This window comes from Anas acuta, chromosome 3, assembly GCF_963932015.1.
Source record: "Anas acuta chromosome 3, bAnaAcu1.1, whole genome shotgun sequence".
In the NCBI taxonomy this organism is placed as follows: Eukaryota; Metazoa; Chordata; class Aves; order Anseriformes; family Anatidae; genus Anas; species Anas acuta.
The window spans coordinates 62,863,882-63,008,060 of NC_088981.1; the positions used below are offsets into that span (position 1 = coordinate 62,863,882).

Sequence of the window (144,179 nt, forward strand, 5' to 3'; positions counted from 1 at the left end):
CATTGATATGCAAGAATGCGTGTTCTTTCTGATGGCTCAGGTAACCAGATTAGGCATTTTGTTATTACATTCAAAGTTCTCACATGAGCTGCATGTTAAAAAGCTCTAATTATGTGGAGTATTGAAAGCTGGGGGGAAGAGCAATGACATAAGGGGTTCTTGTTTCTTGACTTACAGCAGTGCTGCGAGGGGATCATGTCACAAACAGATGAGGAGCCTCAGTTCCTCCTCCTGGCTTTGAACAGGATGTTACTCTGGGCTCAGTTCTGGCCCTTGTTCTTCTGCATAACACTTTCCCCCAGAATTAGTTTCACCGATTTCAGCTAATTCCTTCAGATGTGGGATAATCACTTCTGCCACTGCTGTCATCCCTCTCCAAGGAAGTTGTGATATAGTCCTTCATATTCGGGTACAGGCTTCAGATTTTCCATTATCTTTGAAACAAGCTCTGAAAAATCTCATTCTGCGTGTCTCGGTTTTGTGTCACCGTTTGGCACTGCTGATTTAGCTGTGTATTGGATAATGCCACAGGGACACGTTCATGGCTAGCATAGCTGAGTGCAATTCCAGGGAGTTTAGCAGACTTTCAGCTGCTTACATCAGCCATGAATAATGTGTAGCCTTTAAACCAGAGAGCACGTGAGCAGCAAGACAACTCAGTTGCATCCATTCCCAGTATGAATTCCTAGATTTATACCAGGGCTAAATTTATGATATCCATTTACCTGAGCGCTCAAAGCTGTCCTCATAATTCATGTTGAGCAGTGTGCTGCAACTATGTTGTTCCTCTGAGTGTGAATTAAATTCATTGCTGTTATAAGAACACGTAACTCCCTGAGCTCCAGTGAAGCGACATTGGGTTACACAAACTGAGTCCTATGACTTCATCCAAGGCTCAGTTAGAGGTAAAACAATTGGGTAGTGAAACAAAGTCGAAAACATCTGTAATGTCATAAAGAGTGAGCAGTAAGGCTAGAAGAGGTGATTGGATATGGTTGAGTGAGTTAATTCTGATTTATAGTACAGACTCTGAAAGTCTAGGGATTTCAAAGATTAAGTAGTACATATTTAAGGAGGCATAGTGCTTTTGTTTGATAAAATATGATTTGCACTTTTACATGTGTTTCCATAGCATGAAAACTATCCGTATATGTTTAAGGAATGTATGCAGTTGTATACATCCTCATGTATAGAGCTGTGGATGCTTCGCGGTCTGTGATCTGCAGAAAAATTTCTGAGATGCTCTGGCCCAGGAAAGGAGATGGTCTGTGAAGGTTCAGATAAATTAGCACTGGTAGGTTTGGTTCAGCTTGACTTGATGTTGAGTAATTGCATTGACAGGGCAATTCTTTGCATTGTCAAGCTTATTATCGCTCATTACTCCCATATCAGTTGCTAGTTTGCTGCAAAATGACAGCAGGAGATATAAATTGCAAAGCTCTGCAGAGGAATGCTTTGGACACGGGGTATCTGTACAGATGTGGTGGATGGGTTGGGGTTACTGAGTGAGTGTGGAAGCTGGATATTTCTGCTGAAAAGTTTGGCAGAGGTTTGGTTACTTATTTTATAGTTTTACCTGATATCATCAGGCTTCATCCTTCAGCACAGTGTGAAAGGTCTTCAGGGCAGCTGTGAGCAAAAGAGAGGCTGTTGCTACCAGGGCCGATAGCTGCCATGCTGTTCAGAGCTGCAAAGGTGTTTTTGCCTTGATGGCAGATGCTGAAGAATCACATCACAGGAAATTGCCCTTGTGATCTCGTTCATGTGTAATGAGATGCACACACAAATTCCCGCAGTGTGATGGCAGCAGGGGGCTGTACAACATATACAAGGAGCACCAAAATCGTCATCTTTCCACTGTCCGTCTGTGGGTAAAGCGGTGCAATAACACCATAATAGAATAATTGCCATAATATTATTTGACACTGTCAGTCTTGCTGATAATTGAATGTGTTTAAATTAGGAAATGCCATTTCTTGAGATGCAATGAAAGACAGCATTGTTAACCACCAGTAGCCATAGCTTAACAGGTAATTGCAGCTATGTATGAGCCGTGCTCGTTTGATTAAATTGGTTTACCCAATAATTGAAGGCTCATTGTGATATAATTGTAATTGTAACATACTGTGTTATTTCTGAACAATAGAAGAATAAAGGCTAAAGGGTATCCAGTGGAACAAACTATCTCCTGCATGCAAATAAATTATCCCGTCACTGCTATAAACAAGAAGCATTGTGTTCTGCCAGACTCGCAACAAAGAAATCATTATCTGTCTGGCCTTTGCATTGAAGAACAATAATCTGTATTTCCAAAATTAAAACCATAATTAAGCTATTATTATGAGTCCACAAAACAAGAATGAGGAAAATGATAGAGTTAGTCCCCTCTGAGTCTCACATCCCCAATTAGCAACCCCTGAATCTGTGGTTCACATTTTTCCCACATAAAGATAGCTTTGCCTGGCTCTCTGTTGGCTATGGAGGCATCACCCCGTGGGGCAACCAAATCACAGCAGCACTTCTTTCATTACTCACCTGCCAATGAGACAAGGGACTCATTGGGATGTCCTTCAGATACTTTGGGATGGACATAGTCCCTGTTTAGTGCTGGAACCCAGAAAACTGCACAGCAGCTGTCTGACTGGCAACTGGTCACAGATATTTTTAAGCCAGTGGAAATAGGTTGAAATCATTCCTAATGAACCCTTCAGGGTTGCTTTGACTCTCCTTTGTGTGTGGATGGAAGTCCTGGTCTTAGTCAATGTGTCTATACAGAATCATGGCAAATAAGAGTGAAAAAAGACAAAGGTGATCTTTCAAAGCTTTTACCACAAAGCAAGGCCTCCGAATTACAACTGAGAATACATACCTGTGTATATATGTTTGCCCGTATTATTATTATTGTCAGAACAGGCCAAGATCTTCACAGGTGTTATGTTTCATATACTATTAATTTGCCATTGAATTTAGAAAGAAGAAATCGTTCAGCTCATCTGGACACAGTGACAAATATAAAAGTTGGAAAGAAGTCCCCCAGTCAGTCTTTGGTACCTCTTAAGCTTCCGCAGAAAATAAGCCAGTTACAATGCTGTAGCTAAGGAATTTGCTACATTACCTAAGATGGCTGACGGTGCAGAAAGAATTTAGGATTTGGAAACTCGAGTCTGCAGTGAGTCAGAAAATATAGAGAACAGTCTTCATTTAATGTGACTCACTCACATCCTGTCTCCAGATTTAAGGCTGAAACTGACTGAGCAAAGAGTGCGGAATACAGTGGAAGGGTAAGGTCAAGACAAAAAGCAAGAAGTCTTTTTTTTTTTTTTTCCTTCCTGTAATAGAAGCTTTCATAGAAAAACATGATCCAGAGCAAGTAGTAATGAAGTTGCAGGTAAACTGCTTTTTAGGCTCTGTTTTTGCCTCCTGTACCTGCCCGCTGACTTTCTCAACACTGCTACCTTACTTGTGCCTGGCTGTCAGCAGCTCTGCAGCCCCGTCAGCTCCTGCCCTGCACCCCCGTGTTTTGCTGCTGAGCACACACAGCACTGCTCAAGCAGTGAGGCCACCTGCATGTCCAAGGGCTCTCGAAATAGATCTTTCTAAAGTAGATCTTCCTTTGCTTCCTGGCCATGTGATGCTAAGTGCTTCAGTGTGCGTGGTCTAAACGGGGATGGCTGCAGGTCAGGAGTGCCGCTATGCTCACATCTCAGCTCTGAACTGGGCCACTGGGCTGTGACCCCAGCTGGCCTGCTAGCCCAGCAAAATGTCACCTCCCAGGGTTGTTCTGCTTGGAGTAGAGGCCTCTCCCCGTCCCTTGGCATGTGTGTCTTTAACCTCCCAGTCACAACACGTGCATGAAATGACACCTGCTGGGGTGGGCATTTAGTCACAGGTTTTGCTTTTTAATTCTGACTGCATTAGGCAGTTCTTTGCTCTGCTTTCTGAGGATTCCTATAGGGACCAGGAGGTGCTGTGGGGGAGCTTGTCTCAGTATTGACAAGTGTCATTTTTGACAGGGGAGGAAGGGTTTGCGTTTACAATCTAACCCTAAGGCTTCTGAGAAATCCAAGGCAGTCATTCATTTTTATTATTTTTGGGTATTATGTATATGCATACCGTAAGATGTCAGAATCATTAAAATGATTCATTAAAATTTCATCTCACTACCCAGAAGGGGACTGTTGGGGTTGCTCTGCATTGCCATACCCCATACGTCCCTCTCCGGAGCGATACCAAAGGGCTGGACCCAGGAGTGGGTTTCCACAGGAGTCAGTGGGATGGGCAGAGATGTGTGCGTGCTCCCCCTGCTGTCTCTTCGTGCTTGTTGGAGCAAGCTGCAGCGCTCCTCTGCAGAAGTCTGCACTGGAAAAGCTTTGCCTGAGCTGAACAGGGCTGCAGTGTGTGCATGGCACGAGCTGGGTACACTTCAGCTGATGTGGTCATTAAAAAGGTCCTACAAAGCCTGCGGTCCTGGCTCTGGCTGTGGGGTGGGCATCTGGGTAATGTTAGAGAAGGCTCTGCTCCTCCAGGCAGTGCCTTTCAAGGTGCAATGTAAAGCAGCACTCCTGGCTGCTAACAGGTATCACTGGTCCTGTAGAATTTATTTTTATTTTTATTATTTTTATTTTTATTTTATTTTTTATTTTTATTTTTGTTTTTATTTTTATTGTGTGTGTGTTAAAATAGTACTATCCTACTGAGGATTTAAGAAATTGCAATTTGGTTGTCTGCACCCTTCCTCTTCTCCTCCAAACTCGTGAAGACAAATTACAATTTTTAAGTTCAGAAAGTAAAACAAGTCACTGCATGAGCAACCAAAATAAGGAAACCAATATTCCTTTGAATTCTCGTCTTCTGACCGCAGCCCTTCCCTTCCCATCTTCTTCCCTTTTTCCCCGGTAGCCCTACTTTAACCACTGCTCAAGAGCTCTGTTTGTGCTGACTGGCAGGCCAGGATCAAATGCATACCTTGTACAAAACATATATATATATATAATTTATTTATTTATTTATTTTTTGTCAGATCAGGATGAAACTGTCCAGCAAGCTGATAAGTTTCTGGGACAGGCAGCTGACAGGTGCCTAGCATGACAGCATAGGTTTTGTTCCTGTAAGAAAGGGGATTATAGAGTTTATGTTTTGTATTTGTCTTCTGAACTTGGAGGCTTCAGTGTTCATTTGAGTCACTGAGAAAAGGGGAGAGTAAATTTAGTTTGGAAAGCAACAGGAAAAGCTGTGTGGTTTTATTTTTCTCAGTGTATGAATGTGGAAGCTAGGAGCACAGGCATTGCATATCCTGAGAAAAGGTAAAATTATAAACTGGCTGCAGATGGGATGTAAGCAGTATTTTAGTTTTACCTAACTAGGTTTCTTAGAGTGTTTGGCATGTGTTGCATTTTCGTTTGCTCCCTGCCCTCAGTGGGTGTTATTGTTTATTATATCCAGAAAAGAGAGAAATGAGTTTTAGACTTTTAAGGAACCCCTTTAGTTCAGTTTCCTGCAGCTGTCCGCTGAATGATTCCTGTTTGTGGCCATAGCCATCTCATCCTTGGCAGTGTTGCTATAAACATGTTATCTGCTTTATAGATAGTTAGATGTGAGAGAATCATAACAAAAGATGGCAAAAGGAAACATTAAGAGCTAATATAGTCCATCCCTCGGTTCTAATGCAGCACCACCATACACCTTTGTTGTTTAATAGCTATTTTTCTAACTTGTGCTTGCTGAGGTTTATTGACAGAGGCTCCACAGTTTCCTTATAGCATTATTTCGACCGGCTCATCCCTTTTGCCATTCAGTACTGTTTTTTAATGCCTCATCCTGATATCCCTTTCTGTAGCTCAAAACCATAACATCTCTTTAGCTTGTGCGTGCTGAATGACCAATGGTACACACCTGAAATATGTCCATGTGCCCCCTCCATCTTCTCTTCTCTTGCCTAGCAGTCCAGACCCTCAAGTCTCTCTCCTCACAGAATGTTTTGCTGGAGCTCTGACCATACTCAGTGCTCTTACCTGAACTATTTCCAATTACACCATCTCTTTCTTGAACTGTGATGCCTTAAGAGGACACTGTACTTCAGCTGAGATGTTTAGCAGTACTGAGAACAGCAGAATTGCTTTGTTTGTATGTTGCAGGCTACATCTTTGCTTGTGTGTGCCAGTATGATGTTGCTTGCTTTCTGACACTTGCTGACAGCTGTTACCACTGCTGCCTAAATGGCCTTTTGTCATTCCTCTGTGCATTTGTATATTCCTGCCTATGTGTGGTGCTCTGCAGTTTCCTTCTTGAATTTCATCCTGTTGCTTCACAAGTGCCCATGGGTACGTTCAGCTGTTGGCTGAGGACTTCTCAGAGACTTGTTCTTGTGCTTAACTGAGCAGAGACACTGCCCGTGTTTCAGACCAGCCAGACACCAAGGAAGTGGTAAAGCAGCCCAGGCACTTATCATAGCCTGGCAGCAGAGCTCATGCAAGGCTGACAGCTTTATTTGGAGTTGTGCTGACGGCTTTGTATGGGATTATTAGTCATTGATATTGCTTACATAAAAGTGGCATGCAAAGAAACCTTAACTTCAGATCCGTGTCACTATATTAAATAAAAAAAAAAAAAAATAAAATAAAATAAAAAAAAAGAAGTCAAGGAAAAGGCTGTTTAAGAAAGTATGCAGTGTTATCAATGTATCCTCTAAATAAGCCTCTATCTAGGTGCTTTGTGTTGCTCATTGCATTATAGCTTGCAAAGAACATCCACTTTTCAAACTGATATTGAAATTCCTCATGGTACTATCAGCCATTTTTCAAGCCATGGCAGTTATTGCTTTCCTGCAAGGGGAGATAGCTGAGGGATGATGAGGATGCTGCTGCAGCTCTAACTCTTAGTAATAAATAATACAGTGCTATTAGTGCTATTAGTGTGATTTTCATGAAGTAACGTTTCCGTAAAAGCTGGCTACAATACACACTAAGTAGGATTTATAGGCCTGAAATTATAACTATCCAGCATTCCTGACCAATGACTTATTTATTCTTGTAGTCGGAAGACAAAGCTTTCTATATTGAAAAATAGTTGATACCTCTTTAATTCCAGCTTAGGTACAATGTGGACATTGTGCTTTTTAACCACCCGCTGACAGTAACTAAAGTGCAGTGGACCTGCATTTTGTGATGTATGAAATTGCTCCTAGGATTCTGCAGGACCCATGAGAAAATTGCAAGGAATTCTTACTTATCCCTGGGCGAGTGTTCCTCGCCTGAATAAAACAGAAGTCTTTCTAAGAGCTTCATTCTTAAGACCTTATATTAAGGTGGCCCCCTAATGGTGCGCCAGAATCTCAGTTTAAGGTGCCCAGCTGACTTTCAAATACTTACTTTTAATTACCGTCTTTTCTTTCCCCAGGGATTATTTTTGAAAATGTAGGTCTCAGGGTGCATGTGCTTAAGAAATTATCTCATGTTGACATTTCTCCCTTGTACAACAAAGCAAAATGAACCAAAACAAGAAAATGATCTGTCAGGCAAAATTTCCACTAGCTTGAGAAGTCTTGCTTCTCTTTTCTCCTTCCCTTGTGCAACGAGCACAATATGTCTAGACTTCACTAATGCATTAGGCACAGAGAATGTAAAGTTGTAGGAAATAGGATGTGAAAAGAAACCACAGATCAGAGATGCTTATTACAACATTTGATGCACTACTGGAGCTTAGATAATGCCAATTAGTAAAAGAACTCTTGTAGGGTAAGATGTGTGCTTGTTCTTATCATCTGGACAGCTATCAGCAAAAGATGCTCCTGTAAGATTTGTCCAGATAGAGAATAATAGACAGAGACAGACAATAATGCAGACCACTTCATTAACATGTAAATGCTCCCTTTCAGGATTTCAAGGTGTTTAAAACTGGTGGCTCATGTCATGGTAATAGTGGCTCATGTAATGTGTTTCCTTTTTTAGATAAGTGTGATCCGAAACCCAGTCTTTGCCCAGTCCTTCCACCCCTGACCTCATTGCACAACACACGCACATGGGGCTTCCAAGTCATGCTGTCAGCAGAGTGGAGTTAGCGATCCTGTATATGACCCATCTGCTGAACAGAATATGTCTGAGGCAGGGGTTGGTGAGTAGGAATGGATTTTAGGAAAACCTAACTTGATTCTGGAAAAACTAGGTGCTCATCACACTCCAGGAAAGTCAAAGTCACTCTTCAATGGAAGGGAGAGACGAGAAGAGCAGTAATATCTCAGGTACAGCATAGCAGCGAGACATACACATCTGACAGAGGCATCATCACCAAAAGTGGCAGAACTGTGCCCTTATGCCACTCTACGAGAGATCTCCTGGTTTGGTAACAGTGAGTGACAGCTCCTTCCCAGCTAGTGAATCTCTTGTTTGCAAGAGCAAATACTACTCTCCTACTAGCTAGCAGACAATTAACAGTGGGGAGAAAAAGGGTTGAAAGGGTGAGCTTTGCTTTATTTAATATTTTGGGCATTTCTTTTCCAATAACTAACAGTGGTACACTGACATTTGACAGTGTTACGTAGAGGCAATCTACCCATTTTTAGTTCCCTCCCGCTGTGTGAGACTATCAGGCTTGTTTCAAAGAGCAGAATTATTAGAGTAGCTGTATGACAGATTTGCTGTCATTTACTCGCTGGAGGTTTCTTTTATGAGCAAAGTGTCACAGTGGAGGAAAAAAAAAAAAAGACTATCATTTTTAATTTTATTTTTGCTGAAAATTGTTTTTCAAAGTTTGTTCCTTTGACAGCAGAATAAGACAACATGCCAGTTCTGGTAAGAAAAGAACATACCCTTGCACTGGTTGCGTTGACTTGCCTATGAAATTTTATCCATCTTTTCCTTATTCATAGAAGCATATTTTAAGGACTGAGATATACAGTGCATTAATAACACAGTAAGGATCAAACCATCAGCATGGGTTTTGTGGTATTTTGTGCTCCAGCATAAGGTAGAAAGAGGAGCTACCTTCCTGTTTTTCAGTCACACATGCACACAAACAAACACAAAAAGGCAGTTCCTTCATTTCTTTCTCTGTGAGAAAACCTGTTTCACATGTTGGTTGCTCTACTGGTTCCCCCTGGGCAATGACTGTACAAATGTTGGTAGAACTTCATTAACCTGCTCAGCCCTGGGTATGCTGGAGTAGGCTATGAATCAGTAGAGATCGTTTCATACACAGATTAAATAATCATGAGAGTGTGTTTTACAGTCTCTTCCCTTAGCCAGTCATCCCTCTGTTCCTGTATCTGCCTTAATTTGCTTTTTTTTCCATTTTTCTTCTATAGGCATATCAAGAATAAAATAAATAAAAACCTGTTGGTTCCATTTCGGGATCATTTATCCTTGTTCCTTATTCCCGCTATACAAGGAAAAAAAAAAAAAGGTTGCTGTTGCTAGTTTAATTTTATTCACATCATCCTTTTAAAGGTGCCAGACCAGCTCACAGCTCTTCACCCTCTTGTTCCTGTTATATTGCAACCTATTTTTTGTGCCTGCATTTTCTTCTGCCTCCACAGTATCTATTACTGAAAAAGTTGTGTGTAAATTTCATCCAAGAGAGCTTCTTTCCCTAGGATGAGACTCCTTGATTACAAAGAAGCCTTGTGTTGGAACAGTTTGGTTTTGCTTTACTTCCTAGCCTTCATAAGATGAAACAACTGAAGTAAGATAAGCATGAGAAAGGTGCAAAGAGAAGGAAAAAGAAAGAGGAGCCTCAGCAGTCAAATGCAAGGAGAGGTTTGTCATTCAGGTAATGGATTTGTCTGTCAGGATACCCAAGAAAGAAGATGGATTAGAAGAAGGAGAGGATCAGTGTTAGTGCAAAAGAAAGGGAATAAGAAAAGGACACTTAGGATTGAAATGGAGGGGACAGCAGGAAGAAACAAGAACAGAAGAGAATGTGAGACCAATAGGTGTGACCGCAATGACCAGAGCTCCAAAAATTTCAGACAGGCAGGGAATCCAGAAGGTATGTGTATGCAGCTGAATAAATGCCAATCAGAAAGGAAAATGGTTAAAGACCCACAAACGAATCCACTCACAAGAGTGGCCATAAGCTAAGAATAATGTAGATGCACACACAGAGTAACTGCAGGCCTGTGTGTGTATTGACAAAGCAAGTTGGAAATATCCTACCTTCTATTAAGTGTCCCATGAATGGCCCCGATTGGATAAGGTAAGGATGAGATGGAAACGGAGCCACAAGGCACTGGTGTACAGTTCAGATGACTGCTAGGAAACACTTAGTACATTCTAAAGAGGAGAACCAGATGGACAATTTCAAAGTTCCTTAAAGGTCTGTTTTCTTGCTGACATGTGTATGATCATTCTCAGACAGCTTTATATCTAAAAAGATGGTTAACAAATGTTACCCAGGCAAGATGATCTTCCAGCCAGCCTTCTGCAGGAGTGCCGAGAGTTTATTTTTAAGAAATTGAATGACTGTCTTTGAGTGTGAGGGATTCATGTGGACATTATTAGTATATTGAAATACTTTAGAGAATATTATCAACAAAAATTTCATCCAACCATGAAAAAAAAAAGATAAATTTCTGTGCCAAACAAATCAATGCATGCACTAGTTTCTCAAAGGCAGATACAATTAGCATTCTGGAGCTGAAAGAGCAGACCTAAATCCACTAGGAATATCACAGCTAAGTTAGGAGAGAAAGATGTAAGAGACAGATGGGCTATCATAATGGTGAGCAAACACGCTGACTTAACATCTGTGCAAATGATAGCAGTTTATCACAGAATGCTAGGAAAGGGCTGATCCCCCTTTATCAAGAGGCCATATAGGAGAATTATTTGAGAGTGTATACCTGCAGAGTATTCTTGCTGCCTAAGAATGCAAGATCCTTAGTGTTCAAACTTTGTGCTAAATAATGGCAGTGAGGTAGCAGATGTGAGCCTGGAAATCTGACAGTATCACCCAAGCCCTCCCTGTTGGATTTAAGCTACCCTGAAACTGCAGCTCTAACTTCTGCTTGCAGAACGTCACTGCAAGTAAGGAGTGACTCCCGTAATCATCTCTTATGTCATGCTATGCAGATTTATTGTTTAAATTATTGTAACTTCATGTGAACCATACCGATGAAACCCAGTGCTGTCTCTGAAAATAACAATGCATAGCAATTAAGTACAAGACTCATTGTACATTCATGCTGCGTCACAAAGTCAAGCCTTCAATAAGCTGCAGAGCCTAAAACCACAGAAACAAAAAAGAGATGACAGTGACTCATGGGGCTATAGAGGAATACTTCTGAATTAATAACAATATTCATGTGCTGCTTTCCCATCAGCATAACAACCACAAATATCCAAAGGCAGTTGGTAGAGAGCATGACACAAGACCTTCATTGTGAGGGCTGGCTGGTGATGGTCCCACTCTGCTGGTGGGTTCTACTGCTGCCGCTGCTACCGCACGCAGCTAAGCCCAGCTGAGTGGAGAGTCATTTATTCAGTGCTTTAATCAGCCCAGCAATTCTCCTGTGGTGGTGGCTGAGAGTAAAGCTGCTGGCACAGTTTCAATGAAGGGTTCAACAGGTCACAGCTTTAACTGTTTATGACGCCTCACCACTGGATTCCCATATTCAGGTCTTCAGTAACATGGAGCCAGGTGAGGGAACCAGGTACAGCTTGGTTAGACAGGTCTGAAACCTGGGGCATAACTGTGACTTTTTGGAAATTTTATCCCTTTTTGCTAATTATAATTCCCTAAATGGTTTTACTGTCAGAAACAGCACATCATTTGTGTTGTCCTACTGTTCATAACAGATACTTAATATTTTATTCCAGAACTATTCTTTAATAATTAGCATACCGTGAATTTGGCCAACAGTTAACACCTATTCAATTAGTCCCCATTTTGAGAAAATCAGTCATAATCCTACTGTGTTCATAATGCGACTCTAGGAATTACTTAAAATTGACTATTAAGGTATTTTGTAACAATCGTCAGGAAAGAAATTTCCCACAAATTTAGTCACAGCTACGTGCAGCACTTAATTAGCATTTCTGCAGTAAGGTCATGCGACTCCCCATTAGCTCTGAATGAGTTCACATGTAAGATCGTCGGCCCCCAATTTCACATAGTTATTGCTTGGTGGGCTGTGAGTGCCATTGCAATATATCTGACCTACAAAGACACGTATTCTTCAGCTTCTTGGTAGTCCCAATGGAGCAGTTCACCTGCAGTCAGTGTAGTTTCCATTCAGTGCCAGGGCTGGAGAAACTCATAGTTGCCCAGATGAGTTGGATGTACTTTTTAGTGCTTCACCATGGCTACAAGAAATATTATCAAACACTATTTCTTGTGGGAGTGAACAACATGACGGCAACTTCCTTGATCATTTCCAGGAAAAGTTGTATCATGGTTTTTCAGGTACTCTTCCTATAAATTATTACTGCCACAAGCCAGATTCCTTTTACATTTGTATCCCTTGATGAAAGGTTGCAGTATTCCAAGTCTTGCTCTTGGTAAGACAAGCCGTCTCTCTTGTCACTGCCACTTGCGTAAGAAGGGAGAGGCACTCTGGAGTTTCAAATAAAGGTTTATATGGCAGTGTACAACAAAGCTCGCATTTGTATCCTAACTTCTCTTCCTTTGGCCCTCTTTTTCCTTCAACCTGTTGCTCCTGATACTGCTTTTCCAGTCTTCTGTCTGTCTTTGCTAGATACATAGCACTCCTTTGTCTCCTCCAAATGATGTAGCAAAAAACAACTGAGATCAGGGACATTCTTAGTTTGGCTCCCTTATTTTGCTTTTTTCCTCTTTTTAATTGTAGAGCTTAGGGATATGGTTTAGTGGGGACTGTTAGCGTTAGGTCAGAGGTTGGACTCGATGATCTTGAGGTCTCTTCCAACCTAGAAATTCTGTGATTCTGTGATTAATTCCCCTCTGAACAGTCTTGTTTGTTTTTATAGGCTTTGTTCATAATTCTATCAAGAGACAATCTTCCGTTTGAAAGCCCCTTGCCATTTAACTCCTATGTTAATTAAGGCAGGGAGAAGCCACCATCCTAGTGGTCCTTTTTAAGGGCCGCAGACAAAGCGCTCTTGGGTTCAGTTATTCATGTGGTCAAACTAGTGGTGTATTTTGAAGTATCCATAGGGATGGCTCATTTGGCCATCAGCCTGTCCCTGGAGGAAGTAAATTGAGCAGTATATTTCTCCTAAGCAGCTGAATATCCCTGTCTGCCCACCAGCACCCCAGACAGATGGGTTGCTACAGCTCTAAGCAATGAATGCTGCTTTCTGTTGCGATGCCAGTCCCTCTCCGCACAGAACTGCAGCTGGTACCTCATCTTTTGGTGGCAACATCTGAGCCTGGCAGCAGCAGGAATTCCCCTTCCCTCTCTCTGCCTCCCCACAGCATCACCTGGAGCCTCAGTGCAGAGCACAGGCCCTGCACCTTCCACTTCTCTGTCACCAGCTTCTCCTGGGCTGGTGCTGCCAAGACTGGGAGAAGATGCTGGTAGAGGAAAACATCTGCTGCTGCCAAGGTCAGTGGTGGGAGGTAGATGCCAGTGCACTGTGACAGAGGGTGTAGATAAGTTACTTGGCGGAGGCACCTCCTTTCAAGTTTCCCACCGCTGGGTACCTTGCACAGGCATTCAGCACACCCCACTTATCCCTCATCTGTTCAGATGTTGTACACGAGGAGTGTTACACACGTATGACACTCATCTCTGCAAGACTCAGCCTTTAGTGTTTAGTTCTTCTCACCAGCAAAAATATGACATATGCACACAATCTGGGACCAGTTACACAAAGTTTTGACTAGTTCTCATGAAAGATGAAGCCAAGCTGTGGGAGCCTTAAACACCCATGTTATTAGAGTACTACATCTATACACATATCATTAAGAGACAAAGTTCTTACAAAGCAAAATGTAGGAAACTATCCTGCATCGCTGGTTGGATGATTAGTATCTTCTTCCAGAAGTCACTGAAAAGTCAGTGTTGGGTAGGGTCGTTTTCAATGTCCAAGACAGACTGTCTAGGCAAAATCGTTGTGAGAAAGAGCTAATGAGTAGGGACAGGAACTGGCGAGGAAGGCTTGCCTGCCGCGTTTTCTAGACCACACACCACACTAAGCAGCCTGCTACCCCTATGGAATCTACCCTTGGGAGGAGTGTGGCAACAAAGCAAATGTGATGAGTTGGCTCCTCAGTGTTTTTCTGCAAAAATAAACCCATTTCTGAGCAGAGAGGCAGCATATAGTATAGCCTGTGCTTCTCTTGAGGGTCACTCTAGCCACCGAAATAACTAGAATGATATCCAGAGGTTTTGCTTGTTCCCTGAGCAATGGAAATTTTCACCTCTACTTTGTGAGAGAGAAGAACTAGGACAAGAATTTAAGTAAAATTGGACAAAAGTTTATAAATTCTTTTTATCAGTAGTTATGATTGTGGGTACCCTTTCACTAGATGCACATCGTGGCTGAAGTTGTGTCCTTTTCTCCCTGTGAAGCTACTAAATTCTCCCCCCCACTCCCTCCAGCAGAAAAGGAGACAGCATCACTGTGAAAAACAAAGAGGGTTACGTGGTCTATTTCTCTGTTTTTTTTATTAACTCAACATTGTCTCCTACAAATACGATTTGTCATTCACCAGAAGATTTGAAATGTAGACTTAAGTTACACATAGGTATAAAAAGCATAAAACAGCACACACTGTACCACTGTTTAGACCAGAAAACATTGTGTTGTCCCATAGATAAGAGCTCAAGCTCAATATTCAAGCTCAGCACCGTCACTTTCTACCTCAGGGATTCAGTCTTCAAAGCTGCAGATGTTTCTGCTTCTTTTCCCTCAGTTTTTGAAGCCCTGCAGGCTTTCCCCTGGTGTTTCTCACCCACATCTGGAGCGTGGACCAGGGAACCACAGGCAAACCCACTCTGCTCCACCAGAGGTTATAAAACCTTAGGTTCCTACTGGCTCTTCAGAAATGTTTTCCTCCTTCTCATAATATTTATGTACAATATATGAAGGGATACGATTTGCGTCTTTGACTTAGACATATCTCTTGCCTCATACTTAAACAATAACTTGAAAAATATTTTACAAAGAAAAAGAACATTGTTCATCTGAATGTCATTCATTATTATATTGCTATATTTTATACCCTATTATTAATATATACAAAAATTCTTATTTGCCTTTTACAGATGCATGGAAGCATATAATATAACAGTTTTAAAGTATCCCATTTTTAGATTTTATTTCTTGGCTCATCTCAATCTCTTTAATAAACTATGGTTGCTTGGAGAATATAGGAAGTATTTGGAATGTTGTTTAGAGTTTAATAATAACTGGTAGCATTGTCCATTTGCGGCCTGAATGGTTGGAGCACCTGTCAGGGCGGTCTGGTAGAGATAGCAGCATCATAAGACTTAAACAATCATGGAAGGCTGTTAATGTGCAGTGTCGACGGGTGCCAGGGTCTCTTCTTTATTGGGGGCTTTTCGTTTCTTCGGCTGCGTTTTGTTGTTATTTTCCCTCTGTTCTCGGTTCTGTCTTCGGGCTACTCGCCCTTTGCTTTCCTGTCTTGTCTCCTTACTTTCATCTTTGTTGGACTTTTTTCTTTTCTCCTCCCTATTTTTTTTCCCTGAAATAAAAATGATGACATGTTAGAAGATTTGCTCAGGCTGCTGCAATTTCTGACTCCCTTGCCCGTAAAACCTGGGATTAGCACCTCCCGTTGGAAGCTGGACACCAGTACTAGTGCCTGCAAGAGTCCAATGCTTCATCAAACCACTAAATTCAGCAGCTGGCCTCACACTTCCCATCTGACTCTAAGCAAAGAGGTGGAAGTTCCCTGGAGAGTCTCAGTGTTTTAGAGCTGGTATAAATATATTCCCGTCTCTCACAGCCAAGGGCACAGCTCCAGGTACTCCACCAAAACACAGCAGGTTTGAGGACTTCTATGGCCTAAGCCAGGTTGCGCTAACTATTGACTGGTCTAACTTTATAAACAGCATAAATTTCAATAATACTGTAAATAATCTATCCCACTTAATTGCAGCACAAATACTTTTTGCTTTGAAATATCAGCAGAGATAACCCAGGCTTTCCTACACCAATGCTAGGAGAGTTAAACAAACTTGACAGTAGCTCTTGTGGTTGAGGATGCTGAATACTCCCACTACGCCCCTTCCAAAACCAGAGCTGTGATTTTTTGACAGCTCAATGAGCTCTGCAGGAGTAGGCCGTAGTAGGGGAGTAGGCTCAGGGCAGTGGCTTGCTCTTAGAACAGATGACCATCCAAGGTCAGACAGAGTAGAGGTACTCTACCATCCAAGGTCGAGTACGTCAGATAAAGGGAGAGAGGTTCAAAGGAGGGGAGGAAAAGGCAAACAGCAAGGAGTAAGACTGAGATGTGATGATACACCCAACCCTCTTCTTATCGTGTAGCATAGAATGGGATATTTTACAGATTCTTCATTCCTGACCAACTCTGATATCAGAGACCAAGGGAAAGTTTAGATGCAGCTGTTGAGTCAAGCAGGGACAAACATCTGATTTTTTCATCTGTCGCTGCTGAAACACACAGTAAAACTTTAAATGTAAAATGGCTCCTCAAACTTTCAGTAACTAGTCAGATATGACCCCAATACACACACACACACACATGCATAATCTCTCTCTGGATTTGGCAGTGCCACTTATGATACCCAGGGGTGAGCAGGGCAGACCCTGCAGGATGGGCATGCAAGGCTTGGTGTGAGCTAGCCACCGCTGGGAGAGCTCCATGTGGCAGTGAGCACACGTCTTACTCCGCCATAACGCTGTCTCTGACTAATGGATAAATGACAGTATGGAATTTCATTCCAGTGGTTTGTAAATACAGTTGGCCCAAGATGAAATGTTACTTGAATGGAAACTGTCCAGGCATTCAGTGTTTGACATTGTTCACTTGGTGATTGGCCAAAATCCTTCAGCTGTGACTTCCTAGCCACAATTCCTTAAGCACGTTGGAAAAATGCTTAATGGTTTCCCTTTTTGTCAAGAATCAAGATGTATTTTATTATTTTTTTTAAATCTGTGTGTGAATTTATAAAGAATGCACACGACTGTACATCTGCAAGTTTTGAGGGTGACCTGACATCTAGCTAGACCCACCTAGGCATGCTTTTTTCTGTTGCTCAGCCTACATAGGATGAGCAAAACTGATTTCTGGTAAGTACTAAGAACTCAGTCTACTTTTCCTCTGCTCTGAGGATGACTAATGTGAAGTCCTCTGTGTGGTTTTATGTGTGGTTTAATGCCAATATATCCATATTGATGAAGTTTGTGAAGGGTCTGCCTTCTACTCCTGTGCTGTTTGGGTAATGTGGTAGAACACTGAAGGGTCATCTTTGTCCAGGCTGGTTGTTCACCTCCTTTCACCACTATCTCAAAAAGTAGGAGGTTTTATGTTGGAGTGATGCTACTCCATTTTATCCCACCCAACCCTTGGTTCAGCGTTCACCCGAGGGAAAAGTCTCCCAGCAATGACATCTTGCCATGATATCTGCTGGCATCATGATGCAGCCAGAGGTAAATCCCTGCATTTATCCCCCTCCCTGCTCTCCTCCGAGAGCATACCTATGCTCTCCTCTTCCCTGAGATTTTTTCCCGAATATTTTTTTTTTTCTACGGCAGAGAAGCAGTGAAAACTCTTCCTAAACGCGGGCGCTGGGCCGGGTGAGAAGCACAGGAACAGCACGGGCCGTTCCAGCCGCACGTCTGCCCCCGAGCTCCTCTACACAGAGGAGGACAAGGCGAGGAGGGCAGGGGCCGGGCCGGAGCCCCCGGTCTCTGGAAGGGGCGGTCGGGGGGCGCGGGGACACCGCGCTGCGGCCGCGCGGGGGCGCCCCGGTGCCGCGCCGCGATCGCTCCCGCTTGGTGCGGGGACATCGCCGCGTCCCGGGGGCTGCGGGGACCCGGGGAGAGGTGAGCTGCCCCTCCTGGCGGGTCAGCGAGCCCTTCTGAAACAGAAAAATGAAAGAAAGAAAAATAAAGGAAAAAATAGGGGGATAAATCTTTTTAAATAAGAGATCACCAGATGTTTCCGAGTGAGTCTTTTCCTCGTGGGTTCGTGTTGTGTGAAGCAGTTAATTCGTCATTAAAACAGCTTTTATTCCAAAACCGAAACTTTGTACGGCCATCTGTGCTGGAGGAATTAGTCTACAGGCACTGTGCAGTCTTTCCTTGTAGATCGGAGATGCTTTGCTGCTTCTAATGCTACAGCTTTGCATATTGAAGTAAATCTACAGACATGCCGTAATGTTGAGAAGTGCAGTAGTTCAAATTAAATGCAGATGGTGAAATTAATTCAGAGAACAATATAATTACATGTCAAAGCAGCTTAAAGGTGCTGAGTTCTTGTTAACCTAATTTATAGCCCACGGTCTCAGAAATCCCCACATCTGCATTTATGTAATCCGTGCTGGAATACATCTTTAAATATGCAAACCAGACCATTTCAGAGACATCTTTGCATTACTTCATCAGATGTGGGGTTTCCACTAAATCTATAAGCACATCTTGTTGACTAAAAGGAGCAAAGGTTGGTCACAATTTGGGAGAACTTCGGACTTCAGTACATCCTAGAAAAAATCATAGCTGAAGTGGAATAACCACTACAGGTTCCAGATTTTGTCATCTTTAGGCATTGTCCCTTAGTCTCACCCTGTTACATTTGGCTACAGTTAAGACATATATTTGTTCATATATATTATATTTATATCGTATATATCATGTTTGTTCACTTCTCCCTTCTGTGGGCACTGAAATCCCAAACCACCGTAAGAAGGCATTAGATCTGATCGTGCAAGAAGGCTTTGCTTTGGTGGGGGCTTGTCACAGGGTAGGTCCCATGGGGTAAGAGAAGGGTGAGAGTCTGGCATCAGGCACTGGGGATAATTGTATTTCTTTTAGAGAGATTGCTTCTGTGAATAAATTTACCCTGGGAGAGAAGAAGGGACAAGAGGAGTCCCAGAGCTGCATCTGGAGGGATTGCAGGCACCTACGTAATAGGCCCCTATCAGGAAGGGTCCTGGCACTTCCACTGTGCATGTCACCACGGACCACAAAATCCTCCCCACTACACTGCAGTCAGCTGAAGGGCTATAATAAGAGACCACAAGCCACAGCTGTAACGTGCCACAGTGTTCTTTCACACTCCTCACAGCCTCAGCTGACCCCTCAGCGCTTTCCCTGCTGCTGGAGCACGGTCAGCACCCTTGCTGCAGTCCCTCGCGACCCCACAGGGCAAGGGTACACACTCTGGGGGCCAAATGCTACTACTCCGTGTCCCTGCTCCTTCCCACCTATCTGCATCTTTTTCAGGGACATTTTCAGTCTAGTTAGGGACGTCACCCCTTCCTCACCGCACTGCATGGATGACAGCATGATAACCTGGAAGAAGCTGTGCCAAGTGAGGATACCAGTAAGAGGAGCATGCCCCAGGCTTTAAAATCACTTACTACAGCTCTGTCTGTAACCCAGTCATGTTGTGTTATGCAAATGGACAGCTCACTCTCATTTCCATGAAAAGTGACACATTTTTTTTCTGGAACACGAGCTGTAGCATGTACTCATACTACTTGCCAAGATAACAAGCCTCCAAAGCTGCAACTGCCCAGTGATGCAGAGGACATTGTCCTTTCATTCACAAGCCATTAGTGGCTGATTCATCTGGTAAAGCTTCTGAAGTTTAAACAGCATAGCTTTCTTATCAGCGACCTTTTCTTTCCTAGTATGGTGGCCCTATTTCATAATCACCACATCTGCAGGTGACCAAAATGGCAAGGGTTACCAATTTCAGAATCACCTAGGTGCTACATGGCTAAGTACATTTCCTCTCCTTGCTTTTATTCCTCTTGAAGATGAACCAACTGCTGAAGCAAGTGGTAAAAAATTTAAAGGAGCTACGGTCCAAAGGCATTTAAGGAACAGTTACTTAACCCAGACATAGGTTCTCCTGCTGTTAGGATGCATGAGGACAGCTGACCTGGCCTCCGTGTACCAGTCCAGATGGGTACAGATCTTAAGGTACATGTATGCTTATATCCACTGTACTTGGATACCTCAAGGTACCTCAAATGATGCAGACATACGCTTGAGCAGCTGCATTAGGGGACTTGGTGACTAATGTACTTGCCTGTCTCCTCTAGAAAATGGAAATAATTTTCTAGATGCAGACTGGAGGGGATGTTGGAGCCTGAGACCCACAGTAGTGTTTCCTTGAGATTTAGGGTCCTTGAACTTCATTTGCCTCTGAAAATTTAATTTGCCTCTGGACTACTAAATTGCATTCACTTGAAAAATATACTTGCTAATGTTATGTGTGCTAACCTGTCCTTGCAAGGAAAGGACAATGCTGAGGCAGGCACATGATGGGGAATGAGAACACTGTGTCTAAATACAGGAATAGATCAGGCCTGCACAGAATCCATTTGCATAAAGCAGGCAGAGGGGAAAGGAAGGAGGCCAAGCAGATTAACAATGCTGAGGCAGGCGATGTCAGAAGTTGCTGCTGTAACAGATAAAGAGCAAGAGCAAGCTGCATCCCATTTAGGCATATGGGAAGTAAGAAGGGATCATTTCTTCCATGGGCTGCTTGAGAAATGGCACTGCTACACTCATGAGGTCATAAGCAATGCTTATGGAAAGTCCCTGGTCTGAACTGAACTCTGCAATAGGAATGGGCTAGAGCTCTCTTTCTTGTGCCATAGAAAAGACATTGCCAGCGCCTGAAAATACAAGAATATCCTCCAGTCAAAGAGAGACAGAGGAGGAGGATTTCTCTGATGAGTTCTGTTTGCTGTTTGTGGAGGCATTTATTGCTGTCTGTTCAGAACAGAGCCCGTGGGCATCCATTTCCTTTGCACTTGCCTGTTGGGACTGAGGAAATTTCTTAGCAGCCTTGTTTTAATCAGCACTAATGTGCTAACAACAGCAATTTTATAATTACATAACAGTTTGCATCTTATAAGATCCCACAGCTTATAAAATCTCAACAGTGCTTCCAAAGACAGGAAACTCATGGCTATTTAGCAGAGCAGAAAACCGCTCCGCATTGTTTAAGATGGGAAGTGACATACAACATGCTGGTATTTAGGAAAGTGGTGTTCTCCCTCCGACCTTTATGCTGAGCTTGCACTGAGATTTTTAACAGTGATTTCCAGATGGGATTTGATTTTTACAGCTTTCCCAAAACCTGTAAAAAGGTAGATGACCATCCAAAACCGCCATATCATTCTCATTTAAGACTAATGCAATCAGATGACAACAGAAATATTGGAAATAGTAGTGATTGGTACCAAAAAACCTTACCCTGTTAAAGTTTCAGGATATTGGGAGAAATCTATAATAGTTGATTTTCCTTTTAGGCACCAGTAATCCAAGTCCTCCCACTAGCCCAGATTGAGGTGATAAATATAGTCCTTTTTAGAGACTTAGTTCAGATGGTGCAGGCTTTTGGGCAAACCAGAAATAAAAATGTGATGCTGCATTATGTCAGAGACTCATGTTTAGTCTGCCTCTCTAGAAATAATCAAGAAAAGTTATACATGATAAGAGACAGATGCTTGTGCCTCAGCAGACATTTGAACTCTTTCTAGTACAATAGTAAAAAGGAGAGAGAAAACACCCGAAGAAACTTGTTTCTTTAGTACTCAGATTTCTACTCAGAGTTTTTAGAAGAGAGGGATAAACAAGAGAAGCCTTTTTCCTTGGCTTTACTTATGATGATATTGCATTAATGTAACCTGACAATTTGTAAGATATTCATACAATCCAAATGTTTGGATGCATCCCTGCACAGGCAATGCAGAATGCCTTTTTCCCTAAATGAACATGACTTTGTACTGGGCTACACTGATGATCGATCCTAAAGTGGATTTGCTGATGCTGACTATAACACTTGGACCAGGTCATCAGTTCCTGCCTCAGAATGGGACCTTCATTTGTGGCTAGCACTGTGTGTGTGCATGCGAACAGAAAAGTGTGCGTGCAATACATATTTGTACAGATATAACCCTGCTGCTCTGAAGCTCATGTAAAGCACAAGAGTGCAAGGTGGGAAGCCCCAAAAGAAGGGAGGTGGTTCAGAAGACCTCCAGAGGTCCTGTCCAGTCTTGAACACTGTAATTCTGTGGCTCTGCTCCCAGTGGGGAGGGCCAGGGCTGGCCAGGCTGGTGCTCACTGCCTGGAGCACTGCTGAGCTGTCAGAAAGCCAAGGAGGAAGCCAAGGAGGAAGCCAAGGAGGGGAAAATCCCACCTTGATGCATCACTGGGAGCTCAGAAGTATTTCTAGCCTAGCTGTACTCCTAGCCATGTCTACTAGTGCTTAAACACAGCCATCAGGAGGACTGCTTCTGCCACCTGTACTATTGAGTGGTTGAAGAGGTCCCTGGCATGGGTCAGTCTCCAACATTTCCCTGGCGTGCCTGAGAAACAGCCCAGGCTAGGGATAGTTCCCATGTGGCCCTCTGAACCAGGCCACTCAGTTCTGGAAGCAGAGAAAAATCTGTCTTTGGCATGCCAAATGGCTCTGAGTGCTGAGTGGCCCACAGCATGGATGTGGCCTGGCCATGCCATCCAGCACCAGTGCCAGGGAACCTGGGGATCTGGCACTGTTTCCTTTGCCAGGATAGGCACAGCCATGCGTTCCACCTGGAGCCCTTTCCTTACATCTCTTTAAGTTTCCCAATACCCCAGGAAGATGAAGGAAGACGGGGAGTCAACAGGATGCCACGCTGGCCTTGCTCTGCACGGTTCACTTGTCCCGTTCTCCTCTGAGCTCCGTTTGTTTGCTTTCCCACCTGTGGTGATGCCTGTGCTGACAGGTGGATGGGCGCCCCCGCACATTTCGCAGGTAATCCTGGCCAGCCTGGCTGATTGATCAGCCAGTCCACAGAGGCTGATATAGGTGCAGGAGGCAGCCCCTGATGGATCCACTCAGCAAAATCATCAGCCCAGAGCCAGGGTGTTATTACTTCAATTTGCCAGAGGCCCAATTCTGCCCTCTGTTCTACCTGCTCAAACACGCCAAGGTCACCAAGGTTGTTTTCTGGTGTAAGTGAAGGGAGAATTTGCTTTCAAGGATATTTTTCACAAGCAAGGTGTTGAAAAATGACTGTTTCTTTCTGTTAAGTGCCTCCAATATCTGTGTACTATTTCAGTTGACTGAAGCACTGATCTTCCCCCCTAAAGGAAGTGCCAATATTTCCAAATACATTTTCATCCTTAAAATGACAGGTCAGGTTTCTAAATTTCACACACATCAGTGACAGCAAAGGTCCCCTTTCAACAATAGTCATGAAACATTTAACTTTGGCCACTCTACATTTTCTCACCTACCCAGAAGATACCTGGCAGCTCAGCAGGAAGAGAGCAGCTTGGGGAGAAGGGGATTGGGAACACCAAGAGTCCTGGGCTGCCTCTGAAAAAGGCTCAGGAATTTTTTTGTGCCAAAGGGATTCGGAGTTTAGCCCTATGAAGCTCAAGGAGCTCAGGTGACCAAGATGTTCTCAAAGGGATCTCAGGTTTTCAGGCTCTTGAGTCCTTGTCAGCCTGCCAGGTTGGCTGCCAAGGGCCCTCCCAACAGACAAACTGGCAGAATGCTAGACAGAAACCTAACACAAAGGCAAAGCTGTTTCAAAACCTGCCTGCTTTCCACTGGGACTTCCTTGAAATCAGCATATTTCTGGGAAATGTGATGACTTTGACAATTTGGTATTTTCCATTCCTTTGGAAAATTCAAACCTATAAAATACTAAAAACAAAGATTTCTAAGAAGGGGTCATGGAGGACATGCATAAAAAAATGAATGCAAATATTTTAACGTTGCCCATAAGTCTTCAATTTGAAATGAATCACAGACAGAAATTGTCCATGTAAATTTTATACAGGCCTTTTTTTTTATTTATTTTTTTTTTTTCCCCAAGAATGTGATAAGTTTATTCATTTTTAATCCCTCTGGGAATGAACTGTGAGTCTAGAGCTGTTTGTAGTAACACAGGCTTTGCACACTGAAGTTAGCAGCCGGCTTTATGAGTAGCTTGAAGTGGAATGTGAAGAATGAGTATTGCATGTGGTGATGCATCACTGGAGTCCACTTTATTTGGTATACTTTATAAACTGACCACCACGCCATTTAGATCCGGTATGAATAAGGTTAGATGGCCCACAGGCTAGATGAGATGCAGCTCTCACTGAGATGAGAAAGCAGCCTCTCATGACATGGGGCACCAGGCAGCACTAAAGAAAGCCTGTCGCCCCCTAGCCACCCCACCAGGAGATCTGTGCTGTCCCCTCTGACACCGTTCCTACCAGCAGTCTATAATGACAGCCCAGCAGAACTTGCTGCAGGCATGTGTTTTTCTGCTTGGTGCTTGGGGGGTGCCTGAAGAGAGCTACAGCAGTGCTGGTAAAATGGTAATAAGCCTGGGCCTTACACTTCTAAGCATGCCTATGGGGTGTGCGCTGCCTATACTATGGGGCCAGTTACAGGTGCCAAACTGTAGGGCTGCTGAAAGGTTCTAGGGAACCAGATGTAAAAACAGAGTGAGTGATATTTCCTCTAGTAGGACGCATGGCAAGAAGTCAGGACCTTTTCTAGACCCTGTAAACTGGGACTGTGGGGACCAGCATTCTCTTTCCAGCCACCTCCTTCCTCCATCTGAACAAGAACCTGTACACCAATCAACTATATTGAAGAAAATCTCATGCCTCTCTTTAAAACCAACTAAATAATTGCTTTCCCACCTGCTCCAAGAATATTTAAATTAGTCACAAACAAAACTACCCACTGTTTCTACAAACCTGACTGCTGCCAGTCTTTGATAGAAACTCCTTAAGCACTTCTATAACACCTGAGACCAAACCCATAGCCTCTAAAACCAATAATATTTTTCAAGGTTCTGGTATGACGTAGTCTGAAACACTTCAGAGACTGTCATACAGAAGTGTAGAAATCTCAGGGACAAAAAAACAAACAAACAAAAAAACACAAAACAAACTAACAAACAAAAAACCTAACAGTAAATACTTGGAGCATACATACACAGTCAGATGTATCCCTGTAAGATATCCGTATAAAGATACATTACAGCATCCATGTAAGATACTAAAAGTAGGATGCATTGTCCACAAAACCCAGAGCAAACAGACCCCCACCCCTACCTCAATCATAAACTCCAAGAAATTACTTACAATTTTTCATGTTCTTTTGCAAATTTTACCCAAGATTCTTGTATGTCTCCAGTTAGAGGAAGTTAATTTCTGTACTCTGAAGAGTGAGTTGCTTTCACTTAGAAAACAGAAGTTCCATCAATCTTAAACCTGAATATGCCCTATAGTATTCAGAGGGATTCACAGAGACTCTTCCATCTCCGTATTGCATCTTCCACTGTGTCAGATTTAAACTTACGAGATTCATCCTTCATAGCATTAGTTTTCTTTAAGAGCACTGGGGAAAGAAAAAAAAACTCCAACACCTTAAAATAGACTGTGGATGAAAATGTGATCCTTCATCTTGGTGATAGACTCTTTTTTTCTTTATAGTACAGTCTTTATACGATTCCCTCATGTTCCACAACTGTAAAATGCAGATAACTCTTCCTTAATTTTAGTTAGTGTTTTTGGAGCTACAGATGAAAACCACTGCTGGTACAAATCAAAGCCATTGAAATGGATGGAAAGGCTCCTCCTTACGTCAGTTAATGTTTTAAAGGACTGAACATCATGCTTCAATCACACAGAGAGCTCAGGAGCCTCCGTTAGAGTATCGTTTCCTTGCTTGTGCTTAAAGGTAGCACAGGCTAGATCTCCTACTGGCATTCTCTCCCACCACCCACATCTGTACAAGAAATAAAGTCAGTTCCTCTGGATTTAAACTGAATCCTTCTGGTTTAGCAATGCACATTTCTACTTAAGCAATAAACATCTGTCGTCTGCCATTCATTAATATTAATTATAAATGGTGACTAGCTCATGAGATCCAAGTCCACCAGCTGAGATTTTTCCAACTGTGACCTTGTTAGGGTTTGTATAAAAAGTGTTCAGAAGGGTCCTTCCAAGCCTGAAGCCAACAATAAGTGCAATTTGCAGAGTACAGCGTTTAGATTATGCACTTAGAACAAGGGAAGTTGGAAAGGGTGATGGGGAGTGGGGGAGGGAGGGAAGGAGAGAGTACAGGGTCTGAAACAGGGCTTCTTTAAATGCTTAAGTGTTTTAAACCTTTCTGTAGGCTAATGACAGGGAGAGGCATTGTCCATAACTAGACTGGGCCATCCATTAAACATTACTGTAAATGAAAGGTTGCGTGAATTAAAGGTTGTTCATCTCATGTTTCAGGAATGTAGCTGTGTTTCATGTCTGAAGCCTGTTTTCCTTTTAAACGGAGTTCTTCAGATGACAAATGAGAGAGAGAATTTCAGAAAGCAAATGGGCAGAAGTAAATACACGCTTAAGAACAAAGCAGAGACATAACCATAGCTGTAAATCTTTATGCTGGGGCTACTGTTTGCCATAGATATTGGGGAGGATTAGGTTAAAATCAAGAAATTTCATTACTAGGTCATTTTGCTTATAAGCCAAAAAACGGTAGAAAAATCCCCCCAGTTAATCATTAAATTCTTGCCTGTTTATGATTCACTTGTGGACCACTGGTCAATTCTTTTACTATCATTTCTTGTTTCAAGGAACTAAAAATAGAAAATTTTGGAAATGCTTTTTCTGAATTTTGCATTAAAGACATGGCCACAGAACTGTTATGACAAATGATCTTCTTTCTTTTCTCTATTTTCTTGCCACTGCAAAATTACTTCAACAGAAATTAGTGAAAAATATTGTTTGCATCAGTTCTTAACATTACCTCTTTCTTTCTTTCTTTTTCTTTCTTTCTTTCTTTCTTTCTTTCTTTCTTTCTTTCTTTCTTTCTTTCTTTCTTTCTTTCTTTCTTTCTTTCTTTCTTTCTTTCTCTCTCCCTCTCTCTCTCTCTCTCTTTCTTTCTCTCTTTCTCTCTTTCTTTCTCTCTTCCTCTCTTCCTCTCTCTCCTTCTCTCTTTCTTCTCTTTTTCCCTTTTTCTCAAGCCTAAACGTGCAACAATATTCTTCTCATGGGCCATATCCTCACTTGCTTTTAAAATATACACAGCTTCATTGACAGAGTGGGGCTAGCTTCCATCTCTGGTGAATTAATGTGACATGCCGACTGAAGTTTTCTCTTTCTATAACAATGATTCAAAGCAGGTAAATGCAAAAAGGAACATGGCAGATATACTAGCAATGCAGGATGCATACACCGAACAAAATGGAAGGAAAGTTGGTTTCAGTTCCCTGTTTCAGACCCAAAAGAAAATCTGAACTTGGTAGAGGCAGCAGGAGGCTTTATTTTGATGTCAATGAACAGAGGTACTTGAACTTTTGCTCTATAAATGTACAATGTGCTGTCTCTCTGTGGAAGCCTTACAGAAGGCAATAGGCGTGAAGAAATTTCATGGACGTTTTGTGGTAATTTCAGAAATGTAGGGAAGCCTATCAAAGCATTATCTAGTCCCTTACTGGACTCTGTGGCTGGACTACTATACTCAGACTGTCTCTGATGGATGTTTGTCTAACCTCCTTAAAAATCTTCCATGGTGGAGATTCCCACAACCTCTTGCCTGATCTTTATGGTCTCTGATAATAAGGCTGGATATTATCTCATTGGGAATAACCTGAATCTCCTTTGGAACTTTATAATGAAAAATTATGGCAGTGAGTGTTTTCTTTTTCAGAGCTATGAGGCTGGAAGAGAGCTGGGAGGTGGCAGCTTAAGCAGACCAAAGGCTACAACAGGTGTCAGAGCTGGCAGGGAAAGTGTGTTGAGAGAGACAAGGAGACTGGAGATGCAGAGACCTGGCTGGGGAAAAGCAAACAGAGCTGCCTGGGTGGGGAAGAACAGACAAATATCTAGAAAGATGAGGAGAAACTTCAGCCAAAAAGTACTTGTTTTCACTTTGTTAAAAAGGAATGTTGAAAATCTCTTCTTTACAGCTAGGTCCAAAGTATTCTGAAGTCAATGGGATTTCAGTGGGCTTTGGATCAGGCCCTTTAAAAGAATTAGGCAGCTAATACAATAGTGAATGAGTGCCATTGCTTTCCACAATTTGCAATGTTGTAACAGCATTGCTATACATGGAAGTGTTCCACAGCCCAGGATTTAGCTGATTAAACAGTGCTGTGAGTGTCACCATCAGGCTTGAAACACCCACTGCCTGATTTACTCTGTAGCTTGCATACCCCAAATGTTTTGCATTCTTGGACTAAATTCGATAGATGTACCAGCAAACTTCTTTCTTGCATATGTTCTTCTTTCCAGGTCATACAATCCAAAGTGGTGAGGGGTTTAGATCTCCAGATGGCAAGGGCTGGGTGAGACCTGCTGTCAGTAGCCACTTTCCTACATTTTTATTTTGTGGTAATATTGCCCTAAGACAAGTAAAAAGCTTGCTGTGGTCTTCTGCAGAGTCAAGAGAAAGAAGTTGTCAAGGTATTTTGCCATGGCACGCAGCCTTGAAGAGGACGATTTCCTATTCCAGCTGTAATAAAAAAAAATCCCTCAGGAAGAGCTCCTTGAATTGCTAGAAGTTAGGGTGAGGACTTTGGATGTATCAGCCTTGAGAAGTGAAGGGAAAGATGGATAAAGGAGGATATGCAGGCAGACCAAGGAAGTGATGTACGGCAAGAGAGAATGGTACTCTGCTCTTTCACAAGAGATTTCCCCCCTGCACCTTCACACCCACAGTAGCCAAAGTTTCCTATTTTCACCTCCCTGAAGCACAGTGATATGATGCCACCAAAGGTGAAGGTGCCATGGATTAGTAAAGTGTGATGAGCAAAGGAAGAAGGGCAAAGAGCAGGCAGGCCCCTTTGCGTCTGCACTGGTGTGGGACTCTGGTCTGCAGCAGCTCTCTCTCTTTTGTCTCTCTTTCCCCAGACAAATCAGCAGAATAGCCCCAACTTGTCTGGATGCAGACCAAAAGATGCTCCTTGACCTTGTGGTCAGGGAATGCACCTTTGCCTGCTTTTCTTTGGCAGCGTAGACATAGCTGCAGATTTCACCTTCTAAAACTGTAGCTACTCCTCTTGATCTCAAACATTTCTATTCAGGACAGAAAGGTGGGGGAAGTTTGGTGCTGAATGGATACCTGATGGGCACTTTGGAAGGGTGGAGGGAGAGGACTTGGTGACCTCCTGTTTTTCCTACAGAGCTCAGACATCTAACAGATAGCCTGCCAGCCACTTCTGGAGCACAAAGAGTCTCCAGAAGGGAAGATCAGAAAGAGACAAAGAGCTGACTTCTATCCCTTATTTGGTTTGGTGATCTGAGGAGAGAAGACCTCATGTCATCCACACTTTAATAGAAGAATGCAGTCAGATTTTTATTTTTTTTTTCTGATTCACTTTCCTTACAGGAACAGTTGGCCACCCACTTCTTTCTCAGATTTGACAGGACTGCCACAGTGCATAGTAATGTATGTGCAGAGGCACACAGCATGTTTGTATTACCTGCTTGCACAGTGTATATGTGTCTGTCAGAACTGGGAGGTACGATGAGAATTTAATGTTCACACTAGCACAAAGTAAATGTACCTGAAGCAAAATGCAGTATTTCTATTAATTAGCTCAGATTTTAAGGTCCCAGTTTGCAGCTAGTTACCTAACATGACTTTCAGAAGTGCTTAACCATGATTAAATTTGGAAAGTGCTATGATTAAAGTTTAGAAATAGCTTTTTCCTATCTTTTCAGCCCTTGAATTCTAGTGCCAGTACATCCTTGGATATAAGCTATTTTGGATTCACAAATCTCTCTGACTCATACCGATCCTCTTTTTCCCTTCTTAACCCTTCTCACCCTGGTCTCTTTTCTAGATGTCACCTATTTGTGCTGGCCAGTGGTGGTGGGCAGCCTTATGCAGTCCACATCCTGCCTTGCTCAAAGTATTTCCAGAAAGTCATTTCCCTTGATGCTGGAGGTAATGGATTCCCAGTCTCAACAGCCCTACTCTTGGAGGCTGGAAATGTGTTAAAGTTAAAGAGTCAAAACCCCTACGAGGAAAGGAAATGAGAGGTCCTCTTGGCAGGAATAAACAGAAAATAAACAACCAAACTCTTTGCGAGACAGATTCCTCAATTATAGTAACTCAGGCTTGCAAAGGCCAGAGCTATGACCCATTGGCGTATGCAGAATGTAAACATGGGGATGCAGTAATTAGCTTTGTGTTCATCTTGAAACTTCAGAAGTCCTGTGACCTGCCATGGAGTAAGGTCATTAACCATAACCACACGAGTGACCTTCACACAGGACACCCCATCTCTCACAGTTAGACTAGAGAACTGTGCACTGCGATGTCTCTGTGGCTCACATGCTCCAGTCCTTCTGCTTCAAATGTCACTGAGCTCTACGTAAGGGAGTGGATTTGACTTTCAGGATGAGCTGTGATCGGAATATCTTACTTTCTCCATGTAGCTATGCTTATCACAGACTCACAGAATCACAGAACTGTAGGGGTTGGAAGGGACCTCGAAAGATCATCGGGTACAACCCCACTGCCAAAGCAGGCTCCTCAGAGCAGGCTGCCCAGGTAGGCATCCAGACAGGCCTTGAATATCTCCAGAGAAGGAGACTCCACAACCTCCCTAGGCAGTCTGTCCCAGTGCTCAATACTTATGACTTAAATATGGTTAAATAAAAATTTGAAGTATCAAAAATGTCTAGAATTGCTTTTTTTAATTATTATTATTTTAATGAGAAAAAAAAAAGATTAAAAATAGTACACTAGGGAACTGTTAGCCTGCCTTGGGCTTCCCTTGCCCTGGGAACAGACTTTTCTCTTTAGTGTGTGGAATGGATAGGACCATACTTATAGCTTGCTCTGTAAACAAGAATTCACCTTTGAATAAGCAGGTGTCCAGCCATTAATTGATGTTTATCAACAAACACAACAAAACACTGCCTAACCCTGATTTTTCCAGCACTTAATGAAATGACTATTGCAAACAAGTATTTTCCAGTTCTACTTTTTGTTTTACTTTGACTGACCCATGAATCCCCTGACACACACTTGCCTTGCTTACTGAGTCATCCTGGGTGAACCCTGGGTTAGATTTCGCAGTGTTACAAAGTCATTACACTGCAAATGCGGAAAATGTGTCATTTAATTCAAAATATGTAGAAGTTAGCAGGTAAAAGACCACATCACTCACCCTAGACTGTACTTAGCTGAGGGGAAAAAAGGGCACTTTCAGGGGGCAAATCATTTTGCCCTTCTCAGAATGCATCTAATGGGGCCATGAATCCTCCTCCCTGGATGCAGTATCACACCTTTAACATGACTCGTCTATAACTTGCTTAGACATAAACATCTGATTTTTAGCTTTTTTTTTTTTTTTTCCTTTTTCCTTTTTCCTTGTTCCTTTTTCCTCTTTTTCCTTTCCTTCCCATACTAAAGGGCCAACTTTGTTAGAGCCTTCAGTGATTCATTTTTACCTGGATCCATATAGCATCAGAGTGTATACATTAGGGTGGGTAACTCAAGGAGTTTAAGTTAAGTGAATGCAATTAGTTTATGACCTAATATTTTAGGCTTGTTAGTATTAAGTTACACTGTTTTCAACTAAAGTAAAATTTTGATAAATGGCTTGGAATTTTTTGCTGAGTGGTGGTTTTGGAAGTCTAATGGGTGCCTGATAGGACTCCTTCCTCACACCATAGACAACTGAAGACATTTTCAGACATAATCTGATTAATATGTTTGAAGCATTATGTGGACACATACCAACAAAGTGTAGAGGAGTTACTTCACAGAAACAACAGAGATGACCTGAGTATCAGCCTTCTTAGCTATTAAAATCAAAACTGTATTTTTATATTCACATGTACACAATAGAGTATAGAAACATTTTTTACACATAACTTTAATAGTTCTCCCAAACACATATGCTTCCTTCAATAAAACTGCTCAACACAAAATCCTGTTCCCTTAGTTCCCTTATTTCTGCCAGTGTGCATCTAGAAATCAGCTCCTCATCTCAAAGGCTCTGCTTTCTGTCTTATTCTTGCTGCACACCAAAAAAGAAACCACACTGTAACAACTATATTCTCCTTAGAGCACAAACCACTTATTTTTATAACAGCATCCTGCTTTCAGACTGTGTGGGGTGACAATTACTACACTCTACAGTGAAAAAGAAACGTATCATTCCACATTTATCTCAGCATTTATTTATTTATTTATTTTTTAATTTTTTTATTTTTCCACATCTAATGCTTAAGTTTTTGCCGTTTAGGAACAGAACCTTCCATTGGTTTGTCTTTGCACAGAATGGACACAGTTAGCATTCATTCTCTCCTTTGAACATATGAATGCCACCAACATACAAATGAGTGAATATATGAGCAGAAAACAACTGAAATATGTTATTTATTTTTTACAACAATACAATTGTGTAACCAACGTAGCCTATTAGCCTGAATAATACCCAGCTTTCTAAGATATTTTCCCTTTTTTCCCCTGTTTTCCCTGGTTTTCCCACTTAGTCTTTTGGTGAGTGTTTTCAGTCTCTTCCAACTGATCAGAAAATGTTATCTGAAAGCATGTAAAGGTGACTACTCTGTAGGGAGGTTAGCTGGGACTGATATTTGTGGTGAATATTCTCTTCCATTTGGATGTGGGGTCTTGGTAGAGTTACTTGTGCATGAAAACATGCAATTCCTTCCCCACATACTTCTGGATGCAGTTCTGGCATTTGTCTTTTGACCAGTAAAAGTTAATCTCATCCCCATTTGCAGACCAAAAGGGCTGCAAATTGCTTGTGTTTGGCCAAGCACAAGTAATTCAACCAAGACCCCACATCCAAATGGAAGAGAACATTCTCCACATAACTTTCTGTTCAGTCCCAGCTAACCTCCCATTTTTACCTGACATTTATTAAAGCAAACTAATAATATAGATGGATAATTTGCAACATTTCTCCTGCTCTTCAAACTATGCTTTTCCAATATATCTGAAAATACATTTGCCATTTATGGACATGGATACAAGAAAGAGTTGACTATCTAAGTATGCCTTCTGCCAGTGCAGAAGGAGATGTTAAGCGTAGAAAGGTAAAAGCAGCAGTGCATTGTGCTGAGGGCACTGAATTATGGAAATATGCTGGAGAGAAAGGAATAAAAAACTGGAAATTGAAATCATAATCTTGTGGACTAAAAAGAACTGTACATTGTGAGTTTAAAAAAGGACAATTATAAAATAAGTTGCAGTGAGGTTTCAATTGGACTGAATTATAAAAGGAGCCTATATGGGAAACACATGCAAAGTACCATGTCAAAACTCATTGGATTCAACTAATTTAGTGCTAAAATGAATAAGAAGAAACTTTTAGTCTAGTAAGGCTATTGGTAATCTAATTATTCCCATTTGTTTGCATTCATTCTGGAAAAAAAAAAACTAGCATCTTCTCCCAGTAAAACTTAATTTAATAGCCAGTGAGGGGAAAAAACGAGTTATAGCAGATTGCACCAGCTTTAAGGACACACCAGCAGATGGAAAAAAAAAAAAAAAAAAAAAAAAAAAAAAAAAAAGCTGTATTCATTTGTTTTATCTTGCTTTGCATAGCTGTTCCAGAAACATGTTCTTTCTTCTGTGAGATAGCAGCAACTGAACTGACTAACATCCTGTCTCTGATCTCAACTTCTTGAGCAAAGTCATTGAGGCATCTCTGACGGACATACCCCGTCATCATGTGGTCTTTGCCCTTACTCCCTCGGCCACAGACATGTATTCAACATGGAAATGGCAGAGGCTGACCAAGCTAACTCTGTCTTTGCTTCCGTGGAGGGAAGATCATTAGCAGTGCTGTCAGTAATGGCCAGCTCTGCTGCCAGACTTCAAGCCAGAGCTGTGGAAGCTGGGCTCCAAACCAACTCCCAAGTGGCAACGTGGAGTTGTACAAGGCAAAACAGTATTTTCAAAATTAATTAACAGTAAGTATTTACTTTCCCTTCTCTGTCCAAAAGAGTTTTTGTTGTTAACTTGCCTTCCCTTCATTGACTGGACCAGCTAGCCATAAGAACAGAGCCTGGCTTGGCTTCTTGTGCCAGTGCTCTCATGTTCAAAGGGGAACAGAAGTTTCTCTTGGAGTAATATGGGATAGTGGCAGTAAGCAAGATAAGTTGCCTGGAGATTTAAGTTGGAAAGCTTCATTTCCCTACTCCAGTAGGAACATAAGGAAAACCTTTAGCTTAATTCTCGGTTTCCTGGCTTGTGTCACCATAATCTATCTATTCAAGCTATTTTAACCTAATGTTTTATATGTGAATTTCTTTGGTTTTATTAATATATTATTATTTTTTTTAATAATAAATTCATCTCCCTCTGAAGGTGTGCAAAAGTAAGACATTTGTGGTTAATGTTACAAAGGATTGTACAATGGTGGATTTCAGAGCACTAAAAAAAAAAAAGACTTCTAGCCATAAACATGCAAATCCTAAAGGCACAGGTAGTGTTGGAATATATGTTACATCTGGCTGCATTTGTTTCATAGGAATTGTCTACCAAGAGTAGAACAGGCTAGGATGTAGTCTGTGACTTGCTCAAGAGGAAGAAAAACAAAAGAGTTTTATGCATATTGCAGGAAATTCAGGATTCACAATTTTAAAGGAATTCTTGTGGTATGCAGCATTTTTCAAATATGGCTTGGCTCAGGTCCCATAAAACAAGAATTGACAGTAAAATACGTGAGGAGTTTCTTTTAAAGTACTTACTACACAAGAACAGCAAATGAAGAGCAAATATTTCTCAAAAAGAAATCTTTTGTCCAGTCTGAAGATGTTTCCATATTGCCATAACAAATACAAAACAACATTATCACCTCAAGGAAAAACAACAGTTTTCAGTTTCAAAATTAAGTAAGTTCGGAATTATGTTTTCAGTTCTAGCAAAAGTAACTGGTAGGAAAAAAAAATACACTTTTTGGCCAGTTACAGTGGGCTAACAGGGTTGTGTTTTTCAAGCTGTGCTGCTGTACATGAGCAAAAGTGATAATCTTCATGGACATTTTGAAGATAGAGTCTTAAGCATGAGGGAATCTGTAAATAGTTTGCCTTGGCTGCTCCCTTGAGGCAGCCACACTGCTCTACCTCTCCAAGGCACTGCTGGACACAGGGAGGCTGAACTAACCTCAGGAAGGTGAAATCTGCCCCGTAGGTTCCCATAAATCAGTAGATCTAGCCAATTCTTCAGTGAGGGAGAGGCACCTGAAGCTTCTGCTTCATAACATCTTCCTTCTAACATTTATTTACTCATGACATATATTCTGAGGGAACAAGCCATCCTTCAAAAGGATTACGAGCTCCAAAACCTTTTCACATTTCTATCAGTAATCTGCAGCACTTCTAGTGATAATTTAACAATAGATACTAAGTTACTTCTTGGTACCAGCAGCTCATGCTGGCTCACACACATTCAGGTGCTGCACCCCTTCCACTCATCCTCAGAATAAAGCCTGCTTTTGAGTTTGAAAGGTTTAGGGGAAATAGAAGGGATGGAGAAACAGGAAGGGTGGGGAAAATGGGAGAGACAGTGAAAAGGAAATGTTCCCGTGGCACTCCTGTGTCAACCACAGTAACTGCACTGGGGACAGAGCAAGTAACTTCCCTGTACATTAAGGGGAGAATATCAAATAACAATCTCTGTTGGGTAGAATTTGTATAAATTATTGTTTCATACATTTCTTAACTATCTCCCATTCTTAACATGTTGGATGGCATCCACAAGGTCCTGTGACGGGGAGTAAGCCTGCCACGCTGGCTCACGTGGAGGGACAGTTCTGCTGGCATTCCTGATAACTGGGCAAAACCAGGTGGAGTATCCCTTGGCTGCCAAGCAATGCTGTGGTCTTTCTCCCATGCTGGAACTCTGCAAGCCACATGTAGATGGCAGGATCAGGCCACATTGTTCAGCCAAAGCTATTACAAAGAAGTCAGGGTGGGAGAGAGGCCACAGCACTGTAACTGCAAGAATTATGGGCATACCTGTAGGGGAGCATGAAATAGGAACCAGTTTGGAGGAATCCTGTGGTTGAATCATAAAATTTGACTGCCTGATACCCAACAAGCAACTCCCACCATGACATGTTTTACAACAGACCTTTTTGCTCTGAGCTCCACATGCAACCCCTCATCTTGGCAGTTCTTTCAGCAGAACTTAGAGAGAATGTGCCTTCCCATCCAGCCCACCCTGTCCTCTCTAGATCACACAAAGCACATTTTTTCAGCAGCATTAGGACTTTATTTACTCCAGGCAAGGGCACGTCTCCCTCCAGCCCAAAGAACACCACATCAATGGGAGGTTTGGTGAAACCAGCAGTCAAGGCCTGGGAATTCAGATGTGAATTATTAAACAAGCACAATATCAGTCTCAAATTATGATGATGATAATGTGGTACCTTTTCCTTCCTTCTGACATCTCTTTCTTTGTACAACACATTTTCTGCTCTCGCTTGTAGCTGGGCAAGGATTGCCCCTTGCTGACGGATGTTGTACGATCTCTCTGACCCTTATTTCATTTCCTCTTTTGAAACCACATGTTTTTCCTTTCTTTGTGCAAGGGCTCCATGGACTCCACTCACTAGCTTCACAGTGCACTGCAACAAACATAGGACAAGCTGAGCCTGGCCAATACCTTTTAGTATACATAATGCATATGGTACATTCATTTTATTCTGCATCAGCCAAAAGGCAGCAAAAAATAATGGAATTAATCAGGATTTACAGCAGTGGATTGAGTGAATTTGGACTGCTGAAGGTATATTACATAAAATAATGTCCAACAATCATGTCAGATGCTCTTTCGTACCCACTGTTTTGTAATTCTGTTCCTGAAACAGGGCAACACAACAATTGCTTTCAGTGAAATCAGTTACTAGATTGCTTTAGTTCTGTGGAGATATAGATCCTTATAACCTCAGCAGAATTAAAATTTGGTGTGACAGGAGATTGAAATCATTGTGTCAAGATGCTGCAGTTGGTCTTAGAGGTACTGAATTTGAAAATAAATAGAGTTATAGTGAAACAACTAATATCAAAAGGTATTACATTAAGAATCAAGCATCTTTGGTTATCTCCTGCTTGATATTCAACTTAAATAATGAAAGAGCCAACATCTGTAATGCATATAATATTTAAGTAGGCAAAGCAGAGGGATGTAATCTTTTAAGAAAAGTACAGGTTGCCATTTCCAAACTACAGTGACCTGAACGTACATCCTGTACTATTAGGAACTCAAAGGTGTGCATTTGAACACTTGTCCTAAAAATATAGACAAAAATGGGAGCAACCCTTGGAGCTTCAAAACATGCTCTTAATAGCTATGCTACTCTTGTGCCATCTCCTCAGTATCCTTCTCTTAACAAAAAGCAGTAAACACTTATAGTTGCTTTATATTCCCATGTGTGCTTAAGACTATAAACCTCCTCTAAAGAAGGAAAGGATTCTTGCTCCTCTATCAGGAGGATTTTGTAAGTCAACATTTTTCCAGCTCCAGAATTTACTTTCAAATTTTTCAAAACCTAAAACTATAACTGACCTCAGGCAATCTCTGAGCCCTCCTCCAGTGAATCGTCATGTGGCTCATTTTGTTTTTAATATTACACTGGAGCTCTCCTGTTAAAATAATTGACCTTCACGTGCACAAAAAGGTTCTGTTTTTCCTCCGTAGCTTTAAATGGCTTTTCCGAGTTGAGACTGAGTCATTGTTAAAGCAGCTAAGTCTACGGCACTTGGAAAAAGCCACCAAGGAACAAAAATGATTTCTTGAATTGCTTTCAAAGATGAAAGTCTTTGCTAGAAAATAAAACCATAAAAACCATCACTACCACCTGAACTAATAAGCAACAAACTACTGCACATTACTTTTACTCCTGCATTGCTTGCCCTGCAAAACAGGTCATGCCAGGGAGAGTTATGTGCACGACGCCGTGGGAGAGGAGATTTCCATCATGGCCAGGCTGCGCCTAAGTGCTCCCTGGTTGCTGGTGGCTGAAGAGGTTACCGCTCCCACCGCAGCTCCCAGCCCACAGCCACCACAATTCACAGCCCGTGCACTAAAATAAGCTGAGCCCTGACGCAGCCTCAGCATGCCCGTGGCAGCGGATGTGAACTGCAGCAGCCCACAGGCAAACACATAACTCTTTCTGCTCTCTCTCAGCTGCAGGGGTGGTGGAGGGATGGAGCAGACAGCTAGGTGTGGTGACCTCCAAAATCACCCTGGCCGTGAATAATCGGAGCTTGTGAGTCAGAGGCTGAAGAGATACAAAAGCAGTTCTAGTCTCTGCAGCCGTGAGTCACTGCAGCAGTGCTGCCAGTCTCATTCCTTCGCTGACAGCGCTGTGCTATTCGGCATTTTGTTTTAATCCTCGCTGTCTGCAGTCCGGTGATTATACAAAAATATCATTTGGAATTTCATCTTTATCTTAATTTTTTAGCTTCTAGCCTTTGCCTCTGGGAAGGTAAGCTTCAAAGTGCTCTAGCACACATGCTTGGAAGAGTCAGGTAGCCTAAGGGACTGAGAGCAAAGCAGTTAAGTATTTCAGTCTTTAAACTAGGTGCGGGGCCTGGCTCAGGATTTTTGAGCCTTTGATGTTAGCGATGCTGCATAACGCCATAACAGCTCACGCTTGGGATGGATGTCCTTCTACCTCAGGGTAGGCCAAACATGTGGGATGACATGGGCCATACGTCCTGAGGCAGAACTGCTCTTAGCTTCAGGGTTGTGTTTTGGGGCACAACCAAGATTGGCTTTTGTGAAATGTCATGAGTTTGCTGTGCTGAGGAATACACCTTGTGATGCAGAACATGTCCAGGGCAGATTTAAGTTGCCCTTCCCTGGTGCTGTGACTGATCTAGCAGTTCGTGGCCTCCACTGACCCCCCACCCCCCTGAGGAAACCAGAGAGGATCAAGCCGTTATGTGACGGGGCCGGACTTACCGATACTGGTGCACTCCATCGTGTGGTTGTTGGCTTCCAGCCCATCAGGGCACTTTTCAAGGCACTTTCCACTGTACAAGTAAAACCCACTTTTACACTTCGTGCAGAAGTTTCTGGTGAAGCAGGTTTCACAGTCAGCTTTACATTCTGAAATGCAAACAGACAATAACATTGATGCTCTTTGCCATGAAAAAACACAGGCTCTCTTACACACACTAGAATTCAAGGCAAAATCACTTCATATGACTCTAGCATTGCAAAACAATCTTCAAAGGTAGTAAATTATTTTTAGATCTTCCCTATGCCCTGTACACGCACTGTGGGAAGCAACAAGTGGTCTTAGTATGAGTCGGATTTTAATAAGGATGGCTTGATGCTGAGTGGTCACACACTTCTTGTATTCTTGCAGACCTGTTCAAACTGAAAACAGAGCACAGCTCATCAGAATAACAATATAGTACTTATGATCTACCTTGACATAGCATAGGTAGTAACTAACTCCACCAGCTACATGTACTGGACCCAGTTCCACGCTATTTATCTCCATCCATCCAGAAGAAATAAAACATGTTTTATGTCAACGTAATTTTCATATTTTAAGTGACTTTCTCATGTTTGACCAACAATCCTGTAGTATTTCACGCATCCTCTATATGATTACCCAGAATGGCATTAACAATATATTTTCCAGTTCTCAAGTATTTTTAAAAGACATAAGCAAAAACTGGTGCATGACACAGCTCGTGTCTTATATTTAAGGCCACACACTGCTAAAAAGTGAGCAAGTACTTACAGTGTCAAGTTACTCTGTAAGATTTTACTCTGGGGTCTGTTCATTAAATAACTTTTATTACCAGGTAAAATCTGGGAGAGTGGCTTGGCTGTCGCATGTATGTTTTTATATTACCTGTGGGGTTAAAAACTGAACTCAACAACAAAAATCACAGGAGGGAGGGCAAGGAGGGGAATGAGAATGCTATTACAATCTTTTCCAGTTCATTTACGGTTCAAAATACACAGTAGGGTCAAAATGTTGCCCAAATGGTAAAGAATAGAATTGAGTTCTCTGTCTCCCAGCCCAGAGGCAACATGGATTGTTAACCTCCCCCAGATCAGGCTGAGACCTTGCCAGCTGGTACAGACATTTACACTGCTTGTGAGGCAAACTATAAGGAGACCAGGGCAAAACGCATCTCCACAGAGTGCCACCTTCTCTTCACATCTTGGGGGGAAGGCCAGGAACTGCCCCAGTCCCTGAGGCTCAGTGGCCCTCAGCCTCTGCTTTACAGAGCTGCAGCTGCTCAGCCTTGCTGCCCCAGCCTTTGGAGGGCAGTGCCTGTCCCTGCTGCTGCCCCACTTCTGCATCAGGGTGTAGAGACAGAGGCCACCTCCCAGCTCCAAGGCAAGTCACTCAAGCAGAGCTGGGACCCATGAGCATTAGGCACTTTTCTAATTTTTCAACTTAACTCCTTGCTCAGGTTAATATTTACTGCACTACTATAACAGAACTGAAAAAATAAAACACGGCCTGTCCTCCTGCTTCTCTGTTGACTTGACTCCTAAGGAGCATTCAAAAGAGGACAAACAAATCAATGTGCTTCCCCTTTCCCCAGCACTTACTTGCACACTTATTAATATCAGGATACCGTGTCCCATAGTATCCGCTTGGACACGAGGAAAGACATACTCCAATCTGTTTCATGCCAATCCTCTCCAGAACAAAGAAGAGTCTGGGCTTACATGACAGGCATCCGTTGTAGTCCGAACACGTAGCACACCCTCCTTGGCAACCCTGGCTCACATTAGGATGCACTGCAAAGAGAAGTATTAAAAAACAAGGTGGAGAAGGAAGAGAATAAGAAATTAGACAATTTCTTTCCAAAGAACAAGAGCATAATGGTTCCTCTGTACTTGGAAGGGTGGACCACCCTCCTCCCCTCTGACAGCTCTTTAAAGATTGCTTTTTTTTTTTTTTTCTTGCATCTTCTATTATGACCCAACATTTCATTTCGGTGATTACTTCACCAGCATAAAAATGAAAAGCTTAACTGACATGCTCACATCTTGCAGAAATAACAAAGTGCAAATTAAATTTAAAATAGATTTTGTAGAACAGCAGCATCCTAGAGAAAATTTATTTTTCTTCTAGTTATTTCCAGTGTTTTTCCTGCTGCTTCTTCAGTTAACCTTGTATGCACTTGACTCAGCAGATAAATACACGTTCATATATATTCGCTTTTCAAATCTGGATGATTAAACAACAACCCAGTATATCATTTCCTTCATTGACTAAATGTATTTTGATTGAGTTCTGCTGTGCAGAATATGCCTCTGTTAGATCTAATGCTAATTTGCTCTAATAAAAAGACACAGGAGAGCCATCCTTCTCACCCTCCTTCTTCCTCTGGAATGTTCTCTCTGGCATGTTTTTAATCTCTAACAATTACAACCTGATGTTCAGACTTAACTGTGGCATTTACCCTGCTCCAATCCCAGCATGGAGCATAGGTAGGATTATATTTTCTTTTCAATTGGATTGTTATAATTCTTCAGACAACGAAAGGAAAACTTAGTACACTGACTGCTTAAGACTATCCAGTATTTATTTGGAAGTAGCAGAAAAACGGGAGATATTGCAGGCTGTATTTTCAGCAGCAGACATTAGTCAGTGAATTACTTCTCAGTGGTACAGAGTAATGTTTTGTATCTCTCAGTACTGTAGAAGTTCTTACCTCCTTCTAATTCCTTCTTGGCTGCATTCTTAAATAGGAGTTTGATAATTAAGCATCAAGTAGCTCTATGCCTGTGTCACTGTTTTTTTGGCCTCTTCTTGTATGACAAACCCAGACATTTTTCTAACTGTAAACTTTAATTGAGACATCTGATTCTATTTTATATGTAAGATAAATCCAGTCCTCATTTATATTAGTAAATCCAATTCATAAATACTGTCATCTTCCTGTTCTGCTTTGCCCTCAGGCTTGTGATATTATTATAAATATGCATGTGTCATACTTTTATCACCTATTTTAGTATTCTGAACTTATTTTTATCTGCAGACGCTGATAAATAGTTCGCATACACAATGAACTTGCTTTTGTCATCTCCCTTCTGTGGATCCCTTGGAAGTGGAGCAGAAGCCCATATGAATCCATGGCTTACAGGTTGAAAAGCACCACTCTTGCTGCTAGCCTGGGGGAGTTTGCCTGGTGGCAGGGAAGTTTGGGAATACCCCTGTACATTCACTTACAGCTTTGGTAAAAATACATAGCCCAGAAATGAGAAAGGCACTCCTTTATACTCTGAGATTTCAATGGCCAGTATCACAATCTGAGAAATCTCAAAAGGAGTTCAAATTCACTTTTTCTCTTTAATTAACAGAATACAGAATGAAGGTTATTTCTCTCAGTAGGGCTGAACAGGTAGGAAAAAAGAAATCCTTGGCCCTGCTTAAGACAAACAATTTCAATGAGAACATAAGAGCCTAATTCTCTGTGCCCCTAAGGCACTCTGTGGAACAACCATGAGGGAAGTGTATCTACCACCAAGACACACCACTACCATAAGAATAAACAGCATTCTGCACAGTGAGAAGCTGCAAGCACAAACCATTTATCAGATATGTTTTCACCAAAGTAGTGAACTCAAAGTACCAAAAGAGTACCACCAAAAGTAGTTTGTCACTTCAAAGTAGTGAATGCTGTCTAAATACAGGACAATGTTTTTCTGAGAAGATTCCAAAGGTACAAAGTGTATTGATTCTGAAATTAAGAGCCAGAAAAAATTGCTTTTAAGAGTTTACCATGTGAAAATGTCCTTGTCTCTCTCAGCCCTGTGTTTTGGTTCTTGCACTTTTCTACTTTCAAAGGCAGACATCGTAATGTGATCTAAGAAGCTGACATTATTTAAAAACTATCCATGACTTTCCTTCATTAAGTCTGACAGAGGGAAGAAAAAGCAGCTGAAGTACAAAATATTTGTCATCAAAGCTGCTATATAAAATATGGATGATCACTTTTGACAGGAAACATATTACGTGTGAGCACCTGTGACAGATCATTATGAATACATTCACTTGACAGAGAAAACATTACGTGCAACTGCTCAGAGGTCAAGCTTTGTGTGTGAGCCCTTAAGACAGGCAGTGCTTTATTGCCAAGAGAAGATAATTCTCTACAGCTAAAATCCATCACATGGCCAATTTCCATCTCCACTAACTTCAGCAATATTAAATATAAAATAACATGTTCGCATAGCCATTTTCACACTTTCTCCTGTCTTTTATTCATCCCAGATACATCTCAAAAAAAAAAAAAAAAAAGCACGTAGTTCCAAATGGAGAATCATGTTGTTAGTGTTACGGAGGAAGGAACAAGTTAACATATGTAAGTCAAGCTCCATTTAAAGGTTGATTTCATGCCATGTTATAACACAACGTGTGAAACAAAACAAGCTTCTGGTCTTAGAATTGCAGAGCAAACATCTCATTGAAAAGTTAGAATTGATATTTTAAATTAAGAGGAGTATTTTTTTTTCTTTTTATTTATTTTTTTAATCTTAAAAGCTATTAAAGGGATTTTTTTCTGATTGTCTGTTGTGCTGGACATTTCTTTGAGCCTGATAATCTGTGTAATGAAACTGTGTCTCATTAAGCTTGCTTCGAATGCAAGGTAGGCCCCTATACTGGCTCAGGCAAGGAGAAAATCAGAAACAGACAAGTGCTCCAGAAATTGGTACTGTCTGAAAGCCCAGCACTGTGCTTTGTCATTGAATCTGGAAAAAAAAAATTATGGGTGGAGGGAAAATATTTGTGTATAGAAAATGAGGGAGCATGCTGGAAAAGGGTCATCTTCAAGATCTAGCTGACAACCTTGCCCTCCATAACTCTCAGCCTCCACCCTCTCCAGTTTAGGGCTAGGCACTTGCCCGAGACATGCAACACAGTGAGCAGTGGCTGCTAGGGCTGGTCCCTCCCATTCCTAAGGAGGCCAAAAGGAAATGGGACAAACTCATGCTTCTGACCACCTTTGTGCCTGGGGAGGGACCTTACTGCTGCAGGGCAGAGAGCTGGCCTTTACTACTTCTCTCTTGGTGCATCAAGCTGCTGATGCCTGCAAACCTCAAGGATTTCAGCAGTTGTACACTGTAACCATAAGGAAGCAACCAGAAATGGTGAAATCTGGCCAGTGGTGAAATCAGGCAATGCCTGGCACAGGCATTGCTTCAAATTTCTATACTTACTATACAGTAAGTAAATACTATACGGTATTACTATACAGTAGCAACAGATTAGTAATGTAAAGAAGTGCTTTGGGGTCTACAGGTGAAAAATTACCAGGAGAGCAGCAACCGTTCCCGTTAGCCACAAGTTTTAGATGTGGTAGCCAGGCAGAGAGAGGGACGGTGCCTTGGCAGGGGGGCAGGCACTGTGTCCGCATGGGCTAGGCCTTGGCTGTACAGCCAATAGGTCAGGGTTTTAGCACTCCCCAAAATGCTCTCACTTGTAAACATGTGGCCTTTGGTGCAACCTACTTCATTACAAAGACACAATAAAATAAAATGTGGTATAAAAATTTAAAAATTCCTCCATAACCCTCAGAAATGTTTGTTGTTGTTTTGTTTTTTTTTGTTGTTTTTTTTTTTTTTTTTTTGTGAGTTAAAATGGAGGTATGCTGTGAGCAGCCTGCTAGGAACAGTGCTGGCGGTCAGAGGTGGCCCAGCAGCAATTGAGCAAGCCATCCTCTTGTTTTCCAGCGCTCTTTGAACACAGTGAAATCCTACACTCTCAGGGATGGAAAATACAGCACAACAATGGGCAAAGCAAATGGTGGAAGCACAGAGACCCACAGAGATGTCCTTACCCACCTCTTACACAAGCATCAACCAGGACTGCTTACTTGCATCAGATCCAAAAGTATGTGTGTGCAGGCTCATGACTGGTTTTAGGTCCAGAATCCATCCATCATGTTTTTCTCTTTAGAAAGCCTAACTACTAGAGATCAGAGAAGACACTAAGCTAATCTTGAACTATTCCCAGCCCCTGTCTGTCTTTAAGCTCTTTTTGGCTTGAATGCTGTTTTCTGTTTTTGTTTTTGTTATTGTTGTCATTGTTGTTGATTGATTTATTTATTTATTGATTTATTTATTTGTGTGTGTACACTGTTTGTCCAAATATTAGTTTTCAGCCTCATTAGTGAATGAAATCACTGGGGATTTTCCTTTCTCAGAATATTTTCCAAAGTACTACTCTGAAAACAATGAGTTGTGATCTCCCTATTAAAAATAGAAAGTTAGGAACAAGGAGCTGAATTTGAGTCTGAACTTTAAATGATGGGATGATAGGTGATTTTGATGGCACGCAGCAAACAAATTCTAACACCTTTGGCGATTAAATTTTGCGCTTAGTTTTACTTCATATATATATTGAAAGTGATGGTATAAAAAAAAAAAAAGAATATACACGAGAAATCCAGGAATCCAGGCAGGAGTATATTTTCACAGCCAGGGGAAAAGCTTGGGGTAAAAGAATATTCTTTTCCCATTTGCTGCAGCTGAGGTGCACTGTCTTACCATCAATCTTCAACTACAAGAAGTCCATTTAGAGGGTCATTCTTGAAATGGATGTGCTAGACAAATGAAATCCATCCGTGCTAGGAAGCTGTTGTTACTTCTGGTTTCTCAGGCTTGTGAGTGCTCACAGGAAATATTTTCACAGCAGAGTTACTCTGGAATTCAGCCTCTCCTGGGTGGACCTCGCTGCAAGACCTGAGCCCTGCTTCAGCTTCACCTACCAAATCACACCCCATGGGTACCAGCCCTGGTGATGGGGGATTTGTGACAGGATATCCCTTGAGTTCTTGTAACACTTATCACTCTGCAAGTTCTTTGGCATCTGTTTTTCTCTCTCTTGCTTAGTGTGAAGCAGCTGTCTGTGGCAGTGGCCTGAAAACAATACTTCGTGTGAAGCACAGTTACTCTTAATCATGCGGACTGTCCTTTAGGCAAAAGCAAATAGCATTTGGCAGTGAGCTCTTCTAATGAGAAAGTCATTAAGGAATTCAGTTTGCAAACCACAGCATATTTCCTCATACTCTTTCTTGGACAGCATTTCTCTGTGTGCAAAATACATTAGAAATGGAACAGACAATTGTTGGGCAAAACCACTGAACCAATGTGTAGGTAACATACAGTGCAGAGCATGGGAAAAGCCCAGGGGTGGTGGAACAGCACTGGGAGAATAAGTACACATGGGTTTGATTAGCTTGTATTATCACTGCTAAAGAGATTGCCAGCCTGGGCTGAAATGAAACCTGAGCTCAATCTTACAGGCTCAGCTCTGCTTGATAGCTTGGCCTTAAATCACCCACATGGAGGCCAGGGACTTGATGTGTTGTGATGGGGCAGCAGCTGGGCTCTATAGGGGAGGTAGACCCATTGCACAGTAATTGCTACGTTTGATTGGCCATAAGTTTTCTGGGATGCAACAGAACCAGTGGTGATGCCTGAGGAATGTGAGCTCTCCATCCAACCTCCCCTGGATTTAGAGTAGTCTGAGGAAACCTTGAAAGGAGAGACAGCCACAAAAAGAGCAAACAGGAAAACCAGTCTCAAAGTCAAGTGTTAAACTCTTAACATCTTCTCTTCCTCTTTGTGATTTGTGCTTCACAAACACTTTTAAGATTTCTTTCTAAGAGGATGGCATCTCTTCCAGATATTTGTCCTCTTCCAGATGTTTGTCTGACTTCAGTTTTTCTTCAGAGTATTGCTACCTTCTGTAGTACACAACATATAAAAAAGATGATCATCAAGTGTTTTGAAATAAAAAGATCCCATAAGGACTGAAACATCTGCCTGGCCTGACAGAACATTTTCCTCCTCCCTCAGTTACATCTGAGGAAAAAGAAACCAACCTTTTTTGTTCACCAAGTGTCAACAGTTCTAAAGAGCAACAGAAAGATGAGTACGGGACTGTCCCACAGTCTGAGGGAGTATCCGTGACCATTTTGTAGTGGTGTCTACCAGCAAGGAGGCCCTCATCACAAACAGCCAAGATCTCACTGGGGGATGCCTCATCTTTATTAAATACATGTCTGGCAAAGTGATCCTGAAAATTAAGTACACTGGCTGCCAGAACACATTTCCCCGGAATTTAGTTAGAAAGAGCATCAACAGACTGAAAAATCTCACCAGGGGTACAGAGTTTTGTGCAGTCTCCTAGCATCTTCAGTGCAACAGAAATGAGCCACAGCAACCACAAATGGCTCCTTCTCATTCCAGAGAGTTTTGTAAATAAACTGAAAAATTCTTTTCATGGAGAAAGAAGGGAAATTGATTTATTTATTTTTTTTATTTTTTTTCCCACGTACTATGGAGCACCACTACAATTCAGGGATACAGGAAGATTAACCACTATAGGGAGCAAAGAGGATTCCAAAGGCAAGTTGCCTTAAGCACCCTTGTGATGGTGGAAATGGCAGGATCAGGTCATGCAATATCTGTTTACATCAAGTTCTAAATCCTATAAGCAACTACAGATTTTACTGGTAGAGCCAGCTATAGTTATTTCCAATAGCCAACCTTCAAGACTACATTATGAGTCTTCTATAAGGGTAGGAAACTGAATGACATTAGCACATCCTTACTGTCTAGATAAGATTACATGTTACAGAAGGAAATGTATAGGATCTATAAAGAGTAGCAGTAAGAAACACCTAGTAGCTGTTTAACCAATGTGTCATGACATATGCTAGACTCGGCTATATGCAAAGCAAGCATCTGTGCTGAGGAGAAAGAAAGAGACATGAGTTTTGGGAAGAGATTATACTTTCTTGAATGTATATTTGGACAGTATTTTAACAGTCTAAACCTGCAAGATGACATCATGAAGCTCTCCAGTTGATTCTACACTGTTTTTATGGGCACAGAACTCCAAAACCAGTGGTTTAAAAATTGTCAAATGCCACCGTGACCCCCATGACTCCCAGATCTCTTCATTACAAGAGGTGCAGACTTTTTTCAGGTAAGAAAAACATGCCCTTATATTGTACATGCTCATTCTCTCAAATATGCAGGCACATTTTCTGCCTTATGCTAGACTTCCATTTATCATTCATATGTTTCTAACAAAGCTCATTGGTGATAAGGTTGTCATGCTGACAGCAGAGACTGTCCCCCCAGTTTACCTCTCTTTTTTTTTTGCTGCTCCAGCATACTGGAGACTTTTATTGTTGCGTATTACACAGATGCTCATGCACTTCCAAGCTGTATAAGGATCACTCAGCTCATACTGTCAACATTACACAACTACAGTAGCATTTGCAAGTTTCCCATTTCCCACAGGGTCTTTTGAGACCAGAGTTTTTCTCTCAAAGTTTTGTTTCAGAAACCACAGAAAGAACAGCAGGATGTAACAGATTTTACTTTCCGTGCTGGGGACTAGGGAGAAGGGTTTAGACAGCAAATGCCTGTAATCCCATGTCAAAGTTATGATTTTTCTACTACTATGTTTACAGCGTTAAAAAATTAATAAGCTAGACAGCAAGCCAGCCCACTGCCTTGGCGTTGCTCAGATGTGCCTTTGGTCAATTACTTAATATCCTCTCAATTTTGTATATTTTCATAAGTGGCATTGATCAGAAGTTTGTACTGAATGAACTAATTTTTTTTTCTGTGTGATGATTAAATTCATACCATGCTGAAACTAACTGGAAGCCCCAAATTATGTTGTTTGCAGTGGAACTATTCTGGATCGATGCCTGCAACCATTGAATCAGAACCTGTCTCTTTAAATTCAAGTTTCTCATCAAGATTTGGACCCAGAGTATAGATACTAAGAAATATTGCAGTGCTGGAAGGTCTCTAAAAATTGGGTTCTACAATTTGTAACAGTGATAAACACTGATCTCAAATTTTCCTAGAGGAAAAAGGGTAAATTCTTCAGGCTGACCGGCCTATCAGTGACACAAGATACCTTCCAAAATTCAAGTTTAAGTTAATGGCAAAAATACTAGAAGCAGTCTAGTGACTGCTTCTCTGCTGCAGCACTGGGTAGTGATGCATACGCTATCAACACCTAGCAAATGAAGACACAACTATTTTCATCTCTCTCATGCCACTGGGACCTCTGCCAGTTAAAAAAAAAAATGCCAAAGGTTTCTGAATGCAAAATGTGAACAGTAACGATATGAAATCAAATTCAGCTCTGGTAGAAAACAGACAAGAGACTTCACCACCAGCCGGCTCAGACTCTTTGGCTGCCATCCTGGCCCACCAAAGTCAACAGCACAGATCCTCTTAAGAAAGGGGGACGAAGATCTCACTCATTTGTTAATCAACAGCTTTTGGGTAGCCCATGATTTGGAGTGCCCTTATCTGATTTATAAAGGTCAGTGTGATTAGATGGCCTGTTTTGAGTGGGATTAAGCTTTAGGTTGGGTGAGATTTAAGTAAGTGTCTGATTCCTGACAAACTGACTCAGTTCAACAGCTCTGCAAGTCTGGCCCTCCTTGTGAAGTAAATATGAATGGCACGTAGTTAGGGCTTGTTTCATCACCCTTTGTGCCTTCTGCCCTCCCTTTGAAGTCCGAGCCTCCCCCTCCCAACCTTCTTTGCTGCCTCACATACTGGCCCACATGAAAGACATTTCTCACTCACACCAAGCATCCTTCTCTTCCCTAAGACCATAATAGATCCAGCGTCACTGCCCTGATACGCAGCAGGCAGCTTACAGCCAAGCCAGAGCCATGCTGGGCAGTATTTGAGCTGAATTATTGGGGCACGGGTGATGAAATCAAGGCTAATATCCACTCTGGGCACGAGCAGGGACACAACTCATTTGTCGCATGGTGGTGGTGCACCAACACTGCCTGAGGATTTGCACACCCATCTCCTCCGCTGAGTGCAAGAGAAAACAAAGCATCTTTTTCATTATTGTTACTTAAATGTGGCCTCTGTAAACATACATCCTTCATCCCCAAACTAATTAATGGCATAATGCTCACACACCAAGCTCCACAGACAGCTAAATCAATCAAAAGCATCAAAAATCAATTGCATGCAGCAATCCCATTGGGTGCTCTGGTGGCAGGAAGAGGCCCAGGCAGAGGCCAAGGTACCTGGAGGCCAAGGTGCCCGGGGGGAGGCCAAAGTGCCCAGCTGCCTCCTTGCTGGCAGGGTGGGGGTGGCCTGGAGAGGAGGCCAAGCACTGGGAGTTCGGTTCTGGTGGCTGAAAGGCACCCATCATTTGCTCTGATGCTTGTCCCTATGGATCAACCGTGGAGCAGAGGATGGGAAGGCTGTTTCACAAGGTTTTTTAAATGTGGGAAATTGTCATAAGAACCAAAAAATTACAAAATATTCCATTTAAAAAAGATCTGTTTCACTTTGTTGGAGATATTTGGCTTCAGTTTAACTTTTTCAAGCATTCATATTACATATAATAAATCCAAATGAAGCACTTGATATGAAAAAACAGTTCAGAATATCTCAAAAAATCAGTTCCAGAAGATGTTACAGGTGTTTGTTTATTTGTTTTTTTTTTTTTTTTTCTGTTTTTTTTTTTTTTTGTTTTGTTTTGTTTTGTTTTTGTTTTTGTTGTTTTTTTTTTTTTTGCTTTGTTTTGTTTTGTTTTTATGGTACAAAATGCTTCTTTTTCATTCTCAGACAGAATTCTGTCAAAGTTGTTTTATGAAATATTTGTATTTTTAGAGAGTGGCATGTTCAGTTTGAATGTTTTTCTGTAAGTGATTCTCCAAGTGGCTTTAATTTGTAATAACTAAAATGGTATGGAATGGTAAGATATAACATTTTAATTTGCAAGAAAAAGGAAATTCTAAAGAAAAAAAAAAAAATGAGGCCACCTATTGACAAGACTAGGTGAAGAAAAAATAACCAGAAAGGTATACAATTGTATATGAAACTGATAATTAAATACCTAGAAAAATTTGGGTTAGCATTATGAGTCTGATTAAATATTTTCAAGTAAAAGTTATAAAATCAAAGTTTTTTAAACTGCTTTAATGTTCTTTCTTCAATTGGGACAAATTACCCCCAAACCAACAAAAAACAAACAACAAAGAAAAAAGAAAAACACAAAAAACTTGTGTCTTTAAAATCAATTTAACCTAAAGTAGAAATTAAAATAAATAAATTTAAAAAAAAAAAAAAGAAAAGATCATGAATTGTAGCTTCTAAAGGTGGCTCGTTTTTTATTTGTCAGATATATTATTTAACATTGTTGTTGAACAGCAAATGTGATGTCCAACACTTCTAATTGCACAAATTGTCTTAAAAATATACTTTTGCTAGTCTTTTGCCTACAGCAGTAGTATGTGTCACATAATTTAGACTGAATCACAGCAGCATCCTGAGGGCATGTCACCCTACACTGCACAAGTACAATTTGTGAAACACCTCTTCCTACCCAACTTGTTTCACAATGAAGTGACCCATTTGCTGAGATGGCTGCTTTTTCAGGTGTCAGATGCCTTAGCCAGCTTGAAAAATATTCTTGGCACTTTGCAACAGTGCTCTGTTGAAGAACATTTTTCTAATAACTATAGCAATGAGGAAGAGAGGACTGTTCTGTTCTGTTTTGTTATTCTGTAAAATAATTAACAGGATGCAGAATAAATTATAGAAATAGAAACCATTGCTGCAAACAGAACTGTCTAATATAAGTTATACCAACAATTAGTTAGGCTTCAGTGAAAACCAAACATCCCCCAGATATTAGAAAAACATGAAATCACAGCAGTTATTTTTAAAGCATCCAATACGATGAATATTTGGCAGCTCAACTGGTGGCTAGTGGCTTGCGGCTCCACGTTGGGCTGCCATGAGACAGGCGTCAGATATGAAATGACCGCAACAACACCACTCCAAATGCTGGGCTGCTGCAGCAAAATTGTGATAAAAAATGACACATGCGGGTGCCAAAAAGGACAAAGTGAAAGGAAAGGTTGAACTGTGCCCTAGTATGAAAACATCCGCTTTAACTGACTCCTTGGGTTTGTGGAGTTGCATGAAGCAAGTCAAGCGACTTGCTGTTACAAAGAGGTATCAGCTCCCCACCAGTACAGTATCTGGAGACAAAAATTCACAACAAGCCAAGCTGCAGGTTTAGGGGATGCTGTTCTGATGCAGAGTGATGGACCAAGTCATCAACCTGTAATTTGTAGAGCACCAGAGGTCTGCATCATTTTAGGTACTGAAAAAAATCATTGAGATGGTTTTGGTTCCCAATGCCAAAACAAGCTTCCATACACTTCAGTAGAGAAAAAAAAATGAAACAAACATTGCGGAAGAAAACAAAAGGAATAGGTAAACTTTCAACATATAGCCTTATATTTCCATATATCTGAAGACCCTCTAGCAGCACCGCAGATTTTTGTACTTTTTGGAGAAAGCTAGGAATTCTTGTATTTGAAGGTTGATGAAGTTACCTCCATATTGTCTGTTTCAGAAATATTTTCTGTTTTCTATCATTGGAAAGCTGAAAGTATTAACATCAACATTTTCAAATCCAGGGCCTTCAGTGAGACAACTAATGCCCCCACTTCATTCCTAAACACATAACCTGATTTTCGACATGCCTGTGGAAGATGCAAATGGTCAGCGGTCTGAAAATGCAGCTATTTATTTAGGATGTTAATCAAAGGGTTGTTGCTTCACTTGTAGAGCCAAACTTAAAAGTTTTGGCCTTGTCATATTTGGGCTTCAATTTCTTCAGCTGCAAAGAAGAAATGATACCTATCTCTTAGGAGTGTCGAGGTGTTTAATTCATAGATGTTTACGATATGTTCTCAGCTTTGGCTGAAATTTCTGGCTTCTTACTTTGCAGATGCAGGCCTTTATATGTAACTCTGTGCTTGGCACTACATTCTGCCTTGCTTTATATGGGATTCTCTTATATACATCAGATTGTTACGAAAACATCTACTGAGTCATGGGTGCAAGTGTGGTAACAATTTATTCTAGTTACTTGTATGACGTTTCCAAGCACAGATTTCAGAGGCAGATTGAGACAAGTTGGGAAGTCATTTCTTTTAACTTTCTGATTTCTGCTCTTTGACTGAGGAGATTAGATTATTGGAAAACACGCTATTAGCGCTGGCTTGTGACCAAAGGATCTGCTTTGCATTCTGCAAGGGGTGCTGTACTTGCTGTAAATGAAGGAAAAGAGCTGGTTAAGTTACTCCAGCAAGGAATGTTCCCTTTGGGAATTGTCCACAGAAAACTAGAACTGTGGTTGGTGAGCAAAGAGCAACAAGGAGAAGAAAAATAACAAAAAAGGTCAGAAATTTCAGGGAAATAAAAGGCCCTTTTTATTTTCTATACCGAGCACCAAGTTAACAAGATTTAATGTTTGTTGATCTGTTTTATGCTGCTTTCTGCGTGCCCAGACCCAACAGAATAAAAACCTAAACGATTACCATGTCAGCCCATGCTTAAATTCCTCCCCATTCAAAAACTCACATCAGCATATGGTTACCTTCACACATGTGTTACAGACCCCTTGACTTCAATTAGACCTAAATACCTGATTAAAATTAAGGACACATTCTTGAATAGAGGCTCTTGTGCTTGGAGCAGACACATATCTTCCTGAAGTAGGCAAAAGCCTGACTGTTAACCCGAACTTTGAAAAGAATGCATAGCACTTCTTATCCTTTAACTGATTCAAAGATTCAACTTTTTTTTTTTTTTTTTTAACTTTTCAATATTTTAGATAATTTCATAGTAAAGAACAAAAAGCTTCAAATATTTGCAACATGACTGTGTTTTCATTTTTCTTCAGAGGAGCAAGAATATTATTCTTTTTTCTTTAACAGACAAAAAAATAAAAATAAAAATAAAAATAAAAATAAAAATAAAAATATATTGTTTTTCCTTATTCTACAGAGAAAAGCATAGCTATGGGAATACTAAATTTCTTATTAAGAGAAGGGTTTGGTACTATTTTAATTTATTAATGTTCATGCTTTTAAAATCACTTTCATAATATCTGGGAGTAAGATTCCTCTGGTGCTTACAGTAAGTAAGCAGCCCTGTTTCTTTGTGACTGTGCAGGAGACAAAGCACATATGATAGTTTTGGTGCTTTTCAACATAAAGGTTTTCAACTTTGAGATTATCAATTAATTTTATCAAGTAACTCCTGAACTGTATTCTGGTAGGAAGGAAATCAGATTGCTTTGATTTCAGTAAGAATCAAGCTGGTGTCCTATAGAGTCTTTCTTTGTTAATCTTTAAAGTATCTTTTTCAGCTTGAATCTGCTGTTTACTGTGTAATACTTTCCATACCAACATCATATGTAACACTTCACATGGAAAAAAGCCAGTACAACAAAGGTGTTCTCACAGAAAATTAGAAAGAGGTGTTCAAAGGGAAACCAAGTGAAAAGGAGGTCAAATGATTGGGGAAAACGATTACAATGTTTTCCACTGATGTGAAAATGAGAAAAAGTATAATTATCACAAACCATATTGTGATTTCAGCCATCCTTAAAAAACCCTGAGAACATGATATGATCAAATCACAGCAGCAGCAATAGCAATAACATTCCAGATATATGTGCAATTCTATAGGACCTGTTATCCTGAGGTCCTTAAGGCAATCAAGTAAGATCCAGTTCTGTGATGTAAGAGCTTTTACACTTTATTCTTTTAAGGGGTCATATTACTTTTTAGGTCACTGAAGCAGCTCTTTAGTAGCACATGTTTGGAAAAGAAAGAGAATGCGTTGCCTGTCTGATAACCACCATAACCAGTCTGAACTCATAAATGTGGGGACACTCTAGAGCTGTTGGGCTCTTACCAGAAAACCCAACAAGGTCGCTATATTGGCCTCATTATGCTTTATATTACAGTGAAGAGATGTGGCTGTCCCAATGCCCATGATGAAGCAATAGTCCAGTACTAGGAATTCAGAAGGGCCGGTGAATCACCCTGCTGCTGTTTTCTTCCTCTGAAGATCTTTAAGCTTTGAAGTATCTTGATGGCACATAATTCCTGAGAGCTGCTGAGGCAGGGCACAGCATTAGGCAAGCTGCACAGGGACACCTGCTTTCAGGCCACGTTTTCATGGCATTCACTTAGATCAGGAATACAATTGCTTGGTCATGACACAGGAAAAATTCTGTGCTAGACCTGGTTCTTTCTTCGGTTATGACATTTTATGCAAGGAACAACTCTATTAAAGTTTAATATCAAAAAAGCTATACTGGCACAAAACAGGTGTGAGAACAGATACATTAATGCCTCAGTCACGCTTGCTTTAGAGATAAAAAGCACAGTAAAGTCTGTATCTAGGTCAGAGGAGTGTTTTCTTTAAAACCAGCCTCACCTGAGACTCTGGAACAGCACCTCTTTCTCTAGGTGGAAAAACAATTAGTGTGTAATTAGGAGTTCCCCCTAAAAATATCTGATGTTATAAAGCTACTTGTTATTGTTAGTAAGATACAGCAGATCAGTGGTTGGAAATGGGAATCAGTGAGTCTCGACCACATTATCCAAAGCCAATTCAGAAAACCTTGCAAGTTAATCATTGCAGTGGTCTCAGGGGAGGCAGTATAATCTCATTCATATGTGTGCTTCAAATAAGAGGTCAGACATCTTTGTAAAAGTATGCTGTACCTCAACCATAAATTATTGTGCCTGAGAAAGGAACCATTGAGTGGGTCCTAGACTTTTGCTAAACAGGTGGTCATGTTACCCTCTCCCAGCAGGCCCTCTGGCCTTAAAACCCACAAGATCTCTCAGGTAACACAGTCCACAATGCACTGCAGATGCTGCAAGTGCCAGCATTGCTGCTATGCTCTCAAGTGTGCAGTTGTGTCTGCCTGAGGAGCACCTTCAGGCATCCATCCCTGTATGCATCCTCTGACAACTCGGCAGTGTGTTAACATTTTATCTTTAGATAGCATCAGCAATATCATCATTTTCTTACTCACAGTCAGTTGTGTTATGCTCATCAATCTGATTTTGATGACATAGAAAAAGAGAATGAAATAATTGTGGATAAAAGCAAATAAAAATGCCATATTTTTAATATGGGGTGATGATCCAATATTTTCTTTGTGATTTGAGAACTACTTGCTTCACGGGAGTTTTCAGAAATAAAATAAACTTCAGTTTCCTTAAAACAAACTCCACATTGTTGCCTTATGAACAAAATTGGATTTTTATGTCTCATAAGGTTTCAATGTAGCATATCTGCTGGATGAGGCATCAGTGTAAGCAAACAGATGGTAGAAGACTTGTTGATTTTACCACAATATATTTGTGCAGGATAGAGAAGCAGAGAACCTCAAGAAAGTATCCTTTTGATTTCAATTAATTTTCTCTTTCTGTGTTGTAGCCACTTATCTAATGCAGTTTAACATTCATATGAAATTACTGACAAAACAAAAGAAAACAGACAGTACCTTTTCATTTTTTAAAACCTAAACATTTATCTAAAATTCTTCAACAGTATGGTCTCTTCCTCAGTTTGTTTATTCTTTATATCTGAGAAATTTAAGAAAGCACTGATAAATTAGTATTCTAAAGAGAATGTGAAAACGGAATGTTGTTTCATGTGTAAATGGAATGAAATGATGAAATACTCCCCCTCTTTCAAAAAGCAGAAGGGATAACAAGCCAAGTTATTCACTGCTCCTGTCTTGTCTGAACTATGCCATGCATTCCACTTGGTTTCTTCAAATCAGCATCTCTGAGGCATGTTTAAGGTGCTGTCTTATATAGAACTCGTAGACACTGTTACCTTAAACAGTATAGCTTCTCATCCAGCATGGCTATGATCAGAAGAAAAATTAACTTCATTATTATAATCTCTCTTTTTATACTTTTATTTCTTCCCCAGCAAGCTGGGGCTCCTGCTCTGGAATTGTAAGGCTGGACCCCCACCTCTTGCTGATCCTGGAGTAGTCATTCACATCTGGGCTAAGAGTCTGTAAAGTGCTTCTATTCTCAGTCACTGGTGTCACACTGAAATTGTGCATGCTTATGCTGTGACCAACTGTATTGTAACAGAATAGCAAATTTTGAGAAATTGCTTTCATTGTGATCACAACATCGAAAGATAAGTGAGAATGGCTCACAGCATCACAAACTAAAAGGAGATGATATCCCAAGAATTCTGCTGAAATGATGTATAATTAAAAAGTCTGCTGCCCTTGAAGATTCAAGCATGACTCTAAAGTAGAAGTTAGGATTTCTGGAGGTTCATTTCCCTGTCAACTACATTGTAGTACCTCTGCAAGATTTTGTCCAATTTTAAAAATCAAAGTGCTTGCACTTATGGACCATGCTGGGTATCACCTTCCCTTTTTGTAGGCTGTGAAGATTCAGATATCCATGACTAATCCAGCAGTCCAGTCTCCTCAAATGAGTCTTGTTGGGTTTAACTCTTCTATGGATGGAGAGAGGAGATCCTCTGGGCTTGGGGACAGAAGGCTTTGTAGTCACTGGAGGCAATAGACATTTCTAGAGCTCAGTCTATCTGAGCTACCTTAAACATCTAGCTAGAGATGAGATTGTCCAGTAACTTCCATTTTATGTCCAATGCCTAGCTTGGTTATTGGTGTTTATGCTTTCAGTTCCTGCAGTCAAGGAAGATGATCAAATTAGTTAATTATTTGGGTCAAATTTTCACAGTCCTATCAACATCAACAAAGCCCTACCAAATTATCCAGTGGAAGTTTTGTTCCTTGTTTACTGAAGAGATATGACCACCTGGGCTTCAGCAAGATTTGTCAGCAATCTGTGTCTTTAAATGCAATCACTACTGTTGACTGGTCTTAGAAAATAACTTCTCTACCTCCTTTTTGCTTTACATATAATCATTACAATGGCTTATTGAAAAATTGTCAAGAGAATAAATAAGAAAAATGAACTGATATTTGTACATTTGTATTTGGTTTTGAAAGGTGCATTCTTATTGCTGCTTCTTATTGATATTATTAGGAGAATGTTTACAGAACTGCTGGTGCAAGTGGAGATATGTGTGAAACTAAGATCAACACCTAACTTAAATTGACTATACTAATAAAAATTTTGCTGTCCGTAATTGTAAGAAAGATTCTGGATCATCTTGATCCAACAATATCAACATGTATCAGAAAAGAAGCTATTTCTCCAGACAGAAAATCAAAAATTGCCCTCAATTTCAGATCAACAGTTCCTTAGAGGAATTTTCTGCAGAGCAACTCCATTTGTTTTCAGCTATCCAAGCCCACTAGCTTAGAAACATTCCTTACTAATGTTCCTCTTCCTTGAAGAGACTGTCTAGTCTGCCCTTCTGTAGCTTTTCCAGGGCATGAGCATTGATTCTGTCTGACTTCCCAAAGCTCCCACATATGCACACATGGAGGTACAGAAGAAGATAAGGGGAATTATCTCCTACCTGGCATTCATCATCCTTGCCACTGTCAAAAAACTCAACACAGCACCCTTGCTCTCTCCTCCTGCTGCCTGCTGGCTCTAGAGGTGGAAGAGTCTTGGCACCTGGAAGCCTATGAACAAGTTCAGAAAGACCACAGCCCAAACAAGACTTCACGACTTCCTGTCTCCTGCTTTTGGATGTGAATGATGGCCAATGATAGTGAAAAGCCAAAGCTCCCACCAAGACCCAGTCTGCAGCAGTCATTCTCTGACAGATGGCTACCGACTTCAACCAAATGTCAGAGAGGGCCCTGCCTCAGCAGCACCTTGAAAAATGCACTGCACCCACTGAGTCAGGCACATCACCACCTATGCTTCAAGTCCACCTCATGCTTGGGAACCAGTCATAATAACATGTTGCTTTTTTTGTGCTGGGTACTAGTTGACTACACAGAGAGGAAGCTGGAGCAGACATCACCCTCCTCCTGAGTCTAGACAGCAGCCCAGCATCTGAACTAGTGAGGAGGGTGTTAAATACTTCTTTTGCTATCTCACTTTCTTTTTAACTTGCTGAGGCTTGCTTCAGGTCATCAAAAACATTGTTTCTTCTCCTATCTTTTCTCTGGGCAATGTGCACCATTAGTCTTTACCTTAACAAGTTTCATACTTCTTCCCTGCTGCGACACAGAAGCCTGTGGCTCTGTAAGCCACAGCAAGAAGTGATGAGAGAATCCAATGAACCAGAATGTTTCTTCTCAGCAGCTCTCACCCAACTCTATATATGATGAATATTTGGCAGCTCAACTGGTGGCTAGTGGCTTGCGGCACCACGTTGGGCTGCCACGAGACAGGCGTCAGATATGAAATGACCGCAACAACACCACTCCAAATGCTGGGCTGCTGCAGCAAAATTGTGATACAAAATGACACATGCGGATGCCAAAAAAGACAAAGTGAAAGGAAAGGTTGAACTGGGCCTTGGAATGAAAACATCCGCTTTAACTGACTCCTTGGGTTTGTGGAGTTGCATGAAGCAAGTCAAGCGACTTGCTGTTTCAAAGAGGCCTCAGCTCCCCACCAGTACACTCCCCTGGAGACAGAATTCATGACAAACCAAACTGTGTGTTTAGGGGATGTTGTCCTGATGCGGAGTGATGGACCATGTAATCAACCTGTAATCTGTAGAGCACCAGAGGTCTGCATCATTTTAGGTACTGGAATATATGTATACCTAATATTCACCTAGTCCACTGGAAAGTAGCTCCTGTCAGCGTTACTTAAGTATCTTACTGTCAGGCCAGGAACACCGTTGGTGTTCATTCTTTCTCTGCTATCAGTATCACTCTGCACAGTGAATGCTTCAGATACCGTACAGTCAGGAGAATTTTGCAATATGAAAAAAGTTAAGAACTCCACCAAAGTGGTGCTTGTTTTTTCCCCTTTAACATACGACAATACTACAAAGCCTTTTCTTGATGCACTAGACTTGGGGGAGGGCTTGGAGTTGCGCTTTTTCATTGGCAATGGTGGTTTGTTTTGTTTTGTTTTGAATGTATTTTTCAGGGGCAGGCCACAGAAAGACAAAAGAGTCCCAACCAGGGCTTTGAGTACTTTTGCAGCCTGATACAGATCAGTTAAAATACATCAGTTAGGATACTTTCTTAGCATACTCTACCCGTTGCTGTCTAGAAGATTTGCAAGCATAGTGCACACATTAGAGAATGCTGTCTCTGCACTGATTATTTATAATGATAACACACTGACGCTCAAATTACACTGCGTTCTGCCTGCTGCCTTCTATCTTGTCATTCCCTACAAGCAGCCCAGAGGTAGGTTCATATGTGCTTGTAAAGTGCCTATTGCTGCAAACATTAATAAGAGCTATCACTTAGGAGCAGTTACTTACACTTTGTTTAATCTCTAATGGATTCTTCTAAATATTTACAGTAGAACAGTTGTCAGACCAAATGCTGGAAATCACTGGCATCTTCCCAGAAGCCAAAAGGAAGGAGAAAAGAAAAGAAACCCACTCGTTGCATTCTTCTGTGTGGTTTCAGCAAGTCAGGGTTTGCATTCTGTAATGTGGTGGTGCTGAGCACAGGTACCTCTGGACAGTTGTATACACACCAGCCTCGAGCACTACAGCTATGCTTCAGCCACATAAATTTGCCTTTACTCTTTCTAATTCTGAGGGAAGTGGCTGTTTGCTTTGCAGACCCTGAAGTAAATAAACTATCTGAAAGGACAGTGTCTGCTACAAGAGATGGAGGATCTCCAAGATGCTTGGGGTGTTGGGATAGGGCAAGATACTGTTTGTTCTTGGTTGTGCTGCACACCACACGTGGGGAGTATCTTGGCTGTTAGATTTGGAGCCTGCATCACTGTGAGGGAGGTGTGCAGGAGGGACACAGGATGGGGCAGCAGTGAGAGCATGTGGCTCCTGGGAGGAACATCTGTGCCAGGCAAATGACCGGCACGTGGGGCCCTGGGCAGGCAGTGAGGAAGGGAGGCAGGAGCAGAGGAAGGATGGCAGTTGCACCATTGCCATAAAGATTGCAGAAGTGCCAGCACGTTGGAGGGAGACCTGAGACAGAAGGTATTTGTGCAGCTCTTCAGCTCCCACTGTGACACAGCAGGTCATAAAAAGGCTCCAAGGGTTGTTGTCTTGCTTTGGAAAAAAAATCAGTGATTTTAAAATGAGAGCTTTGCCTGAGTAAAGCTCAGTATCTGTGATACTTGCCCAGTTATAGAAGTTTTCTGTAGTATTTGCTATTGTAAGCGCCTGCCCTAATTTTGAGATGTGTATATGTGTGTGAATGTGTGTGTGTGAACGCATGTGCGAAAGAGAGAGAAATCTCACTGCCTAAAACGGTTCTGCCAAGATAAACTTTGGAGCATTTTATAAATTAACTCTGCTCTATGTGTTTATTTTTCTTTTGGAGATTCTAAAAGGAGACTGTTCAACTCATCTTATTAGGGGCAGCATACTTTTTTAAAGAGAAAAATAAGTTCCTGCTCTGCACTGGAAAGTATTTGCTATTTTCAGCTAAAAGTATTCTTTCCTTCTGACCTGGCATATTAGATAAGATTTATATTTCTGACCTGACATTAGGTAGTTAAGATTTATTCTTTTATATTAACTTTACTGAGCTTGCAAGCTATTCATTTACAGCACAGGGAATGTATTTATGGCAGAAGCAAAGAAAGTTCACTACAAAGTAGTAAAATATGTTATTAGGAGTGTCCCGTAGACTGATGAAAATTGTGAGTACCCTTGCAGCTGGCTCCCTTCTGGCTCTTTGCTCCTTCTTTGTTATTTCAACTTTAAAATTTGAATTTGAAGTCAGTTTCAACGGTGAATAACTTAAAAGAGTCCAGATGATTCTAATATATCCACATATATATATGTGTGTGTGTGTATGTTGTGATTGAGAGGTGCAGGGAAGGGGATAACAAGTGACTTGAATTCTCTCCGTGTTCTGCTGGCAATGACCCAGGCATAAGTAACACTGGACCTCGCTCTCCTGCCAGTATAAATCAGGAGTAACTCCACTGAGGTATGAAGCTGGTGTGTGAGTGAGAGCTGAATCAGATCTATAGCTCTCCTATGTCCAAAGGTGTGGGTCCAGGCAATCTGTTAATGTCCAATTTACTTAAAGAGGAGAACCGCAGACTATGATGGAAACCTGGAAGCACTTCAAGCCTCTATAGACAGAGGCCTCCTATTGAAATCAGTGACAAAACCTCCCATTAACTTCAATACGAGCAGAATTAGGCCCTAAAAATGGCTGGAAGCCAAAGGACTGGATGGCTCATGAAATAGGTAATAGGAGCTGATGACTCTCACCGATAAATCACCAATGCAAACCTGGCTGTGCTTGGTTTAGACTCAAAATTGCTTTCATCTGATGTTTGTTTGAAACTGTCCACATTGTAAAACCTTCAGGAAGAGCTGGCAGTCGTGATAGCTGTCTCAGCAAGAGGCTGGCGGCTGGACGGGGTGTGGTATCTCTTCCATCCCCACGTCATCAGAGGGAGTCCATCTTACAGAGAAGCGAGACGCACTGGCCCGCCCATAGAAAAAGCAGTGCTTGGGTTCTGTCATTAACCAGAGGTTTTCAATTTCAGAAACTGTCAGGCTAGCTCTGTAAATCCACTTAGGCTGAAAATACTGGGGGAGGGGGTTACTGTAGCAAGCCAAGAGGAGGAGGAGATATTTCCATTTGTAGACATTATTCAACTGCTGTCACAAGACAGAAAGAATAGAGATGTGCAGAGCTTTGAGAAATTCAATGTGTTGAAGAAAGGGCTTGGCATACTGAAAGCTAGGATGATCAGGCATTACGAAAGCTAGGAATAGCTTATAGAGTACAATGCGTTGCAGTTCAGCTGAAGAACTGCACTGCTGACCCCTTCCGTGACACCACACTGCTCTGCAGCTGAGGAGAGATAGTAGGGCTTTTAGTAAGAGCCCTACTAAACTGAGACCCGTTGTTCTGCTATCTGAGCATCTAGCAGCACTCCCAGACAAAGTTTTGGGGAAATGCGAAACATTATGGGAGGGCTTTCAACTTTACTCCCCCCTTCCCCCAAATATTTTTGCAATCAGTAAACTTTTTCTGTTGGTCCCTGAAGGGTCCTGCCCTACTGCTTGGAGAGCAGTAGACAAACTGGGTGAATATTTTGGTACCTGTGCTTGGCCAAACAGCCCCAGAAGTATTTGATGACAACTGGCACATTCATAATGGTTCACCACTTTCCAAGCAGCACCCTTCATGATCTTGCATTTGATAGCCCTCAGGGCTATGTACTTTATTAGAGAGCAGGCAAGTTTTTCCATCTCCCTCCTGACTTCTACCGGGCCATGTCAGACAACTGCTCCAAGGATTCGTATTTTCTTTCTGTATACGCAAAGATTCATGGATTATTTTTACAATGCGGCTTTGTAAATCAAAGAAGCCATTCACTGCTTATTTTTTCTCACCCAGAAACCCACTGCTATCATCAAGTCATCACACCATGGCTCAAGGGCATCTGCTCTCTTTCCACCACTTCTCCTCAAAACGCTGAGCTCAGAACCACGAGTTGCAATAACTTGTGGCTTGGCATCAAAAGGGAAAAGTATGCCAGGGAGCAATCTGCTTATAGGTGCTAAGTGGGAGTGAGGGTAAGGGAATAGTAGGGGAGAATTCCTTTTGGGTGACACTAAGGAAGAAAAGGAAACGATGGTGATGGGAATATTTCAGAAAGTTGTTTTAAAAAATCATATGAGACACAATATGAGGCACAATATTTATATCCCGCATAACTTTGTTACATGTTAATTCTGTTTGGTGTGTCTACTCTGGTTTACTGCATTCACCTGCTAGTTCTTGTTTCCAGTAAGCTTGAGTTGGATACAGGCATACTATGGATAATGCGGAGGACGTGGAGCATGTCTGTATTATATCAGGCAGGATAACGGAGCTGATCTACAATTCCTCTATCCCTTACCACTTCTGAAAATGCAGCACTTTGGGTCTATCCCTGTGCTTACTCTTTTTAGTTGGCCACTATTCATGCTAGTACGGCCTGGTGTATGTTCTCATTCTCTGAATCTCTTCAGTCACTACATTGAAAAGTAGTGCCAAAGTTCATAGATATAGAAAAAGAGGGAAAGAGAAGCTTGGTAACTCTAACTGAGGAGATAATACACTAGGAGAAAGCTCATGAGATCTGGATGGGGTGAAAAAGCATGGAGAACACAGTGAAAGTATTCCTCCCACAGTTTTAAATGGCAAATTACATCTGTTCTTTGACAAAAGAGGGTGAAATAACCTCACTACCCTTACAAGCACCTCATGAAGAGAAGTGGAGACCTCATGGCTCTCTTTTGCTTGGTGAGTGAGAACAAAAATCCCCCACCAACTATCATGGTCTTTTTTAATAGCCTATGTAAACATTTAGGCTGTATTCTGAGGATATGCAAATTTCATGTTGGCAGAGCTCTGTGAGTTATTTGCTTCCTGACACAAGCTTTAACTAGAAGCAGAATCAATCCGTTAATTTTTGGGAGATGCTTATTCTGCCTAAACCAATTCCCAATAAAAGCAATGCCAAGACTCTAATTGAAAACCTTGTGCTAATCTGGCATGTGTCTTATCATAGAATCACAGAATTGAAGGGGTTGGAAGGGACCTCGAAAGATCATCGGGTCCAACCCCCCTGCCTAAGCAGGTTCCTTAGAGCAGGATGCCCATGTAGGCGTCCAGACGGGCCTTGAATATCTCCAGAGAATGATCATGGTATTTTTGTCATCTAATAAATGATATGAAAATCAATATTCCCTGATGTTTCCTCAGCACGTACAGATACAGATACAGATACAGATACAGATACAGATACAGATACACGTGGACACATGAACATACCCCCTGATAACATTACCAGCAGTGCTGCTGAGTTATCACAGGGGAACATGAAGATCCTTCTCCACCACCACGGTTTTCCCCTGCCCAGGATCCATCCAAACAATTGTTTTCTTTCTCCTCATTGACTCAGATGTCCAACCTGGTGATACATGCCTCATGAAAAGCTTTCCCTCAGAAAGTTTTACCTGTCCACAACCAAAAAAGGAAGGATAAATTTAACTTTCTGGTGTAGCTTTAAACATACCAGGCTAAACAGAAACAGAAGGGGATCCCCTACCAAGCTTCTCATTTATTTTTTGTTTTAATTTAGTGTTTGATTTAAACTGTGCAGCTAAATAACAGACCACAAAAACATTGGGAGAAAAGGTGGAGTTTTTAGATAGACCAGAGTTTTGAAACAAAATTTATTGTATCTAGGGTTATCTGTCCTTTATGTCTTAAGATGATTTCAAGTGAGAACACTTAAAGAACATGTCAAAACCTTTAATTCTTGCTTGAGTCTATGTGAATTTGTATGCATATATATTATGTAAACTGTATATAGATATGAAGGGCAGGGAGAAAGGGAGAAAGACACAGTTGACTAAATATATGGACATGCATAAACATATTTTCAAACAAAATTGTGTATTTGGGTAATATTTTGTGAATGGCTTTAAACACTATCCTGCATTTTTGGTAAGTGTGTGATTTTCTGACACTTTCATCAGGTGTTATAAAAGATGGTCAAAAAGATCTTTTTAGGAGATCATAGGCAAATGCTGCATAAAGGGTGTTTTTTCCATCTCGAGGATGACAGCTCTAGGCTTGTGCCTTGTGTGATTCTAGGGGATGAAATATGTAAAAGAGAGAAGTGGGAGACAGTGGGCATGAGATGGAAGACTCTTCTGAATAAGCTGTCTTATATGCAATACTGCAATTTCTATATCTTTTGGACAAGATGTGCCCAAGGTCTCTGCATATCCCAGATGCAAAACACAGGCCCTTTTAATCTTTTGATTAATCTATTTTATCTGGACTCAGGTGTGATTTACACAGAGGAAAAAATGAACTTCTCCTAGTTCAGTTTAAGTTAAGTGGGAAATTATATGATTTCAGGAAGAGGTGAATGGCAGCTTGTTTTCATCTTGGAAGTGTACAGTCTACAGTTTCCTTTGTGGCAAGTCAGATCTTAGCAAACAGGACTCAGACCCCCCATTCATATTGCTCCATGCCTCCATAAAGCTGGGGAAGACATGCATTCATCAGAGCATCCAGCCACAGCACACAAATAAATTGCAAAAGAAAGCTTATGTGAAATCTCCTCCATAGTTTTCTTGTTGATGGAGCCCACTTTGGCCCTTAAGAGATCACATAATCATAAAACATGTCACCATTTGTTACATTATTTCCTTAAATATACTTAACTCAGAGTTAGTAATGTAACAGCTTCTTCTTTCTGAGAATTACTCGGATGAAAGGACATGGTGCCCATTTATGGAAGAGAAACAGCATTCTCAAATCACATAAATTCTGTAGGTTGTTTCCAGAAATAGATGATACCAACAGAGAAAGGAAAATATTTTTGTCCACAATATATACAGGGGAATTTGTTTTTACATTTACCTCTTACTTAAAATAACTATAGTCTTGGAAATAATACATGACCTAAGCAGCCATACAGATGTCCTCTTGCTGATATTCACTCATACCTGAATCCTACCAACAACTTCTTACATGACTGAAGCTTCTCCTCAATGGATGATTTAAACAGCACATTTAAAATATTATATCTGTAAAACCAGGATCTTGGGCTTAAAAATACTTATCCAGGATGTAGCACCAGTTATATACTCTATGCTCTCATACAGAATTGCATGTTCAGTTTTAATACATCCTCAACTCTGAAACTCATTAAGTGCTCAACTCTTCATAAAACAGAAACCTAAAAGACAAATGTGTGACTTCATTTTGGACTGCAAAACATAACCTATTTCTTTGCAAAATAACAAATTGTGTAATTTATTTACCTTTCCTGCCAGTAAGATCTTGTCTATTAGATTTTATGACATCTGTGGACACTATGCCCAGTGCCTCATCTTAGCCGATTATTTTCAATGCTGTGTTATACTAAAACGTTCTGGAATCTTCATCCATCTCCATGTGTTTGCTAAATTTATGCACTTAACATCTTCTGACTCTGACTTCATGTTAAATAAATATTGTTTGGTCCCACTTGGTTCTATTTTGCAGGGGTAATTCTTCATTCAGCAGTGTAGCATAAACTAAAATAAAACCAGCAACCCCTTTTTCAGTGGCATAGAAAAAGCGTAGTGAAATTAATTATGAACATTCTAGGAAAAGGAAACAAGGTTATGAAACACTTGCCGACACTGGTATTTGTAATCTTCATGAATAAGCAATCCAATAATGCAGGGCAAGTGTGCGTGGGAGGCATGCTCTGAAGAAACTGGCTGTTTTCCTCTCTCTGACCAGTGGAGCTGTTATGAATAAAAAATGTTGTTGCTAAAGGAACCTGTAATAAATCCTGTTGGGAGTATTACATGTGCTGATAACACATATAAACTTTGTAAACATATTAAAGTGTCAGGTTTTAGTAGCTCTGGTTCATGTGGATGTTTGTAAATGTTAGTCAAGAAATGCAATGGAAACCTTGTTGCACCAGCTGTTTGCTCCTATGTTTCTGGCTCATATGAGAGTTTTCTCCTTTTCCTTCCTCCAAGGAATGCTTTTCCTCACTTCATAGGGGAGATGAGGAAAAAATGCTCAAATCCTATATCTGCTGTAACTTCCCACTAGAATGCTATCACCAGAAAAGCTGCTCCCTGGTGAGTTATTTGGAGAGAAGTGGGGTGGATGAGCTAGTGACTGATGAAGGATTAATGCTGTTCTGAACATTGCTGCTTTGTGCACACTGATGCCCTCAGTCGATGCTTTGGTGAAAGTACTGTTAGCAGCCCTGAGAGCGGCATCCAAGTTGCCTTTTAATGCGTGGAAAGCATTGGGCACCTCCAAAATGGACTGACAAAAAAAAAAAAAAAAAAAAAAAAGAGCACACTGAGCAAGGAATTCTCAGCTGGGGTCAGAAACTGATTCAGATCCTGGTTATCCTGGCTATCCATGGGGTTTGGTGCCCTGGCAAAAGTGCACAGCCTTGTAAGCTACTGTGTTCTTTAGCAAAGCAAAGGAGGCCTCAGTCTTGTCTTGTGAAACACACCATGAAGGAGCAGCAGCCTTGCTACCCTTAATGTATCCAAAAGCTTAGCAGCAAAAATATTCAGCTAGGAGTTGGAAAACTAGAGTAAAGTAACTCTTCTGTCTCACCTGACTCTAGCCCATGTCATCTGAGGTGCTTTGCTTGCACCTATTAGCACAGGAGAGGAGCTGGCTGGTGAGCCCACTGTCAACAAGCAATTGCCTGCAGTGTGTGGAGACCTGTGCTACCTTTGGAAGAAGTGTGGTTTGTTATTTTTGTTAATCGTTATTCTCTGCTTGCTGCCTTTTTACCCAGGGTTTCTGTAAGAGAAAATGTTGGACTTTGCAGAAGAGACCTGAGCTCAGAAGTCTCCTGTGCCGAGTGAACACTCAGTTGGCAAGCTGACATCTCATGGCAGAAACAACAAAATGCCTGAGAAATGCCCATGCTTCAGGAGTGAGCTGGCAGTTAAGCAGGGCTTTGAAAGTAAGGGACTCAGGTGTTTAAATCCTGCCCCAGACACACCTTAGGCACCTAAGTCCTGTTCTTGGATCTGAGCCTTGCTGTTTCTCCCCTAGCACTTTACAGGAAGCCACAGAAATCACACATCATTGCTATTCCAACACCCATCAATGAGCTCCTGTTTTATTTTACAGTGCCCCAAAATCTGCTTTACCCTGCAGGAAACATCAAACATCTGAAATCCCATCTCGAACCTTTTAAGTTTAAACATGAAACATGTCAGGACGTAAAGCTGACACTCTATAAGGAGCTTGAAAGGATAATGTTTATAGCAGCACGCTACCATAGCTCTGTATAGACCTGTGGTTCAAGGTTTTGCTTTCATTTAAAAGTATCACTATAAGCATCCCTTTATGTTCTTCCCGAAATTACTCTGCTGTGTGGAGCAGAAGCATCGGCGCAGTGCAGGGACCTCGGTGCCATCCTAGTGAGAGGCGAGATTCCCCTTTCCCATCTCTCGCCATTCAGGTCCGATCCCCAAAGCAGTAGCACTGGAGCCGTGTAAGTTTTGTGGCTCTTTTTCTTGAGCAAGTGCTATTTTTAATCACACAAGTAAATAATAACATTTAAGAATGTGTGATCTGTAGCTTACAAGCTAGAAATCGAAACACAAAGACGTTTGTTAGTCAGCTATCCTATAAGTAGCATTGCTCATTGCACTGTTCATGACTAGCAACAAAAATATAAACTGTTAATAAATCCCGTTGGATTTTATTATGACAAAGTGTCCAACAAGTAATTATTACGTCACTGCCAGTAATTTAATTATTTATGAAAATGTTGTAGATCTTTTTTATTATTTTTTATTTATTTATTTAAATTTTTTTTGAGAGACAGAATGTGTTTTGCATGAACAAATGCTCTCTGAATATTTTTATCTGTGGCATTGTTCGTGGTAATAGCGGACAGACAGACTTTTATATAAAAAAGTATATGTTTTCAGCTGCCTTTTGTCATCTGATAAGATTGCTTTGTTATTAATTATTTTGGTGAAAAATTGTCAAAGTGATTTTGAATTGTTCAGAGTCCAAAATTAGAAATTAGACAAAAATATTATTATTTTTTTTTATTAGCCATTATATGTCTTTCACCAGGCTTTTGCAACTTTTAAATGTATTTCAAGAGCAAAAGGGGCAACTTTATTGTAGGGGGGAGAAGTTCTTAAGAACTCCTACGGTTTTACTGGATGAGTTTTCTGAGTAGTCACTGTCTATAAATGACTGAATATGAAATGTTAGACAGCTTATCAACGTTAGTAGATAACAGCAAGAGTTAAGTCAACAGTTGCTTTACTAACCAGAAGGGAAAGTGATCAGGATAAACAACAGATATTGAGTACATCTGATTTTTAAGTTTTCACTCAATTTTTTTTAATTAGATGTTAGAACTTACATTATCTTCAGGAAAAACAAAAAACAAATTTTTTACATCAAGAAGGAACAGACCAGGGATTTGCAAAGGCTTGGTACACTAATTACAAGCTTAAAAGAAAATAATCTCAGTGTTAACTGCATTGACTTCAGTCGGGTCAGTAGGTGAAAATAGTAAAATAGCTGTTCTTTTCGTATGCTTAAGAAGGAGATTGCCTCCCAAGCAGATGACATATCAGAGTTTTGAAAGGTACGGGGCAATGTTTTTTCTTACATAGGTATCATACATAACTGGATTGTAAAATTTTGCAAGTACTTTAGCACAAGACTTCTTCTATAATCAAAATCTTCCCTGAGAAATCTTCCCTGCAGAAAAAGAATCCTCTCCAGTTCCAGGAAACTCCATAGGACATTCTCCACTGAAAACTATGGAGGCGGGTTCAAGCTCTAAAATCACCACATTAATACAATTTTGTTCTTTCTGCAAAGAAATATAGGGCTTTTTATATATCTGCTGATGTGCATACTATACCAATGGTTTTGAGAAGTGGTGGTTACATATCCATTTACAGTTTAACAGAAATTTTAAATAGTTTAAGAAATGCCTTCAGCAGCTGAAAGAAAAAAAATAATCACCATTTCAGATATGAAATGGTTTGAACTGGACTCTATTGTTCTTTAGTCTTGCATGCTAAGGCTCTTGGGATAATAATACACATTGTTCCACAAGCAGATGGTATACTTCAAGCACGGTCTACATGCACATATAGTTTAAAAACAGAATGAGATAAAACAAAAATTAAGCTAAATACTTTGTAATTCTTCTAATGCTTTCAGCAATGGGTGGTGTTTTTCTGATATTTAATTATTTAAGATACCACTACTATGAAATATGTTCACAGTTTATGAAAATACAATGAAACAGTCCTACGGCTGCTTTTGTTTCTAATGACTGTAATAGGAAATTTACAGTCTATTTCGAAACAAACAGGATCTCATCCAAAAATGAGAAATACAGCTTCATTGCAAAAAAAAAAGATGCACTTGTCACCAGCAACGCATTTACTCTGACAATAAAAATATGCAATCATCACAGAAAAAGAAATGTATCATACAAATACTTTGAAAGAGAACTAACAGTGAAAATAATTTGATCTTGCCCAAGGACAGAATCAGCTTACTTGATGGCTGCTTGCTTGGTTAACTCCTGCCGTAAATTATTACTAAAGTATTTCCTTTAAAAAAAAAAAAAATGTAATGAACACCTATTTTATGTTTAGAATGCATTGCATTACTATGCTAACCCTATATACATATAGGTACTAGAAATATGTATTGATGGTGAACTATTAATAATTAAAACAAATAAACAAAAAGTTTCCAAAATGTAACATTATTTTAATTAATAATGTAATTCCTCTTTTCCTGTTGCAAAAGAAGTAAATTTTAACTCCATGTAGATGACACCCTTCTAGAGTGTGTAAAAAAAATTAAGGCGTAATTTTGCCAGTTTGCATTCTGCCATTTCTCTTCTGTTTTATTTCATACAGCCGTGTTTTCGGTTGCACAGTCATACACTAACTTAATTGTGGACTCGTACACGTCTGTGCGTGAGGTGAGACAGTGAGGCAGAGAGGTGGCCGGGTGGATATCTCCACTCGTGACCATGACCAGGAGCGGATGCTGTAAGACCCACTGTCCTGTAGTGGTGGAGGAGCCCATGGAGGGGCAGCCGAAGGAGCAAACGCCTTTACGGTGACGGCGCAGCTGCTTCGGGAGCCCCGGGACAAAGGGACAAAAGCAGGATGCAATTGCCAGCATCAGGCCCCAATGGGCTACCAGTATCAGGCATCATGGCACATTGCAGCTCCACTACATCGTGCTGACAGTTTTACACCCTGGTGTAGGAACCGCGATACAAACACAGAACTTTCTATCTATTTTCCGTCACTGTGTTTATTCTGGTGATTCCCAAATTTAGCCCCCGGCTCACTCACAGCCCACGGGGTCACAGCAAATGCTCTGGAGGTCATTCACAGAGCCGTATCAAATAATGCTTCATTTCCAGCAGTTAAAAGGTCAATGAGAAAGGTGTACAACTGTCGGTAGTGAGTTTTGAGGGTTGCTGGTGATCTGCAGAGCCAAAATATTTTGGAGCTATTGACTTAATCCTACATCTTTTCTAAGAAAACTGCACTCACTGGCAGGTATGTAGAATTTCTCAATTATTGGTATGCTACTCTATACTTGCTGCATATTAATCTCACTTGTAGGACCCAAATGAGTCACTCAATTTGTTAATCTTAAGTGCTCTTATCAGAATAAAAACACAAATCTCTTTGCTAATGGCATGTTTGCTTTTGAACTTTTATTGATCATGTCTGCTATGCCTAATTATGGACACAATCCCCTGTCCGCACTCTGCTGTTGACTTCGGACAAGTTTCACCTCTCTACAGCCAACTATGTGTTTACCATATGAGACAGAAATTTAGGATGCTCAAGCTGGTAAATACAGTAGGAATTTGGGGAATGAAAAATCAGACTTTGCTCCTAGTAAAGATTACTTTGACAGTAGGTACAAAATAAGTAATACTTCAGGTCCAGGTCCTTCCACTGGGGTAAATTAAGAAAGAAAATGGAATTTTCTTTCCATTGCCCAGCATATTCTGAATTAGTCAGTTCAGGCTTTGCTATTATTTTCTCCTAAAATACGGCAGCATACAACATGATAGATTCTATACAACATAGAATAGGCCCTCAGATATTTAGCAAAATGAAATAACACGAGCTCACTGATTCACTGCTTGACAGCAAGTAGTTTGAGCTGCATTTAAAAAAAGCACAGGTAGAATGAAACTTTGAAAGCACTTCCTCAGCAATGGGACTAGGACGTATGCTTAAAGGAAGCTGATGAGGAAAAAAGAAATGGAAATCCAGAGAGAGCCTTTCACGTAGCAGACAGAGGGCTTTGACAGGTGTCTTCTTTATCTGCATCCTACCATTTTCAAGTTGCAGTCTTCACGAATAACTATTTATAGATTTTAAAAGCCAACACTCAACACCCAGTGGTTACACCAGAGCATCTCTTACAGCCAGCCTGATCTGAAGACCTCAACCAGCGGATGAGATGCACCATGCCTAGGTGAGATGTTCTGGTGGTTATTTACCTTCCCTTACAAAACAAGGAGCCAGCTTTCCATCCCAACTATTTCTATCTGAGATATTTTTTTTTTTCCCACCACTTATTCCACTGTGGATTTAGCTCAACTCCCATCTTTCAAGCAGCAAACTGTGAGCAGCTTCTTGGTACCTTCCATATGCATCAAACCAGCATTATTATTATATTTTTTTTTTCAGCCAGCAATTCCAGCTGTCATTCCCGAAAGTTACGCACCTACAGAAGGGGAGCTAAGAAAGACCCGGGCCGGACCAGGCGAGGAGCACACACATGCACAAGCGCTCACACACACGCACACTCACACCCGGCAGCCCCGATGCTAGCAAATAGCGGCTGCTCTGCGCCCAGCAGCCCGGGGCAGCACGGCGGCTGCCCGGTCCCCCATAGGAGTGGCCTGGCGACCTCCGCGGGGCAGCGGCCGGGCCAAGCCGAGCCAGGCCAAGCCGGGCCGAGCCGAGCCGAGCCGAGACGCGTCGCACCTGCCGCCGGCTGCCCGCCGCGGCACAGGACAGCAGAGGTCGCCGCTGGCCCGGCTCTGGGCCCGGCTCGGCACGGCACGGCGCGCACAAGGTGCTCCGGGGCTGCCCCCGCTGCGAGTCCCCGCCGCCGGGACTCCGCGGTGTCCCTTTTTGCCCCCCAGGGGGGTCCCGTCCCTCCTCTCCCCCCCGGCCGAAGCCCTGCACGGCGCCCGTCGGGGGCCGTCGGGGGCCCCCCGCGCGTTGTGGGGCGCGGGGCAGCCGCAGCTTGCGGGACGGCGGCTGCCAGGGTTAAAGGAGAGGGTGGGAAGGGATGGAGGCTGCGGGGCGCTCCCTTGCCAAGGACAATAAATCGGCCAACCCTGACGTGTTTTGCTTAGCCCCGGGTGCTCCCTCCGCCGTGGGGAGCGCAGGACCGTGCTGCGCCCCGCTGCAGGGGCTCCGTGGGTGAATCGGAGCTTGTGCGGGGAGGCGAAGCGCACAAAGGAGGCTTTCAGGAGCTGGCAGCGGCGCTCGGGGGAAGGGAGCGAAGGCAGAGCGAAAAAAAAAAATAATACTAACAGCACCCCCCGCCCCCTCCCCGAGGAGGTAACTCGGCGTACCCCTCGCTGATTAAATGCAGGCTGCCGTGTTTTCTGACACTGCCCCGGCATCTGCCGCCGGCAGGCGCAAGCAAAGCGGTCCCGCCGCCGTCGGTGCCCGAAAAGTGTCTGCCCCGAGCTGCCGGGGGTGGCCGGGCCCGGGGCACGTCCCCACGGCGGAGCCCCCCCGGTGCCCCAGGCGGGACCAGCGCCGTCCTGCAGGCGCCTTTCCCAGGGACCCTCCTCACCTCGGGCCGGAGCAGCGTCCCAGCCCGGCAGCCCCGGGTACTGCCCCGGGACCTCCGGGTGCTGCCCCGGGATTCCCGGTACCCTCCCGCTGCCAGCCCGGCCCCGGGCGGCTGCCTGCTGCAGCGGGCATCGGGGCCGGCTGGGTCAGACGGTCAGACTGCCTCCGTCCCAGGGGCACTAAAAACTGTCCGAAATCTGGGGTGGCAGTCCCCGGGCAGAGCCGGCGAGCCGGGACGGTGCCACCGCGGTGAGTGGAGGCTGGAGGATCCCCTAGCCCCCCCTCACCCCGTCGGTGGGCTTGCTCTGCAGTGTTAGTCCGTCCCGGGGGCTCTTGTGGAGAAGGCTGCCCTCTCCGTCCTTCCCCGGATCACTAAGCGGTGTCCGAGGGTGAAGAAAGGCGCTCGGGGCATCGCGGCCAAAACCAAAGTTACCTGTCGCGTCATCCTGCTTTCCCTTTGGGAAGTGCTAAGAAAGGCAGAGCTCCCCTTTACCGCACATCATTAAAATTAGAAGGAGCACACGCAGGTCTTCCCGGAGCCGGCGCTGCTCATCCCGGCGAGGTGAGAGAGCAAAGCAGAAGGGGCTGGGAGCTCGCCTCCATCACCCCTCCAACTCAACCAAACTCCCGCAGCAAATCCGCTCGGGCGCGCCGCGGGCGCGGGACTCGCTTCCTAGCGCTAGCAAAGGCGCCGGGGGCACACGGAGCTCCCGAGCAGGTGAACGGCACAACGAGAGGAAGCAGAAGTTATCAAAGTATAAATCTCTTCGCACTTACTTCTTCCCTGTCGCCGTACCCTGGAGGCGTGCTGGCTGCCAATGTATTCCATAAAGTTCAAAGTGATAAAAAACCAAGAAAGCAGTCGCAATTGCATAGTAACCCTTTGAGAGTTCGACTTCTCCTTTTCGTTGGTTTTGTTTTTTCCTTTCCTTAAAAAATAATAATAATAAAAAAAAAATCGGGGTGCTAGGCGGCAAGGGATGAACACAGCAGCAGAAATACCTGCACTGAGATCCAAAGCTTGGCTTGGCTGGGCTGGTGGCCTTTGCCTTTTTTTTTTTTCTTTTTTTTCCTTTTTTTTTTTCCTTTTTTTTTTTTTTTTTTTAAATCCTTTTCCTCGCCCCTCCGCTTTTCCCTATTGCACTTGGAAACCGTCCGGCCCGCTACCTGCCGCAAACCTCAGGGGGGTCTCAGCAGCGGAGAGGAGCCGTGCAGCCGCCGCCGGGGTCCATGCCGTGCCGGCGGCCGGCAGCATGATGTGGGGGCTCCGGGGGGTTGCGTGCGTGCGCCGGGCGGGCGAGGTGCCGACAGGACGGACGGACGGACGGACGGCCGTGCGAGAGAGAGGAGTGTGCGAGGGCGGGAGCGCCGGGGGGGGGCAGGAGGAGGACCCAGCCCCGCCGCCGCCGCCGCCGCCGCTCCGGAGCAGCCTCGCTCTGCGCCGCGGGCACCGCCAGCCGCCGGGCGGGCGCAGGTGGGCCCGGCCCCCCCCCCGGCGCTCCCGCCCGCCGCCGAGCAGCCCCCGGGCCGCCCGCGGGAGCCGCTCCGCTGCGGGGCCCCGGGGGAGCGGCCCCGGGGCGGGGCGGGGCGGGAGGAGGCGAGCCCGAGGCGCCCCGCACGGCGGGGGGAGGCTCCCCAAGCCCGGCCGGGCCCCCGCGGGGCGGCTGCGCCCGAGCATCCTCCGGCGGCGGGGGCGGGCGGGGGGCGGCACTTTGCCGGGGGGGGACCCGCACCGTGCGGCGCCCCGACGCCCCCACGGATCGAAATGGGGATGGGGAGGAGGGTGGGGGTCTCCCGTCCCATCCCGTCCCGTCCCGAGCCGTGCCGACCCGAGCCGTGCCCCGGGGGTGCCCTCCCCGCCGCCGCCGGGACCCCCAGCGCAGCCCCGGCAGCAGGGGCACGGCTCAGCCGCACCTAGGCGAGGCACGGCCGGCTGTCTGACAGAAGGGTATCGCGTTTCCTTTCTGCGGCAAGGGTTTCTTTTTTGGGGGGAGGGGGGACTTAGAGAAGGGGGAAACTGGCTGCTTGGCTGGACCCAAGCTCGACTTGCCGCTTATCTCAGCGGCTATCGCTGGAAAAGGGGGGGGAAAGCCGAGTAAGACGGCGCTGATGGCATCAGGAGCCTGGGCGGTGTGAGGAGCAGCCGCTCGATTTGTAACTGTTTTCCTCGGCCTCTCCCCCCGTGCCCCTCTCAGAGCTGTTAAATATCTGCACCATAAAATGTGGGGGATTTAAAGGTCTGTGGGAGGCTCCCTTTGAAAAGGACTCTGGGGAAAGTCTTTCTAATCCAGGATACTTGAGCCGGATGGGGTGGGATTGCCAGAGAGGCATAAAATAAAAGTAATTCGGCAGACAAGCTGAGGGGCTATGCTGACACGAAGAAAGCCCGTTCGCCTCGCTGTCGGGTTTTGTTTTGCTGGAGACTGAGACTTCTTGTGTGCTGGTGCGTGTGTGGAAACGTCGGAGCGAGCCAGGCGAGTGGCATAAATAAACAGGGCTGCGGGGAAAGGACGGGACACGCGTGTGAGCCAACCTGCAGCCAGCCAGACGGCTCGCTCGAGCAGCATTAGCACCAGCGGGCAGAGAAAGCATGTCAAAAAATAAACGCTCGGCGAGAAACATAAGGAAAACATTAAACAAGCGGGGAGTGCACTCCCTCCCCTTGCCCTGACAAAGCGCGGCTGAGAAACTCCGCTTGCTGCGCCCCCGGCCCTGCCTGCCCGTGTGTCCCCACCACGCGTGGGGTGCAGAAAGGGGAGAGGGCACGGGGGACAAAAATCCCTGCCTTGACCCGAGCTGGGCTCTGCTACAAGGCAGAGTGAGAGGATGCCGGAGGGCTGGGCTGCCCCCTGCAAAGCTCTCCATTAGGGGAAGGAAAGCAGAAAGCAAAAATAAAAAAAGCCAGCGGCAATAACAAACCAAACTCATAAACAGTTACTGCAGCCCTGCGATAAAAGGAGAAGATTTATATCGCTGAAATGTGTGGAAGAAGCTCATTCCAGAGCGGAGCTGTGCCTTGGTGCTGTGCTGCCCATGCTGGTGATGAGCGATGGTGGCCAAGTCAAGGCTGCCAGCAGCCCAGCCCACAGAGGCCTTGAGGGTCCTGGGGTCAGAACTGACTAATGGGGTGTTTCCATGACTATCCTGGGGCTTTGGGCTGGATGGCAGAGATGGGGAGCTGGGGGAGCAGCTGGTGGCCCAGGGCAGCTCCAAGAAGCCAAGGGTTTTGGAGCCCCCTGTTTTAATGAACTGTGTGCAGCCGGAGACCCTAACATCAGCTAGGAGAAGTTTTTGAAATACTTTTTAAAAAATAACTGTCTGTTAATCAAAGTGCATGGTTCTTTCACTATTCCAATAACTGCCCAGTGGTTTCTCTGTCCAACTCTCCGTAGCTGGAAAATAGTATATTTAATTTTCAGAATAGCTAATAACTTGGTGGAAAAAAGAGGTGAGCTCACGTTGCTCGATTATGTCCCAAAAAAGACTTTAAGATAATAATATTCAATTAATAGCTGTTATTGTGCTTGCTTAAAATGGCACTCTGGTCATAAAAACTAGCCATGTGAACAGGACAGCTGAATACTAACCCTTTGTCATTCTTCTCCAGACTGGAAATAGTTTGTGTAAGTGAACAAAAGGGTTGTTAATTTGCCTTTTCAACTTGGGAAGCATGGTAAAGAAATAAAGGTCTTGGATTAGTTCTGATACATAATTTGGAAATGGTACAGTGTCAAACATGAGATCCTTATTTTTCAGGTGCTGCTCCTGGTGCAGATTACACAGATAAGACTCCCAGCACTGAGCATCCCAGTAGATGCGGGTCAGTAATGCCTGCTCAAGTGAGAAGGGCTGGAGGAATGGAGCCCTCATCCTGTGTGAAGGTTGCACAATCCAACGCCTTCACTGTTTGTTAATCACTAACAATATTCTTGGCACTACCCAGGACCCCAAATCATTACAGCCTTTGCCCTAGATTTTATTTTATTTTTTTTTCCCATACAAACTAGGAGGCAGGCATGGAGTGGGGAAGACATGCAGGGAGGCACACATACAGAATAATAACAATAAGAAATAACCCAAATCACATATACACGTATGTGTATGTGTATGTGTGTGCGTGTGTGTTTGTATTACTACTCTTTTCCACATTTCCAGATCTGACAGTTGTTACATTTCTCTGTTATGTTTCCTAACATAACCCATTTGTTCTTTAGTCAAATTCAATTTAGGAGGTTAATCTTCTGCAACATCATGAGCATTCTCAAAAGCTGTTAATATCACAAACAGAGGATTATAATTGTGTAGTCTAAATAAACCAAAAGAAAGGAATGATGTGAAATTACTCACAGTAGGTTAAAGCTATGAGAATGTGTTGGGGTTTTTGTTTTATTGTTTTGTGTTTGTTTTCCAAATAAAGTTGTTCCTAAGGGTCCAGTCCCAATATTTTTAATAACACCTTTATGCTTTAAATATTTAAAAGACATAATGGCAGAAAGTTAATAAAATGTGTAACAGGGAACAATCCTACGTTGGCAAAGAATAGACCAGATGACCTAATTGATTTTTCCCATCTCCGACTTGTGCAATTCTGTAATTGTAATGAAATCTCAGCGTAATCAAAGCCTGCAGGATTGGGCCCTAAATTAGCATGTCAGTCTGGGCCAAGTCCAAAGCTTGTTGCTGTCAGCTTGACCCTTCATCAGTCCAAGAGAGGTTTGGATCTGGTCCTCTGGATGACACTGAAATGTTGCTTTATTGTACAAAAGGGAAAAAAAAAAAAAAAGGAAAAAAAAAGGAGAATTGTTGGGAAAAACACATGGGCAAATTCTGCAGTACAAATCTTCCAGATGCAATTCAGTTAGGAAAGTCCAACAGGAAGGCCTCAAAATGAAACTGAGAACTTTTTTTTTTTTTTAGCATAGAGAAAGCTTTAGCAGTTAACATGAGGATGATCAAAACCATGCTAAGTCATTGTTTCCCTCTATTCATCTATCAGTTTGTCATCTCTTGGTCTTGCAATCAGATTGTAAAGCCTTTGGGATGGAGACCAACCTCTTGTTCTGTCTTTGCAGAAGCTATGCCTACAGCAGCTCTGATCTTCCAGTAAAAATTTCAGCATTGCCGTGGGATTCTTCATGTAGTTTAGGTGTAAATACTCAGCCTAGAACAGAGGTGATTAACAAAACACTTTCATGATATATGATACATTTAAAAAAAATGCTTTTGGTCTAGAATAACTAACCACTCGGAAGGCAACACCAGAATAACTGCACAGGTCTAAATTCATGCACCAGTTTACACAAGTGTACTTTTCCTGTGGCGACGGCCCATGAGGTAAAGTAAAGCTGTGACTGGGTAAAACTGCAGGATATGAGTAACGAACAACAAAGGTTTCACAGGACTCTGACACATTCTTTTGTTCAGGCATTGGCTTCTCTGTGATTCCAGTAGTTGGGAGGACGACTCATGGCACCTAAGTTAGAAGCCTAATTGCTTTCTCACTTTGGCTGTGGTTCCAGTGAGATTCTTTAGCAGGAATGTCCCCCTAGGTAGATCCCACACTTGCCCAAGTGACTCAATTGTTCCCACTTCCTGGGCTGTGCTGGCCCAAGCGTTAGCAGTAGCACACTGGATTAGGGAAATATCTGGCTGGAAAAAAAAAGTGAAATCCCACAAAAATAAATAAATAAATAAAAATAGAAATGGTTTTGTTCCAGCACATTTGGTTCCCTGATCTATTTCAGCATGACAAGCCAGGAATAAAAAAGCCTGATGTGTAAAACAGACAGTAAGGGCAGGAAGTGTCTCAAAGGGGTCTGTGAAGCAATCACACTACTGAATTCATAGATGTAGTGTCCTTCAGAAAGGCAGAGAGTAGAAAAGAAGCCTATCTTCTCACGTGTGTGCTCATCCCCTGGCAGGCATGATATGCATATAGTCCTGTGTGCACGTAGACGAACAGACAGGCCTGAAGAAAGATGATGGTGCATGGTGCGGAGCTCCTGTGCTCCAATTTCAACTGTCCTCAGCCACCACATCCACTTGCCAGGAAGTCCTGAGGCAGTTCAGCTCAAACTGATCTGAAGGCTCCTCTTCTGAGCTTCTGAGGTTGTTCTTGCCCAGGCCCAGCACTTTTCCACCTCCCTAGGTCCCAGGCATGGACAATTCCTCTGCCAAGTTCCCTCACAAGGAACAAGCTTAGAAACACAGCAATGAAATTACTCTGCCTACAAAACACCATCTCATTTTCTTTTAAAACACAGAGTATTCACCTGGGAGGAAGGGCATCAAGGGCATTGAAGTACAAGGGCAACCCTTGTACTTCAAACAGGATGAGCAGATCCCAAACTCTTTTCATTACCTCCTGTCATGCTATTGACAGCTCCTGACTCATTATCCTGGGCTGTCCTGTATGTAAGTAATGGTACATATGACCTGGAATCAATTGCATTAGACAGGAAGGTGGGACTATTTTCATTTCAGACTATATTTTACAATATGGTGTCACTGCATCACACACAGTCAGGTACTACATCTACAAGACATCTGTATGGAAAGGTAGCAGTGATACAATCCTTGCCCTCAGTGGGCAGCCACTGTCATGACATGAGGTATGGAGTGTGCAAATATGGGGTGCCCTGCCCTGGGGTAGCTCATCTGTATGATACCAGGAGGGGCAGCAGGTCTGCCTGGGGTACCGGGTCTCTTGTTAATAAATATAGGGAAACAGCAGCAGAGTCCCTCTTAAACAAGCATGTCAGGGTTGGCAGGACTGACAGCTCTCATCACAGCTTCCCTACACCCTCTACCTCTTCAGCAGCACCACCACCCAAGCCTACCTCTGGCTTCTTTCCTCGGTCACAGAGACAACACTCTCAAATGTAGTGCATGAAACATGACCTTGATGTACCTGACGCTTCCTCAGTTTCCTCGTCGTACTTTACAGGGAGCTCTTTACCTCACTTACTGACTTAATATGCCAGGCACCACTGGTGGATGTGCTGCCTGCTGTGTTGCAGAGCACTGCGCTGCAGTCAGGTAGTCCTTCACTAATCGTTGGTAAATGTGTCACTGATAATTATTGTGTGATATTTCAGTAACATATGACTGTATTAGGGAGATAATGCTGAGCAATCAAGAAACATTTCTGTACTTAAATGCTCTTGTTGCATGTTTCAAGGCATAATCTGAAGGTCCAGAAAGACTGCAGAATAGTAGTCTTGAAGGATGTTCTCTGCTAACCTCTGATGCACCACAGACATGGTCCTCTGTTGAGAAAAACTTCTTAGCATGAGCTGATGTCTGTGCCTGTGCCTGAAGAGCAAGAAGCAGATACTTATATTGCAGTGGCATCATCTGAACTGAAATAAGCCCTTGTACCTGTCATGAAGAGACCTGCTTTCCTCAGTCAGAGCATCACCACTTTGTGTACCTTCAAGCATATTTTTGACTGCTGTTCATGACTGGAAAGAACTTCTCTGTATTTCAGTTCAGGACTTTATTCTTCTTCATATGGTGCTGATGGCTGGCAGTGGAACAGCAATCATTTAGTGATGTGGAGCTTCTGCTGAACTATCATCATTTACTGCATTGAACAAGCTACAAAACAGACATCAGTTACAGCTTGAAAGCCAAGATTTAATGAAACATACAGGCACCAGCAACCTAGGAGTAACATTTTTAATCTTTTAGGTGTATGAATTTCCAAGTGACATTAAAAACTCAACAGTTAGAATCATAGAATCATTAAGGTTGGAAAAGACTTTCAAGATCATCTGGTCCAACCATCACCCTACTACCAATGTCACCCAATAAACCATGTCCCTAAGATACTTAAAAGCCCTGAAAAAAAGCAGAAATAGGCACACACCTCTAAATTGCAATGCAAACCAACATTTACCATGAACTGAAAGACAGCAGGAGCTGGCTATATGGAAAAAGTTAGCCCAACAGTTTTGTGTTTTTTTGTTTTTTTTTGTTTTTTTTTCCTTGCTGGTTATCCATCCATGCCCGATCCAGCCAGTCTCCCCATAAGGGCAGAAAGCCAAATCCTTTCCTTCAACAAATTGAGTTTGTTTTCTCCTTTCTTCCCGAATCCACTGACAAGAGATTGTCCCTGGTGGCTATGACCCTTGGCCAGGGGGTGAAAGCATGCTCCATGTACACCTTCAGCATGAGCTACAGCCTGCACCCCTGGCTCCTGGTTAGGGGACACTTCATCTGGGGTCACTCCTCCTGCTGCAGCCGTTCCACTGCATGGCAAAGGAAACCAGATTCACCGCGTCAAACCATTAGAAGGAGACAGTTTTAAGGCACATGAAGGGAAGTCTTAATTCGTCTCTCTCTCTAAGATTGCTTGCACATTTCGCATTAAATGAAAACAGTCCTTATGAGCAGAAAACTGGTATCTCCTGGCTGCATGTCCTAACCACTAAGCAAAAGCATTCTCACTACCACTTTTTTTCTGTCCCTGTTTTATAAAGAAGTTATTGCACACAGCTTGTTGAGAGGGGTCCAACCGGTGGCTGGGTCTAGCTCTGCAGAGCGTTTGTGCTCTGCCCTGCTCGTCCTTGGCCCTCAAGCTGCTCACCCAGGAGTCCTGCCTGGGTCAGCTCTGGGTCTCCACAGGGCTGAACACCGAAGAGCATTCACCCCAAACAAGGAAGGATGTTGTGCATTTAATTGGGTGCTTCTAGACTAAGCTGCTGCTGAGGATGATTCTTAGATCGCAGTTTTCCACACAGCTGTCAAAGTCCCTGTTTGGATCCAGCTTCTCATACCAACCACTTTATGTCCTTGCAGAGTGGCACACAGTAATAGTAGTCAGGGCATAGCAGAGAAGAGTTTCATTGCTCCTTAGATGATAATACCCCACCGACCCACCTTCTAAAGGTGAAATAAAATCTCCATCTGCTTAGTCTGCAGGTTACTTATCTTTAATAATTAACTATTTGAGAGTGTTATAGTACCCACAGATTCATAACAAGGCATCTGGAGCTGAGTTTTATACCAGGACTTAAAAAAATCTTTGTTAAGAAGTTGTGTCTTCCTGGACAAATATTTATTATAACGTACGGAGCTCAGAGTGTTTTTTATCTACAACAGTAGCTTCTACAAGCATTACTGCCAGGCTATTTAAAGAAAACCAGGCTGTTTAACCATGGGGTACGGATACAAAGAGCACATGTATATGTATTTCAGGAACTCGAAAGCTAATTTTGTAATATGGAGTCAAGCAGGGCATATGGTAGATAACAGTCCCCTTTCACATTCTAACACAGGATAGAGATTTCTTAACAAAGGCAATAGAGTTGCAAAACAGCATGACTTTGTTGCAGTTAGTAATTAATGAGGTGCTAAAAGTGCCTAAACAGAGGATCCCAGACAGAGAATGCATGACTCAAGAGGATAAGAAGCCCCCATCCTTTCAAACAACAGTGTCATTTAAATAAACAAGCAGCAACTCTCTGGGTTTGGTGGGGTGGGAAGGGTGCATTAGCAGCCATCACAGCCCTTCGCTGCAGCAGCATGCAGAGGAGCCAGCGCTCTCCTGCCCTGGGAACCCAGTTGTGCTTTCCTTTTCCGAGTGGAGGCAGAGAGCCCTAAGGTGTGAAACATTTGTTTAATCCGTTACTGGGGAGGGGGGAGATCACAGGCTCATCACTGCTGATGCTTTTCCAGCGGGATATCAGTCAATTCGAGTCATAATCAAGCAAAGGTGGTTGCCCTGAAGGCTGTTACCAGCTACATACTATGCAGGATGCAGTCTACCTGGCAGGCCCTCTTTTTTTTCTCTCGTAAAATACATCATTTCTATGTTCTCAGATGAGGTATAAACCCTTGGTTTATGCTTTTTGATTTTATTTTTTTTTTTCATTTTTGTGTTTTAACAAGCGTGGGAGATTTTGTGCCATTCTGCACAGCAGTTCAGGATTATTATTATTTTTAAACAAAATCAATTCCAGTTCGAGTATTATATGAAAATAACTAAGGTTTATAAAGTGTTTGTCTCATAATGTTTACTTTCTTTCCAACCAAACATTTATAAATAGATTGAGAGAAATGTGGCAAAGCACCAAAGCTATCCACTAAAATATTTCATAAGAAACTATAATGTGAAAGGGGAATAAAGGAGCACTTTTGGAAGTGATGTTTGTTAGTGAATTCTTTTTCGTGTAGGGGGATATGATGCAATATGTCATGTTGACCCTTTGGAGTCTATGGCATACTGATCCAAATTTATTCCTGGAGGGCCTGCAGTGCAGTACAAGAGTTGTAGTCAGATTGAATTTATCTGCACATTTCTACAGCTAAAAAGATTTTTTTTTTTCTTTTAATGCTTTACAAAACTAGTAACTGAGAGTTCATCACATGCTGAGAAGTGATGGAGTTAGTTTGTGAGAAATCCAGTTTCTGTATTTTCAAATCCAAGCATCTACAGCACACTTTTTTTTTCTTTTTTTTTTTTCTTTTTTTTTTTTCTTTTTTTTCTTTTTTTTTTCTCCAGGTAGGTATTTTTCCATCCTAGTGCCTGGTGAAGAGAGATGAACAATCATGCATGTCCTTCATTCTCAATATGGAACATATTTGATGTCCTGTTGTTTTTCATTAAGCACATTGATATAAACTCTTTGGAAGAGTGGATGTTTCCACTATGCTCTTTCTTGAAAACTGAGTGGCTTTTTTCTGTGCTACCTTTTCTTCTGTTGATTATCTGACTACTACTTAATCCTTTGCAGCTCCCCCAGAGTGAGCAGTAGTGGGATTAGTAGCAGGCACAGACCATGGCCAAACACTTCTGGTTCTTGTGTTGTGCCCAACGGATCTGAGGGAGTTCAGCTGAAATGGTTGTGAAGACCTCAGTAGCTACAATGATAATGTTATTTTTGAACTAGATGAGTGATCTTCCTTTTATGCAAGTACACATGTGGGATCTGCAGATGTTGCAGTACTGTATTGAGCTTGTTTGAATCTCCAGTGCAGGAGATTTTTGACCCCAAGGGTCAAAGTGAATGATGGCTTTGTCCCACAACAGGTCCCCTATAGGCATGGGTCTACTATGGTCTGACTCAACAGGACAGACCAAAGGAAAGCAATCCTACTGCTGTTAGTTTATAAAGACAGGAGGGATTTGATTCCCTTTCCTGAAAATGTAGCCATGCACTGCTATGGCTATTTCAACTTTTATTAAAAATGAAGATCTTCCTTTGTTTTTCAGTCTCAGTGACATGCTCTGGTCTGAGCCCTGCAAGGCCTGGCTTCAGCTGGCACCAGGAGAGGGCTTTGCTGAAGAAAAGCTACTGGGCACAAAGGGGCTGCACTTAGAGAGGATTACATCTCTACAGGACTGCCGTGGGGGAGTTTCTGCAACAAAAAAGAAATCTCCCGTATCAAGCTTTTCCTTAGAAATACTCTAGAGGGAGTCAAATCTAAAAGTTTATTTATCTTTAAAGTATTTCAACTGTAGTTCCCTCTTCTAAAACATTCTGTTTGCTTCCTGTTTATTTATTTTAGGCCTGTCTATTAATGTGGCATTTTTGTTTGAATGTGTTTGTACATTTGCAGATCAGATACGTGCTAATAGTACTTAAGAGGCATTACTTGGAGTGATGTGTCACTGTCACAGCAATAAATAGCCTTTGAAACTAGCAAATACCAGTTTTAGCTTTTCAACCAAACAGAATCCTAGGAAACAAAAGCAAAAAAAAAAAAAAAAAAAAAAAAAAAAAGAAAGTAAAAGAGTTTCACATACCGGAGAAATGGAAGTATGGCTTGTATTGAAGATCACTTTCTACAGTGTTTTCTATGGCTTTGGTATCTGGTGACACACTAAGTCCCTTACATGAATAATTTGCATTAGAAATGTAACTTTGAATTGGATGTAACATCCCATCAGCTATATGCTACTATCTTGGATGAAGGTTGTGGATGCATCCTACTTTTAAAAAGTAAGTTCATTTTTAACATTGAATTATTATTTGAATATCCTATCTACTATCCTTGCTCTGCAGTGGTCATTAGACTGTTTTTAAACATATTAGACATATTTAAATATTTATTTAAACATATTATTTAAACATATTATTAAACATAAGAATTAAACGTATACAGAGATGGAGGGGAGGGAGGACTGTGCTACTTCAAAAATTATTCAGTGGGACAGTCTCTCCTGGGGCAGAGCTACCTCTCTTTAACCTCACTTTGCATGCGTATCCAGCATAGCAGCAGACTGGAAAGTTTTCTGCGTTTATTTAGCTTCCACTGGTTACAGCTGCTAAATGTCTCCTGGCTTTCTGACAACAGCAGAAAACAAGCATTTGTCAGACAACCTATGAATTCGATTTTTTTCCTCAAAAGAGAGAGAGGGCAATGCTCATGAGGTTCCCTTCTAGAGATTCTTCCACAATCATTGAAGGAATTACACCCACTGCCTCACAGAAAAGACTATCTGGTATCTGGCAGCCCAGAAACTCCACAAATTCCCTGAGATCTAAACACCAAGCAGAGATAATGAGTGGGAGGCCAGAGCTAGCAGTTGAATTTCAACCTGGTTTCACTCATCAATGAACACATCCTGGTGCGACTCTGCAAGCAGAGCCCAATTTGTGCTGAGCCTTGTGCTTTGAGGGGATCTGTGTTTTGTTTTGTTTTGTTTTGTTTTTTGATGGGGGAAATGGGAAGGATGTAGAGGGAGTAGTCACCTGTGGGTGGAATTGATCTGACCACATATCTGCATATGAACTTGTCACCTGGGCAGCTTTCATAATAAGAGAAATAATAAGACAGGATTTCTACAAGTGATTTGTTCATCTAAAGAGCTAGACATCTAAAAGAGCTGAGTTGAATCGTGCTTTAAAATGTGTAGGTGTCTGAAGTTAGTTGAAATAATTTCCCTTCTGCACTGCTGTGTACAAAAGAAAATGCTGAGGGGAGTTCAGGCAACTGGTAGAGCATGGGAAATTCCATTTTAGCTCACTGATATTTCCCAAATTATCCTTATTGCTTTTGTTTCACAAAGGCCTGAGGCAATCTGAAGAAGCCCCTGGAAAGCACTGCTCCCCTCCCTTCCTATGCCTGTGCCTCTGGAGGTGATGAGGGTGCATGACTGTAGTGTGGAAAGACTGTGCTCACGTTTCTCTTTGTCATTACATTTGCTATTGAGTCTGTAGTGAGAAACTGAATGGGACATCTCTGACCTAGCCGTGTTCATCCATGTTGATGCAGGCTTTTGCAGCCTATCCTTTGCGTCTTGCCATCATTGTTCTTCCCAGGTTTTGAGCTCCAGAGAAACTCTCTGTCTCCCAGCCAGCTCAGGCAGCTCTGATGGGCCCCGGGGATGGGTAGCTAGGTCTCCACATATCATCTGAATGTCTCTGTCACTGAAGGCTGGAAGATCTCTCTTCCCCTGTGACAGTCTCCTTGCTGGATAAGTCGCAGGTGGTTTGGGAAAGGGCAAGTCGTTGATCAGAAATCACTGGCGATGGCAGGGGTGAGCCACATCGGTATTCTTGTTTCATGCCAGGTGGGACAGGGGTTTGATTTCTAGATCTCTGTACCCTCAGAAGATGCCCTGGTCTAACCTAACCTAACCCAGCCCAAGGCAATCCAGTGGTTTCTGTCTGGGCCTTGCTGGAAATTCTCCCATCTTTCCTGATAGAATCAACCAAAACCAACCAACCAACCAACCAAACAAACAAACAAACAAATAAATAAATAAATAAATGTTATTTCCATGAGAAACTTCAACTTCAATGCATCCCCTTTTCTTACAAAGCTGCCAGGTTGAAAAAAAAAATCTGTTTAAATTCCTCAGCAATATTTTTCCTTTAGCTCTTTCTAACCATAACAATGAGCTTCCCTGAGGAACACCATGGGCCATAGGATTAGGTATAGCTGTTTTTCGAAGAAGTCAGCTGGATGAAGAGGAAGCTGGGGTTAATATGAAACATCGCCGTACACCTTACATTGGCTCAAAGAACATATTTTCTTTCTCTGTCTGTCTGTCTCTTTCTTTCTTTCTCTCTTCCCTCCTTATTTTTTTCTTTTTGTTATTACATGAGATGGATTAGTTTTTCCAAAGCTCATTAAGAGGAAGTGCATCTCTTGCTGTCATTGTTTATGTACACTGATTGACTGCCCTCTCTCACAGTCAAAACCCAGCATTAGTAAAACATTATAAAAGTATGTTTTACTTAGCTTAAAGAAAATAGCTGCTGTCTTTGCTGCATGTACCCCTTTATAATGAAATAGAACATTTCATACTCTTTTGCTTCAAAACACTTTATAAGCATTTGTTCACTTGTCTGTATAGTAACTTTGAGAAATACCATTATTTTTATCATCAAGTCCATGAAAAAAGCTGAAACAGAGGGTAACTGTCCACAGTTATCCTTACAAGCTGCCCACCAGCAAAACTTGCACAGTGGTATCGATGCTGGGAGATTTGGTGTAGACAAGCCAGCAGTAGCCACAGTCTCTCCTGGGCCACAATTAGACAATATTACTGTTTAATTAGCGGGGTCATTCACAACACTGCTGCAGTTGTTCCTACCTACTGGTGGAACTGCAGCAGTGGGAATGTTCTTTGGATCAAAATCAGTACAGACACAGCAAAACAGACTTGTCCACAAGCAGGCCTATTAGCTATTGCAACATAATTCTTGTGTAAATACTCCCATTAAGTTCAGCTGGAATTATAAACTCTTAACTCAGGATGCTCTGCAAGTCATAGCTAGGTTGTGGAGAGGTGAAAACAGTAGTGCCAGTAATTCAGCTCAAACAGATTTTTATTTTTTTTTCTTCTTTCCTTCTTCTTTCCCAAACCAGTTGTTGATCTTGAAAGCAGATGCCTTCAACTTGTTTCCTCCTGGAGGAGTGTGTGGCAAACATTTTTACATGGCAGTGGAGCCTGCCTTTCACAGTACCTTGGAAGAAGAAAAAGGCAGAAGATGTGACAAAAATTTAGGATGGTTCTTGAAGGACACTGAATAGCACTATAAAACCACAAGATGCTAGCTAACCATAGAAATGCATTGCTGTCATCAGAAGCACTGTGGCCCAGATTTGTACTCTCAGGTGAGCCAGCCTGCAGAATCTTTCCAGTTGTCTGCCTCAGGACTCTTATATGTAAAACCATTTAGGGATAGCTAATTAAATTTAAATTTATAACCAGTCTTCATACAGATTATTTTGCAATAATCATCAGTCCCCAGCATTTTGGCTTCACCTAATTTAGCTAAATAGGTGAAGACAAACCTATACAATTCCCTATATAAATATTTTTATTTCTTTTTTTTTTTTTTAATTTCTTTAAACTAGCTCATTTTAATTCACTTAACAGCTCTTCCTGACAAGTGAAAAGGCATTTGAAAAGAGACATGACTACCTCATCATTCAGGATTTATGCTACCTATTAAACCCATGGAGAATACTGCAGCGAGGGAGATTATGTTGCATCTGTCCTGCTGGGGTCTCTTGTTCCTGTCTCTGCAGTGCCTCTTGCACATTATTGCCAAAGACAGACACTGAAGTATTTGAACATTCAGGATGGTTATGCCTCTGCTGCATCAGGAGTCCTGGCTCAGCTAAACCACTTACATTCAGCCTACTAAGAGTTTGCTGCATGCCCAAGCTTAAAGAGAAAAGTTCTAATTTTTTTGTCCTCACTTTTCTGACTAATCACTAGAAACACTGAAGAGCTCTGCTTCTGTCCTTTGCAAAACCTTACTTAAGCACCATGAACTGTAGGAACCAGTGCCTGTGTGAAAGGGAGAAACACATGTGCACAGAACTAAACAGATCAATTTTTAAGAGGACTGGGCAGTAGGAGTTAGGGGGTGGGGAGAAGGAAAGCGTATGCAAACTGAGCTCTTAAGTAAACTCTGTTCTTACTTGTGGTATGGACTTTTCACAGTGTACTTTGTTGGAACTGGGTCTTGAATGAATAGAAGATGGGCAATAGATGTGACTCTGCAATCTCACATCTGTGCAGTTATTTGTCACCGGTGTGCAGCTTATGTGGGCAGCAGGGTAAACACACCATATATAAATAGGCACACAAGCAAACAGCACACTAAAGATTTATAGCTCAGGGGTGATTTCAAGAGAATAGAGCTTTACTGCCTCCAGTGCCTGCTGGGATCCAGAACCAAAGAAACTGGTTTATTGAGTGTGAATCCCAAGCTAGGAGGCCTGCTGGGCCCGGTCTGGTGCTGTGAGAGGCAGCTTGGAAAGCTTCATGCTGTCCCAAACTGCAAGAGGATGTGGTACCATGTGGATGTGGTCACTCAGATGCAGATGCTCAGCTGAGGTGTAAAGGCTCTTGTCTATTCTTGTCACCCACATACCCTGTGGCTCATTTCAGGATGGTTGGTGTGGCCCTGCAGGACCTGGGCTAGCTCTGCATCCCATGGGTGTGCATGTTCTCACCAACCCCACCTTCTTCTGCTGCCTGAGCATCACCTGGGGCCTGGTGTCGCTGCTCTCCATGGCCCTGCCTCCCTGCTCCCAACCACATGGGGTTACACAGGTCTGTTGGAATGATGGAACCTCTTTTTGGGTTTTCTTGTGCCAAAAAAAGGCTGCAGAAAGGCTTCAGTAGAGGTCAGCCCTACTATGAAAAGAGGTATCCACCTGGAAATGAAAAAAAGATGAGAAAACAAGAGTAACATGGCTGTTTCACTGTGCTCAGGACTGTCTAGGTGGCAGCGAGTGCTGCGGGTTAATGGAGTCACCTCTCACCCCTGGAAACTAGTTTAAATCTTGCCTTAGGGTAATAAAGGGAAATTGCATCTGATGGTGTCAAATTAGTCCCTAGAGGACTTTTCTCCACATCACAAATTCACCACAAATTTCACACAATTTCTCATGATTGGCAGGATCTGTTCAGAGAAGCTGAGGATGGAATAGCTGGGGTTTTGTAGGCCAGAAGTCACGGCTGTTTGCAGATGGCTTCAGCAGTATCAGGCTGACAGTGTTAGAACAAAGCCCCAGGTTCATCCGTGCTCATCAAAGCAGGGGAAACAAACAGAGAAGCCATCATCTCATGACAGGGCTAAACTATTATTCACCTCTACAGCCAAGGAGGTTTGGCAGAGCAAGCTCTGACCTATTGATTTACACCAATATCTCACTGAGTTATAAACCCCACTATTTGGGGTTTATAACAGTCTAAATGAGATCAAAAAATACAGCCACATACTTACTGGATTTTAAAATATTCAGGTATTTTAAAATATAGTGGTCTTGGCATAAATAAACATGCAGATTCTGATGAAATTGGGCCATTTCATGTGGTTCACAATGTGTGAAATACTAGTTTGAGAGTACCCTGCTTGAGGTGCCAGGTGTGTCTCTGCTTCATAAATTCATGCACAACACACATCTATGTCTCACGTTTGCTTTGTAGATGCAGTATTTGAGAATAAATAAGAGCATTTTCTGTGCATTAAAGACAATGTGAAGTCAGGTCCTATCTCCTCTCGGCTGATACCCGTGCAAAAACACATTGGATGGATCCAGGCCTGCTACGAAAAAAGATGGAGAATTAACCCCAAATCGCTTTGTTCAGTGGTGTCATTTGATAAATAATGGATGTCATGAGAAAAAGGCAGCGTACAGTCATTCTGATGCTGGCCCATTTGGCTCTTGGAGTAATAACCTTGTCAATCTGTGCAGGCTGGTGTTACTGTATGCTGCCCTTGAAGCATCACAGCCCCTTTCCATGTCACTACTGGATGTCCTCACTTCAGCTCAGAGGACTTTTCAGATGGCTGCTTTCCAGATTCATTGACTTTGCTCATATCCTGTTGAAAATTCTTTATAACAGTGATGAATAGTATATAAACATGTGCTTAATGGTTTTGAAAACGAAACCTGAGTACTTTGCAAAGAGGAGCTGAAGTAGGTGGCAATAACACGTGCATTTGCTTTCAAACAGGCAGCAGTTCTGTGCCTTTGTTTGATGAAGAGTCTCTTGATGAAAAACCCTTTAGAAACCACGAGCTGCCTCATCCTGCTGGTCATTTTGGATGGTCCCCACCCGTCTTTCTCCATGCTGGTCAAACACTGAGGCAGCGACACGTCCAGCCATTGACACATTCCATGTCCCAGATGAGGTACAGTTTTGGGGCCAGCTCGGGGAGCCCTTTCTCGCTGCCTTTTCTGCCTGTCCTTCCCCAGCCTGGCACCTCCAGATAGAGTTTGTAAGTTCTGGCTGAAAAGTAAAATTCTTGCATCCATTCCCACATGTTAGCACACTTAGCATCTCCCTTCGAATGACTAATAGCAAAACCTTGCAAGTCTTTAGCAGTCTTTTGTAATGCAGATCCCTGTCTAGCTCTTTAATATAAGTGCTAACATTTAAATAAAATAAATCTGTGTTCTGGTGGAAGTAAGCAATGACAATAAAGAGCAATTAGGTGGGCCAAACTTTAAAGGAAGTGAGCTTTTGTAGCTCTAAAGACCAACAACAAAGCTGAGTTAAGTGCACTAAGGTGAATGATAGGTGCTCAAATCCCCTCTCAGCACTGGGAAGGTGAGGAAGGGAGAACACTTGGAACTGAAAAAATATGTAAATTGTTTATAATATGTATATTGTTTATAAATTATATTTATATGTATAAATGTTTATGTAAATATAATATAATTGTCTATATATATATATATATATTTTTTTTTTTTAAAAAAAAACTTTTTCTAACATACTCTCTCATTTCCTGTTATTCTAAAACAAAAATCCCCAGAGTGCATTGGTTGACATTAAGTCCGCCATTTGTCTCTGGTTAAGAGTAAAGATGACTTGAAATTTGACTTTAGCTCACTTTCATGTTCCATATAAGTGAAAGAATAATCTCTCTTAATTCTCAGTGCATGAATAGAGACACATAGATGAATACAGATATATCTACTCTTCCCACATGTAGCCTCTCTTCCATCCCAATCCATTCAAATAATACTTTCATCAAAAATAATTATAGAAAAAAAATACTATGGGATGTGATGTGCAAAGGGTTGCTGAGGACAAACAGAGACCATGTCATAGGCAAGATCTGACAGCAGAGGAAGGATACAGATCTATACTTACATTAGTCATGGTTTCTGTACAAATCTGTGTAGATTTTTTTTTTTCCTTCAATAAAATACATCCCTTAACTATTTTAATCTAAAACAGCACTCTGTTAGCTAGTAAAAACAGTGAGGTCTCATCTTTTTTCTGGCTACTCACTAACAGCATAAATTAGACTTAGAAACTTCCTTCTGCTGTGGAACGTCTGATGCATAAATAACACCATATGTTCAGCAGCAGTTTAAATAAAATATCATTCTTACCTTGACAACGACAGTTTAATTTAGGAGCTATGTCTGTAATCAAAAATGCAAACTTGAAAGTGTTCTGCTTAATCTTTGTAAAAAAATGTATTACTTCTGTGCTGCCCAGAAACCATAGAAAATATTGCATTATATGCAAGGGGAAACCTCCATCATCTTTTAGCTCTCTGCTGCCAATATATACCAATCAGAAAATCTAACTGTCATCAGGAATGACCAACAGGGTAAAAAACTTGTTCCTAAGAGCATATGGACCCCACTGGCCTCAGGAAATATTTGAAGAGTGCATACACATTTCGTCAAGATTTTTGAAATCCCAAAGGGAGAGGAAGGAATAAAAACACGATGGAGTAATTTAAAATGGCAGGTATTGCACTTTTCTTGTTCAGCACTGGAAATCAGATGCCTAATATTAATAGAAGCCATTATTTTTATTACTCCTATTAAAGAGGCTAACACCTGCCATCTCCCAGATTTCTGAGAGTGATTTAATTCTTCCTTCCCCTCTGCAGTTGTGATTATATTATACAGGATGGGGAGGCAAATGCCATCAGTTTAAACACTGACATTGACTTTACCTTTCTAGGGAGGCTGTACCTGGAGCAGTCGATTCAGAACACAGGGAGAAGCAAACCCTCACAGCTGGAGCAAAAGTGGCCAGCAGAAGCCCATGGACCCAGGAGGGCCAGAAGGTCCAGAGGCATGTCCTCTGGGGAGGATGTTGCCCTGCTGCTCCCTGTGCTGAGGACAAGCCGCCCTGCTGCTGCCTGGCTGCTGGAGGTGGCGGAGACACATCCCAGTGCTGCACCATGGGGATCTGCTTCCCCTTTGCTCTCCCGCCACCCTGCAGCTTCACTGAGGGCAAGGCACATTTTGTGGGGTTATTTGGATGGCAAGGGATGAGTTCCTTTTTTTATTCAGGGCTGAGCAGAGTATTTTAATTGTTTTTGTTGTTGTTGTTAATTCATTTCCATAAATAAAAATGGAAAACAACTTACAATTGATGACAGCTAGTTGAATTCCTCCTCTTCCTGAGTACATTTCACTGCCTGCTCCAGTCACTTTGCCTGCCTGTCCATCCCACATTCTCAGGGCCCAGATGCAGAATAATTTATTTTACTAATGCTTGTTTCATATTAGTCCTTTACCAGCCTCAGAGATTGTTTACTCTCCTCTTAGTAATTTGAACTGGACTTTTCCAAATTCCTGCAATAACATTTTTAAACACTTCAGCCAGAAAATTACAGCATCCTTCTTTTCAAGTCTAGATATCATCATCATCTCTCTCTCTCTCCATTTATATAGTCAGACTTAATACACATAGATAACCTTCTGACTGTATGCAAAGATGATTTGGGAAGTCCGATACAAGGCCTGATACCAGGTAGGTTTTGCAGTTGCTGCTGTAGTCTCTTGACACAGGCAGGTAGCCACATAGGATGTTGGTGAGAAATATTCTACCAAACCTCAGCCGCAGGATTTTCAAAGGCATTGCACATATTTTTCAGGCTACTGCATGGAGCATTCCCCTGAGAGCACAGCAGGCTTGGATTTACTGCTGCTGGCTCAGGGTGTGTTGCGCTCATGTAGTTGGAGTTTTCCCTATAAATCACATACAAGTTACCTACTTTTGCCTTTGTAGCAAAGGAATGAGAAGCCTGCCCACAGTGATGCATGGCTTAATATTAGATGCTTTCTAGTAGTGTGTAGCTGAAACATTGTGAAGTTGGAACATTTTACAGAGGTGAGTTTACTGTGCTGGTATTCAATGCCACAACACACTGGCATTGCTTCCAAATTTCTCAGAGGTTTTCACAGCTCATTTGCCCTCAGGTTCAAGCACAGGTGAGTCATGCTGATGGTGATAGGGTTCACCTGAAGGCTGCTTCTTCACCTGGGCTTGTTGTGTGACCAAACAGTCACTGTGTCAAACACTGTGAATAAATGACATCAGTGCCTCTTGTAGGTGGCTGTGTGCCTATTTGAGAAGGTCTGGCCAGCACATGCTGGAGGAAGGAAGAAAGGGTGAAGAAGAAATACGAGAGAGATGTTAACAGGCACAAATCTTTGCTGCGTTCATCAGGCTCTGGGTTCAGAGACAGAAGTCCAACTTCAGCCCTTCTGTGGAGGCGTATGGTTAACCCTCCCTAGTTTTTAGCGGATTCATAAGTAGTAAAAGGAATTAGAAATGTGGACTGGTAATTACCGTTCATAAATTTCACAGTTAACACAAGTCTGTGTGAGGAGATATGGTGCCAGATGTCTGGGCTGGCAGTGGATGAGGTTGCTGCAGGAACAGAAGTGGCGTCACCACATCGGTATGGCACAGGACCCAGGCAAATGAGCCGCGCTGGGAGAGGCTGCTCAGTGCTGTACTGCACTGCCATGGTTGTCTTCTTTCTGACACCATCGCTCACCTCTTTGCATGGTGCCATGTAGGAACGAGAGTGCATTCTCAGACAATGTAGGGGCATAAGGTCTTGCTGGAAATGGCCATTCCCAGGACAGAATTGTAGAGGAAGCAGCCCTCATTTCTGCCAGTGCAAAATCAGGGTGACTTCAAACAGCCTTTGCTGTAGGGTGCAGAAAGATTTGTTTCCTTTCTCTTCTTATATTACTTTTCATTTTGCAAACCCCAAATCTCTACTTAGTAAGTTTTTGCTTTTCAGCACTGTTTTACCACGTAGAGCAGGGATGTCCAGCAAGAGGCTTGCAGGCAGAATCAGGCCTGTATTTTTGATCCCAGAAGAGTGAAAACTAGGCTGACACAGCATGTACCAACGCAATCCCTTCCTTTTTCTCAAGGAAGATATGTGCCTGGAGAGGAAGCATATGCTGCCCGGCTGTCTTTTTTCTCTCAACCTCTTTCTCTCATATGCCAAAGGAATTGCGCTGCATGCTGCACATCCCTGTACTAGTACTGAAGGAGACTGGGGAGGGCGGATGAAATACGAGGAAACTGCTGAATAGGAAGGTAGATATAGCAGATATTTGAACCATGTACTTCTGACCTCAGCAGCCTTTATCTATGGATGGTTTGTGTAGACTATTAATTAGCTATGCCATAGGTACAGAAAGACTAGAGCAGACCTAATGCATCACTAATTGCAATCTAACAGGATTTATTAAATCAGGCTCGCTCAGTCAGGGTTTTTACATTAGCTAGGGAAATCCCAGCTTCCTGGTCATTCTGTGACACCCCTTGCAAAAGAGATTAAAAAAAAAAAAAAAAAAAAAAAAGCAGACACCAATTAGTTATATAAATAGTTTCTTCTGTATTGGTAGTTCTCCCATAGTTAAAACCCACTGCCCAGGTACTGGATTCCCAGCAGAACAGTAGCAGTCTCCAATGGCAGAGAAGTGATTTTAAAGGTAGGAAGGAGTCTCCAGAGATACAGAGCTATTTATACCAAAGAAGGCTTCTTGCTTGCTCAGAAGTCTGATCCTGAACCTTCCAAGTCTTTTGATTGTTTCTTCTGCACATTCCCTGAAAGCACTTTGGATGAGGATGGTTTGCTCTCTGCACAGTTGTAGCTTGCATAAATTATTGTGCTTTATGAGAGTGCAATAGGACTGGTCCATATGCACATGATTTTAGGAACTGGGTGGCAAGAACATCCAGCGCACGTGCACTGTTCTATACAGGTGATAGAGTACTCTGGTGATGACAGCACTAGATTTTCTTTCTGTTGGCTTAAAATTTATTTCACATATGTTTTGCTTTCTTTTTTAACCAGATGATGATTTCATTGATTTGATTGTTATCTTATGACCTCATACATCATCTTATATCACCAGGACTGCCTACAATGAAACAGCTCTCCCACATGATGAAGAGAGTACCATGTCAACTTGTATGCATACTGGTGATAGTGATATGTGCAGAAAAGAATAAAAGAGTGTGAGCAGGATAGCAAGTCTTCAAGTGACAAGAAGAGTTTCCAAAGGTCAGGCAACCATGTTTTGAAAGTGTTGTAGCTTATCCTGCTCAGTAAACTTTACTAGCACGACTCAAAATACATTTTTAATTGAAATTTCCTGGTGGCAGATCCCTGGTCTAGATGTTATGCATAAGAAAAGCTAAAAATCAGTTGAAATCAGACCTTTGTATTATAGTTTTGCAAAGCAAATTGATAACACTCTTCCGTATCTGAGAATTTTGGATTCAATTTATTGTGCAGTTTTCTACAACTTTTGATTTTTGTGTGATTTTAAACCAGATCTTTTAAGGCTCCATAAAAGCAAGTGTATGACTTCCACTTGAGCTTTCACAACACAGAGCTCTCTGTCTAGTAAAATACCACTGACAATGATACTGTTGAATCTGTTCACCCAAGAGGTGAGATTTACTTTTGTTTTTCAGGGACAGAGACATCAGTCTATAGATCTGGAAGAGTAGGTTTGAAGCACCCCATGGTGATTTGCTCATCTCACTAAGCTACACACCAGGAGAGCAGGTATGTCTTTTGCCTTCATGGCCAATTAGCATTAGTGTCTGCAGGAAAATTCAGATGACTGGAGCTAGCCCCCAGGGCATGATATCACCCTTTCAGCTGGCTAAGGTAATGCAGAGGGCTCTTTCCTTATTAACCTACTCCTGCTGAAACAGGCACACACCAGGGAGCCATCATAAGGCAAAAGGAATTGATATTTTGGCAGGTTCCACACTTCATAATAGCTCTGGAAATAGAACCTGCCCAAATAAGCATATGTAGGACTAAATTCTGCCTCTTATTTCACACAGACATTGGTATTGAAGCTGATGAGAGCTGAGTGTGCTCCCAGAAGAGGTCTTTGGAGAAGCTCCACCATCTCTTTTGCCTGGATAAAGTGAGCAAGGTTGACACAAGGAAGGGTTTTCACAGGACTTGCTTTTTGATAGAAAACCCCAATTCAGTAGAGTACCCAAATGGCTTTCAGATAACTGCAGCCAGGCCATTGCTGTGGGATAGGTGTGTGCCACGAGGCAGTTCTGGAGCCCTTTGCCCACCCACTGTCCTGGCTGGAGCAGGGTGGGAGGCTTCCACCAGCCGCCCGCAGTATGGGAGGTATTGCCCAGAGCAGTGGATCCACAAAACCTGCCACTGGGAGGAATGAGCAGGTGGGACAGACAGAAGAGAAGCCTGCTGCCAAGGAGAAATCCTGGCCAGCACTTGTCCATCAGCAAAGTTGCTGTGCCCCCCTCAGCCTCGATATCCTGCTTCCTCTTCCCATTGCACGACAGCCAGTGCTGCTCAGGGAACAGCAGAGTGCTTTGGTTTCTTTTTCCTTGCTCTGGCTTCAGATCCTTGTTTTGCACTTTCCTATGGCTGGCAAGCAGCACAGCTTTGCATTTCTGAAGCCATAAGAAAGGAGTTGATTCAGATATGAGCACAGCCTGTGCTGATTGGGTTTTTCAGTGGCTGTGAGAAAAGGGGACTACTCATGCTGTACCTCTAGGATAATCTGAATCTGGTATAAATCTGATCTGCTGCTGAAAGCGGTGGTCTCATCCTGTCCTGTAGGGTCAGTCTTTCATTCCCACAGTCCTCCCTAGTGCTGTCACTAGCATTTATGTGGCTCTGTGGCGAGCTGGATCAAAGAGAGCATCCCACCGCACACCCAGCTCTCACCCACTCCTTTCACCATGAAAGGCTCCATACTGACATGAGCAAGTGCTACCTCTGAAGGGCTCTGCCTGCCTCTGCTAGTAGTTTGCTTCCCCAAAAATGGCTCAGGAAAGCGAAGGAGGAAATTAAAGTAGCAGGAAGCAACTTGTTTCTTTCCAGCAGTCATGGCTTTTGTGTTAGACTTGTTTCTAGACTTTCCCCAAATGCCAAAATGGGACAGACAGATCAAACCAAACTTAGAATAACTCAAAACACTTGTGAATTCACAACACCTCTGAGCACAGGCCGTGAAAGTTGCACCTGCTTAGTCCACTCTGTATTATTTTGTTTCATCTTGTACTTCAATGTTCCCTGCTATTTGAGGAAACTATACTTAAAGTGCCAGGAAACTTGATTGAAAATATGTTCAATAAACTCCCCAGGGCAGTTTGTGAAAAAGACAGTGTAGTTCAAGTAGCATCACACATGTTTAAAATTGCAACAGACACTTTGAAACCATGTGTTGTGTAATGATCAGGGTGCTAAATCATGTGTCAGAGCTGAGGGATCTGGTTTCTCTGAAAAGTGCTAATGTTTTTTGATGCTGAGTAGAAGCTGTGTTTAAAAGAAATGATCAGAAAGCACAAGTCAGTTTATGAGAGCATTAGTGCTTCAGATGTGGTTTATCTACTTAGCAGCAAACCCTGCCTGAAGCAAACATATTTTGGACATACGAAACGCATCATCCTATCTGCACACAAACCTCACATAACGATTCGCCTTGGTAGTAAAAGTAACCAGTGATTAAATTGCTGTAACAGTAAAGTTGGTAAAAAGCGATGTGTCAGAGACAGCACATTATTTAATGGTAGGTACCTTTCTGTTGAAAATGAGGGCTCAGTGCTGCCTCTTGGCCAAATCTGAAACACATTAGTCATTTCAGTGATTTGAACCTCATCCAAGACTTTCTCAGAACTGTTCCTAATAATGTCTGCACTGTCTTGCACTTGGAGTTGCCCCAGTACGTCCCTGCAAATCTGCTGCACCTGACATTCTTGGTGTTTGTAAGCCAGATCAGTGTTTTTGTCTGCTGACTCACTAAGAACCTGTCCATACTATTACGGGCTACCAATTGTTTAACATTTCCCCAAGAAGAAAGCTACTAAAACTCATTTAGGAGATGAAAGATGGGAAGAGCTGAAGCAGTCAAAAGCAGTTTGAAAGCAGAAGGAAGCAAGAAGTTTTCAGTCAAGGTAACCCCATACTGTTATTCTTTGACCTCTGTATGGATGAGAAAGAAGACCAGATCAGCAGGCACATCAGAGAAGAGCCAGGCACACAGCAACCCAGAAACCATTGTCTTTACCCTTACTGTGGCACCATTAAGTGATCTGGCCTTTGCCTACTACTGACAAATCACTTATTCAAGTGTAACATATTCTCTGGGTTAAAGTCATATTTTTCACTTCAAATGTTAGTTAAAGGTAGAACTTCCATTCTCTTAATTTCGCTTTTGTTCCGTAGCAGATGTGATTCCAGAGGGACTCTAAGTAGAGGAACCACATTTTCAGATATGTAGAGTGGTTCACAGTGTCAAATGGAGTGCAGGGTGGCCTTAGTGATAGAAATCCAGCAGTTCTTGTGGGTGAAAGTGCAGTGTGCAATAATATAGGTATATTATTTATTTATTTATTTATTTGCCTTGCCTGAATTTTCTGAGGAAATTTTGTTTGAAAGTTCAGTGTGCAACTTCAGTCTTCTGGCTGGCCTGAAATCATTTAAGCCACAAGCACCTGCAAAGTGCACAGATCCCACAGCAGCTTGCAGTAATCAGGGCTCTTGTAACCTCACTTGGCATCCTGTTCCTGTTAGTCCAATTTCAATCCCTACCTGCACAGTGGTGCAGGGCAATTTCATTTGAAGCAGAAACGTCATAACAGACTTTTGGACAATTAACTTCTAGCATTTTCTTGTAATTTGTGTTTCCTCAGTCTTCATTGTGCTCTGCCAATAAAGCTCAGGAGAGGGCCACAAACACAAGGCAGCTATGCTCCTGCCATGATCCTACTCCTTAGCTAAGTTCAGATCTTCCAGAGCCCCCTTAGCCTCAAAATATGTTAGCACTGTAGGCAATAAAGGATTCCTTGTCTCTTGCTTCACACTGTCCAGCCCAATGAACTCGATGGAACCCCTCACATTTGATTTGTTTGAGGATTTCAGGAGTTTTACAACAGTACCACAATTTATAATTTCAGGAGTCTTCAACCTTACCTCTACCACAGCAGTAGCTCACCTGAAAAATATCTTTTGTTACAATCCCTGCAATTGTTAACATTAAATTTTTGCGAACAACAAACTTTTATTCATTAAAAGGTCAGTTTATAAAGAAATGTTTAATAACAGCCCATTTCTAGCTTCATATATATATATATATATTTTTTTTTTTTTTTCCTGATCTGGGTGTCCTTATCTATGTTGGAGAACGTCCCTCAAGCAATTTCTCAAATGTTGTGCCAGAAAGCATGGCTACATAGTCCTGGTACTCTATTCCACTCTATTCCAATATTGACCATCAGCACAAGGAAATGTTGTAGTTATTAAAGCCTGATGTATCCGCTTGTAATCTGTGTGATCTTCTTAACAAGGCCAAGCTGCCTTCTTCAGATGCCAGGTTTCTCTACTGTATGCCTTGCTGCATGAAATCTGCTCAGGGGCTACAGAATGAAAGCTGGGTTCATGTTAACAGGTAGAACAGGTCTGCACCCTCTGTAGAGTCTTGCACCCTCTGTAGAGTCTTGCCATCTGTTAGAGAAAAATCCTAGACAGAAACACAGAGCATAACAAATAGGAAGGAAATGTTGCCGAGCTGGTGGGCTGTGAACAGTTCAGTGTATACATCTGGAAAGGAACAGGATCTCTCCTAACACATAATGAAAACTGTTCGGGGTAGTGCCACTTCATACAGTACTATGAGTCACAGGATATGTCCTTACAAGTCCTAGCACCTCGTATGAGAGGTGTGCACATCTGGATGCAGTAATTAGAGGATGGCTTTCTGCTGTAGCTGTTCACATCCAGACGCAGCTAACGCAGATGCCAGGGAGCATCTGAATAACATTCAACAGGGGTGGCATACTCTGAAGCACCCCCTGAAGACCTGAGACTCTTGAAGATTTACTCCTCACACTTGAAAAACCTATCACATGCCCTTTGTTTCAGCAATAGGACACACATGGTGCGAGTCAGTGTTCAGGACGAAGATCCAGATTCAGGGATCCAAACAAAGCCAGCAGCTAAAACACAATCTGAAGGTCAGGGGAAGGGCTAGCAACAACAAGCTTTAGTTGTCAGCCAGCCCAGGAGCAACTGTAAGTTCTGGCTGCTCTCACCAGTCAGTTGCATGGGGTTACTTTAGCATGACCCAAAGTGGTTGCTTATTCAGTCATTCCTGCCAGGCCTCACTGGCAGGGAGGTCTGGTCCAAACCTAGGACCCAGAAACAAGCACTTGGTTTTTATTTGAGAAAATAAACAGAGCTAGAGTTTCAAACTGTGGGTGTTAAATGCCCATGAAGAACTTACACGGTACAGGTCATTCTCCCTCCTCGGCTTGAAATATTCCACATGAAAATCTGGCAGACCATATCTAAGAAACAAACACATTTGTCCCACTGTGGGATCTATTTTGAGATAATTCTTAACCAAAGAAGGGCTCAGCCTGAAGAAAACATTTTTCCCTGTCACTGGTAAATTGCAGAAACAATTTTCAAATATGCCTAATGTTGGACAAACTATTAAAGTAAAAGCCTAAATTCAGGGACTTCAACAGAAGCCAATTAGTGCCAGACAGAAAACGCTTTTGACAGTTTCCTCCACATAATTCCCAGTTTTGGAAAAACTGTAGGAAGATTAGTGTCTAATGAAGCTAATATGAAAAAAATACAGTGTTCACCCTTTCAGCTTCTTGCATTTCTGTAATTCTTCTCTTGCAAGTGATAATCCTGTCAAATGTCATGACTATTTTGTAATTTTGTTTTTTAACTGACAGGATACTTGAATGACCATTACTAATATCTCTTGGTATGCAAAGCATGGCCATGATACAATGCAGCAAAACTTTACAATTCAGAGAGCAAAAAGGTTAAATGTAAACTTCTGACATTTTTCTTCTCGTATATATATTTGTAAGAAGAGATTTTTAGAAGAGAGTGATAGATTTTCACCAATATTCTTATATTCTGCATGTGTGAAGATTGTGTGATGATTTAACTGCATCACAGTGTAACTTCTTTGGGAAACTAAACTCATCTTAACTAGAATAATTCCAGCTTTGCATTAATATCTTTCAGAGCAGAACTCAGTATTTATCTTTCCTTTAATTAGTAAAGTGTCTTTCATTCTTATAGGAAATCTCACTGAACATGATGTAGAATCTATGTGTCGTGTGGGACAACTGATTTACAAGGGTCATACAAATTACAGCTGCCACTGAGCTTTGTCATGCATTGCCTAAACCCAAGTTTTAGTAAATATTGAAGAAGTGCAAGATTCTTGCACTTCTGATGACATTTTACCATTCTGACAAAATAAACACCATGGTATTTTAAAACAGTTACATTTCACAGGAAATTAAAAAAATGTATTTTTTTGCAATTTAATTAAAGCAAATAAGAGAAGTTCTACATAAAGCAGAAATTCCAAACTTATTTTGAATTTATTTATTAGAGGAAGAATGTGAGTAATTTAGAACAGGAGATTCCAAGTTTTCAAAAATGCGTGGATTTACTTGCAGCTCTGGAAATCCCCAAGAAAATGGAATTACAGATCACAACACTATCAACAGTCTCTTCAGAAAATTTATAGGGATCTCTAAATGAATAGTTAAAATACCATATTTCTTCAGTATAGTTACATGAACAACAATTTTGATGGCAAAGCCATTGTACCTATGCTGACAGAACTATATGGTGAGAGTGGAGATTTTATCCATTTTGACTCCTGGCTCCTTTGCTGCAGAATATGCTACTTGTGTAGTGAAGAAGGTGGGAGATTGCAGGGAAGGGACAATCTCACAGCAAATGAAGTTTAATGCTCTCCCAGACAACCTTGATCCCATCATAGCCCAATTTCTTGCACAGGGAATTGCAAAACTTATTCAGAATGTAATTAATTGCATATAAAGAGGGTACATTAACTTGTAAGTTCTTTGGGAGCTCTTATGGATATGGGGTCCAAACAATAATTTGCAGAAAAGGGAAATCTAAGCCTTTCATAAATATCTTTCTATATTTTCTCTCCTTTTATTTTATTATTATTATTTTTTAATTTAATTTTATACAATTTTATTTTTTGAGGGTTGAAGTATAGTGAGATCTTTTTTCGTGGAAGTTTTTTTCCATGTCTGTACTTTGGAAGTGTTCAGAATGCCACAGTCTTACTGAGTAATACACTGTATATTTCCAAAGTATTGTCTGCTGTTTAGCTTGTTTGGCTACTGAAACTACCGCAGTAGCTTTAATTCTGTTTAACAGTGTAATAGTGTAAGCCTATCCAGAAAATATGATTCCAGTAAGCACAGACAGGCTTTGCTGTCATTCTGATGACTTCCTATGCAATCTACTAAGATATTGTTATAATGGTTATAATATAAAAAAAAACATTTATTTATTAAGTACCAGTACTTTTTTCAACATACAAATATACACATGGGATTTACTTATACTCTGTGTTGATGCAATATAATTTATTAGTCTCCATTTTCTTGATTTATTTCTATATACTATTATTCTTCTGTTATTTCTTTTTGCTAGAAACCAGTTTGTTAAATGCAGAATCTTCTGTGGCACTTCTGCTTTCTGTTACATGCAAAGATCATTTTGTTTGTTTTCTTGATGATTTTTCTGGTTAAAAATATTTCTTCTTTTTCATGCTATTTTACTGTCAAACATCTCAAAGTTTCACTCCTAGACTACTCAATCTGTAAGTATTTGTGGAGTAGAGCTATTTGTTTCCATTTTTTTTTCTTTGCTGTTTTAAACATAAACAGTTAATTGTTTATTCATAGAATATGGATAGAGCTGATGCCAAGGAATTTCCCCAGAGCAGGGAGGTTTTTTTTTGTTTGGCCAAATGTGCAGCACATCTAAATTGATATAAATTAATAGAACAAAAAAAAAAAAAAAAAAGCATTCCTAATTTATATTGTGATAATCTAAACCAGTTTTGTTGAATTCACAATGTGTGGAAGGTTGGTGTGTATGTATCATTTTGATCAATTCATATATATCACATTAAAGAGATCCAGGAATAAATTTAGATGTCAAGAACTGTAGTCTTATATTTATATCCTTGCCTCTAAATGGGAGAGGCATGTACCTGATGGATGGACAACATGGTGGGTAAGGAATTTGTTGGATGGTCACACTCGAAGAGTTGCAGTCAATGGCTCAACGTACAAGTAGAAATTGGTAATGGGTGGTGTTCCTCATGGAAGGGTCAGTATTGGGACTGATGCTCTTTAACATCATTGTCAGTGACATGGACTGTGAGAATGAGTGCACCCTCAGCAAGTCTGCCAATGACACCAAGATCTGTGGTGCAGTCAACACGCTGGAAGGAAGGGATACCATCCATAAGGACCTGGACAGGCTTGAGAGGTAGGCCTGTGGAACCCTCATGAGGTTCAACAAAGCCAAGTGCAAGGTCCTGCATCTGGGTCAGGACAATCCCAAGGACAAATAGAGGCTGGGTGAAGAATGAGAACTGAGAGCAGCCCTGAGGAGAAGGTCCTGGGGGTGTTGGTTGATGAGAAGAAAAACATGAGCCAGTAATGAACACCTGCAACCCAGAAAGCCAACAGTATCCTGGGCTGCAACAAAAGCAGTGTGGCCAACAGGCCAAGGGAGGTGATTCCTCATTTCTGCTCTGCTCTTGCGAGACCCCACCTGGATCACTACATTCCACTCTGGGGCCTCCAGGATGATGTGGATGTATTAGATCAATTCCAGAGCAGGCCCATGAGAATGATCAGGGGGCTGGAGCACCTCTCCTATGAGGACCGGCTGAAGGAGTTGGGGTTGTTTAGCCTGGAGAAGAGAAGGCTCCAGGGAGGCCTTGTAGAGGCCTTTTCAGTGCCTAAAGGGGGCCCACAGGAAAGCTGGGGAGGGACCCTTTGTCAGGGAGTGTAGTGGCAGGACAAGGGGTAATAGCTTTAAACTAAAAGATGGGAGATTTAGGATAGATGTTGGAAGGAAATTCTATACCCTGAATGTGGTGAGGCCCTGGTACAGGTTGCCCAGAGAAGCTGTGGATTCCCCATCCCTGAAACTGTTGAAGGCTGTGTTGGATGGGTTTTTGGGCAACCTGGTCTGGTGAGAGGTGTCCCTGCCCATGGTAGGGGGGGTTGGAAATGGACGGTCTTTAAGGTCCCTTCCAGTCCAAACCTTTCTGTGATTCTATTATTTATTTATCTTGGGAACAGAAGATGTAAGACTGGTTGCCACACAAGATGCTTTTCAGCACAGAGGTGTTTCTCCTACTGCAGCTTCAACAGGTATCTGCTCTTCCTTATGGTTGCTATGGTTGCTAACTTTAATCCTTATCTTTTTTTTTTCCCCCTCCTTTAAGGAGGCCTTAATGTCTGAGAGAAAAAAAAAAAAAAAAAAAAAAAGCAATAGTATTTTATATAAAATGGAAAACTGAGGAAAAAAGCTTGATAGAAAGATTATTAATCTTATTCATATAATCTGTTATTCATATTGCTGTGCACGTGGTTCTGATCAAATTCATTTTTTCTCACTACTTTGCACATCATACGAACAAAATGTCATTAAATTGGCATTTGCAGGACAAAACAAGTGCCACCAGGATGCTTTGAAGACAGCTTTATTCTTTTCATACATCCTTTTCCAGTTTTCTTGGTAAAGAAAGAAACCTCAAGAAATTTGAACATAACTGCAGTCTGTCTGCTGTGTGCCTTGTCAGCATGCAGACTTGTACACTTCTTTTAGGGAACATGGATTTGCTAAAAGCAATTATAGCCACATGGCAAAACTCAAAGCAGTCAAGGAAGAGAAAGCATTAAAATGAAAGAACCTGGAGAAATGTCTTGCAAAGAAGAGATGTCAAGAGCCACTAGTATTTTGTATCAATGAAACTATGCAGATATTGCCCAAACTGCCACAGTGAGAAAGAGTGGTAAGGAACATTGACTCTGTCATACAGATGATGTGCAAAGGAGCCCAGCCAAATTATGGCTCCTGGATAAATCCAACAGCAAGCATAATCATGCTGGGCTGGGATGTGGCATGTGTCACCTTTGTTATGCCCATATTTTTGGTTCTCTTCAACTACAGACTAGAATGACTCAGAACACCTAAACTTTGGATTTACTTTAGGCTTTCGGTGTTTCCTGGGGGCTGAGATCCACCATTGTCTTAGGTTGCTTAGTTTCCTGGGAAAAAGTGGAAGCCTGGGTGCAGACAAGGGAAAACAGGCCCTTTGCAGCAGATGCTGATCCATCTGAGAGTCAGGCCCTCCCATAATTTCAAGCTGGGGCATTTCTAGCATTAGAGGATGGTCTGGAAGTACTGTAGAGCCTTTTGCTGTCATGGAAAATGAAACACTATGAGAAGGACATTCTCCTTCCCATCATCCCAGGAGTGGCATTAAACCAAACTACAGAGGTGTCTTCACACTACTTCCTTCTTACTGTATTCATGAATATTTCATTCACAGAATGAAAAGTTAAACAGCCACAGCTAAAGCTAAAGGATTTGTTTAATTCCATTCACTACACCCACCGCTCAAAAATGAAACAACTGCAGGAACACGGGAGATGTGGCATGACCCCATCTCAAGTAGAGAAAGAGACAAAACCCAAAAAAGGACACGTGTCATGCTGGTGCTGAGAAGACAGTCTAGAATGGACATAGGAAAAGTATTTGAAGTACACTCCTGCTTCCACATTTCGTATTAGCTGCAATGGCTAAGTCTGTGCGAAAAAGCTGCCTTCTCCAAATCCCATCAGATCTTTCTATCTGTAGACTTGTGAAGCCTGGGAGCTTCACTTCAGGCTGTGACTAGTAGGAAGTGTCCACATAAAAAATGCTGCCAGGAAGCATATAGGCCATAGAGAGCTGGAAGACCATGCTTTGGTCTTGCTAAGGTTTAATTCTTCATCTGTGTGATAACATCTTTAACTCTCAGACTGAGCAGTGTAAATGTCTCTTACTAAAGACAATGAGAAACACAAATGGATCCTTACACTTACAAAAATATTTATATTTGTACAAATCACTTTTCAAATTTAATTTCTCTTGCAGTATTACGAAGACAACAATGGCTTTTATGGCAGCGGAGAAATTCCTCAAATAACACTCAAGAGTTTTAGAATTAGCAAAGATCCTCCTTAGCCACTGTAGATAAAAGTGTGGCTCCTGGAATTCAGTGGGAGCTTCATCATCAGTTTCAGTGGAGTCTGGATTTCAACACATAAGTATAAAGTCATAGAAATTAGAGACAGAAAAAGCTTCTTAATCATTTGGACTAGAGGCTCCCAAAATCTTTTAAATTTTGCTCTTTTTCCCCAAGGACTTTTCCAACATTCAAGAATATTTCATAGTCTCTTTTAATCTGAGATACTCTTTTCCTGCCTTCCTTCCTAAGCATCAGACTCCTTATTTAGCTTAGGAGCAGAGAAGCAGAGGCAGCAGCTTGGAGCTCCTGGTGGTCCATGGACCCATGGATCCATGTTACTTCTCCCTCCTATTCCTCGCCAACAACAACACACTCTTGTGCTTCCAGAAGGATGAGGAGGAGATTCTGTCCCCCCATTTCACCCACAGGATTCTTTCTGCTTTACTGAACACATGAAAATCTTTACCACTTGAATAACCTCCAGTAGCCTCCATGATCTCAGCTTTGGCCACTATAGCTTTAATCTATCCTGCACCACTTCAGCATCATACTCTAGAGTGAAGCTTCTCCATCCTTTATAGGATTTACACATCTCATTTGGTTAATGGTCTAAAAATCTCCATTAAGTCATAGACTAACCTTAATAGTGAGGGTGCAATATCACAGGACGATCAAGGTGGTGTTCTCCAGGCATGAGGAAGGCAGCACCTACTCATACTATTTGAAAGCCATAGCAGACTTTGTCTACATGATTTAAACTGATAGATTCAGGCAGTCTTCCTAAAAAAGGAGGATGAGTCAGAGAGGGAGCAAGCATCAGTGTCAGGACATCATTGTTCACATCTTTTTTTGTGGAAAGAAGTAATCTAATGGAACTTCACAGAAGATCCTGTGAAGAGAGTTGAGCCTGTGCGTTAGTACAGTTTCAAAAGAGATCCATATATCTAGAGTTATTAAAGCTGCTAAAGCAGCAGATTACCTGCAGGGATATATTCAGAAGTGTCAAGGGACCTTTTGATTGCAGCTAGGTTGGGAATCTCTGAGTGCTCTGTGTGTCTGTCTCCTGCACAATGCCTTTGATGGTCAAGTTTGAAGACACTGAAGAAAATGTCTGTAAGTAATGAGCTGCTTCCCTTTTGTGCCTGTTGAGAGTTCACTGTTAAGAAGCTTTCATAACCCTTCTACTTATTCTATGTGTTCTTATTTCTACTTCATTATTTCTAGCTATATGTCAGACAACTTGACCCCTGGTAATGTATCACATAATATTCCTCAGGTGCTGAAATACAACACAGGTGCAAGAGGGATGCTGAGAAGGGGGCTTCCTGGAGTGGGTACAAACACAGAAAGTGTCAGGGGTTCCTACAGGGTCCTGTAACTGCATTATAGTGCAGGTGGGATGTTGGTACCCTCTGGTCTGCTTCCACCCACATTCAGAGATTGTGTTACCCAAACAGTCCATAGGCAAACACTGTTATTGCCAGTCAGCTGATGTAGATAAGGCTGGGCAAACCCAGCATGTGATGCTGAAGAACCTGAAGGAGGTTTTGTGCTTACCCAAGCTGCATTCATGTGTTAGCATTTCCAGACTCTCCTCACAGGTAGTTTTTCTTGCTTCCAGGTTTTAAATGTGGTTGTGTTTGATTAGCCCTGTGGGTTAGAACTCAAGAGGGGCATGATGTTTACAGTGCAGATGTCTTACGTGGGATCTGGTTCCCAGCTTCTCCTTATTGTCAATGTCAAAAAAAGACATTTTAAGGATTTGGCTAACAGATTTAGTTTAGAAGTCTTTCTCACAAAGAGGCAAGCAGTGCCTTACAGATGCCTCTTCCCCTAACTGTCTAAAAGAACTTAGATGAATAGCTCAGATGTAGACATTTATATTGCTGACACACACATGAAGTAAGAGGAAACCCAGCTAGATACCTATTAAGACATCTATATATATATATATATGTATGACATTTTCATTTGGAGGTACTGAAATCAGATCTTACAAGTCTAAATTAAGCTCAAATTAGAGATGTATTTATGGTTTCTAGACATTCAAACATGGAAATTGGTCCCTTTAAGTTTGTAGTGAAGAAATGTGTTCATCTTTTCATCATCTTTTAGTTCCTCTATGATAGAATCCTATAGTTTTATCGCTGCAGGACTGCAACCCATATCTACAGAGCAAGGCCTATATGTCTGGTGACCTAGACAGCTGTGAATTCTCAGACGGGGTCTAGAGTATGCAAACCATATGTTTGCCATGCCCATAAAATGCTGTAATTGGACTCATCTGTAGTTAACCACTGCTGTGTGGGGGTGGGTGTATTGTACAGACTATAGATGAATATAGAGGTCTAGGTAGAGATACCTAGGAAGAGTACTTAGTAAGATCACTTTGTATTGGAGAAGGAACATGTTAGTGAACGTACTACTTGCTCTTTATAGCAGATATGTACATTACAGTTTACATGAACTTATCTAGGGGCCCAAGATGCAGTTCTCAGTTTTTCTGTCTTCTTATCAACATCTGAGTTCTGCAGAGCATTATAGTTTAACATGTGATTGTTGAGGAAGCACATTCTCTGAAGTTTCGTGCATGTGGAAAAATATGATAGCATTTGATTTTAAAAACTACTTCTCAAGAACTGCATAGCAAATCACACATAAAGTCTCCTTTTCCAATTAAAAAGTCTACCTTTAAGAAATGTGGCAATAAGCAGAGGCACATGGGCTGTTTGGCAGCCTGCCTGAAAATCCCTGTGTCCTACAAATAATGATTATACTACAGAGCATCTGCTATCCAGAAATAGACTGTACTGTCTCAAACCAGTGATTGTGTCTTTCTACACAACATGGTGGAGGAGTAAGCATTTTTTTTTATTTTCTAGATGCAGTGTTTAATTTATTATTATTTTTACTTTATTTAAATTAGAAGTGTAGCTAAACAACGCTCAATAATACATAATGTTAGTAAAATACTAAAATATATCATACATTCTGCTTCAGATTTCTTCATATGAATGTTAAACATTTAGTTTCTTGTTATGTTAAGGTAGAACAGTTCTACCAGAAAGTTGTTTTCCAGTTGTCTGCTATTAAAAATTTAAACTGATTGAGATAAATGGCTGACATCTCCAAATAAATGTTTCAGACAACATACTAAATATAGAGAGTTGTCAGAGCAGGTCAAGCCACTGAAACCAATCCTTCTCCACCCACAATAGGGGAAGTATTTCCATTCTCATCAGGGACTCAGCTAATCAATCAAAAGTCAATCCTACCTCTTTCTTTACAAGCAGAGGCATCCAGGGAAAGCACGGGGAGGTCATGAAGAACAAAAATTTCTCCAAAAGGCTGGGTAGAAAGAACATGCTGTAAATAGCTGGAATAGTTATGAACTGGAGAGAATGAAAATATTTGCTTTCCTGCTTTTTACTTTATTTATTTATTTATTTATTGAGGTTACAATGCATCTCTGTCAGAAATTAATGGGCACTCAGCACCTTGATAATTGTACCACTCTTACATCAAACCAGATGTACTTATATCTCCTAATATTAAGGGTGCATGAATATTGGATAATGGTACTGCTTTTTCTCCTCTGTGTTTCAGTGACTTGAGTAGAATTCAGAGGGATTTCCTTTGACTGCTGAGCAAGGAAAATGGTAATTGTTCTCAACTCTCTGGACTTCCAAAAGAATATGATGTTAACAACTGAATGGCAATTTAGGAAGATTATGGACAGGCTCTTCCAACCTATGGTTTGGCAACCAAGAAGAATTTAAGAAGCAAAATATTACATGTCAGGCACTTGTCAGTACTAGAACAGCATTAACAGGAATGCCAACTCAATTCTCCCATATATTTCTAAGTGGGTCAATTTAAAAACTTGTAGGTTTAGGATGTAAAACTTTACTTAATACATTCAAAAATAAGTATTTATACTAGGAAAAGGTTTCAGATTTTTGGGAATCAGTTGGTTCAGCTTTTCACCATAATTTTTGAAGACATCAAATAATTATATATTCTAAGCAAGACTGTTCGCTTTCTGGTGGTTTAGAAATTTATTTAATTTTAGCCAAATTATCCCAACTTGAAGAGCTATATTAAGGTAGAAAGAATTATCACCATCAGCATGTTCTCCAGTGACACCAAGCTATGTGGTGTGGTCAACACGCTGGAGGGATGGGATGTCATCCAGAAGAACCTGGACAAGCTTGAGAAGTGGGCTAGTGAGACTCTCATGCGGGTCCTTGATAAGGTCAAATGCAAGGTCCTGAACCTGGGTCAGGGCAATCCCAAGGACAAATAGAGGCTGGGTGCAGAATGGATTGAGAGCAGCCCAGAGGAGAAGGTCCTGAGGGTGTTGGCTGATGAGAAGAAAAACAAGGAGGGAGGGAGGGAGGGAGGAAGGGAGGAAGAAGGGAAGGAAGGAAGGAAGAGAAAGAGAGAGAAGAAAGAAAGAAAGAAAGAAAGAAAGAAAGAAAGAAAGAAAGAAAGAAAGAAAGAAAGAAAGAAAGAAAGAAAGAAAGAAAGAAAGAAAGAAAGAAAGAAAGAAAGAAAGAAAGAAAGAAAGAAAGAAAGAAAGAAAGAAAGAAAAGAAGAATCTTGACCTTTTAGGGGCTGGAGATCTAGACATCTACCCTTCAATAAATTATTGTTTTGTGTAAGTCTGTAAAGAAAGCTATGTGTTTCTTTATTTGATATAAATATCAAATAAAGCAAAATGATAGCTGTGATTATGACAAACTAAATCCAATTTATCTCTAATACAGAAACTATGCTAAAGTGATAGAGCATTTCAAATGTACTGTCTGCAGTTTCCTGATTCTTTTCTTTATAAGGGAAGTTACTTATTGCAATTGTTTCCTCTCAACATCATCCTCTTATTATATACCAACCTTGGTTCAAGCATCTTGATACCATTGTCACACGTCAAACCAAACATTACTTGGCAACAGGCAAGGACAAACAGATAGGCTTACACTTTGCTCTTATAATTAGCTACTGTGTCAGTGTGAAAACTAGGAAAGAGTCTTAGGGTACATAGCCAAGATACATGATCATGAAATGCTGTGCAAGACTACCTGCTAGGCTCATTTGCAGCATTGACTGTCATACACAAATAAGTATGTAACAATGTGTAATCTCAGGCAGAGCAAGGACAATTTGAATGATTTAAGTGATTTATTGAAGATGCATTTAGAAATTGAAGTGGAGACAGGCCATGACGTTATCATGGAGACCTGGAATCATCCCACCTAATTTCAGGTCCTTGATAGTGGTGCTTATGTTATGGACAGAGTCTTGTTAAATTTCTTTTCCTGTCATTGGAGATAGAGAACACTGCCAGAGGCAGACTTCTAATGTTAGGTTGGGATGAATAAAAGTGCAACTGTATCCATATGAAGGGAAGGTGGCATGCATTGCCTTCACATCTTTCCACATGTTTCCATGGAAGGGTAGCTTTCATCAACTGTAACTGAGCAGTGGCTGCTGCAGTACACCCCCACCCACAATGAGTAGATATCAACTGTGACATGAAAACTTCAGACTTTATGGGTTATTAGAGGTCCATCTCCTTAAAGATCTTGCCTTTGTAGACTGAAAATCATACTAGGATGTTCCTTGTACACTATAAATGGTAGCAGGATGTGTCTGAACAGAGAAAGAAGATGTGTAGACATGATAGTGCTCAGTTCTATTATGATGAGAGCAAGTAAGCTCATCAGTGGCATGGATGCTACCCTGGGGAAGACCACTCAGGGTGCTGGTGTAAGAGCGATGTTAGGACCTCCTCAAGTCCTCACCAGTCCTCCCCTCTCCACTAAAAAATGCATTTTCTTACACTGTGTGAAGTTTCCCTGTAATTTTTAATTATGTCACGTTCTGTTTGACAGGGGGAGGTGATACAGTGGGCTATTTGTGTTGTCTTTTGCCTTGCAACAGCTTAGGAAGCAATGAGAACAGATTTAGGTTGTGTATTTGTAGACAAGCTTGTATGTATACATACGCATAAAATCTGTTTTCTGAGCTTGATATATTTCTGTGTGGGGAAACTATATGTTAAATGCAACTGCTCTCAGCTGAAAGGAACTTTGTGCTCTCTTGGGCTATGTGGTTGATACAATAGGACATGTAAGAAAACCAGGACCACATTGTCCAACTTCATTTCTAGAAAAAGAAGTACATTAATTTTTGTATTTTGGATACACTTCAACAAAGCGATTACAGAGATACTTGACTCTAAACACATTCTTCAATATGTTTAAATACTTTTCTTTGTCAAGGGCTTGTTTATCTTTATGCCTTTGTTCTTTACTGTGAATACATCCAGCCAACATTTTCTTGATGGCAGAATGCTCTCTGTGTGATGTGTGTATTTGTTTTCCTGAAAATATAATGAATTTGGGAAACTTTCGGCAAAACAAAGGCGTGTTCTGCAAATTCTCTTCATTTTTGACAGCTCTGCTCCAAGGACAGGATCACTGGGTCCCCAGCCTTGGGCAATTGGTCTTGTCTGAGAACAGTGAACCATCAGAAGCTCCTGTTACTGCTCAGGAAAAGTGTTGATTTCTCTAAATAGTTGCAGGATAGGGGAAGAAATGATTTAGGTTTAACCATTAATTTTGATCCAGTATGGGCCAAATACTAAAGGAAATCTTGTCACCATCCCCCCATCACATGCAGTAAATATTTCCTTATTGGCTCTGTCTGCAAAGATATTCTGGAATAACTTCAGACTAGTGGCTTAAAGGTTCAGAAGATTGAGTCGTTTTGATCCACAGCTTCATGGAGATGAAGGGTTGGGAGCTTAAATACCTTGTTGATAACAGAAGGGATGCACAGTATCCAGATCTGTTTCACCGAGGGCAACAGAAAACAGAACATTTCCCTGCAGCAAAAAAGATTTATAAATATTGTGTTAGTATGTGTTAAAATGGACACCTCTGTGTTGCCATTTGATTCAGGTTACTCAGCTGTTTCTCTGACCAGATGCTTACTGCCAAATAACTTTTCTTTCTATGATCCCAAGCTGACATAATTTGCAAGTATGGATGTGCTACAGAAGGGAGAGAAGAGAGCTTTAGGTCCCTGAGCCATCATCCAGGTTTGCTCCCTTATTGAGTGACGTGTTTGTGGCCACCTAGCTGTGCAGCCCTTCCAGACAAATCAAGGCTTCAGCTACCACTGGTCTCAGCTCTTGGTATATCACTGTCTCATAAGCATTGCTCTTCCAAGAGCCTTGTCCCAGCTGTCTCTGTGGGTAAGATTTATTTAATTAAATAAAGACAACTGCCAGCTAGTTTTTGTATACTCTCTTATCCCTCCTTGCTGAAGGTATTTGACCAATTAAAAAATGTCTCATTAAAAAAACCCTCCACTATAAATATATATATATATTTTCTCCCAAGTGGCTATAAGGGGAAGTAAGGACTGCCAGTTCATGGTTTGATATCTATTCTGTAAAGATATACAGTCAAATGACTTTGGAGTTTCATGACTAAAAACTTCTAATATTTATGGCAGCATTAAATGACCTGAAAATGAAGTTTCTAATAATGTCATATGAGTCAGTTGAATATAGAAGACTAAAAATTTGGCCTCAAATATGTGAAGGCTTGTTGCCATGAAGAAACGAGTATCTTTAGAAGTCAATATTGTCTCTCTTCCTATAGCATAGAAACATTGCCACAGGCATCAATGGTTCTATCCTTAATATGTATTAGAGAGGAAAATGGCATAATCCTTATTTATGTTTGAAGAAACAAAGATTCGGACAGATAAATTTTTACTTAACAAGCCAGACTGTCTTATCAGTTCTCTGTTCTGTCAATTTGTTACGACAAACCCACCAGAGATTGCCATATCCCTTGCTGAGGTGACATGACCGCTCATATGAGATCTCTTGATTTGTCTCAGAGCCTGCTCTGTGCTGTTACCTTAGACCTCTGCAGTGTACAAACCACTGTATGCATCTTTACAATAGAGAGGCTAGAAGGGCTCAACTCACATAATGCCAGGAGGACCTTTGAAGAGGAAGGGCACCATTGTATCTGCTCATGTCTGTAGGGAGGGAGGTATTCTCTCCAGACTATGCGACTGGGCTATTTAAGAGCATAGGAGTTACTCCAGGTTTCTCAATCTTTAGTTTGGCAGCTTAAAACCTGGATCCTTCAAGCAAAAATAAACAAAAAGAAACAGATTTTTGGAGACATTCATCAGTAAAAGATGATTTGCTGGATATTAAAAAAGATAACATTCCCTATTAAAATCTCTGCAAGGGTGGAGTATTAAAGGTATTGACTAGAAAAAGATTTAGTCCAGAATATAGGCTGAATATAATCTCTGCAATGTCTGTGATAAATTTATCTTCTAGTGTTCATTTTCATTTAACTAATTTCACCATTTTCATGGCATATATTATAAACCAACAGAAATGTTGCAAAATAGATGCGGATTTTACAAGGTAAGATTCTGACTTTTATGTTTACATGAACAGGACTGGTCCACAAGGCCTCTTTCTGTATATGATAGTCATGAACTTTTCTAAATAGACCAGATTTATTTATGATATTTAATTTCTTAGCTTTTGCCAAGATTAATAGAAACATTGAAACTTAGTGTTGCATAAAATGACAAATAGATGCACTGGAAAAGTTTTTTTTTTTTTTTTTTTTTAAAGATGTCAATACTGAGCAAAGTAATTGAAATTCTTAAGAACAGATGTTACTTAAAATTCACAAGCACAAAACAACATTTCAGAGAGTAAGGAAGTTTATCATTTAAAGATTGTGTTGGAATTCAGGAGCCAAGCAATAGCAAGCAAAAGAGATGCTATATTAGGATTTGGAGAGGCTATATGTCTGGATTCTTAGATAGCAATTCCAATATACTCATTAAATGTTCATTAAAAAGTTACAGGCTGTATAGGACATCCAAAGTCATTTTCTGTGGTCATGGGCAAACAGCACAACTAGTTTGCTGGCATTTCAGATTTTCTGCATCTTGTTTTAAATTCTTTAGATTCACTGTGCTATATAAAAATGTGATAGTTTGCATATAGGGAGTTGTGGTTTTGTTCAGATCTGTGGTTTTTGCATCCTGGAAGTCTTGTTTTGAGAGCAAATGTGGTCATTCCAAATTGATTACACAAAAGCTATACAGTAGGTTATAATTTCCATGGTGTGTGTAATATGTGGTGTAGCTGATTGGGCCCTCAGAAACTGTGGTAGACCCTCCAGCTTGCTAACTTCCTAACTCAGCAGATCACAAGCTTTTAGATATATGTATGTCTCATAACAAGGATGGTGATGTTATTACTGTAGGTCTAATTAGATATCCTTTAATGTTGCTTTCACTCAGAAATCCTGGAGATGCATTTCATCTGGATTTGGTTCTTTTCCAGATTTACTGGGGAAAAAAAAAAAAAAAAAAAAAAAAAAAAGAGAGAGAGAGAGAGAGAGAAGAAAAAAAGTTATTTATTTTGTAGCTCTGCCATAATTTAAAAAATATCACTAAATACTGTAGGAGATTGCAGGATTGCAGACTGAAGGGAATTAAAATAAAACCTCCCCAGGAAAAGGAAACTTACACCAAGTTACAAAAAAAAAAACCCTCTGCATGAGTAATTGGATCCCAAAATGTAATGAAATGTTGGCAGAACGTTGTGCTGCATACCGAATACTCCCTTTAACAAGCTGAAATCTGAAAACAGTGGAAACATAGGTCAGAGTTTCTGCTCAGAAACAATAGTGCAAGAACAAGGATCTGTGTTAGAAATGGGTTTCCCATTCATAAATATCTTTATGATAAGCATTATTTGTAAGAGGCTTTTTTTATGAACAGCTAGAGTCAAAAGGGAACAAAAGCATCAAATAAAAACCTATCAGGGCTTAAGAGGATTGACACATCCTATTAGGAGAATGACATTTTTCTTCCCGAAACAAGATTGGAGAGGAAACAGAAAGTGTACTTTATACTCTGGCAATAAATTTGCATTGGAGAATTTTTAATGGAAATATTGTCTCTCACAAAAATAAAATAATGTGTGAGTTTATTTGCAGTCACTGGAGCTATTAACACAGACTCAGGTTGTCACCACTCTGGAAAAAATGTAGTCCACGATGGGATACTGCATGAATGCATTCGCAAGAGCTCTCTCTCCTCATCCGTTCTCTCCAGCTCTGGAGTTTCCTGTGCAGCATGGGACCTGGCAGAAAGTGAATCTGGGTAAGTTTTCTGTGACACAGACCTTGTAAGGTATAAACAGAAATGCCACAGGAAGCCTAGCACAGAGTGATTGTTACTTGACAAGACAGTGGGATGCTGAAAAAGGAGCAGAGATCTTAAGTCTTGATTCTGGAAGGGAGGAGTGAAAGCATGAAAAGTTCCAGGAGTGAAAAAGGAAGGCTATCCTAGTATGTTCTGCTTAGTTATCCTTTCACACCAATAACTCAGCTTCCAAATGACCACACCAATTCTATGGGATTTGGTTATCCTGTGTACAAGGGGGAATCTCAGTATCTTCTGCTGATGCTGGGAGATGGGAACAGACACAAATACAGAGAGAAAATAGAGAGACACTGATACTTCAATGCCAAGTGTACTGCATTACTTCCTAAGCTTCATTTAGGCCTTTTAAGATCTTAAACTTCATTGTATTAAGGTGTTTTTTAAAAACTGGAACAGTATTTTCAGAACTGATGCAAACACCAAATCAAAGGAAGATTTTCCTTATTGTCTATCCCTGTGAAAGGTCGAATGACAAAGTTGCAAAAACCCCAGGCAGAGGAAAATTGCCAGGCTATTTCCTTAACAACTGCAGATTAACATCCCTCCACTGAAGGGAGCAGATCTCTTCCAAAATGACTATGTGGCTTACTACATGGCATCCAGGCTTCTTTTCCATGAGGGAGGAGAAAGTGATTCGAATTGTCTTTCATTTAATAGTTTCAGATTCACACTTGCCATGAGCAGGAGAGGTCAGATGTATGATTGTTGTTTGATACCCAGGGCTAAGTTCTCCTAACCATAGGAGAATATCCATCCACTTTCAGCCCCCACCCTTATCATAAAGATATTCAAGTTGTTTGCCCAGAAATGTATGAAGATCTGGGAGGTCTTATTGATATCTGCCAGTTCTACATAACAAGTACACTCCCATAGATATTATGAGGTCTCTGGAGCGACACTGTGTATGAACAAACCCATTAAGATGTTTGTAATAGGATTTTCAATAATTTTTTGCCATTATTGTCTCACTGAAAGTCACTGTTGGTGCATTTGAATCATTAGCAGCCTCAGTAGCTGTCCTTAAGCACTCTAACCTGTTGTTATAAATGAGGTCTCAACTCAATCTGAATTTTGTAATATTTATAAAACAAATATTTCTAAAAGGTACAAAAGGCAAGTAAACAGCGCTGGGTGTGTGGGGAGTCCACACTCCACCAACACGCACACACAAACATCAAACATTCTAAATATACAGAACATTGCTTTACATACTAAACGCAAGTAGACCTATACATATGTACGATCAGAAAAGGTAACAAACAATCCTCCAAGTTCCACGACTCAACAGTCTCCACTTTCCATTCCTTTTGAACAATATGTCTCACTTTAAGTTGTCAAGCAACTCGGTCTTCAGTCCTTATGTATCCCATTCTTCCCGGATCGAAGAAAAACATATCCATCTCCTTTTCGAGGCCAATAGGCCTGGGTCAAAAGGCACGTCCAGGTCAACAGGGGGTGTAACAGCAAAGGCCTTCGATGGCTGTAGCAGCAGAGCGTAGCAGTTGGATCAGTAAAGGAGCCCACAGTTCCCTCACTATCTGGCAAACCACATGCTTCTGACTGTGGTCCCACATGGCTCTTTAAGGCCTCAGAGACTGCTCGCCAGGTGCCGAGCAATCCCACTGCAATCTTGCCATTTTTAGTTGCAATCCCACTGCAATCTTGCCATTTTTAGTTGCAGAGTCCCACACCTTGACCTCAATTTGGTCCCATATTTCAGGCTCATAAACTGTCCAATTGTTAATAAGAATAAGCTGTAAGGTTACCAGGACAGTCTTTGTTCCTAAGGACGTATGATTCCCCATAATGTGCAACTGCTTACCAGCAAGAGGCAGTTGTATGCACAGGTCCCCTTCTCTCAGCTCGAGCTTCTCTCCCGCTCCGGTGCGCCTATTTCCAGCGACTTTCTGTACGAGCTTCTCTGAGCAGTTTGCTGAGTTTGGCCGAACCCATCTTCATGAGGCCATCAAAGTGCCTGTTCCCGTCCTGGTCTCCATTCTGCCAGCCTGTTCCTCTTCACTTTTTTTTCCTGCTTCTTTATTGATGTAACTTCATCGTGTTGCTTTTTTTATCTTGAGGGCAGGCTCCCCTCTTATACCCTTGTCTCCACAGCAGTTCTTTTCAAAACAACTTTTCATTGGTCAAACAACTTTGAATGTAACAACAACAGCAAACACCCAGAAACATCCATGCCTTAACGGCCGGAGAACAAGAGACCATCTGGAGAACAAGAAACTGGAGACTTCATGGAGTGTCCTTCTTTGTTCCCTCTAAACTCTTTTATATTCCTGATGGCCTCATTGTTAAGAGTCTAATGTTATCTCAACCACGGGGCTTTCCAACCCCCATGGACACATTCCCAAATCTCCCCCTTCTTTATTAATATCAACCATTTTCTAGACACAAATTACCACTCCATATATAACACTGTCACCTTGTGTCTACTGAATATCTCACATAATAGCTAGTGTATATCTACCAGACAATTTGCAAGGCACCATGGAAGGCGTGGGAGTGTATCTATGGGCAGGATAAGCCACAGGCCCTTAATATCAGCACACAGATGACTATTTAGAAGATGTTTTTATTGCTATATAAAAGCATTATAAATATTTATTACTTATCGCAATCTGTAATCACAGAATTATGGAATGGTATATAAACATGTCTGTATTTCAAGTAAAAAACTATTACATACCTAAAAGTTTCAAACACATCGTCCTTCAAATAAATCGTCCTTCACCAAAACAAGAACAATTAATACTTCACCAAACACAGTAGCATCCCTTTGCTTTCATCCTAGCCAGAAGTCACTGACTTTGCTGGGGATCCACCTATTTAACACAGCTGAAGACCTGGGCCAAATAGAGTCATGCATCCAGGTGAACAAACACTGAAAAATGTTCGTACATGGGGGAAAAAAACTGAGGGGAGAGAGGACTAGCAGTGCTCCAAGCCTTGAATGTTTGGTTAAGTGACAATCATTATTATTCATCCATAACTTTGGGGCTGTGAATAAGGTCTCCCTCACCTCTGGATTTTCTTCTCCTCTCTCTTCTGCTCTCCCCCACCCCAACATGTTTGGCATTTGGAAGTTTTGAAGTAATTTCCTCCCTTGGCCTCACCTGGGATCTCTGCTGTCCCAGAACCTCCTCCTGACCTCAGTGTTGTGTTTTCATTTAAAGTAGGGGATGTCTATAAATGTCAGCAGTACAGGGCAATTAGAAGTTTGAAAAGGGCTGTAACATAAACCAGCATTATAGTGAAATGGATACCGCCTTAAGCTGCCTGAAATTCACTTGCTGTTGGAAAGACAATATCCTGCCATTCTCCCATGGTGGCCTTCAATTGAACACATTTGGCTGAGGGTTGACCCATTATTAGGATAAGTCCCTGCATGGCTTGAAACAATGAAGAAACACAAGGAGAGAGAAGCCAGCAAATTGGACTGGTCGTTAGCCAGCACTGGGCAGAAATGTGACACTGGATTAGGCCTTAATAGCTGTCTGTGGTGCTATCTGTGAAATCCAATGCTCTCCCTGTTTCCCTGCATTGCAGGGAAGAAACATGTGGCTAGATGTTGAACGAAAACCTCTTTCCCACCCCCTGCTTTTTTTTTTTTTTTTCCTTTCATTTTGGTACTGAGAGCCTCTGAAATATACCTCCTGTAACTCTAAAAATAGACATTAATTACGATAACAATTTGGATTGTTAACAAGGTCCCCTTTTCGTATGTCATCACAATATGTTAATTTATGATGTTTCTGAGTAGCTCTGTCCTTGTCCCTCCAGTGCACACATGCTGCTTTCCCTCTCTGTTCTAAGTTGCTATATATAAACTACTTCTGCCTTCAGACCAGCTCCATTAGAGACATTCAAATGCACTCAAAGTCCAACAAGTTCCCTCAGTGTGAAGGGGAAGAAGAGGAATTTTTAGCTCTGGACTCTGGGCTCATCAATACTACCTTTCCTTTGTCTACAAAGTAACCTAGTGCAAAAGCAGTACAGTAACATACATTGTGCATTGGGGAGTAGGTGCTAAAGCCAAGCATGACCAAAAAAAAAAAAAAAAAAAGCTCTGGAGTAGTCTATTTCATATTTTCTGAGCAGATACATATATTTCTGCAGAGAGATTCCAAGGAACTAGTCTCTCTGTTCCTATGACATCTTAGTACACTTTGCTATATACAAACATCCATACAGGAAGAATTTGCCAATTTTCTGACAGAGAATTTTTAAAATATATGCCTCTGATTTATTAGTGCTTGGATTTAAAAGTGATGATTTATAAGTGCTTGGACTCATATATGATTTTTTATTCCTCTGAACCTATTATGGAAACATAGAGTTTATTACCTTGAAAGATGCATGTCAAAACAATCATGCTTAATTTGAACTCCTTAAAGTCCAGTTAATTCACTGATCCCATCTACTGCCAGATAGACAGTTTTTTGTTGTTGTTGTTGTTTGTTTGCTTGTTTGTTTGTTTTTGAGGTATTTTGGCTTTTCTCAAAGGTCCCTCCCATACTGCACATTCACTTAAACACATTCAATTCGCAGTCATATCATGATGCCCTGATGTAAAACCCTGCAAAGGCTCTTGTTGCCTTAAGCAGACTGCAGATCAGGCCGTGAGAGTTATTTGAAAGGATGCTTTAGCAAAGGGACAGGATTTCAGCAGATCCCCAGCACCCTACCAGGGATGGTGTTGTGGCCAGTTTCAGCATATACAGTGCTGTGCTGTCCCATGACTGTCCCTGGTATATTTGGATCTATGCTGCTGCCATATGCTTGTTGAAAGAGAGAAGGCATGAAAATATGTCACAAAGGCTGATTTCAGAGCACGTGTCAAAACTTCCTAGTCAGTATGACGCCATTTTAACATCTGTAATAAAACTAGTCCTCTACATGAGATACACAAACAGGTCACGGCCTGTGAAAATATCAGAGATGTCAAGGGAAAACCAAAGTATGAGGCTGACACTGGAAGAAATGTGTAATTTACTGCACAATGGCCAGTGCAAGAACTTGTTCTGAGCAGGACTCACTTCCTAGAAGCAAAGTGTTGTGGCTCCATAGGGTATAATATGGTTGTTTCAGCACATTTGTAGTCACTCTGAGATGTTTTGCAAACAGCATGGTGTGCAAGCTTTATCTCTGACCTTAGCAGTCCTGTTATGAAACAAAAAGCATACATGGTCTCAAGACAATGTGCTGCTTGCATAGCAAACACATCTGCACAGCAGTATGGTGCTGTGGTCCTCATCTATACAAGGTTCAACTCCACCTTTGTGAAGGAGGCAGGGATGCAACAAGAATATTAAATTTGTCTAAAAATTTCTATATGTCACCTGTTGAAGACAGAGAGGTACATGAGACACGGAACAAGACAATCATAAAGCAGAGAAAAAAGAACTTTATTATTTTTCATTCTTCAACCATAAGATATAGGTATGCCCTTTATTTTTTTTTATGAATGCTTGGAAGTTGTATAACCCACCCACTCCAATCTCTGGCCTCCATAGTACCTGAGCTACATCTTCCACTATGCCACTACCAGGTTTTAGTGGAGGGAAAGATAAGAACCGTGTTATTATTGTCTCCAAAATATTTTCCTTCTGTTGATATATAGCTGTACAAGAGTTCAGTCTACGACTCTATAAAGAGCCACATCTCCCCAAAATATAGACAACCATGGTTGCCCTTTCTTGGAAAAGGATCATATGGAAACTTTCTAGGGGGGCAGAGCAATGTCATGCTGAATGTACCATGATCCCATGAATACCACCCCCAGTTACAGATATGAGGCAGGACTGGTCCATGCCATGGCCCTGCCCACAGCCTCCAAGGTCCCCTCTGACACATCCATACTCGCAGACTTGGCTGGCCCCCACCGGCTTGCAGTCCCTTTGGCCCCTGAGGTTGCTTTGCGGGAGTGGAGAGCAGGCAGTGACCCAACACATTCACCTAATTCCCATTGCTCCGCATCTTGGGTAGGAGGTCATCAGAAGTCTGCACCACCAGCACTATCATCTCAGGGGTATCAGGGTGAAATTCAGCGTGTGTTAAACTGCTTTGTTGCCTTCAGCTGTTGTAAAATAAGTGCACATCCAAATGCTGTCCAGAATCGCAGCCTGTGAAGGACCATTTTAGCTGATATAAATTAGCATGCCTCTAATTAGTCAGCTCACTGGCTGCTTTTTTTTTTTTGACTATGTTTAGTCTCTTCATTGGTAAAAGGCATTCAACCATTGGGGTAAATTCTGCCCTCAGTTATGCTGGTGTAAAACTGAATGAGTCCTTCAGCAACAAGTAGTCATTTCAGCCTTACACAGGCATCTCAGAATAGGGTTCAGCCACAGCTTTCAACATTTCTCACCATAGCAGCTGTGCATTAGCCACAAAAACATCTTGGATACACTTGGGTTTGTTTCAGTGGTAAATGAAAACAGGTAATCACTTCTTTAGAGATGATTGTGTGGGAGGTTTTTTTTCCCCTTCCACAAGAAAACCTCCATTGGGCTCTAAACCATCTTCTTGCTTGAGACTCCATTTCTAATCCTTCCTACATGACTTTATACCACAGTGAGCACAAGCCAAGCCCAAATCCGTATATAGCAAGCCACAAGATTGTACGGCAGAACACCACCAGTTTACAGGCCAAACAGAACAAATGTGACATGCCTGAAGACCACCTGATTACCTCCTGTGATGACCAATGTGACAGGCAACAGAAGGGGCTTTAGCACATGAGACTGCCTGTTACAGGAAAATGCTAGGGCTATTTTTAATTTTCAGGGGAATACATACAAAAATTGCAAATAAAAGTGGGCTGAATTTCTTGGGAGTTCAAATTAATCTGAGCTCTGCTGAAGACAGTGAGGTGCTGACAGGATATATCAGCATAAAATATGTGTCATTGTATGTAGAAATGCATATGAGCCTATTGCTGTTGGTTAAAAATGGTAATAGGAAATTGTATGGGTGAAAAAGGAAAAAATATTAAAAAAAAAAAAAGAAAAAGAACGAGGAAGAAGGCAAAAAAAAAAGAAGTTTGTAAAGTCTGTTGGCTTGTGTTTTTAGGGCATGTTTATCTTGCAAGCAGGATGCAAATCTGATTGAATGGCTTACGCACCTAACTGGCTTTTTTAACAGTGTGAGTGTTAGACAAGCCTGGGCCATAAGATTTCTTTGCATCACATAAAAGCCAATAGGAAATGTCATGATTTTTGGCTAGAAAGCACTTTAGCACAAGCACACCACCATGTGAGCAATTAAGATTTCTGTTACATTTGCAAGGGTTGAGTTGTAATTGATGCTTATGCACCTTCTCCACAAGTTAACTTGATTAAATCTAGCTCTTGCATATCTCATATGGTGCAATCAGACTCCTGATTTGCAAGGCAGATATGCTTATCTTTATATTAAATACAAAACAACAACAACAAAAAAATCACATCAATTTCAGTTATGATCTTGTTTCCATAAATACTCTGTGGTCATTCCCCGAGCTCTCTATTCATAACAGCAGATTGTGAATATACAAGAAACAGAAACATTATCACTGGGTTTACATTCATATCTGTCATGCAGATAAAGTACATCTATATTACTGAACCAGAAGGCCCAAGACATGGCAATGTATTCATCGAAAAGTGCCTAAACAGTGGCATAACCACTGACATTTTATTTAAAGAAACCAAGGTGTTACATTTGAACATGTTATGTGGAAACCAAATAAATAAATAATTATTTTTACCTGAGTCAGTCCTACATTTTTCTTGGCTGCTGCATTCTTAAACTTCATCAACCAAATTGTACTTGTCTCTGATACACTTAAAAAAGACAACCAGTAAGAGGAGGTGATATACATGCTTTAATCTATTCTCACAGAACTCTGACTGCTTTTGCTCAAGAATGCAAGATAAAATGAATGAAAGTCTTCCCCGAGAACCTTAAGCAAATTCCTTGCACACCATGTTGGCACTTCATTGCATAATTAAATTTATTGCAAAGATACTTTATCTTCATTACACATGACAACCTTACTTTTTTTTCCCTGCAGTCACAGAATCACAGAATCACAGAATTTTCTAGGTTGGAAGAGACCTCAAGATCATCGAGTCCAACCTCTGACCTAAAACTAACAGTCCCCACTAAACCATATCCCTAAGCTCTACATCTAAACGTCTTTTGAAGACTTCCAGGGATGGTGACTCCACCACCTCCCTGGGCAGCCCGTTCCAATGCCTCACAACCCTTTCAGTAAAGAAATTCTTCCTAACATCTAACCTAAAACTCCCCTGGCGTAACTTTAGCCCATTCCCCCTCGTCCTGTCACCAGGCACATGGGAGAACAGGCCAACCCCCACCTCGCTACAGCCTCCTTTAATGTACTTATACAGAGCAAAAAAGTCCTGTCTTTAAATCTTTAAATTCAGAAATTCTTGCTTCTCCATACCCATGTACACATGCAGCTTAATGAATTACGCAAATCATTTATCTGGGAAGAGTCAGAGTATGTTTCTGAGGTATGCTTCAATCAGAATTGTCAAACAAGTACAGCTATTGCAATGTATTGCAGCCTGGCCCATTACTTACATGAAAATTAAATTCAGTGTGCACCATACTGCTTCCCTCTGTGTGATTACTTGACTACACTGATTACATCATTGTGAAACAAGATAAAAATCAGTTGTAATAGACTAGTATCAAATAGTCTTTAGCTAGCACATACCAAAAAAAACCTGACAGTTTTAGATTTGAACAGTGATTTCTCTATGAAACCCTCAGAGTAGCATTTGGAGTGTTTATCAGAAGCGTTGATCACCCAAACTTGTGCCCAGATCAATAAGACTTCAGAGAATTTGTAGGGCAGCTACTCATAGTGAATGATGAACTTAAATCAGGGTGAGAGGACTATGGACAAACAGATAAGGAAATAACCCTCTAGGATTCTGTTTGGATCTTTAGTTTAGTAGGAGGAAAAGGAGAGGAGAGGAGAGAGGAGAGGAGAGGAGAGGAGAGGAGAGGAGAGGAGAGGAGAGGAGAGGAGAGGAGAGGAGAGGAGAGGAGAGGAGAGGAGAGGAGAGGAGAGGAGAGGAGAGGAGAGGAGAGGAGAGGAGAGGAGAGGAGAGGAGAGGAGAGGAGAGGAGAGGAGAGGAGAGGAGAGGAGAGGAGAGGAGAGGAGAGGAGAGGAGAGGAGAGGAGAGGAGACCTTATCATCTAGATGGGATTTGAGTGGGATTTGCAGTTCAGGAAAGTCCTTGGAGAGGTTGCACAGGCATTCCTCCCAACCATCACACCACATTTTTCACAATCTGCAGTTATGTACCAGGCTTGAAGTTTGATCCTTGGTTATGAATTTCTGGGTTTGGACCTAACACGGGACATTTTCAGATCTGCCTGATCATCTGTTCTATTCTTCTCTTTTGCCAAAACAAGCAGGGGGGGACCACAATGATCAAACTTCCTACTTGTGCACTGAAACACAGCCCTCTGACTGCACACTTCCCAACCTGCTGAAATGCTAACAGCAGTCGCAGAGGCCTCAAGGTCTCAACTTTCTGTGCTCAGCTTCATGATTTTATTACCACCGACAGGCTGTGAAAACAAAACCCCCAAAAGAGTGCATACTGCTTAGACTAGATTCTTCTGCCCCCAGTTACATCCCTTTCTGCCATACAGTGTTCATGGGGGTCGTGGCAGTGATGAGGATGGTGGAGCTTCCCATTCCTTCTTCCACTGCCTCCAAAATAGTAAAAAGCATTAATGATTTATGTAATGAACTCTGGGGTAAAGATTGTAAATTAAGATATATTTAGAGTTACTATACATGAGATGTTAATGGCTTCTATTTCAAAGCACATTAAAACCTATGGCAGGGATGTCCATGGTGGCCTGGACCCGAGTAAGCTCATATAACATTTATAACTACAGCTTTCTTTTGTTTCCTTTTTTGTATGGCATATGTTTGACATTTTATTTTTGCTCAGGGAGTCTTTTAGTGAAGCCTCATGGCTAATTCTGGGGAACTGAAGATATCCAAATGTTACGTACCCGGTCGCGCCAGCCACCTGCTACATCTACATGACAGAAGCAGGGAGGTGGTATCAGACTGCATTTGCCATTTGCCTTTTGTGACTTGTGTGTGACAATTGGAAGAAACGCCCATATGCTTCATGTGTGCATGACATATCAGCAACCTGTCCTTGGAGTAAATGTCAGTTCTGTTTATGAACGTAGGTTCAGATGTTGATTATAATAGAATGGTTGGTATCGCTACCTCGTGGGTGAACTCTGATCAAACCTTTTGTGGTTTCCAGTTGCAGCTGGTTCGTGTTCCCTTCGCCTTTCAAAATCTTGGGAAAGGGCAGGTGTGGGACTTTCAAAAATGCTCAGCAGTTATAATAACATTTATATGAGAATGGAGACATTTATTGACAAGCTCCCATTGCAGCAGCACCTATGTAAACAACCAGTCCAGTGTGCCCAGGACTGCACATTTAGGTGTCTGGCAAAAGTGCTTGTCTCACAGAGCTCCCAGACCAACGAGGCAAGCAGAAAATGGAGGAGGGAGGCAAGCACAAAAAGTCCCTGAAGACACCTGACGACAGAGCAGGTCACCAAGACAGTCAGGGTCTGGGAAAGGCAATTCCAGTTCCCCAGACCTTGACCCACATCATGCATTCAGGATGCAGAGCAAGGGTTATGAACAGGGTTATGGTCATTGGCTAAAACCAGCCAACTTCTGGATAAGTCAGAACTGATTCTGTCTGAACTCAAAATAAAACGCCTATCTTTCAAGCAATTGAACTCTTAGCTCTTTTACTTAAAAGTGTAACCCAACATCAAAATAAAATGCTATTCTGAAATGACAAATTAAAATCCTTTTTCTTAAGGCCACTAAAACAAAACACTTGGATTTTAGAAATGCCTACATTTTCCCCTTGTCTTTTTGACTGAAACAAGTCATTCAATTCACAGTTACATTTTAATAAAGATATTTCTTATATTTGAATTTTATATTTTCCAAAAATGCTTTCACACAGATCTATCCAAAACCCTCCAGATTTCATAAACAAAATGAATATATATTAACTGTTAGAGAGACCTCTCTATATATGAATTTATCGAACAATGGCTATGCAGTACACATAGCTAAAATAACTGGTGCAACTCAGTTGCTATGCAGACACCACAGAGAAACCTCCCTAATAACCTTATAGCCCATCTTCTTTGCTCCTGTCATCAAGGACCCAAGGTGACAAGTTTTGTTCTGGCAGCCCTGTAGCTATAAATCCGAGCATGAACAAGCAACATCTGTAAGTAAAGTAAATGGAGGCAAGGTGAGAAGGGTCTCTCTGTCCAGCCAAAGGCACTGCCATGAGTAGCTCTTACACAGGGGTTTCATCTGCTTGGGCCACCTGTCCCCTGCTCTGTGGACTTGGTTGTGTGGTGGGCAAGTCATTGACAGAAACCAGAGGAAAGCAGAGCCCTCTGCAGAGCCTGACCCTCATACTTTCATCAATTCATATTGATTCATATCAATTTCACATGGGAAGGAAACTGAACATGGGTTCAGATGTAGCTTTCTGAAGAGTCCCTTTGCAAACTGAACTGCAGCAAGATGTAAGTGACTCCTCTTTACACTGGTGACTAAAGGTGAGAGAAGGCACCTGTACTCAGCAGAGTGGAAAATAATGAAGTATGACTAGAAGAGAAGGGCTGCAGCCACAGACCCTGACCTCCTGTGGAGCAGTGTATCCTCACTCTCTCTGTACTGCTGAGTGGTGTCTGGTGTTCTCCACATGACTGGGCCCCTTGGGGCATAAAGCAGGCTTCCCAGCATCCAGGAGAGAGCCTGACCTCTGCCAGGTTGCTGTTGGTGAATAGAGAAGTTCCCAGTGTGGTTCTTTCTCCATGACAGGTCAAAAGATAACAAAGCCTTTAATCAAAACTCCAGGTTTGTAGCAGGGAGTGAATGAGACTAATTGGGGAAAAAGAAAGAGTCCAATGTATAATGATTGCAGAAACAGCCTCACATTGATAGTGTTTAATGAGGGCATCTTTACAAATGCTGGTGGTTTCTTTAGGTGTGAAATAATCCACAGTAAATTACTGGAAATAAGTAGCAGTAAGGATGTCAAAGACCAGGAGGACAGAGCAGAGTGAGTTAAGTCAATCTTGTGAGTATTACCAGAAGGTTTTTAGGTGGATGGTGATTTTATTTCCATAAGAACAGAATGATGCAATAGGTAGCATTCTTCTTGGGGCAAGGAGCACAGCCCTCTTCTGTGGTTGTAAGGAACTGAGAACAGGGCTTTCCTGCTGCTAGCAGGGGTTTGGAGAAGCTACAGTGAGGCAGACAAACAGCCCTTCCAGCTGGGCATACTGAGGGAACCATCTTCCTTCATACCAGATGCTCTTGTCTGGCAAGTAAATATCCATAGATGTCTCCCCTCTGCCTCTCTGATAGCATTTCCCTTACCATGCTGGTAATTCGGTTGGCCCCTTCTAGAAAGGAGTGTTTTATCAGCCAGATGGAGCTTACATCCAAGACGCCTGACGGAGCTACAGTGCATGTCAGTAGCAGAGCAGCTCCTCCAGTGCACAGGCTTGGGGCTCCTCCACGGGAGCTGGAGGAGTTGGATCCTGTTCATCTCCTCTGCAAATAAGGGAATCTGAAGAGTTTGTCTCTGATCCCTCCAGTGACACCAAGTTATGTAAACATGCACGCTGCCGTTAACAGCTCGCCATTTTTACTGTTTGAAACATAATCAGTTTGTATAAGGATATGGACCGATTTGGGTTTCCAGCCCAGCACACTCTGCCTGCTGGCTAAACATTTTATTGTTGCTAATTTATGGGGACTGTGCTGGCCCCTTCGAAAGACCTTTCAGAATTCCAGCCGTTTATAATGATAGCACAGTGCAATTCAGCACTTCCAAGAATTACTTTTGCTTTCTTTAGAACAGAAAGTTTTTTTTTGTTGTTGCTTCTGACCAAATAAAAATCTTTCTATTTATGCATTAAAAGAAAATAAAATAAATAAATAAAAAAAAACACAACACATTTCTAGTTTCTTTCTTTCCTTTTTTTTTCCTTCTTTTTTTCTTTCTTTTCTTCCTTCCTTCCTTTCTTTCTTTCTCTCTCTTTCTCTCTTTCTTTCTCTTTCTCTCTTTCTTTCTCTCTTTCTCTCTCTTTTTCTCTCTCTCTTCTTTTTTTTCCCCAACATTTGGCCTGACCCTCTGAGTTCAGCGGGAGCTGGAGAGGTGTGCTCTTGTACCTTGTTGAAGAGATTGTCTGCTACCTGGCCAGAGCAGCGAGGCTCCCCAGGCAGGTCCTGCCACTGGTCCCTGTGCACACTTCGGAGACCAGCCACAGACACTCGGGAGTGTGTGCCTTGGCAAACATGAGTGCAGAGGAAATGATCAAACATCCAGAGCAATTGTTGACAATTTCCAGTCACCGCTAATTGCTCAGGGCTTTCTTGGACCTTAGCCACATCTATACCTTTGTGTCCTTAATCACTAGGCACCCTTTGGATAATATGTCACACCTGGGACAGAAGATAATTTATCGCTTGCAGATGGATTAGCATCGCAGCTCACTTAGATAAATTTTACTTTAGCCTCAGTCCCAGAGGCCCTTCTTTTATAGCACAGTTTTATCCATTAAAATTATGACTTCCAAAATTCTGTTGTATTTTATGGCTTCCATGAGATATTTATGACCCTTGCTGCTTAAGTGGACATTTTTAGAGATTTACTGCAGAAATAATTCAGGCAAATAGCTCAGAAGAGGTACTGCCAATAGCTTACAGTTTAGTTTTGTTGTTTTTAAAAGACAGAGAAAATAGTGTGTCTATTTAAATATGGATTCTTAGCGCATAATACTGAAATGCCACTGAATCTGTATTCAAAAAATTTATCCTTATGGATTAGTTCTACACAAAATCCAAACACTAAGTCCTAATCTTCCAAGCACCCTCTTTCCCCAGAGCTACACATATTCTTTGCTTTTCTGCAAAGTGTGAGAGGTGAAAGCAAAGACCAGCTAAAAAGTATTCATAGAGTTAGATAAATTAGAGACAGAAGAGCCAGAATAGCTTGTGCAGACTATCCCCTTGCTAATGCAGCATTACTCCATAGCATATTTTAAGTGTTTTCATTGCTCTTGTTCTATGATGTCCCATGAAATTAAACACGTCTTTTACCTTGGGAAGCCCTCCCAAAATTGATTAGAAAATCCCTTTTCTCTCTTCCTTTATGCTTCTTGTACCACAATTGCCCTCAGATATTTTGAAAAGCTAAACATATTACTTGTAGTGGCTACACAGACAAATTATATCCGTAAGATTTATTTTTTTCCCAGAAATTCTGAATGTTGTATATTTAGCCTTAGATGTAAAGCAAGAGACATTTGCAGCTGCAAATGATTGCAATTCCCTGCCATTGATTACCAGAAAAGCTGAAAGGAAAGATTTTTCTATAAGCTCTTGTTTCTTACAAATTGTCTCTCATCAGTGAGCTTTGATGTCTGTTGGAGACATGCAGCTGGATGATGCTAGAAGTGTTGCTGTTGTTAATGCAGTAATTAAATCGGTGGTACATTGGTGGATTTAAGCATCACAAAAGAAAGTCAAAGAGAGGATTTTGAGAGAAAGTGGCTTGACATATGATGGAATAGCTTTTAGCTCAAATATAAATTCAGTTTATATGATTCAGAACAGCATACCAGGTAAAATTCTAACTACACTGAAGTCGAGTCCTGATGAGCACATTTTGGGTTATTGTGCTTTAATCTCAGCTGGCTCTTGAGATCCCAGCAGGATCCACATGTTGTCTGGAAGAAATGCACTTCCCCATGCCCTGTGTGGGGGGCAGAGATGAGAGGTGTTTCTGTTTTTCTATCTGCTTAGTTTTGGCCTAATTGGGATAATGTTACGGGTGGCCAGGGCCCCAGAAGGCAGAGCTCAGGTTGCAGTTCAGCAGAGCCACTGGAGGCTTAACCTGCTGCAGAGGAAAGTTGAGCTCTGCCTGTTTGGTCCTTTTAGGACTAGAACTAGTAATCTGTTTTATACTGTAGGGAGTCTGAGGATTAGTCAAGTAGCCTCCATGGATTATGGTGTGTCTCTGTGAGAAGTGGCTGGTGCTGATGGGCAATTCTGTAACATATCTCTGAGCTTTTTTGTCTTTGGTGTAAATGTGAAGCATTTCACAGCACTGAAGCGCAGAATCAGAAAACACCCTTGTTAGCTTTCCAGATTCCACTCTTCCAGAGTCCACCTATTTTACGGCCTTCAACATTCTGATCCCATACTAAAGGTTGGCTGCTCCTTTTACCAGCTGAGGGGAACCCCTTGGAATGTCTCCAGATGCCTCTGGGAATGACACTAGGCTCTAAGGGTGTTGGAGCTCAAAGGGTCAGGGAGTAGCAAGAAGTATTTCACAAAGTGCCTCACTCCCATGGATTTAAGTGAAAATAAAAAGGCAAACATCCATATATTTTGGAAATGCATATTTTGTGTTAGGAATCAGATTCCTGAATTGTTCTAAAGAAGACACAGGTTACTGTTCAAAACATGGAAGTAACTGTAGCATCAAAAATTTTTATTCTTTAAGTTAATGTAATTCAAGACTAAAGACCACATCTCACCCCCAGCTTGTTCTTCAGTAAATTTTATAACATGACAATATTCCCCCACTGAATCAACTTGTACTTGCCAAAGTTATGAGGATGGCTCTCACAAATGCTTTAAGGATTCATTCCAGTGAGGGTTTAACTGTTTGTAGGAGCAAATTTATAAGAGGTGAAAGGAGGAAGACAGACAAGTTTAACTGCTAGTCCTCATCTGCCTGGGAGAGAGATAAATGTAGCTGTGGGAAGATATCCTGACTTCACGTTGTATCAGCTCCAGCTACTGGAACAAATGCTTCACTTTGGTCCCAACATCTCTGGCTCTGTCAAGGAAACAGTCAATAGCAGAGCTGCTGCAGAAAGAGAAAGGGTTTAAATTAAAATGAGGTGATTTAAGACTAATGTGGGTCTTGGACTGACCTTTACACATGGCAAATTGTATCCTTCAAGTTTCTTTCCTCCCGCCGCCAAACTGTGCTTCTTTTCCCTTCATGACTCTCCACTGCTGAACTTAGTCTATATTTTGTAACAGAACTGAAAAAACAAGAAACAGACATGCTATTGTACCTTCAAGCTCATACAAGACTCTAAAACTAATCTTTGTTCTGGCAAATCTCATGCAGCATTGACTGCTTTGCTGGCTACTTCATTCATCATGTGGAAAATGCATTTTACTGACTACCAATTACAAGAGCCGAACAGTGGCTTTGTCAGTATTACATGGTAACCATTACCTTTGTAATTGCATAGTGACTGATGTACAGTATGATGTAATGACAGGTTAAATAAATGCATGCTAATTTCTTCTGCAAAAAGAAAGGAATGCCAGCACGTTAACACAATTGCAAGTTATTTTATATGATTATACGTGAAGCAAAGGTATACATTTATCATAAAGCTCATGAGTAGCTGCTATGTTTCAACTTCCAAAAATTTTTTTCCACCTTCAAAATGTTTAGAGATTGATAATCACTCTGCAACCTTCTTAACAGTCTAAGCAGAAGAAATATTTCAGAACATGATAGAAATGCTGGAGTTCCCTTGTTATATGACCCGCAATGATTTAATAATTTTTTTTTTCATGAAATGTTCCATTCTTTTAGAAATTTTCATTCACTTGCTGAAACCTCAGTAGCAAAATGTATTTTGGTAACTACTTAAAATAATACAGACCTCAGTTTTGGGTGGAATACATTGTTATGTGTTAAAGAAAAAAAAATGAATGGAAAATTACTGTAAAATCAGCTATTTACAAAAAAAAAATAACTTTTATACTTAAAAAAAATCTGACAGGAGATGCTGATGTGAAAAATTACAGTGAAGCATAATTGGAAGGTAGGGAATTAATCTAAATAACATTTCACATATGGAGAAATAGAAGGAAAATCAATGGCACAAAATGAAAAATTTATCATAGTTCAGAGGAAAACTCAAAGGCTTTCAGTTCTGTGCTGAGAGCAGTAACACAGGAAGACAAATGGGGAGCATGAGAGAGCTGCTGTCCTGGGCCAGAATGACCACAGTCAGTCACAAAACTGCACCCACATTTCAGTTTGGGTATTCAGGTTAGGTTTTCTTACAGGTCATTGAAAGCCCAACTTTTCCAGTTCACAACCTGTAGCTAGGACTGCATCCATTGCAGTGCCAAAATGGCAGGGAAGGACAGAGTTACGGCTGTCTTGCTTTGGATTTGGCAGTTCCAGAGGAAAAGAAGGCAACTGAGTAATCTGGAAAACTGTGTGTCAGAAAACCCATGTCTAAAATCTTTTAGATCTTTTCCCCATCCATTCTCTTGCACCACATCTAAATTAGCTTTCCAAAACCTCATTTTCTCTCTAAAATTGGTTTGCCCTTCCTCCCATTCTCCAGAGTAAATGTCTCCTTTGTGCTTCAGCATTTCATGCTTTTACTAGAACATGTTTTATCTTTCCCTGAAATAACTTGCTATGGCTTTGTAATTCACAGACCTTTCATGCTCCCAACAAATTCTGAAGCTAATAATAGCTCATGGAGGAAACGGATTAGTTTTTCTCTATATGTGAAAATTCACAATCATCTAATGCTATTATTTAGCTTTTACATGTTCAGTATCTAAAGCTGCTGTGGCAATGCTCTTTCTTGCAAATACACCAATTTGTAGGAGTGTTTGCTAGTAATAACAATTCCTATAGAAATTTTGTGAAGCAAAGGGAAAGGAAAGGGAGTGACAATATGATTCTAAAACCTGGATTATAGCCTTGAAGGTAAGGTTTTGACTGTACACAATTTCTACATGAGACAGAGAATGGTTCATGCCTTGAGAATGCTTTTCCCACCTGGAAATCAGAAATGTCCTCACTTCAGTGGAAGTGGTGCCCATATTCAGAAATGATAGGCCTGTTGTAGCTTTTTCTTCTCGTAAGTAACAGAAGTAGGCTTCTTTGTTTCAGACTGCCTATGTAAAAGTGAGGAGGCTAACCAGGATTTTATGCCAAATTAAGGAACAGGAGTCATAAAGGAAATGCAGAAGCATTCTAGCACTGTTTCTGGTCTGCATGGCAAGATGCCAAACACAATGAAGCCAAATGCTTTGGAAGGTGACAAAATGCTCCTGTTGTACAGAGAGGCTTGTGGTGCAGGGGCATATAAGCAAATATGCAGGAATAGATGGGTGAAGGGATCATCTTCAGGCTGGTCTGCAAAGAGCTGTGGTGGGACCAGCTTTCTGGCACCATCTCTGCTGTAACTGCTACCCAGTCTTCACCACCAGGGCTCAGAGTAAGCATGGACCATGATGGAAAATGAGGTGATGAGGAGGGCAGGGGCAGAGGGGTGTGTGTGTGTGGAACAGACATTCCAGGAGCTAGAGAGCCAAGGAGAAGTTGGTCAAAAAATAGATGGGTAACATATAACTTTGCTGTGGTTTCTAATCCTATTCTAATTTCTAAATATCCAGACCCATCATGTTGTGCACAGTTACATTTTCTGCAAATATTTGTGCAGACACCTGAACTTTGGCAATCTTGTCAATTATATTCACCCTTTTGGGTGAATATATGTTAGACTAAAACACAATTGAATCAGTGAAATTTTATGACATTTGAAGTAAATAGCTCTCTTTTTGATTCAGAATATATAAAAATATTTTGTTTTTCTGTATAAGGAACCTATTCCTCTTTCATTCCAAGCATGCAATAGATGTAAGAAGTGGTGAGAAACTTAGAGAATATAGGTTTAAGTTACAGAACAGTGGTATGATATGAGCAATCTTCAAATTATCATGTATGGTAAGTATTCAGAACTTATTGCACAGAACCTTCCATACAGTGGCTGGATGTGGTAATTATTACTATATCATTACAACATAAATACATGATCATTCTGTCCTCCAAGCTAGAAGTTCAGCTTAGTGAAATTACATGGTTACCAAGGAGGAGCAATTGCCTCCACTGACACAAGATCTTAGCAAATTCTAGTAACTGTGTAAAGCTGTATAATTACATCCAGTTATTCAGCAATATTTTTCTCTAATTTCTGCTTAATGCCATGCAATTATGATATAATTACATGGTTATTTCACCTTATAAAAGCAAGTAAACCGTAAAGATTCAGAACTTGCTTCACAGGCCCTGCTTAACTTTAAGCAGAGGAATAATCCTGGACAAAGTTGATGTGTCTTTCCCTGGACTTGATGCTAACCAGGGCTAGGGCACCAGAATGTGCAATGTGCCAGATTTCTAAGTTGCCTCTGTATCTGAGCAGGAAGTAAATCTTGGGATGGTATTTTAGCTTACTTAAATCTATTGATCTCCATATACAGATACAAGCACAACTTGGTCCATTTCCATTTTGAAAAAAATGGGGGGAAAAATGTTGAGAAAAAATGACCAGTAGAAAATGCATTGTTTAGACTATTCTATTTCTCTCTATATGTGCACGTGTTCCTAACTTTAGCTAGACTTTTACTTAAATTGATTTATCTTTGAAATAAAATGTTTATATTACAGAGGGAAAGCACTGACCACTCATTTTGTGAATGCTGCAAGTGCCATTGGCCTGTAGGCTACCAGTGCCTCAAGCTGCTTGCAGTTTGCATGCTTTCCCGGCATTGCAAGGTGCCTGTGGCTTCCATAAAGAGTATTTGTGTTAAGTATTTTTCACTTCCAGGACTACTGCTTTTGAACCACTTCTATTTCACCCACAAGGAATTGCAATGAGTCTTCATATCATGCATGGTCTAGGAAGGGGCAGCAGTGGAATTTGAGACACCCTCTCCACCTCTGTCCCTGGACTAGATAAGGCACAGGCAGCTGCATGCCAAGCCTCTTCCCACTGTCTGCCAGTGATGGGAGGGCTTCCTCTCTGTGGGGCTGGGAGGTAATTCAATCTCCACCTTCAATCAGGCCTGGGCCATGTCTGAGCAGAGGCAGCATGTTGTGTTAAATTACACTTGCATTTTTTTGTTGTTGTACTGTATGAACTACTGTTTGGGGAGACTGGAGTGAGACCACCCGGCAGTCTGTGCTCTGGCACATTGGGGAGGGCAGGGGATGGAGATGTTTTGGTCAATGGGCAAAGCATTTTCTCCACAGTCTCCTTCGCTCTCTCTCTAGCCCCTTTTACATACAACAGCTACACAGAACATAGCTGAAGTCCCAAGTTCCAGTACAATAACCTCTCTCCAGGCAATTGTTGCCCTTGCTACTTTAACTTCCTGGGTTGGAACAGCTAAGGCTACCAAAGGTTATTCCAAAGGTTATTTTCCAAATGCTGTAGATCTAGTCCTGTGAAACCCTGAGTACACTGAAATGCTTCAGACTGGACATGTGGGTGCTGCGGCAGTCAAACTCACCAACTGTGACATAAGTAATGGTTATTTGGCATTAAAAAAATCAATACTGAATGGGGTACAAGAAGGCAAGGTTAGAACATCCCAGCTGTATGTGGGGACAAATCGTGCAAATGCTTGGGAAATGTAAAATGTAGCTATATGTGACACATGGACAAGGCTTACCTGTTTATGCAAAATAAACTATTTAAGAGAATTGAACAGGAGTGTACACAGATAAAGGGTTCTCTGTGGTGTAGACCTGTTATCAAGTCTGTGTGACAATGAACAATGAGATCTTGACTATACATGACAAGATATACTCTTGTGGTAGCAATCAATTATTACATTTGAGGGAAAGCTGCTGCCTGTTTTCATTTTCTTTAAATCATGTACACTTATATTTCAAATAAATGTAATTTGTAAAGAACTGAAAACCAAATTGCAATTATCAAGTATTAAGGCAATAGAGCTGGCTTTCTGGCTCTGTAGATCTCCAGACAATCATATTTGAAAGTGAATCCAGTGAACAGATTTTTTTTTTAAAATGAACTTTTTTTTTTTTTTTAATGAACATTTTGAAAAGTACTGTTTTCTAAATTCAGTTTTAAATCATTTTAGAATTTACCATTTGATCTCAAGCTCTCAGCTGTGCAGCTCTCTTGGCCACATATAAAATAAATAGAAGGGGTCTCATTTTGTCTTCAGGTATTCAACCTGAAATGTAAACAACTTATTGGTTACAGAAAGATCATTATGTGCATATTGATGTTTTTTACCATGTAAGAAATAAACTTTTAATATTTGATGGCTTTGCAAGACAGATTTCCCTATTTTTTCTTCCAAGTTAGTGGCTTTTTGTTTGTTTGTTTGTTTAACTATTATGTGGAATGTATATGAGTTGGATTTCCCAAGCCAGTTTTAAATTGAATGTATATGCTGCTAAGGTGTTACGTAAAAAATGATTTTTGTTTCACAAATTTCAGCAGAAACAACTATTCAAAACATAAACAGCACTGGGAAAGCAAGAACCAAAATAGTTCAAATAGACCACAAGTGGCTTTTAGTAGGAAGAATGAAGTTGACTCTGCACTTTCTTTTGTATATTAGAGAAAGTCTTCCCCATTATTCTGCACCTTCTGTTTTTGTTTTTTGTTTATTACTATTTCCTCAAATATTGCTGAAAGACATTTAAAATGGATGGCTCCACCATAATCACACTCTGCTTCTTCCTCATGCTACATTAATCCAAAGTGCATAAAACTATAGCAATTTTCTCCCAGAACTGTGATCTTCAGTGTTGCCGTAGAGTGTAGATGAGTTGAGCATGATGGCTGGAAGGAGAAAGTATGACGTGGGATAAAGTCAAATGTAACATAGGAGTCTAAAAGGAGCTGTAAAAATGTGGCCACTTAAAAGTGCAAATCTGGTTTATTTTTCAAGTATTAAAAACAGACATTCCCTTTGGCAGCAGCTTGGAGAAATGTGTCTTAGTGAATTTCCTGACTGAACCAAAGAAGTATTCAACATTACTTAAAGACTTGAAGCTATGGCCTAAATAGTAATTAGCATACTTGTTATTGGCATTGATGTTTCTTTCTGCAGCAAGCAGATGTAATAGAAAATATGAAAATGATAAAAAGTTTCATTCTTCATAAGTCCTGAAAGTCATTTGGGGATATTGTTTTATTTTCTTTTTTACCATCATGTTATTCACTGTGCAAAGCTCTACTAACATTACTCATCCAAGTACAGAGGGACAAAACTAGCCAGAGGTCTAGGAGTGTTTCAGGGCTGTTGGCAAGGCAGAAGGCCACTGAGATTAAATGGTGATCCATAAAGGATGCTTTGTAATTCCAAAGAGATATGCGTCTGTGGAAGCAATGAACTACAATGACATTTTTCACAGATGGTGATGGCTAGCATTCAGAGTACTTAGCATGTGGCAGCAATGAGCCACCAGCCAAGGCACCAGTGGAATTTGGAACCACCTGAGATTCCCTCCAAGTTAACAATTTACTTCTGTTCCTTTATTATGAAGATGACAACCTCAAATTGAGGTTGAGGGGTTTGTTCAGCCTGGAGAAAAGGAGGTTCAGGGGTGACCTTATTGCTCTCTACAGGTACCTTTAAGGAGGCTGTAGGGAGGTGGGGGTTGGTCTATTCTCCCACGTGCCTGATGACAGGACGAGGGGGAGGGGGCTAAAGATGCGCCAGGGGTGTTTTAGGTTGGATATTAGGAAGAACTTCTTTACTGAGAGGGTTGTGAGGCATTGGAATGGGCTGCCCATTCCAATGAGGTCTTTAAAAGACGTTTAGATGTTGAACTCAGTGATATGGTTTAGTGGAGGACTTGTTAGTGTTAGGTCAGAGGTTGGACTCGATGATCTTGAGGTCTCTTCCAACCTAGACAATTCTGTGATTCTGTGATTCTGTGAAATTCATAGATTATGGGGTGATCAGTTGTTTTGAAGGAGGGAAATGAAACAGCCTCTTTCTCTGATGCAGTGTTTTCTTGCATTATATATGGTCTGTCCTTTGGCACTTAGTTTCAGATAGTGTATCTGGTGCTTTGGCCTGATATTCATCTTCTTAAACCCATACCATAGCCTAGATAGATATCTTAAGAGACTTACCCTGAAATGCTGAAAGGAAAAATATTTTTTTTTTTGGGGGGGGAGGTGGATTTTTTTTAAGGATCATCTGATCCTTATTCTTCTTCAATTTCGAGGGTCTGAGATAATCAAATCATAAACAATTTCAATTTCAAGAAATAAAAATCTTTTAAAAATACTACAGCAAATATTAAACAAATGAAGAAATTCACTAGAAAAAGGATTATAATAATAAAGTAACATCTGACTTTGTAAAAATCAGTGAACATAAGGGGTGGCCAGAATATGATGGCCACTCGTCTGAAGGTTTCTGAAGTAATTTTCCTTTTATACTGGAATGAAAACCAAAACTCTTGGAAAGTGAGCTATACACCTGCTTCCAGAACAAAACAGTCTATTTATCTATTCATCTTTGATGTGCAAAACCAGACTTAAGTGTTTCTAGATCCTGATTCAGAGTAGACAGGTGAAACACATCTCACCTGTAGTACATGACCTCTTCCATCCTGGTACACAGAGTACTGAAAGACATATAGTGAATAATAGTGAGAGAGGCTTACTTAATCTATGTTGGAACCTTACAAGAGAGATGTCTTCATATGACCTATTGACCCCCTTTATAATCAAAAATACTTTTAGGCAGAGAGAAATGTAGGTGTTTCTGGAGTGCAATTCACTTGACCTAATGAGGTATCTACATTAGGATGTTTGCTCTCCAAATGTGGACTGGCACTGAGAATCCAATGTTAGTTTTCAATATGTAATTATGTGTTTTAAACCTTGGTTTATTTTGAGCCCTTTCATAAACTAGGTCATGCACATAATGACTGGACTCCAAAATCCGCTTCAGGTCAGTTCTCATTCCCCACCAGCCAGTGAGAAGTTCACTTTAGTTTCATTTTGTTTTCCTCATTCTGTGAGGGCCTATGAATGATTAACTCAGATGGAGACATTCACTATGTGAACATCTACATTTCAGTATTTTTTTTTTTAATATCCAAAGATTCTCCTTCAAAAATCAATAAGAAAAAATTATTTCCAGTGAACATTTTGTTGAAGCCAGTAATACTCCAAACAAGGCACCAATGCAAGGGCAAGATTTCGTCAAAGCTTCAGATTTATGAACATTTTCCAACTGGATTGCTTTGAAAAGATGTAATTGTATGAGTTGAAAAAAATCATCTGTGTCCTTCCCCTCACACAAAGAAAAACTCCTATCATTGGAAATGTAAAGTAGTATGTTCTGTCACTTGGAGGAAGGATGACATGTAGAGGCAGTGCGGGGGAAAGGAGTCTTGCTGTTCTGCAGCATTTTACCCATCCTCATGGAAACACCTTTATGAGGGCTGCCTGCCTCCAGGGTGAGGAAAAGAGATAAGGCCAATGCAAACAGTGTTCCAAAAAATGTATCACACGGTCTCGCAGAAAGTGTCTGTCCTCAAACCCCAGCTTTACTACCACTTACCTACTTCCTCTTTAGTCACGAAGAACATGAGACAACATATTACACCCGCTATTTTATTGCCTTTGCAAGTGATATTTTTTCTGTTTGGTAAAAATGTGTGTTATTGTTTATTTTTTAATTCCTTTGCCAGACTGACATCATGCTGTGCACATTATGAGAAAAAAAATACTGTGGGGATTTTTCTTTTTTTTCTTACTTTCCAGAGAATGTAGTGTTGCAACTACTGGCAAGTTGCATATACAAACAGCAAATGAATGCTATCATGTTTAACCCCTAATTATACTTTTTATTTCCACACAGCAGGATTTTTTTTTAAATTTTATTATTTTTTAAGATACAGTTTGTGAAAGGTGCCTGGCAGCCATCAATAGGATCTCTGTTCTGAGTCTCAGCTCCTAGAATACCGTCTTTAGGTGTCTTTACTACCAAGACCCCAGATTTCTCTGTGAATGATTTAAAATTGAAGTCAAATTCTTTAGGTCAAAATTCATTCTTCTACCCAACCACTCCCTTCACTTGTCCTAGACTGCTCCCTCTAGTCCAGGTACTTCTTCCTGCTCTTGGCTTCCCACAGTCCTTTCTTGCATTTTCTTTTGCCTCTAAGAGTGCCTTATTAGCTTTCCCTTCC

The 144,179-nt window shown here is 41.5% G+C and overlaps 1 protein-coding gene and 1 long non-coding RNA gene across 4 annotated transcripts; one reads left to right on the forward strand and one right to left on the reverse strand.

The window, feature by feature from the left end:
* Positions 1–14,554: 14,554 nt before the first annotated feature.
* RSPO3 (R-spondin 3) lies at positions 14,555–75,535 on the reverse strand. Of its 2 annotated transcripts, none has more exons than XM_068677513.1 (5): positions 75,178–75,535; positions 40,657–40,848; positions 39,037–39,183; positions 36,497–36,694; positions 14,555–15,621 (listed from the first exon to the last, which is right to left on the reverse strand). In XM_068677513.1, exons 1-5 carry the CDS (start codon positions 75,272–75,274, stop codon positions 15,428–15,430), a joined length of 828 nt encoding a protein of 275 aa, XP_068533614.1. In that variant the 5' UTR covers positions 75,275–75,535; the 3' UTR covers positions 14,555–15,427. The 2 variants fall into 2 exon arrangements, with proteins under 2 accessions (XP_068533614.1, XP_068533612.1); XM_068677511.1 differs by lacking the exon at positions 75,178–75,535 and adding an exon at positions 64,829–64,856.
* Positions 75,536–83,908: 8,373 nt separating this feature from the next.
* LOC137853024 (uncharacterized) lies at positions 83,909–94,727 on the forward strand. 2 transcript variants are annotated; one of them, XR_011094167.1, is made up of 3 exons: positions 83,909–84,007; positions 92,339–92,516; positions 94,316–94,727. It is a non-coding gene; the product is annotated as an uncharacterized lncRNA (long non-coding RNA). The 2 variants fall into 2 exon arrangements; XR_011094166.1 differs by lacking the exon at positions 83,909–84,007 and adding an exon at positions 85,945–86,348.
* The last annotated feature ends 49,452 nt before the right edge of the window (positions 94,728–144,179 follow it).

What these genes read in the sequence shown, in the direction of transcription:
- RSPO3 (XM_068677513.1), bottom strand. Translation starts at nt 75,274, where the DNA reads ATGCAATTGCGACTGCTTTCTTGGTTTTTTATCACTTTGAACTTTATG. An exon ending in TGATATTAATAAGTGTGCAA is followed by an intron (nt 39,184 to 40,656) that starts GTAAGTGCTGGG and finishes TTTGCATTTCAG; the next exon opens with AATGTAAAGCTGACTGTGAA. An exon ending in GATGGAGTGCACCAGTATCG is followed by an intron (nt 36,695 to 39,036) that starts GTAAGTCCGGCC and finishes TGTTTGTTGCAG; the next exon opens with TGCACTGTGAAGCTAGTGAG.